This window comes from Sinohyriopsis cumingii, unplaced genomic scaffold (assembly GCF_028554795.1).
Source record: "Sinohyriopsis cumingii isolate HCF-2022 unplaced genomic scaffold, ASM2855479v2 utg001339l, whole genome shotgun sequence".
Classification (NCBI taxonomy): Eukaryota; Metazoa; Mollusca; class Bivalvia; order Unionida; family Unionidae; genus Sinohyriopsis; species Sinohyriopsis cumingii.
Genome location: NW_028315985.1, coordinates 1,682,624 through 1,826,802, shown reverse-complemented (window position 1 = coordinate 1,826,802; position 144,179 = coordinate 1,682,624). Strand labels below are relative to the sequence as shown.

Here is a 144,179-nt window from a genome sequence, read left to right as displayed (position 1 = left end):
TTTGTTATTTACAGCATCATTCTATGATGCCTGCCACTTCTGATGAAAGAACTTTCTGGTACAAGGTTTAAAATCAGTATACGGTATTTTAAAATCAGATGGTTCTAGAGTAAGGGCCATCTTAGCAGCGCTATCTGCTTTTCGTTACCTTTAATACCAATGTGGCTAGGTAACCAACAGTATATTATATTGTGGTTGACACTCAGCTCGGTATTTTTGATGAGTATGTTTTTCAATAATGGGTTCTCCAGTTTTCTATTGTGTAGTGACTGGAGTACTGATAGCGAGTCGGAGATCATGATACTGTTTAAAATATGTTTCTTTTCTATATGTTGCAGAGCAAGGTATATTGCTCTGATTTCGGCTGTAAAAATTGATGCTTTATTTGGTAAGCGAACTTTCGTTGTGTGATTTCCACAAACAAAGGCTGCAGCAGCCTTTTCCTCATCCTTTGATCCATCAGTGTAAATTCTGGTGTAGTTTTTAAATTCGGTGAGGAGTTCATGGTAAGAGTTGTGGAAGACAGAAGGGTTTGTTTCGGATTTTTTGCCATCGTGTAGCGTAAAGCGTACTTTTGGTTGTTTAATTAGCCAGGGTGGTGTTTCGGACGTAGACGTTTTCTGAATTTTAGAAAGATCTATATTTTTATTGTCAAGGCTGGATGATATTCTAATGTCAAAGGAAGGTATGGCGTTTGGTTTATTTTCGTATAAAGTTTTGTATTTGGGTTGGAAAACAGCCGAAAAAGCAGGATTCAGAGGGTTTGATTTTAATTTGAGAGCATACTGTGCGGAAAGCATTTCTCTACGATGCGATAACGGTGGTTCATTCGCCTCAGCTAGAAGGCTTTCACACGATGATGTTTTAAATGCTCCCAGAGCCAGTCTTATTCCCTGATGATGAATTGGATCAAGCATTTTAAGATATGACTTTCGGGCTGAACCATACACAACGCAACCATAGTCAAGTTTGGAGCGAATAAACGTTCTATATAAATTCAGGATGACTTTTCTATCAGCACCCCAGTCAGTGTGCGTTACTACTTTAAGTAGGTCAAGTGCTTTTAAGCATTTGGCTTTCAAGTTCTTTAGGTGTGGAATAAAAGTCAGTTTTCTGTCAAAGATAATACCCAAAAGTTTTGTTTCCTCAACAACTGGAATAGGTGTTCCGTCCAGCGTGAGTTTAGGTTCTTCGTGGTGTCGTCGTAATTGACAGAAATGCATACATACCGTTTTTGATTTTGAGAATTTGAAGCCGTTCGTACTAGCCCAATTTTGAATCTTGTTGATATTTTGCTGTAGTTGTCTTTCAATTGTATGCATGTGCTTTGACCGATAACATATGAGAAAATCATCAACATATAGTAAGCAATCCACACCAGGAGTCAAACACTTGGTGATGTTATTAATTTTGATATTGAAAAGTGTCACAGATAAAATACTGCCCTGGGGCACACCCATCTCTTGCTCGTGCAAATCTGAGAGAGTAGAGCCCACTCGTACCTTGAATTCTCTGTCTGAGAGAAAGTTGGATATGAAAGAGGGCAGACGGCCTTTTAGACCTAGATCGTGCAGGTCTTTTAGTATCCCGTACTTCCATATTGTGTCATAGGCCTTTTCTAAATCAAATAAAACCGCTACTAAATGTTCTTTCTTGATAAATGCATCGCGAATGAATGTTTCTAGTCTAACTAGACGATCGTTGGTGCTCCGTCCATAACGAAAGCCACTTTGGAAAGGAGATATTAAATTGTTAGTTTCCAGGTACCATACAAGCCAAGAATTGATCATTCGTTCCATTGTTTTGCACATGCAGCTTGTGAGTGCAATAGGTCGATAGTTGGTAGGATCTTCGCTATCTTTACCGGGTTTGGGAACTGGTATTACTGTTGCTTCTTTCCAAATCTTAGGTAGATTACCAGTAATCCATAAATCATTGAAGAGTTTCAAAAGAGATGTTAAAGATGATTCTGGAAGATGTTTTAAAAACTGGTAATGTATTTTGTCAGGCCCAGCGGAAGTATCATGGGCCTTGTCTAAAGCCTCCATTAGTTCTGATAGTGAAAACAGTTGGTTGTAACTTTCCGAGTTGTTGGATGTGAATTTTAAACGTGACTTTTCTTTTTGAGTTTTCAATTTTTGGAAGGCTTCGGAATAATTAGATGATGAGGAATTTTTAGAGAATGTATCAGCAAGAACATTTGCTATGTCACGTTTTGAGCTAAAATTGTTATTGTTCAGTTTCATATGTCGGAAAGAATTGTGTTTTCTCTTTCCGTTTATTTTGTGGATCGTGTCCCAAACTTTCTTAATTGAGGAACGAGAGTTTAAAGAGGAAACATATTTCTTCCATGATGCTCGTTTACTTTCTTTGATTGTGCGGCGAGCTTTGGCCCGGAAAATACGATATTTACTTAAATTCTCGGGCGTTGGATGATTGTTAAATGTTTTCAATGCTTCTCGGCGTTGTCGTATGGCTTCCTTACATTCCTTAGTGAGCCAAGGTTTTAGGGTTCTTTTACAGTTTGTTGAGGACTTGGGGATAGATTCTTCGGCAATTTTAAAATAGATGTAAAATGCTGAACGGGGTCGTTAACATTGAAAATGGTATCCTCATTGAGCCTAGTTTTACAGAGTGTTTCAAACTTGGCCCAGTCGGCCTTCTTTAAATTCCACTGTGGAATTACTTCATTAATTGTAGAGTTAAGATTTACAAGTGAGATTGGGAAGTGATCGCTGCTGTGAAGGTCATCAGCGACCTTCCATTCATAGTCCAAAAGCAGCGAAGGAGAACAAATTGTCAAATCGATGCATGTGTATGTTCCCGTGCCTGGGTGTAAATATGTCGGTGTTTTGGAGTTATATAGACACAGATCGTGTATAGAAATAAAGTCTTCAACTTTGTGACCTCACTTATATGATTTGATCCCCATAAAATGTTATGGGCATTAAAATCCCCGAGTAAAACAAAGGGTGCGGGAAGCTGTTGAACAAGATTGTCGAGTTCGTTTGGTACTAGGTTAGTGTTTGGTGGTAAGTAAATAGAGCAAAATGTAATCACTCGATGTAGAGTGACGCTTACAGCAATGGCTTGTAAATTGGTGTTTAAATGAATGAAGCTATGAGGAGCTCTGTTGTTCACAATAACAGAAACTCCTCCTGATGCCCTATCAACATTTGGAGAGCAGGTGCTAAACAGGGAGTAGTTTTTAAATGTGATATTGTCCGTATCTTTCAAGAATGTTTCTTGAAGGCATAGTACCGCAGGATCATGTTCGTTTAAAAGCAGGAGAATATCATTGTAATTTGCTTTAAGTCCTCGACAATTCCATTCTATGATAGTGTATTTCATTATAAATTTAAATTAAAGATTGTGGAGCTAGGTTAGACCTTTCGCAGAGAGGAAATTGTTTGGTTATTTCTCTGGAGGAAGTACGGGGTGAATTTTTTGTTGTTAGGTCTGGAGCTACCTTGAGCGCATAGAGCAGATTCTTCTGCATCCATGCTCTCAGTGTCTCCAAACCTGTTATATAGTTTGATGGGGTCATCTGACCCCTTTTGTTGTCTGTTTCCGTGAGATTTTTTATTTTTTGGTGATTTCGGTGGTTGGTTATTATTAAATGTAGTCTGAGTAGATGCCGTGTTTTTCTGTGCTTGGCAATGGGGGGTGTTTGAATTTGGTGTTGAATCGGGTGCTTCTGTTTGTGTTTGAGCGTCCTTCGTTGTTTTAGGATTGCTCTTCACTACAGTGGAGAAGGATGGGCCAGGATGGGCTGTTTTTGCCTGTACAAGTTTTCTGGCTTCTGGATAGGGAATATTGTGTATTTTACCCTCTGAATTTCCTTCTCCTGTTTCCAGGTGTCGCAATCCTTGGAATTTGCGTGGTGCTCTTTTCCGCAGTTGACACAATGCGGAATTGCTCTACAATCACATTCCTGATGAGCATTGTCTCCGCATCGGCCACATATTTGGCTCTTGGAGCACCGGTCTTCGTGATGGCCGTATTTTTGACACTTATAACACCGAAGGGGGTTGGGAATGTAAATCTCTACCTTTACTTGGAAAAAGCCAACTTTTACCACTTTGGGTACAGTTGGCCTGTTGAAGGTGAGTACAATGGTTTTGGTGTCCTGCAGATTGTTATTGCGTTTATTTCGTCGGACTGCAGTGACACCTTCACCTTTCATTCCTTCGATGATATCAGCGTCAGTGACTCCAGCCAAGTCACGACAGCGAATCACGCCTTTGGACATATTCAGTGTGGTGTGAGCGAATGAGGTCACTGGGATATCAAAGAACGTTTTCATTTTCCTGATATTGTCTGATTGACTTCGTCGCTCACACTCAATAAGAATACAACCCGATTTCAACTTTTTAACACTTTTAGGTGTGTCAATCGATCCTGTGATAGTCTTTTCGATGACAAATGGAGATAGTGCGACAAGCGGTTTTGTGGCATCTTTGGACTGTATGACCATGAAGCGTGGAAATGACTCCACACTGCATGTTTCGTCGTCAGACTCTGATAAGGGTTTCGATCTTTTATTTTTATTTTTTTTGAGTTTTCCATTTTGGCTTAATAAAAATTCAGCACCCGTGCTCCCCACCCACCAAGGAGCCCAACAAGGGGACACTTTTCAAGTGCCAGGGATACACAGATGCCATACTCAGTTGATAAAATTACCTTTGATTGACCCTGAAGTCGCCAATTTCTAAGGTCGGTAAAATTACCCCCCGATTGACCCGTTAAGCCACCGCCTTCTAGGAAGTCTTCTAAGACTTGGAAAAGGGATAGATAAAGGATTAGAATATAGGGGCAACGGTGGTATAAAGAGAGATACAAGGAGAAAGACAAAGAAGTCGGAACCGGGCCCATCCCGACCACCCGTCTAAGAGAAGTAGAGGCCAAGTAGTGTATTGTATGGAAAGCCTCTGCTCAACTACTAGGATCCTTTCCTCCCCCGACACGGGACGCAACCCACGGCAAACAGGTTGCCTCTACTTAGTAGCCTTTTACGACACGTAGCGAGGCACGTCGGGCCAATTCTACAACCCCGGACCCGCAGGGGGATATTTAGAACTTTAAATTTTTAGCACTTTTGTATGTAATTATATAATTAGTTTGGATTTAACTGTCAATACAGTAGTTCTTTTTTTCATTTTCACATTGTATTCTAAGGAAATAATTATTTTGTTGAATTTTACAAAGCTTGTTGCTTTTCACTCTTTTCAGTTACTTATTTAAGAGCATTGACTCGTAACAGTGTTTCCATGCTGGAAGTGCATAAGCACGAATAAGAACTGTTAATAAGTTCTCAGTCTAAGGGAGGTAACCCGAAAATGTATACCTATATAATCTTGCAGTAGAGTAGCAATAGGAAGTTCCAGTTCAGTCACTAGTGAAATTAACGACTCTTTCTTTTGTGTTTCTGAAATACGCCAGTAAGTAATTACATCTACCATTGATATAAGATAGTAGTTAGTCAGCTATTAAAGCCCTAATGCCGTAGTTTATCATACATTGCATTCTTCCAATCTAGCTAATGTTTGTCAGGAAGGAAATTATTTATTAATAAGCGAGGGACCTGAGCAGCAGAGGGGCTGTACAGACCGAAACTTTTTGCACAATAAACCCCTCCAGGAAACTATTCCTCGATAGAGGGCTTATTTCGACGAAATAAACCCTTCTATTCAGAATACAGGACAAAAAAAAATGTCCCCCGAAAACTCGAAGAGTTTCCAGGGACAAACTCGTTGAGTTTGCACTGACAACTTGGGTTACTTCAATAAATCTGAAACAGTTTCCGTGGCGGGGTCGTTATTGAAAAATCCATGGGTCGGGTCCATCCCCTCTGCTGCTCTGGGAAATGAGTTTCCAAGGAAAAACATTTTTATGTTAGCGGAATTAAATCATTGACAAATAAATAATGGCAAATATTGGAGAAGCACATACGACTAGATTAGCTCGAGAACGTCTCGAAGCAATTCAGAAATTTCTTCCTGTCCGTGATAGTGTCAGACAAAAATTACAACTAAGACAGCAAGCACGGGAAGGCTTTGCAGAGACTACGGAGGAATTATTTAAACCCGTGACCAAAGCTACTGAAAAATCCGCAGCTGTTACCAAAGAGGCTTTAATAGAGCAAAGGAAAATTTTACAGGATATTTCAGCTGGACTTAAACCCCCGCCTCCACCCGATGAAGTTGTTGTGTCAGTACCTGCTGGTAAGCGAGTAACAGGGAGAATTACTGACCCCGCCAAAAGATTTACGCCGGATTATATTGAACTTCTTAAAAATGTACCAGAAGAGAAATTACCTGAGACAATACTGTTAGGATTGATTAGAAGAGATGTGTCTTTAAACCCAGAACACGGTTCTATGACAGATGATAATTTTATCAAATATTCGTATCGTATACGTGAAAATAAAAAACAAATCAGCAGGGACGATACAAAATACGATAGACTTGTAGATGCTATACGTAAACTTGAAATTCCACCATCGCAACCTCAAGAAGAAAAATCACCGTTGCAACACACAGAACGACAACAATATCCTTCACGGCGAAGAGCAATAGATCCTGACCTAACTCCGTTAAGTGAATACGAGGCTGCATCTGAAGGAAGTCCGCGGGGCCAAAAATTCAAACAAACTAGGTCGCCGATAATTAGCTTAACAACATCTTCTGAAAGTTTGCCTCAAGACATTTTATCCCCAAGAATTGTACCATCAACAGGGGAGGGTTTAGGATCCGGTTTTATTGCCTGCCCTAATAATATCATCGATGATGTATCACGGTTGGAAGTTCTCATCGGAGGAAGACGTGCCGGAAACAATTCTCCGGAAATTATAAATGAAGCCGCAGATATCTGTCAGAGACTATTTCAGCGTGGCATCATGGATATCAGCATCTACCGGGGGCTCATTGATGAACTCGCAGACGGTTACCACAGCGACTAATAATTAAATTTGCTAGCAAATTCAGTTAGATAAACAATAATTAAATAAAATGATACTACACGATTCTTTTCGCAGACCAAGAAGTGTCAGAGTAGTAAACTCACGATTACCAGTATACGAGGTTGTTTACGGAGATGGAGTCGGTGATGTTGTTAGGGATTTAGTCACAAGAATCGCTCCGAAAGCTGGACCGTTAGCAAAACAATTCGCGATGAAAGCCGCTGATGTTGTCAAGGATAAAGCCATTGGCACTGTTGGTAGTCTTGCCGGGAAAGCATTTCAATCAATCAAGGATCGACTAGCGCAGCTGATACGAAAAAAAAACCCAGTCGAGAGGTTGGTGCCAGTAAAACTACCATCCACTGAAGCTATGCCGGCAAATGTTAGTAGCGTAGTAAATAAGGCCGTAAATCAGAAATTAGCTGAGATCGCAACAGCAGGAATTACCTCCAAAGCGTTGCAAGATAGTGTAACTGCTAATTTGATAGCTGGTAGTGGTTTCCGGTGACGATAACATTTTAATTAGATCATCACAAATAATAATAATGTTTGCACGAAAATCCAATGACGCGTTTGATATGTCCAAACCAGTACTTAAAGATGATTCTGTACGTGATTTTCAATATTATTCTTATGAAGCACGTGATCCTAACCAACGCGGAAGAATTGAACTACAGGTCCAGGATACAAGTAGATACTTCTTGCCCGCTGAGGCCTTCATCGAAGTTGAAGGTAGGCTTTTAAAGAATGATAACACTAACTACGGAATCGGCGACCGAGTTGGATTTGTTAACAACGGCATCATGGCGTTATTTAAATCCGCTATTTACATGATAGATGGAAAAGAAATTGAAACAATTCATGATAACGTCGACGTTGCCACAACAATTCTCGGGTTGGCGAGATACTCGGATGATTACACCAGATCAGCCGGACCATCAATGATGTTTGCAAAGGATATAACCGACAGCCCCGAGAACAGGAATGTAACAATGAATAATGCCGGTGACGCAGTTGCATCGATGAACGAAAATTTTAATTTGGGTTTTGCAACACGTAGATCGATGTTAAGTGGAGATGAAGAGTTCTCAGGTGTGATTCCATTGTCTCACATCTTTGGATTCTGCAGAGATGTCCACAAGGTCATATTCGGTGCCAAACACACAGTTGTACTTGTGCGAAAACCTGATGATAATGACGCTATCTGGCGAGATGCTGCTGTTGCCCCTGGTCAGGTAATACTAACTAAACTGTGGTTGTGGATGCCAGTGTTGTCTCCGTCAATCACCGAAGAACAACGACTGTTGTCTTTCATGGACACGGGCGGTAAATCACTGCTATCCTGGAAAACAACAACCACAGACGTTATTCAGGGTGATAATGGTGGGTTGTTTACATGGCATATATCATCGCAACAAGGAGTATCAGCACCACGACATATTTTCATTGCATTTCAATACCGTGCTAGAACAGATAGCCAGGAAAGAAATCCAATGGTATTTGATACACTTGGAGTTTCTGAAGTTTCGTTGAGAATAAATGGGCATCAGGAGCCATCTGAGGATATATTAATAGATTTCGAACATCATCGTGTCGCACGCGCGTATCATCGTCTGATGTCATTTATGGGGCGCGACCTTAATGTAGACACTGGCCTGCAAATATCACAGCGAGACTTTATGAGTTTATATCCGATTTATTACTTTTCGCTGGAACATCTTGATCTGGTTAAACAATCTGTTGTCGACCTACATTTCCGAGCTCGTGTAGGTGTTCCTGCTGGTGGTTACAGAGCGATTGCTGTCATACTCTCCGATAAAGCAATGCTGCTTGAAGGTGTTGGCGGACGAATGAGGGTCATCGACGCTCCAATCGAGAATATGTAACGCAATTAAAATCAAACTTAGGATATAATGTCATACAGTCATGTTAATGTCACCTTGACTTCCGGTCAAACGAAGAAATTGCAATCAAAGAACGCAAGCACGTGCGGGACATCAATAACACTAAAACGAGATCAGATTACTGGTGGTCCAAACAAATTGTCGTTGACTAATACTCAGCTTAAACATTTTAATAAGGCACTAACAGCAAAAACCGGTGTCCGACTTGATTTCTCTGCTGCAGCTATCAAGGACATGACTAAAACCGGTGGAATATTTCCTCTTCTCGCAGCAATACCGGCGTTGATTGCCGCGGCAGCACCAGCCGTAGCAAAAGCCGCAGCACTCGGTGCAGTTGGAACTGCAGCTGGAATGGCACTAAAAAAGGCAACGGGAAAAGGATACAAGAAAAAAAAGGGACGCGGTCTAAGACTACCAGGAACTCCACCATCATGGTATCCAAAAAAATTCTAACGCCGTTGAGCAATTTTGATTTACTCGATGCTGTTAAAACATTGCGTGTAAAACATTTCAGAGGCGTATTTATGCGAGATCAATTACCGCAACGACCGAATAATCCAGAAACTGGCATTATCAATCTCGACAACAAAGATGGTCCGGGAACTCACTGGGTTGCTTACGCGATCGATCCACGTGGAATTATCTATTTTGATTCGTACGGTTTAGCACCGCCAGTTGAGTTTCTCAAGTATGTCAGCAGATTTTCTAATGTTCCAGTGTGGCAGTCGACGTTACCAACACAAACATTAATTGATCCGCCCATTTGTGGGAGGGAGGTTTTAAATGTTCTTGATGCAATCTCAAGAAATCCAGCAACTCCTCCTCATAAAGTAGTGTATGAATATACCGCATCGAGAAATGCTAGCATTTGAAAAACAGCAATAAGAATAATGGTGGATATTTACGGAAGACCTTTCACACGAGGAGGTAAACCAAGCACAGATGCTGATCTCTCAAAATATGCGACCAAAGATGAAGTCGATAATCTTTTGAATATAGCTGGAGTTGACCCAGATGAAGTTGCTATTTTCCAAGACAGGCAAGGAAAACTAAGAACGAGCAACATTAAGTGGAATGATATAATTCGCAGAGTTCTTGGAGCTACCAAGGATAACTTCGTTGCATTTAGTGATGGCGGCCGGATCAAGGACTCGAATATATCAATCGCAAGCATCAAAGACAGTATTGATAAAGGTGTTGATAAATGTGTGAAAAAAGCCGGTGACACGATGACAGGCGAACTCAGCATGAGCGGCAACAAAATAACCGCGTTAGCGAATCCCGAATCCGACCAGGATGCGTCAAACAAACAATACGTGGACATCGTCAACGGTAAACTAAATACGCTGCGTGCAGAGCATGATGTTCACGTGGGCGCGTTTACAAGATTTCGAAGAAACTTCGTAAAAACTGATGAGGTCGTGGATAAGTTCTTTGGGACTCCTCCAGTCGTCGATGTAAAACTCGCTGATGTAAAGACCGACATTAACACGATCAAACAAACACAGCAGGATATCGTATCGGGTATTCCTGATATCGTTAACAAAACCAGTTTGATTAAAGTTCCCACTGGAGTTACTCCGGGGCATATCACCAACATCGTATTCACGGTATCATCGGGATTCGCAACATGGTCACGACAAAATAACACTATCAAATATACAGCAACAGCCACCGGTGTTTACAGGTTGTCTGTGTTTTCAGCCGCTAAATTTGAAATCTTCACAACATATCCTTGGAGACATTCCACCGATAAGTATTCCGGGGTTTGCACTGTAATACTAAACAGCGGAACCGAGGAAACATTTATGCTTGAAGCCGAGGACGATAGTTTAACAGCAACATCTTACTGGTTTTGTTTGGAATTCGTCGCTGCAACGCCTCAATTGGTTACCGCGTAATTGAATAATGTCAACGACGCCAGATGCTCAACAATATCGATACAATCAAGTCCGTGAGTGGCAATCTGAGTTAAAAACTGTCATCGAAGTAACTAGTCAAAAAGTAAAAAAATACAAGCGCCGCATAACAGTGCTGGATATTATGGTTTATTCAGTATCTGCCGTTGTTGCATCTGCCGGAGCAATACTATCAGCGGTCACTCCGGTAACTGCAGCAGTCGCCGCCACGATCTGTGTTTCCGCGGCCACAACAACAGCTGGAGTTTTCGGCATCATAGCAAAAAAAATATCATCATGTGCTAACACAAAATTACACGATTACACGACAAAATTAAATACAGCCACGACCGCATATCAGAAATTATCATCGCTGATATCATCATCGTTAGACGTGCAAAGTAGCGACGCTACGATATCAGATTCTGAATTCAAACTAATGTCAGATGCGTACAATGACTATTTGAAAACTAAACAAATAAATAATGTCAATAGAACTGCTTCAACAAATAGTCACAAACACAACACCGGTAAGGACCACAATGATCTCAGTGTCCTCGACGACACCAGAATTCGGTATTAATTTTCGAACTCCAATTCCAGTGAGTGAAATCGCGTTAGCAAAGCTCAGTGTGTATCACAGCTGGCCCAATGTTAGGTCGGCATCATTTGGTGGTCTGCAGCCAAATAATTCATTCGTGTTCGGGAAAAGCAAAGCCGACTCCGGCGAACAGGGTGAACTTGACTGGAATACAATTACACTTCCCACTGGGAGTTATCAGATCGAAGAAATCAATAATGAGATACAACGCCAAATAAAACGAATCACCGGCAAGGAAGCCAAAATATCTATAACAGCTCATGAACCAACGCTGTCTGCGGTCATTGAAATCTCAACGCCAGGATACGCCGTGGATATTTATAACAGCTCAATCCGAACATTATTAGGATGGCCAAAGGCCCCCGAGGTTAAACCTCGTCCACCAAAACCTGAAAAATCGGATTTTATGACCTATAAAGAAGCACTACACGACCTCGAGTACAATTATTATTTACTCCTTGCAGATCAATTACTAGCAAGAAAAAGTACTTTAATGCCCGATACTTGGAGTATAGAAGCTCCACGTGTTAAGGGGGGGCAGGAGCTCCGTGTTTACCGTCTAGATGATATAGAATCTGAATTATTTATTCCGATCAATCTAGTACATAAACAACAGCTACAACTCCTGCGAGTATATTTCCAAGATTATATTTCTGATTTAACAAGTCCGCGTGATAATATTATCACAACCATAGAAAAACTAAACAAACTCGCATCGGCCATGGAAACTATAAATCTAAGAATAATTCAGGCTTTACTGGATCTTAAAGACTATATCGATGATAATTATAGACAGATAGCCAGAGCAGATTTTGCAATTAAATATGGTATTCAAGTGAATGATATTTCAGATTTTAAATTTCCTGGATATAACGTGCCCGAGCTGAGAAAATCAGTCTCTGATCTCATCGATCAATCTTTCGAAGATATTCTTGCCGCGTACGAACGAATAAAACCACAACCTGTTATTCTCAAGCACGACAACAGTACAGCATCCGATGGCAGACACATCTCACCCGGGATCGTAAATATCACAGATGTTATTGCGGTCAATCTTGTATGTGACGTCATCGATGGCAGTTACAGCGCATCAGATACTACGACGGCACAACAGGGGTTTATCCTGTATACGTTCACACCAAGAGACCCCCCTGGTTTTCTGATTGTGCAAGAACCAATCAATCCGGTCTATCTACGGTGTCATAACCCGTGGTTGTCAACGATAAATTTCAAACTCACCGACCAGAGGGGGAATTTGTTGGACCTGCGTGACGAGACTGTTAGTATAAACTTACTGGTGAAGTCCTAAGTCAAGGGATCCATAATATTTATAATAGTTTTTTTTTCTGCACTGATCCATTTTCGTCATTTTATCGTGCAAATACCCTATCAAAACCAGCATAAGTTATCGTTGAAAGTGCTAGCACGCATTTAAAAAAAAACGGTTGTGTATAATGTATCAACCCGAGTACATTCATGCACGAGTTCATATTCATGATAAGCAAATTCTTTACGAGGCAATAAAAACCGCATTTCAAATACAGACATTCCCAGAACAGTATTTCCCCGTTAAAATAGTTATTGACGTGTATGGTGACGAAGACTTCTTGTTAACTCCGTCACAATTAACAGAGCTACAGCAAAATCATATGATCATAGTTTGGTGTCAACGAGAACAGATTATGAACTATTCTCATTCCTGTATTGATGTTGAAACGCTTAAGCAAATCCTGAAAATCTGAAAGCGCCCTTCACTTGAGAAACTCTTTGAGTTTCCAAGGGCAAAAAAAATAATACACTTTTTTTTTTACCCGTGGAAATGTGCTTTACACTCCAAGCGGGGGGGGGGGGGGCGCTAGCGTTCTCAGGTTCTACTTTCACTTTGTGCTGTGAGTCACACGCTATGCGGTTTATACTTCCTTGTCGGCCTCGTAGTCAGAAACACTAGTATTTTCGTCAGAAATGCAAGGCATTTCCGTGTCTAGATTCTTTATATAACCTTTTAACCGTCTCACCCTGGTGCTAATTAATTTTCGAGTCTCATACTCTTGTGACAATCCAAGACGAATCTTCTCAACTGCACGGCACAGTGGAATAAATTCAGATACCTGATTTTCAGTTATCCCGGCAAGTGATCTGTAAATGCGATCTTGCAAACCCTTAATGAACCTATATCTGGCAGGGAGATTGTTCTTCCCCAACCGTGATAGCTCATTCAAGGATTCAAAATCTGACATAATTGTTTCAGTGTCTAGTAAAATATTAAAACCTCGCTGTTGTAATTCTTTAATTTCAACAAGTATGGTATTTATATTTTCGTGATTCATATTATTATATATTTTTATATTTTTAATAGAAAAACTTTGCATGAGAAACGCTAGCTTTCCAAAACAAAACGAGACAGTCGGAAACATTTATCCCCTGCAAGGGCCTAGATCGTCAAATAACGTTCTAGAACCCCACGAGGACTGCTTCCGACATGACAATACAACATGTAACACGAAACACTTTATCCCCTGCAAGAGCCTCTAGATCGTCAAATAACGTTCTATAGGCTCAAGAAGACGTGTTTAGTGAATTGACAAGGACAAACATATAACACGTAACTTATCCTAAGGACGGACCCCTCTGACTGCCAAGTGACTCAGAGGCACATTTATTTACAAGACGAGACAGCCCTGGCTTCTAGGATCGAGTTCTCTAGCAGGCCCGGCAAACATTTATTTGACAACACAAACAACCTTTACCTCTGATTCGAGTATCACAGCAAGCAAAGGTACAATGAACATGTAATCTTATCCTAAGAGACGGTACAGAACAGACAACCTTTACCTCTGATTCGAGTATCACAGCAAGCAAAGGTACAATGAACATGTAATCTTATCCTAAGAGACGGTACAGAACAGACAACCTTTAACCTCTGATTCGAGTATGACAGCAAGTAAAGGCACAATGAACATGTAATCTTATCCTAACTTATCCTAAGACCTTATCCTATGACGACACAAACATACACAGGTGGGTCATTTTCTACGGTCAGCAGCAGAGCAAAACCATCCATTGAATCGACCATTGGATGGTGCACAAAAGACACCCGCCATTGGCGGATTAAATTTATGGTTTTGCTTGCGCGTGCTGACTTTCGATCGACCCAAAGGTCTTAGGGAGCGATTTCGTATATAACCCAACTGTTACTTGCGAGTTGGAAATTCGCTCTAGCAGTGGGCGGGACTTGTTTAAAATATTTTAATTGTATGTTTTCTTAAGCGCGGTCATATAACAAGCACAGAAGAGCAAAACAGTCGGATATATTCAGTAAAACGAGGATATTGTTTGTAAAAAAATATATATTCTACGGTAAATAAATGATTACATGTTATGAACTCGATAAAATATTTTATCAAGGTGGCTTTCTTAGGGGGAGCAAATCCTCTGACCAGCAACGACAACTCTGCAAAGCGTTACACACTCTCGGAGGAGTTATCGTCGTTTGTGTCAACGATAAGAGTTATATAACAGAATGAAATCTTCTGTTTGAGCTTCTTTGAAAATGCTGTTTTGTAGATCCCATCTGCGACATGCTGTACAGAAGGTGGACAAATACCGAAATACCTACCGGCGGCGTTTATTGACTGGAATACAATTTCTTCACCTGTAATTGCGTTTATAGATTTAATAGCTCTTCTTGCAACTGTTTTACAACGCCCTGTGTTACCCAGTAGGCAGTTCTTGCTCTGAGTGACCACGCGAAGATTGTTTATAGAGTTATCAAGTATGTTACCGTTAATGTGATCAATGACAAAACCCTTAGGGATCACTCCAAAGAAACATTCGTAAATAAAACGATGACATAAATACCTCTTTCCGCACGTGGCAGTAAATCTTGAATAACCACCATTATCAACTCCACCAACTGGTCGTCTTCGCGTGCAGTGTCGTACTATGCCATCTCGGTTTGCCTCATAATTTGGAATAGTTGGATGTCGGACGAATTCTTGATTCATTATACTATAAGCAAATCATTTGTCTAATTCATAATTTGTCTGAAAACTTATTTATGTAATCACGCTCCGAGAGAGCGTTATCACAGTCTGGATTTTTTTTATCATAATACCGTTTTAGTTCTCGATAGCGTTTTCCCCCACACGCTGAACATAATTGCGTTTTTCCTCGTACTCCAATGCCGCATCTGATACACGGTATCGGTCCTAGACTCCCACCGCGGACCTGTTGAGCATGTTGTCCACAGTATTCGCCTCTGCAGGGTTTGCTACACGGCGCTGATGAATTTAGTTTGATCCACTTGCATGAGAAACTCTTTGAGTTTCCGTTCATTATATATAATATTTTTGTCTATTTAAATATTTGTCTTAATTATAATAATGGGTTTTGAAAGACTATCCAGAATAAAACCCGTATCAGGTTCTCGATTCGATCTTGACCGGTTAACCGCTGATCCACGACGAAGAGAGTTAGCAACGGTAATTGGTGTTATCAAGAACGCCAAAGAAGAGTTTCGTCGTGATGGTGCCGGACATGTGTTCTCTACGTATAAAATTATCCCCGACGCGAGCATTATCATTGATGCTACCATGAACGATACAATCGCGCGTAACATAATTGGGTATCTCGACGATAGAAGATATTTCGTGCAGATAAAATTTATTGTTAGAGTCGACGACGGAAAGTGGATTATCAGAGACAAACTAGACCCTGTTCTTGATGCCAAGGGGGTTCGTGGAAAAACCGTTCTGTTAAGTAAAGACTCAAAACCGGGAGTACTTGTTGGGATTGATATACCATATTATGCCAGAGCGTATCCTGTGACCGCAGTCATTTATGGAATTTATCCGATGAAGAAACCAAGCGTTGATAAACTCAAACCGATGAAGGTGTCGCCGTTGACAGAGTCAAGGATGAATTGTGTAGCTGAGCGAGTAATGGAACATTTTAAAAATGCAATGCGAGGAAACGGCCTAACACCGCTAAGACAAACTAAAATAACAGCGTGGGCGACACGAGTAGCGGATAAAGGAGCGTCAATAAATGATGTTGCTGAGCTAGAGCGATTACTAAAATTTCCTATAACGGTTTCATCGTTAACCGGTGAGGTATTGTATGAGTGTAAATACAATTCCCGTGGAACACCAATAACTATTATCGATCATAACAGTCACGCCTGGACTGACTCGGTTAGGATATTCCCGCGAGACCGTGTTGTGAAGTATTATCCGGAATTGCAAAGCAATTCTGGGAGCATGTTTGATTTTATTTATCAGATAAGTAAAACCGATCCGGTGTCTGTGTGGTTATTCAGAAGTAGTGAAGATGGAGAATATGATCAGTTTGTGAGACCCGACGGGGAAATATATAGAACAACGGCGTTACAGCAGGAAATGAAAAAACTCGCAGAAAAATATCATGCGGGCAACACTGATACATTACTGACACACTGTTTTACTGTCCCGGGTGTTGCCGCACATGTAGCCCGGGAACGAAATTCATGGAGACCAACTCCGAAAAGTTTTCTTGCGGATATCCAACAGAGCTGTGTTGAATACGGACACGGCGGTTTGTGGAATACTCGATATGATCACCGCGGTATGATATCCGTCGACATGACGGCGTGTTATCCAGGAAGTTTCATTGGGCGTGGAGAATGCAGCGAATATTTTAAACGATTTGGCCACGTTACAAACTCGATGACAAGAGTTGCTGTAAACGGACCATTGCCTGATTTTGACTTGACCGGATTTGCTTGTGTGTCGTCGTTTAAATTCGCTAAGGATTTACATCCTGTGTGTTATGTTTGGTTTGGCAGACATTTCGTTGAGAAGCGATGGGCACCGATAGTGTTATTGCGATACATGCTTGACAGTCGAATACTGTTGTCGCTGACGGTCAGCGAAGCGATTATATGTTATTGTCGTCAAACCGAAGTTTGGTTGCCAACTCCAACGCCGGTTACGTTAGAAGAAGTCATCGAAGATTGGTCACGAGAATATCCAGAAACTTCTATCGACGCTATCATCAAGAAAGCTCCTGAAGTACTTAAAAACAAACTCAGAAATGACGAAAGCACAGCAAAAGATCTAGGACGAAGAATAATAGGGAAATTCACTCAAGGTGGAGCGTATGATCATAAACAACATCACAGTCGATTAATCATGGACAAGACTGAATTGGATCTTGTTGTCGCTGATGCAGCCACGAACAACATGTTCTGTAACCGCGAAGATGTGTTTCTGTCAAACGGGGAAAAACTAGGGACTGTTTTTAGTTATATCGACGGAGAATCATCTCAGTACACACATTTGAGATCTTCGATGCTAGCTTATGTATCCATAAATTTGTTGTCGATGATTAATAGATTCCCTGTTGTCGCAGTGAGAGTTGCAACGGATTCATTTTATATTAATAAAAAATACTCAGCGCTGTTGGATAATGTTATATCGGATGATCCATCGTGGGGCTCGTGGAGAATAAAGAATGAAATGTTACAAGGATATTGTGAATCAGCTGACGTTGAAATCGTGGATGAGTATCGCAGCGCAGAAATGTCTTCGACGGTTTCGTTGTCTCCGCCGGTGCACGATCCTGTTACAAGACACAAAACAGTTTATCTAAACGGCCCTGGTGGTTCTGGTAAGACAACTCGGGCGATTGAATTATTTCGCGGTTCTGACTTGGTCGTGCTGACTCCCACACACAGACTTGCCAGGGAGATGAGACAACGGGATGTTAACGCGTGCACGTATCACAGTTTTTTCAAATACAGCGGCGGCACGTGGACACCTGAACGAATGGGAACGAAATATATTCCCGAGAAAATAATCTGGGATGAGATAGACACTGTGCCGTTAGATATATTAAAACAGTTTCTGGATTGGTTGCTAAAGAAAAATACCGCAGTGGTGATGTGCGGCGATCATGGTCAACCACCGCCATTTACAGGTGAATCTCCACACGAGTGGCTGCAAACTTTTGTAGATTATTATGAGGAAATAACTAACGATCACAGAGCACTCGATGAAACGCTGAAAGAGTTTAAGACACTGATCAGGCTACAAACCAATAAAGTCCAGTGTGAGATAATGCGTGAAATAATTCCAGAGACTTCGCTGAGCGACTTTTGGGAAACGTGGAAACCAGGTGATTTAATTGTGGCAAGTAGAAAGATAGTCAGGGACACACTTCAGCAGCGGTTATTTCAGTTACATCAGAAGAAATTTCCCATGTTGCCAGTGCCGTTGTGTTATAGACCAGCTGATACGCGATTGCAGAATATTGATGTTGATATTCCAGGACGCCTGACTGCGTCAGGGACGGAAAAACAAAATTTAGTATTAAATGATATTGTTATCGTTGATGTTGATGCTGTCGAACAGGCACTGAAAATGAGCAAATCCCCGTGGACGCTAGGATACGCTATGACCATCCACAGTTCGCAAGGACTAACTATTTCAGATACAACAGTTTGGATTGTTGATGATCGCATCGAGTGGTCAAATTTAGTTTATTTAGCCGTGTCAAGAGTAAGAAGGATAGCTCAGTTACAAAGAATTGTATTAGATGATGTTATCAACGACAGCATCAACAGATCAATCGCTGATGATACAATAAGAAAGAAATTAGCCGGTTACAAACAGAGCGACAAAAAAAATGGTAGAGAGTTTGATCCCAAACAAAGTTTGGATGTTGAATTTGTAATACAATTACAACAACAGCAGAATAATCACTGTGCGAGTTGTAATTGTTTATTGCTGTGGCAGTATTCGAAAAACGACCCAAGGCAATTCACCGTAGATAGAATAGATAGCAGTCGCGGTCATACACGTGAAAATGTGATGTTGACCTGTCTTGAGTGTAACCGACGCAGAGGTGTTGCTGCAGTTATTTAAATTATTGAATCACTTCAGTGCGGATCACTTTAGTGATCGGGGTGGTAATTGTGTATCCTCGGGAATCACCTGAAGTTGCTCGCGTTTAAATCCGCGTTGAGGAGCAGTCGAATCTAATCTGTAGATTGCGTTTCTCCCAGTTGATCTGGTTATGCTGGATATCTTATGTGTAGTAACACTCCATGTGGGATCGGTTGCTCTTTTTTTTCCTCCTTCTAGTTCGCCTGGTTCGTATAAATACCTAACGGTGACATTACCCAGCAGTGGGGACGCTAGCGTCCCTGGCTGCGTTGAAACATTTTGTTGCTGTTGTCCGCGTTCACTGACGCGGGGTATATATTTTTTTGTGATTGCATTTACAGGTCTCATGTTTGTTGTTCTGGTAATTTCATTATTCAGTGCGGCTATCACGTTTGGCAGTCTTGCAACCCATTCACGAGATCTCGTATCGTAAATGAATTCCCTCGCGTACTGGTATCCGAATAATCTCTCAGCGAGTGTTCTATTAAATCGCTCAACAATTGCCTGATCCCGATGAATTTCAGTATGTCCTCGTCGTATAACAACGTTATGCTGCTTTGTCAGTGATGACACCGCGCCCTGAAATTCCTTGCCAGGATCAACTTGTAATAATCGTGGCCAGTTTAGAGGTCCTCGCTGATAAATTCGTTTAAACGCAGAGGCAACTTCAGTGGCTGTTTTAGTCGCTAACGGTTCTGCTTCTTTGTATCTACTGGCAACATCAACTACTGTTAGCGCGTATTTGTATGTTTTTCTACGGACAGTATCATGAGGCAGGAATAGTATGTCAGCCTGATGAACTTCATTGGGGGTACTAACATCAAAATGTGCAAAGTTGATTTGTCGAGGTGGTGGTAAGTAGATTTGCCATATTGCTTGTTTTGATAGCCAATTTTTGGCAACCTCGCGTGTTACTGATGCCGCGTTGGCGAGTTTATTAATTGCTGAGTTACCTCTCCAGTATCCGATTGGGGAATAATAAATCGCTTCCATTGTTATTAATTATCCAGCGCCTAATGCTAATTTAGATTTCATCGCTGATCTTATTAACCAATTAGCGAGTGACTCCTTAAATGATTTATTTTTTATGGCGCTTAGTGCATGAATTAATTTCACATCCGCGATATGCCTGTCTTGTAGATCTTTACTTCGATAAGCAACATCATGTATGTGACACGCTGCGTCGATAGCGTTTATCGGATACTCTCCCGGTTTTGGTTTAGACTGTTCATCAAGTCTGATATCTAGTCGTGTCCCTGGACCGCAGTAATTGTATCCTGGGAGATGTTTTTCTCCGGGATACTTTGCCCAGGGAGTTCCGGGGAGCTTTCCAAGTTTGGCTGCAATGTCACCTCCGCTAAATTCTCGCTTTTTTTTTGAAATCTAAATTTTTTTGTGCCACATCGCGTACACTTACCAGAAAGTGCTTGTCTGTTATTTTTTGTTGTAATGGTTGTTAGATCATTCGTAGGGGTTCGTGCCTTACACTTCACACAATATAGATCCATAATTATTATTCTTTATATACAAATGGAAATTACAGATTTTTCTGCGACGCGAAGAAAGGAGCCAGTTAAGCATAATTCAGTGCTACCAAACTCTATCAGAATGATCATCATAGGACCGTCAGGATCGGGTAAAACGCAACTGCTGTTGAACATGATAATGAAGTGGATGAAGTGGGATAAGCTGTATTTGGTAGCACCATCTGTAGATGATCAGCGATGCTATAATGTTATAAAAGATTTTAATGAGAGTGCAAAAGCGCTGAGTGAAGACGGCGAGGAAGTAGTTGAATTTATCACTGATATCGAAGAAGCTCCCAGCGTTGAAGACCTTAACGGGGAAATAAATAACCTAGTAGTGTATGATGATGTGATGCTGGACAAGCAAAAAAATCCTGCAAGAATATTTTCCCGGGGTCGTCATAAAAACACCGATGTCATTTATATTACTCAACGTTACACACAAATACCAAAAGTAATCAGGGATAACTGTAATCTTCTTGCTGTGTTTAATGGAGTTGATGTTCATACGCTGAGAAATATTCATCAAACCTGGTGTAGCGGCGATATGGATATTAATAAGTTTAAGAATTTCTTTAGTCACGCTCAAAGAAACCAGCACGGATTTGTGACAATAAATTTACACGACCCGCGGACACGATACCGTATCGGACTTGATACATTGTATGGTTAACATAAAAATGTTTTTCCTTGGAAACTCATTTCGTAGAGCAGCAGAGGGGGGGGGGGGCTGGACCGACCGACCGTGTCAATGACGACCCGCGGGGGAATAGTTTCAGATTTATTGAAGTAAACCAAGAACGTCAGCGCGCGGATGTTATTGCATTTCCCCGGTCGTCGAAGAGTCTCTCCGAGAGAAATTATTCGACGTTCAGGGATATTTTTTTTTTATTCTGTGGTCGTCATGGAAAGGTTTATCGTCGAAATAAGTAAACCGAAACTGTTTTTGTCTATTCAGTACTATTTTAGTTTCGGTCTGTTCACCCCCTCTGCTGCTACCTGTCGCTGAGCCATTTGCTCCTCCTTTAAGCCGGCCTTTTAGACGTCTGTGCTAGTGTTTCGTGATATTTGCATCATGTTGGTGTTCATCAGGAGCATCTGACAAGCAATGTCATTTTACTTTGAAATTTTGCTGTTGTGTGTCTTTATTGATTTCCTTTGAGCCTAACTTCCCTCCTACTGTATGAAAAGTTATTCCCACTGTCGTGGCGACGTATACCGTAAATTAAAATTGCCGTGGAAACTATTTTATTCCTGTCAATTATAAAATTCCCAAGAGCGAGTTTTTTACGTGTAAATGTTTGAGAGAAGTTGCAGTGTTAAGGGGACCACATATTTATCATGAGCTTAATATCTAAAAATAAAATGTGTGATGCAGCCACTCAAGCAATGTTCATATTTAGAAAGGTATAAGCCATGTCACGGGGGCCCCGAGTGTCCGAGTGGTCTAAAGCGCTCTCCGTGACGGATCTCTGCCATCTCACCTCTGTCTCACGAGTTGTGTACATGCGACATTAAACATAGAAAGGGTGTAATGTTGCTTAAAAAGTATTTCGTTTCTTTAGTAGTAATTTTAGATTTTCATTCAAGTAAAGCACCAAACATAACTTAGACGTTGAAACCAAGACCAAACATATGATTTAACATTGTCATTTTAACTATTTATCAATCTATCTTCTACGATTTATCGTTTCAGATACAAACCTTGAAAATACATATTGATCTTAAATTTGAATTGTTTATTGTTTATATGTATTAGTTTATAACATTTGTAAAATATAGGAATGCAAGTGAATGAAGGTAACTATTTTGTCTTTATTTACATCATTTCCTACTGCTTTGCTCTTGTACAGGTGTGCCATGATGACATACCCTGTCTATGTTGAGGATTGTATACATGTTCCTAAGTATTATATTTATATGTGAATGACTTATATATGAATTATAAAACTAGGAAGTTTTATTTAGTGACCGAACTCAAGTGTCAGGTTGACAGTGGTTGACAGAGATCAGTGAGATAGGGGTTGACTACAAATTAAAGCTCATCTATAACATTATGGATTGTAATTAATTATGGAGTTTGAAAAACGTCATATGTTACAAATATTCTATATTAAACGATACATTCCATTAAATATGAAATACAGAATTAAAGTGTCATTTGTTAATATATAGGATATGTTAGTACTGAAGGCATTGTGTGAAATGGTATAGAATGAAAATATTTAAATATGTTCATGAGAATGTGATGTGATGTCATTTTGATTTTTAACGTAGCTTTAACAATTTCTCAGTCATATTGCTACGATGTATGCAATGTGGCAGTTTATTAGTGATATCTAGCACTGGGGCATCATGCCGCAGACATGTAGCATGATGTCCCACCCAGTCACATTATCCTGACACTGGGCCGACCAGTCCTAACACTAACCTCTTAACGCTGAGCGCCAAGCGAGGCAGCTGTAAGTACCATTTTTGTAAGTCTTTGGTATGACTCAGACCGGGGATCGAACCCATGACCTCCCGCATCCGAGGCGGACGCTCTAACCACTAGGCCACCGGAGCGGTTGTTCATGAGAATGAAATTGTATATTAAAAAATAATATAGAAATGACAACATATGAAATCGTATTGGATGAAAATATGTATGTATCCTCACGAGATTGAATAAGAAGAATAAATGCTACAATAGTTAAGTATAAACAGTTAATATAATAACGATAGTTGGATCAAAAGGAAGAATGTCGACCCTTCTGTCTTTGCATCTTCAATCTATCTATATATTATCCATCTGCTTAGCCTACCCCAAAAACAAATCAATACTTATATATATATATATGTTGATTATGTAGATGTATATATCGACATGTCTGAAAAATAAAGACATAATTGATATTGTAAATTGTAATATATACAGTCTGGCAGTTTATGGCGATGTCCAACAGTGGGAAATCATGCCGCAGACCTGTATCATTATACTGTCATCAGGCTTACCAGTCCTAACACTAAGCTGTTTATACTATGCGCTTAGCGAGGCTATTAGTACCATTTTGTTTAAGTGTAATTGGATTTAATTAGCTTTATTTCAAAATAGAACAGACTTTTGGTCTGAAAATAATTGTATGCAACCCTATTATATTAGATATACACGCGCTACTCTTATAAATTACACACACATACACACACACACACATACACATATCCAGAATTATCTAATATTATGTTAGGGGTTTAGGCTCGAATAAACAGTAACACAAGAAAGAGTGAAAAAACAAGCTTTGAAAAATATAACAAATACTTTATTTCCCTGGAAAAATACTGTAAAAATGGAAAAAATATGAGAACTTACGATTTCCAGAATAAAATCCAAAAGTAATACAATAATAATCCACGAATACAATTTTTGAGGTCCTAATATTGTAATGTTCCAATGATTCCATGTTCTAGTCCCGATGAAGAATACAAGACGGAAGGCGATGACGAATGATGTAGCCTGTACTGTGTTGACGTCTATACTTCCTTTTACAAACACAATAATTTATCCTCCTGTTCCTGAAATCCAAAGGAAATTTTCATGAAAAGTCTTTGTTCAATAGTTTTTTATGAATACAATAATATTTCCAGAGAAACGAATTAATTTTCTATATATAACTCGAAAATTGAAAACTTCAATGCTGATCACAACATAAGAAAACAATGTGACATCAAGTGTTTAAAACCCCGGATTATCATCTGTCTCTGTCTCTGTCTCTCTTTCTCAACATCACTATTAATACTAAGTATTTCGCAATTTCGGAAATGCCTAATTGAAAAATATATTGCGAAATAAAAGATGACGTTGTCATGTTTGCATGTAAAGGTCCTGTGTGTCCTTGATAAGAACCAATCATTTTACTCCTAGAAAAAGTTATTTACTTAACCCTAAATCAAGGCCAGGAACTAATTCAAAAATATAAACAAGTGATTTTGTTTTTAGGTGTCTAAGGAAAACTCAGGTGAAACTGAATTATCTGTAAAATATCAAATTCCAAGTAAACAAAATTACATTACATGGATATGTAAAGAAAATAAAAAGACTCCAAAACCCACAAACAATCAAATCACATCAAACACAAATTAAATATAATATAAATTAAATCAAATATATGTAACACTAATAATGCTGTTTAACGTTTAATTTTTGTCCTAAATATGTCCAAGCAATTTTCATCGATACATAGGAATATGAATATATTGAGGACGAACAATTAAAAGAATATTTTCAAGCTCATAGCCGTTATTACAAATCCTAAATTTAAATACAAATAAAATATCTACCTGAACAGCTGAAGGTATTTGTTTCAAATTATCCAATATCGATCACCTTGGGGAGCACTTTCAATTTTAAACTCTGATTGAACACTACATAAATATTAAGAACGTATTTATTCAATGAGCTTAAGATATAAAATACAAAGGTTTTTGCTCTCTCTCTTGGAAACTGTGTTTATCAGCTGTTCAATGCCATCAGTTATACCGCTTGAGAGCCGACGTGAGCGAATTTGTGGTGTGTAAGCATTATTCTTATCAAACACTGGTAAATATTAAATCTATTGTACAAAGCGGCAAGTGTTGGAAAACTGACAGCCGTTGCCGGAAACCTTTTAAAAATTATCAAATATCGGTCACCTTGGGGAGCACTTTCAAAGATTAAACTCTGAACACAGCCTAAATTGTTATAACGTGTTTATTCAGTGAGCTTAAGATATAAAATACAACGATATTTGGGCTATGGAATGTTAATGCTTAGTGCCAGTCTAAAACAGTACTAAAATAATATCCTGAGCTGGCATGTTATAGCCCAGGAATACTGTTCGACCACAATATCTACTAATATCGTCCAATTAAGCTTATGTAATTTTTTGGGGATGGGGGTCATCCATCCATATCACTCAGTTGAGCGTGTTTGGTTTTTGTAATCGTTTCGTTCCGGATAGCTCAGAATTTTCAATACGGAATTCTCATTTACAGGTTGAAATGGCGATGTGGTGATTGATTTGGTTTTTCAATTTTATCAAATATTGATAGTTCTATATAAAACATATTATTGGTCAGGAGAGAAATCGTCTAGTAATAATACCGTTGACGAACATACACTAAACATGGATTTGACAACCTGCGTAATATTCATGAATGAGTTTTTCATAGTCAATTAAGCAAATATAATTTAACAACACTGTGAGAAACTTTAAGTTTTTGACCTACAATATTTACATTTTTGTTGTTTCAATAAATATTAATAAGAAACTACTCACTGAGTTAAACAGTTACAAGAATGCATTAATGTTTGTCACTCGTTTCAAGTTTGTGTACTCTCTCTCTCTCTTGGAAAATGTGTTTATCAGCTGTTCAATGCCGGCAGTTATACAGCTTGACAGCCGACGTGAGATAGTTGGCGTTGTGCAAGCATTTGTCTTATCAAACACTAGTAAATATTAAGTCTGTTCCTCAGGTATGTTGTACCTGCGCCAAGCGACGAAGCTGCGGGTGTGGGTACACTGGCAGCCGTAGCCGCAAACCTTTATGCAGGCGGCTCAGACCTTTACGGTCGTACACCACTGACACTGAGCATCAGTGGAGTTGTCAGCCCCCTGAGCGACTGACCAGCCATCTTCACGATTGCACTGCTCACTGCCTTAGCTTGAGGCAGGGATAGCAAAGGTCGCCTAAACATAGCCTTCTCTAATCCTCCCTAGCCAGCTTACCTCTACTCTAGCGGTCGAAATACAAATAAGAAAATGACGTACGGAAAGTCTGCACCTCACTGGACGGAGAGGACAAGGAAAATAAACAGAAGAGAACCGTCCTAATAGGAAAGGAACTCGCGCGATACAACGTGGACATTGCTGCCTTGAGCGAGACCTCGCTTGCAGGAGAAGGAGAACTCTGTGAAATGGGTTCTGGATACACTTTCTTTTGGAGCGGCCGAGGAAGTGAAGAGCTTCGCGAGGCTGGTGTCGTCTTTCCAGTGAAAACAGCATTGGTTGGCAAACTGGATGGACCTTCCAAATGAGTAAACAGCAGATTCAAGGCCATTAAACTTCCGCTCATGTCTGGAAGGAAACACCTTACCATAATCAGTTGCTACAATCCATCCTTGACCAACCTGGATGAAGGGAAGGCCAGGTTCTGTTAGGATCTTCACTCTTTCATTGCTGACGGTATGATGGCTGATTAGCTCGTCATTCCTGGCGACTTCATTGAAAGAGTAGGCTGTGATCACGTTGCCTGGGATGGAGTGCTGAAAAGTACGAAGTGGGACACTATAACAGAGACGGTCTCCTTTTGCTCCCGACTGCTGTTCACCAACACAATATTCCGCCTCCATACCCGAAACCGGACGTCGTTGATGCAACCTCGCTCTAAGCACTGGCATCTCATTGTCAGGAATAAGGATATGTAGTATGTGCGTTTGACCAAGTCCGTATGCGGCGCCGATGCTGGACAGACCACCTCCTCATCGCCACCAAGCTCAAAATCTACATTCACCCAAAAAGACACCTGCAGGGAAAGAAGGCTCCTAAACGAGTAAGCATCAACGACTAAACAAAATGATTAAAGCTGACACGTACGAGTACCAAACAGTCTCTCGCGGATGCCCTGGAAGAACGTCTAAAATCCACCCCTATGGTCAATCAGAATGTGAGGACTGACTAGTCAGCATTCAGAGAGCTGGTCTACTTACCAGCTTAAGATTGGTTTGATGCGAACAGCGACAAGATCAAGCAGTTGCTGGATGATAAACACCGCCTCCACCAAACCTACCTCAACAACCTCAGATCCACATCCAGGAACGATGCGTACAACAATATACTCAGAACTGTATATCAGAACCTCCGTCAGATGTGAGACACATGGATGAGCAACAAATCTTTTGAGATCCAGTGCTACGCAGACATTCATGATGTGAATAACTTCTGCAACGCCCTGAAAGGAGTGTATGGACGTACATCCTCTGGATCTTCACCCCCTTCTCTGCGTAGACAGTATCACCTTAATTATTGACAAAGGGAACCGCCATAACCGCAACAACCATCGAGGTATGTCTTTGCTCTCAATCGCAGGAAAGATACTCACCAGAATCCTACTGTACCGCCTCACTACACACGTTGAGCAGTGGCTCCTGCCAGAAAGCAAGTGTGGAGTTTGCTGTGAGGCAGCTTCAAGGGAAATGTCAATAGCAAAACGCTGACCTCTTTTCCATCTACGTCGAATTGACAAAGGACTTTGATTCTGGCAGCAGAGAAGGCTTGTGGAAGGTAACGTCCAATTACGGATGCCCGAGAACATTTATATCAATGGTGCATCATTTCCACGCAAGCACGAGGCAATGACAATGGAGAGACAGCTGAGCCATTCCCAGTAAACAATGGCGTCAAGAAGAGTTATCTTCTGGCACCGATACTGTTCCGCCTATTGTTCTTCGCCATGTTGAATAAAGCTTTCAGTGCCAGAGATGTTGACGTCGACATCAGGCACAGTACAGATGGAAAACCTTTCAACCAAGGAGGCCTTAAGCGAAAACCAATGTTATGACATGGAAGTCTTGTTTACTGATGACTGCACCCTCAACGCGGCTCCGAAGCCGACCTGCAACGCAGCATTGAAAAGTTATTTAGCTCTGTCACAAGCTTCGGTCTAACAATCGGTACTAAGAAGACTGGAGTCCTGCATCAGCTGGCCCATGGAAAGCCCTATGTTGAGTCCAAAATCACCATCAACGGCCAAAACTCAATGTAGTGAACCGCTTCACCTACCTTGGCAGCACATTATCTGAGAGCGTCACTATTGAGGAAGAATTGAACCTCAGCATTGCCAGAGCCAGCTCAGCTTTCGGCAGACTGTATGCTAACGTTTGGAATAGAAAAGACATCCGCATCAGCATCCATACCAAACTAAAGATCTAAAGGGCAGATGTGCTCTTCACACTACTGTACGCATTCGAAACATAGACGGTGTCCTAACGCAACGCCAGAAAGCGTAACCATTTTCACACATCAACTCTCGGGACAATCCTCAACATCAAGTCGCTGAACAAGGTTTCAGACAATGGACTACTTGCCCAAGCAGGTGTACATAGCATCCACACCATCCTGATGCAGTCCCAGTTATGCTGGGAGGGAATGTTGTACGCATGCCAGACCACCGGCTGCTTAAGAGACTCTTGTATGGCGAGCTACAGAAATGACAGCGATCCCACTGAGGTCAGAATAAACGCTTCAAAAACAATATAAAAGCTGTATTGAATGCATCCAATATAAACCCTTATTCCTGGGAGCAAAGAGCAAACGATCGAATCACTCTGCGTTCCTCCGTGAGCAAAGGCTCTTAGTTGTGCTAATCTAGCAGGACAGCGGGCAGCTGCATAGCGGAAGAGGCAAGCCAGAATAGCGCGTGAAATCAACCCTCCTGGAGATGTTCCACTCATCTCTTGTCCCTTATGCAAACAAATATTCCGTGCAAGGATTGACCTCATCAGCCACCTGCCAACGGTTTTGCTAGATAATATTGGTTTGACAAAAACCGGTCCCATTTCGAGTGTTGTCACTGTCTCAAAGTCAATGTCATGACATTCCTTTTCTGCTATTCTCACCAGCACAAACTTACTCTTGCACGCACGCAAAGTTCGGGTGTCAAGTGTTCTTTCTCACAAGGGTTAGTTTGCTGATAGGCAATAAGACCACCAACTCTGATGTCTTGAGCATTTCAATCAATTTTTTGTGGCAATATTGCAACTTAAATGTATAATGTATACGAAGATATAGTATCTGTCTTGCAATATTTTGTATGCAAAATAATCATAAAGAAGTCAATTATTTTGTTTAAGAAATTGAATAATGCATTGAGTTATAGGACCGTATATGATCATGTGTCATGTTTATTTAATCAGTATTGTGTTTTGGATTTTGTCCATAACTATATATTATACATATATATTCAATTTGTACTGTGTGATCGAACTTTATATATAATCGAGGGTACGAATTGGGCCTACATGTCTAGTGTAATGTAGGGTACACATGTTTTCTAGGTTTGAGTTCTATATACAACCTTGATTCCGCCCGTAACATTTATCTATAAACTAATTTTGTTTACTTTTTGGTGGAAATTTCCGTTACGATGACTTCATCCTGGTCTTCAGATTGTGTCTTATGTTTTTATATTAAGGTTCATTACATTAGAAGTTCCCATTCCATATCTTGACGTCAGTCTTGAAGGAATCATGTTTTGTTTTGTTCAGGTGAGAGGATATAATTTATTGGCTAAAATTATTCATTGTAATGACATAGTCACTATGTTGGTATTATTATGAATTCGTTCAAGTCCATTTTATATCATATCACTGTGATATATCCAGACTGATTGCACATCAACATTGTTTCAGGCTAATGGTACATCAGCACTTTCAAAATTAGATTCATTCGGAACACAGCTAGAATTTATTCCAAACGCTCCTTACCTTTGGACTTGTCATAGAACATTTTGAACTACAGACCATTTGCTTCACAATGGTGAAGGTTCTTTGTAAATTTTCATTTTGTTTTCTAGGTTGGGGTGGAGTACATGCATGATCTTAATTCTGGACGAACTCTTTCCCATTAAATCAAACGTCTAGCGTCTACGAAATTACCAGAATCGTTTATAACGTCTAGAAAAATACTAGACTAGTTTACGATTGAAATAATTGCAGCTACAAAGAGATTAATGTCATATGTGCAAAATGGGTCCAACTTCAATAACTTTTTTTATGAATGCAATAAAAGCTTTTATAATTGAAAAGTAATGAAATTACCTTTCAGAGGCAGTTGAAAGAAAATTACAAAATTCGTTGTAATGATTTTAATATTTTCTTCAAGAATGAAACTTCATTCAGCAAGCAACTTGAAATTATAATGACCTTGTTACTAGTGTCCTTTTTACGGACCGGAAAAACAATAGTAAACAACTTAATGCCTTTCTATCAAGTATTGCTCTCATCCTAAAATACAGAGATTAAATAAACTTTAACCCTGATAATCTGGTTCAATATGTTGATGGAAAAATAAAGATTACTATTTCCTCCATAAAACAGACATATTGCAACACCCAAGAGGTCTAACAACATATGCCTACTATGTGGAAAACGCAATATCGAGCACTTGCATGAGTCTGTTTAGAGGTAGATGTTTCCTCTGCTGACAAGGCCTTCAGAACAGTAATCGCTGTAAACTATGAGGTTCTTAGGTGCGCCAATGCCACAATTATATTTTCTCTGATCAACTAATGAGAACAAATTAACGAAACTATTTCATATTTTTGTGACTTGCTTGCTTCCTATTCATTTATCAAATACGCTTTTCCAAACCGGATGTAGGCACCTTTTGCCACCTAGTACGTGTCATGTGTATCTATACTCTGTGTTTACCTTTTGATCCAGGGGCCCCGAGTAGCCAAGTGGTCTAAAGCGCTCTCCGTAACGGATCATAGCCATCTCACCTCTGTCTGCGTGGGTTAGAGTCTCGGATTCGGCCAATGTGGGTATGTAAGAAAGCCTGCCCAGTAGCTTATCGTGTGTCGGTGGTTCTTACCGGGATTTTCCCAGGTTATTCCTCCAACATTAATACTGGCCGCCATGTATAAGCCTATCGTGTGCTGAAAAATGGCGTTCAACCCTACAACAACAACAACCTTTTGGTCCATGACTTTAGAATCATTTTTTAGATATAGCCATAAATAAATTGGTTCATAATGTTAAAATTAGCCTTAACAATTAACCTGTTTACTGTTTGGGGTCATTTTCATAGCATAATTGTTTGCGATATGTGTTACTTGTGGCTGTCCTGTGAGATATCTATCATGGGGATAAATTATGAAATATGTCACGAAGGAATGAATTGCGACATAGAGTAATTATAGAGTCTGAACTACAAGGTGCTCATATAACGGTTTTGACGAAGCAACATTTTATGATTATTGTGAATTCATTCAGAGATTATATGGACAATGTTAATGCGATTCGTCAAAATTGCTGGCACATCAACACAATCAAGACTGTTGGTACTCCAACACATTAAAGACTGAGGGCATATCATCATATTCAGGGACTTTGGTATATCAACACATACAGGACATGGAATTGATTCGGAACACTATTATTTAGGGCTTGTGCTATAACGTTTGTTAGGATTATTTTAGATATGGTTCGCAATACTATAAGTGTCTCTCAAATTGTCACTGTAGAACTTAGACAATTACATTATTCGTAATGTTTTTACAAAACGTGTTCGTTTTTCTTCTTTCTGTTACTTAGTTTAAGTCCATAGAGTTGTAGCGTTCGAAACATGACTCAAACACTTAATACACAGAAGTACACATACATCAAATGGTCAAACATTTACACGTGAAAATATCTGACAATTCATTCCATTAAAAAGTTAAGGATTGTGCATTGTGCGAAACTAATCCACGATATAGGTAAGTTTCATGAATGCTGGACATTAAACCATTTGATTCAAGTCAATGCCAATTTACTGAACTTGAGGATTTTCTTCCCAATACCAACTCTATATTATCGAGCAAATAATCAACCCAATAAAAAAAATGTAAAATGAAGACGTAAAACCAAAGAAAACATATTCTGTTTCTGTTACAATATGTCTATACATACCTTTTTAAAATACATAGCATCACAGGTACTGATCAAATTATCCAGAAAATAGTAAAGTTATCTGTTGGCATTGTATCATCCCACTGAACATAGTATGGGTACATTCTCTGACGATTACAATTAGCAATTTGCTCCCCATCTATAAAGTCGGTTCTAAAACTATTTCATAAATTACTGACTGACTGTTACACACACACACATATATATATATATATATATATATATATATATATATATATATATATATATATATATATACTACTGTGTAGAAAGGTCGTGAAATACACATATAAATACCTGTTTAATTAAGTGGTGTACCACAAGGCTATATTTTTGGGCCTATTATGGTCGTATTTTTGTGATGACCTACTGCTTGATTGATAATTTTTTAAAAATAAAATGTGTCAATGGTCTTTATGCTTATGATACTGCTGGCCCCGACTTCGATGTGATCAGAGAAAGTTTGTAGAAATTCCTAAGCGTAACAGATAATTGGTGCAAAATAACAAATATTGTGACCAATCGCTAATCTCTAATTACACGGATAACAATTAATTATATACATAATAATGCCATAAGCAGATATTTACACTTACTGAGTGGCGACTAAACTGTTAACAATTATACAGTATCAAAACACTTGCACGGTAAAAGGAAAATAAGAAAACCCAAAACAACTTGTAATGAAATTATCGTATAGTGCATCTATGTTTAAATCTTTCTCTTTGATTTAATCTCCAAGTGTAATTAGAATTTGAAAGCTGTTAGTTCAATAGCCACATTCTGCCATGTTTAGCTGATGGATCGGGCGAATAGGGAAAACAAATCCTCTTATACGTGATGGTTGGATCATAATCAATGATTCATGTAAAATCCCCTGCAGCTGTGTTTTAAGAAGTAACCTGGCTGAATATCGGACAAAGAACTAAATACAAAACTGGGGTTGCTATTTGCATCAACAGACTGACTTCTGAATTCTCTTCTAAAATTCATCTCTGAGACAAATTACCTTAATCTAACCATTTAAGATTATTATAGTGTTCAGAATACTGCATGTTGTAATATTGCTTTTAAAATTAATTGCTTTGTTAAATGAGTATGAGTGTGAGAGAAACAGTTAAATGTAATCTACTGTAATGGTATGTCGGTTAATGTGTGTGTAAATAACATGATAACTATATATATATATATATATATATAGAGAGAGAGAGAGAGAGAGAGAGAGAGAGAGAGAGAGAGAGACGTATATATATATATATATATATATATATATATATATATATATATATATATATACACCAAACAGTACGTACAGTGCTATCCCTGGATTCTATTGGTGAATGCTTGATAATAGAAGCATTGATTATACACAAATCATGTCCCACCTTGTCACATTATCCGGACATCAGGCCGACCAGTCCTAGCACTAAACTCTTAACGCTGAGCGCCAAGTGATGCAGCTGAGAATTATTAGACCATGGTAAAATTAGCATGGGAATTATTAGACCATGAGAATTATTAGACCATGAAACTTATTAGACCATGATAAACTTTAGACTATGATAAGTTATAGACCATGATAATTATTAGGGCATGATAAGTATTAGACCATGATAATTATTAGACCATGATGATCATTAAACCATGACAACTGTTAGACCATGATAATTATTAGACCATGATAATTATTAGAAAATGATCAGTGCTAGACCATGGGAATTAATAGACTATGAGAATTATTATTAGGGAAACAATAGAGCTTAGATAGATGAGAATTATTATTAGGGAAACAATGGAGCTTAGATACCTGATTTACTTTAATAGTCATATCATTTTATGAAACATGGTGAGATAATGTAAAGGTTGGTGTTAAGCTCTTAAATTTAGTTCTTCGGAGATAATATTATAATAATGAGGACTTTATATAGCGTCTCAACATTAGACAACACCTATACAATAAAAATTAAACATATGTAATGATATTATTACAACAAAAAACACCATATAATTAGAAAACAAAAACCATTCTGAAAATATTTAAGGTAGGAGGTAGGAAACATTATTAGGTCTTTAAGTTTGTCTTTGCAGTCGATATACGTGAGTTTTAAGAGCATGGGATCACTGTGTCTTTGTGTCTAAGTTCAGTGGGCAATTCATTCCCTGTTGCTGGGCCTTGGTATGCAAAAGAACGCTGTCTATATTACTTTGTTTTCGTACTTGGAATAATGAGTATACGATTGTCAGAAGAGGAGTGTAAGTATCTTGCTGGTGTATACACATGGGTGAGGTTCGATAGGTATGTTGGACTGGAGTCCGACAGTGAAACGTAGCACAAAAAACAAATGTTGTGTTTGAGTCTGGATCGAATGGATAGCCAGTGTCGGGTACAGAGCAGCGGGGAGGTGTGCTCTGATCGTGGTACTCTAAGTATGATCCGAGCAGCTGTGTTTTGAACTTTTTGAAGTTTCTGGAGTAGATATTGAGATGAACCAGACATAATTGACTTACAATAGTACAGACTTAAACGTACTAATTAACACACAAGTGTTTTAGTGGCATCAACTGAAAGATATTTGCGAATGGAGCTGATGCGTCTCAGCTCAAAATATGTAGCCTTGCATATGTTCATGACATGATGGTGCAATGTGAGAGTACTGTCTAGAGTAACACCTAGGTTTCGTACTGATTGTGTGAATTTAATGTTGGTGTTGCTGTAATTTATTGTTTGAGGTAAACGATGTGAATGAGAAATTCTTTGTGCTGTGATCAGAATGGTGTAAGTTTTATCATCATTCATATGCAGCTTGTTTCATGTCATCCATGATTTCATATCAGAAATGCACCCCTGTACACCTCTTGCTTAAATTAAAACAAAAAGGTATATAGTTGTGTTTATCACTATTAATATATATTACAATATACATGATAAATTTAAATTCTTAATAATTCAAACAGAAGCATTACTGAACTCAGACTAGTTTATAGAGGCATATTATTTAACTACATAGGCCCTGTTTTCACCATTTTCAGCTTTGGTAAGTAACATATTTCTGAATGAAATAATGTTTGTCTGTTTTCATTTTCAAAAAAGGCTAATGAACTGCTTTGAAAATACGTCTATATTAAATTGGCAATGCCACTTCAACAGTTTCGTCGCTTCGTTTGTTGTTTTTTGTGCTTGTTTATGTGTATGAAGAGCAGTGCAATTATCTATGTAAAATGGGGGTTTTGGTTCCTTAAATGTAGTTTTGATCTGCTCAATCTATAGGGTAGGAAAATAGATCCTTGGATTTTCTTGAACACCAGGATATTTGGGATTTGTTTAATTTATATTTTTTAATCTGATGGATTTCACTTGTTACCACAAGATTCTTAGTTTATCGTTTTTTCCTTGGTAAATATAATGCAAAAAGCATATCCTAGGTCTGCCTGCCCCCTTTCGATCTCAAATAGCAAAGGTTTCAGACATTTCAGCATGCTGATATCAGCACTGTCAGTCCTTTGGACCAAAATCAAAATGTTGTTCCAAATATTTAAAAAGTTTAAATGTGGCAAATTATGTATTTAAAAAAATCTCTGCAAATAAATTAATAAACATATATTTGATATTTAAAAGAAATGTTCGTATGGGAGCGAATACAGTGGTCAAAATATCTTGTAAAACATGAACTGCAAACATATATCAATAACTGTATAAACAGTCTGATCTTTAGTAAGCCAATACACATAATTTATGCTAGACTGTAAATGTACATTTTTCTAATGACATTTATATTTATCATCTTGTTTCAGTTAGAAATAAGAACTTATTCCTTAAATTTCTAAACAATTTTTGTCTGGTTTAATGGGGTATTTTTTTAAACGTGTTGTGCTGAAATCTATTTGCATATTTGTGCAAGGGATGACTCTACATAACCCCAGCATGGGATGCTTGAACATTCTCTTGACACTTGCATGTCGAATTTGTATGCGTCCTCGTTTACCGACCCGAGATATTCAATGTTGGTCGTCACCCTCTATGCTGCTGTATGACTTGACAGAGTCAATGGTGTAAAAAAAAGTAATGGGTCCCTCAACCAAACATTGTATCGAGACCTATGCGATACCGCGACCGAGGATCATGTACACAATTAATACCGCCTTCACACTTGTAAAGGCACACTTTTGTGAAGTGTGATTTGTTTGCGATAAGGCACTTGCTCGTCGACGTTTATTACACTCAATACAGGTCGGCATCATATTTTCTCGTGTGTGGCCGAGACTACTATTCATTATTTTAACGGTAAATTGTCGTGTGTCATTAGGAGAATGCTGCCACAAAATTACTTTATTACAGTAAACACAGTGATGGTTTTGATGTTGTTTCAGCGTTATTCAATATCAAGATCAAAGACGCATTTATTTTTTGTCACATCGCTCATAACCAGCTAATTGTCCTTACTACATCGTTTAACAATGATGTGTTGATATCCTGAGTTTGATTATTATTTATTGCGCAGTCTATGATAACCATCCGTAACTGAGACATTCTTCTGACTCGAGCTACTGCTATATAAACTAAATTGACCATTCGATTTGATCATCAACAATCCAAATATTAGTATCCGAAATAGTCAGGTCCGTTGAGATAAAAGGTTTTATATCTGGCCACAGGCTCATATACCCATAATGCTGATGATATTGTGACATTTGCCTATTTTTGTAATACATCTCTCCAGATCCATCTGGGGGTTTATAATCAAGAGATTCAGAAAAACTAAGTATCTTTTCTTTTTTCACTCTCCACTCGCCTCATGGTGCATCAACGCCGATCTATATAATTCATTTAGCAATCCTGCATTTATAAAATGACTATGTTGCGACTCTAACAGCTTCCTTAGGAAATATGTTTATCATCGATAGTACGTTTATCGAAACATGTTCAAACATCAACGATCTTAAATGAGTAAACTGTGGCGAGTCAACATAAATGTAGCTAAAAATTGTACCAGGCTTGGCTCCGTCTGATAGGTCAACATTGTTTCGATCTACAAACATATTTTTCTCTGTTGTAATAACATTTTTCAAAGAGAAATCAACATCATCGATGATTAACCTTGTGCAATGCTGTTTATACTCATATCATGATCCTTGTGTAAATGTACCGCTTATTTTTCTGCCCAGTTCTTTTGCAAGTGCAACTTCATTGACGCTGTCAAGGGCCACGCTCTCGCTTCCATTAGGAGGTTTTGGTACCCAAACTTGTTTTTGTACGCGATAAGATAATTATGCCTTCACTCACGCTTAACGATATCAATCTCGCTGTATCAATCATGTATCGCAATAACACCGTTGGAGCCCAACCACGTCTTGCACCATCATAATCCTCGGATTTATTGAAATGACGACCAAACCAAACAGCGACAACGGAAAGGATGCACTCCGATTATATCGGTGAGGACGCAAAATCAAATGGCTTAATGCATGCAAATTAAATTAAGTCGAAATCTGTCAAAAGGTTCATTTATCGCAACCCAAGTCATTTCGTGTGTTGGATATACAAATCATTTAAAATGCTTTAGCACACGCCCCCATTCCGAGAAATCGTTCGGATTAACATGTGCCTATATCAACTGAGATAACATATCTACAATATTATTTAGTATTCCACAATCCGCCGTGTCTGTATTCTATACAAACGCTTTGTATATCTTCAAGAAATTCTAACCGTGTTGGCCTCCATGAATTGTCCTCCTGAGCAAAGTGAGCAGCAACTGATGGAACGGTGAAGCAATTACAGAATAATCGTTCAATAACGTCAGTATCGTTCGTGTATTTCAACGCAATCTCTGTCATCTCTGAATGAAGAGATTCAGTGCGATAAAGATCGCCATTAGGCTGAAAAAAACTGATCATAATAGATTTACTCGGAACTTCGAAACAGCCACAATGACACAGGGCCGAGCTTGATGATATGTCTGATAAATAATATATATTAAAATTAAACTTCAATTTATAGTAATCAACGATTCTAGCAAATAATAGTTGCAAGTGGTTGATGATTGGATCTACAACTCCTTGTAATAGTGCTTGTTTAACAGATTTATGTGGCTACCGTATACAGAATATGCGACGGGTTAATCTAGGACCAAAATCGTGTTTGAAATGTAACAAAAGGAAGGGAGGAAATGCAATTATGTGTACATTGTGGAGGAAGAAAATACAGATCCTTGAAACTGTATTAGGATAAAGAAAATGATGGTAAGGTGTCTCCGATAAAAGATGATGGAGGCTATCTCGCAATATTTTCTGCTGGCTGAACATGCGCGGATATTTATTCTAGTAATAAAGTAATAATTTAGGCAAGTGATTTATATACTATATAAATGGAGCAATTAAATAGCATTGATGAATTTGTAACGCATCCTATCATTAAAACTTATGAGGCATTGTGTGCTGGTATCATCAAAAACTGTCGACCAAAAAGACCGGTCGTTTCTGTTAGTAATACCTGATGTCTAGAATTCACAGTTGTGAAAAAAGTTATGGTTATGATTCATATAGATTTGCTTATGAATGTTTTAATGGCCTATCGAAACAGATCTTGTGACTGATCACATTAATGACCTAAAATTTGACACTTCTTTGAATAATCTTCAGGCTATTACACAGACACAGAATTATGCATGAGGAAATACTGAAAAAGATGATATTTATCCAAGACCAGTTAAATCTGTAAATACAGAGACAGGCGAAGAAATACTGTTTCCATCGACATATGCAGTTGCCAAACATTTCGATATGCATTCGGAATGCATTGTGCCGTCCATGCATTCCGACAAAAATTAAGAAATATTATAATCAGGTATGAGTATTGTGCCGTTCATGCATTAAGACAAAACTTAAGGAATGTTAGAATTAAGTATATATATTGTGCCGTTTATACATTCCGACAACATCTAGGAATGGTTAAGTTAAGATATAATTAAGTATGTGTATTGTGCCGTCCATGCATTCAGACAAAATTAAGGAATGGTAAGGTTAAGAAAGAATTAGGCATGTGCTTTGAGCAATTTTGTTTATATTTTAAACAAATATTTATTATATAATGAATTCCGAAAATATTAATACGATTAAATCAGCGATTAAAATATTACATGACAATGTAAAACTTTCTGATCAACTTGATCCTGAAAAAATTGGAAATGATTTAGAAACTTTAAAAGAACGAAAATCTGAAGGAAGATACGCACCAGCAGCTGCATGCAGATTTAACAAATTACTCCAACATGCAATCACACAATCGCTAGATTATGTACGTGATGATACATAAATTGGGCAATTCGTTCCACTCGGACAGACATTTGAGAAAATTATATCAGGATTGTCTCAAGAATATGAAACAAAAGATCATGGATGTGCATGCTAGACAGCTAAAACAATTATGTATGATCGTAAACAATCAATTTGTGAACGTGAAAGTTGTAACACTGAATAATAGCGCGCGTTCGACTCAATCTCAGTGACGATGTCAGCAGTGAATTTGTTGTCGGCGGTGTCTGCCGCTGGGTATAGTAAAACAATTTCGCTTCGCAAAACACACTAAAATATCTCACGATCTCACATACAAGCTTATCGTCAAAGATTCCTCTCTTAAATCAAGGTGTTCGCGACGGTCAGTAAGTTTGAAATGCATCCATGACAAAAGCAGATTATGACATCTCAGATAAACCGGATTAACATGTACTGAAACAATCAAATATCCAGGTAGAGCTTGAGGAGTATAGAATATATCCTTGCTGTGCTTGCCTGGCTCTTTCAAGATCTGCTTGGTGTCTACCATCGATAGCATGACACACCAAATCGACAGCGATCTTTAATGTAATATTGACAACACATGGTGAAACATAACAACTACCATCGTCTGGATCATTGTTATGTTGGATAATACTCAGAGGAGGTGATATCACTTTCCATGCATTAACGATCCGGGGATTGTACATATTGACGATGTCACTGGTTTTTTTCTTCAGCTCGTCGATGTTAAATCTAGGAATTTTAAACATTGGCAGATCTGCCTCAATGATCGAATAGTTGCTGATGAACAATTGTTTATGTCGGTATCCGGTGCTTTTCGTATCATATTCATTACTTTCTTCCATCACCGTCTGCATAAATATTTGATAAGAAGTCTCGAGGTCCGATGCAGCGTGATTCAGGTGCTCTAACTGCTTGATGATTTCATCCCTCAGATAAACAACAAGGGGATACTCCCTTATATAGAGGGTGAATGACTGGCGTAGTTTGTCGCTCATTCGTTTGTGCTCATGACTAATTTCACTGAATAATAATTTGATGTCATCTTCGGTTTATAGTAGACTCCTTTTGTAGGTGATGTGATGTTCCCATATCATTTCACGGTCGAAAATTTAGCCATCCGGAATAACAGTGAATGTATCATTATTGCTGGCGACAGCTTATATTATTCACCACATAAACGAGCTACGATAATTTGGAGTTCTTCCCCAGTACGGTTGTCTGAGACATAATCAGTTCGTTGAGGGTGCGGTGGTGCTGGTGGCTGTAATTCAGGCCATACTAACACAGATCGGATCGACTACTGATATATATTGACCCTGTATCCAGACGTCAATATTTCAAAGGCCGCTGATAGTGTTGGCTAGTGAGCCGTGATAGCAATCTTCGATTGTTTTATTGTAACATATTTGATTCTGCGCTGGAACTCGTTGTTGATCTGATCGCTTGTGATATCAGCCCATAGGTATGCTCACAATATACCAGTCTGGTGTTCCATCACACTTATTTTTATACGCAAATACCAGTGAATTATTTGGTTGCAACCGAACGAATGACTGTGGTCTAATATTTGGCCAGCTCTGGCTGGAATTGCAATTGGATAGCTAACTTCAAACCCAGGCTTGGTTGATCTTGCTGATATATGATATTGATTTCTGGTGGTGCTGTGTTGTATTAGGAACGATCTGTTATAGCAAAATTAGTGTTTGATCTTGCGACATTACTATTATTTAAATCAGAAATCTAAATAGTTGTTTTTTGTCGAAGTCCCTGACTTTGTCGAGGGGATTGTACCTTGACAGAGTGAAGGGGGTGGTTTTCAGTCGCATCATGGTAAACCTTAATCATTTCTGCGAATTCTTGATCTAATATCAATCTATGGTTTAGACCTGATGATATCCGCGATGACAATTTGTCGTTTGCTTTTGTTGCCGCTGATAGCAACATTGTATATTCGTGTAATTTATCAGTCGCGAGTGTAGATGGCTATATGTCAATATTTTCTCAGTTGAGTGTGCAACAAACACACTTGCTCGTACCAAAAACGTTGAACGTCAATTTGGGTTACCGATATTTGGTTCCTTATGTAGACTACTGACACTTTAAGAAGGTGGTATGTTGGCGACGAATTCAATACAACAATAGTACAACACTCCGAAGCATTTTTCTTTAGGTTCCACCACAAATATTTCGTCGCTTTGATCCTATATCACTAACACAGATCCAGAAGTTTCGTTAACTGGATAATGATATTACATTGATAGTGTGAATGTTGTCACGCCCGAGTACTGATAACCGGTACACACCAGTAGCTTTATGTTTAATGGATTTATTGAGTGGTGTCCATAATGCTGATCCAGGCGCTACGGTATATATCATACACCATCGGTAATCTTTGTGAAGTCAGATGGATTCAACAAAAAAAATTGTAATCGCGGTTACACGATTAGCATATTCAGATCGAAACATGGTCATTCCGTAATTGATTGTCATTAACGAGGTCATCATCAGGATCTTGCTGTTGTCCACGTATTTATTCGTTGCAGCCTCATCACCTGATTCTGGTTCTCTCAAACTAGCAATGATATTTCCGCTCATGTTAAGACCATCAGTCATTGCATCACCGGCTTTAGCAACGCATTTAAAAATCTCAATTCTGTTCGTGGCGTCATTGCTTTGACTCAACATCGAGTACAGCAATTATTTTCCGACCGCATATTGGTGGATCTGTTAATGTCTGTGCTGATAGTGTTGAATACCAGATTGGTATGTCACCGGCTAAGCCACTATATCGTAAAAATTCCCTCGGTCGTGCCAGTTCATACGAAATTAAATAAACAACTCGACGTGGATCAACCGAATGTACAACCCAGTGAGTGCCTGGGCCAGAACTTCCATCGACATTAATGATGCCGGTTTCAACACGGTTTGGTTTTCCGGTAACTGATCAAGCATAAAAACACCTCTGAAGTATTTGATGTTTAATTTCTTAGCAGCATCAAGTAAATCAAATTTGGACACGGGAAGCTCGAAACGGGTAGTCTCAGACCTAAGCCACTCGCGCTTCGACCGCTCCTGGCAGACTTAGACCCCGCTCTTCAATTTGAAAGTCTTTAGTCCATGGCCTGTTGCTTTCTTTCATACTATCCCAGCAGCAGTTCCAACAGCACCAAGTGCAGCTGATTTTGCAACAGCTCGGGCTGCAGTGGCTATCAAGGCTGATATAGACGCGAGAAGTGGAAATATACCACCGTATTGGCCGCGTCTTTAATGGCACCAGATGAAAGATCAAGTCTAACAACAGTCACTAATCGTTTGGCTTCAATGAGCTGACGTTCTGTCATTGATAGTTTATTTGGACCTCACATCGTTGCTAATTTCAGCGATAATTTTATTCCAGAATTATATTTTAATGCTGACTGTAGCTTTTTAATCTGATATGTGGTTAGCGTAACATTAACGTGATGATATGACATTATATCTTGGGCATTTTAATTACTGATCATGCAATCGATTATGTTTTCCACTGGGGCATCAATGACTCTCATTCATCCACCAACACCTTCAAGTAGCATTGTTTTGTCTGAGAGTATAACCTTGATTATTTAATGATCAGTAACACCGGCTGTGAGTGCACTTACTCGAGTTCAAAAATGTATGTCAACTACTGACTGTCTAAACAATATGTGTTTCAGCGAGTAGTAGTATACCGGATGCAACGTCGAGAAATACCGCTGATATTTGCAAACCAGAATCCACATTCTGATCACGCCCCATGAATGTTATCAAGTGACGGTAAGCACGTGCAATGTGATTATTTTCAACCATGATAGTGTTGATTTGCCGTCACTGTTCATAAAAGAGAGCAGCCATTGTTCTTCAGTGAGTGATGGTAACATTGTTGCCATCAACAACGAAAGCTTTGTCAGCATCACATTTCCATGAAGTGTCACGGTTGCAGCTGGATAACTCTTTCAGCGTGCCAGACAGCATCGTCGTTTGTGGCTTTTCAAATAAAAGCAACTGTATGTTTGGCCTCGAAGATAACTTTTCTAACATTTCTGCAGAAACCAAAGATATGTGATAGTGGTACTGCGCAGCTAAATCGCCACTGAGCATGAATTTTATTTTTACGTGCTTGAATCCAGATTAGAATTAGCATTTATAAAGAATAAGCCATCAACATCGGCGTTGGCAGTCATAGCATTAACTGTTATAGGCATCTAAAAGAATAAGGTCGGCTCTCAGCGTGATCAACAGTATTTTTTGCAAACATCATTTTGCCCCAATATTGTCGTAGCAACATCAACGTCATCCAGGCATGCTTCAATTTCTTTACCATCAATAATATATCGTGTATTGCTGAATAATATAATGATTATGTTATTAACAACTCCACCTTGCGCATCACCATAATGATTACCATCCAGTTTAATAAATCTACACTGAATTTCAATGAATGCCTCGGTGGATAGGAAATAACCTGATGTATCTTGGACTTGTAGTTCGATTCCTCCTGTTGGTTTGGTTTTCGTGATTCGTAAGAATAATACTGATAATCACGCACATATTTATCCTTGAGTTATGGCGCATCCATGTAAAATGCCTGATCAGATACACATCTGAATAGTATTTATGTATGTTGCTGTCTAAAATGATGCACCATCGACATTTAACGTAGGTGATGAGATAACCCACTACCTGCTACCATGTTTACATTTATATTCCGAGATTCTTCACCAGCTAATTATTTCAACCATTCACTTGCAGCTTGATTTATTATTTTACTAACATTTGCAGGAATAACTTCGGTGCTGGGCAATTTTACAGATTTTCGTCGTATTAATGGTGCTAGTCTATCCCTGATTGCGGAGAATGCTTTACTAGCAACATTACCAGCAGCACCAATACCTTATCATGAACAATGTCAATAGCTTTCATTTAGTTGCTTGCAATTGGTATTGCTTTTGGGGCTATCCTTCTAAATAGACCTTGAACAACATCACCAGGCCCATCCAAGGTAGATCGCTTTATATGTTGGCAATCACAAATGTATCACCCTGACCATTACAAGTTCACATTGAGAGTTATGAATGATCATCTTATTGTCTTGTCACTGACCTAATTGCATAAATCACTGCGGTAATCATCAACAATTTCATCAATGAAAGACCGATAAACATTAATGTCCATGATAACGCCTGTGACCACTTACAGTGACACTAGGGTTATGACACTCTTTTAACTTCTTTGATTGTTTCATAAAATTCACAAATTCATCCCTATATTTATCAGTGATTCTAGATATTGCACGTGATTTATGAAAAGTAAAATAAACCCATTGTTTTTCCCCTGAAACACTGGTTGTGTTCGGATCTAATAATTTATCATGATTTGATTATCTTGTTGTGGCAACCACTATAGTTTTGATATTCTTTTGTCACAACAAATGTTTAAAATTAGCTGCCATGGTACACATATTTGGACATCATCTTGGTTCCTGATAAATTTTCTAGTTGGGTAATTTTCACTTAAAATTGTATTTGTAATATTATTATGCAATTTACACATGATATAGCAATAGAACGAACTATAAAGTGAGTTTTGTATAAGTGAAAAAAGTGGCTTTGTATAAGTATACATGGTTTTCTGTAGACCATTTCTAAACAACGCAAAAAGTATTCAGCAATAACAAGATCAATAATAAAAGTCAATTGAAATAATTTCTTCTTAGCTTTCTATCCAATACTAAAATATTCGATTCCATATCATGATAACAGATAAACAAGACTTCTCCTAATATAACAATGCTCTTAAATGAATCCACCAATGTGATTCATCAAAGGTAACGAGTTTCCAAATAGTTATTGTGATAGACATACTGAGTGTCATCATGGCTCCTTTTTCATTTAGAACCAATTAGCCATGAAGCAGCAGAGAGGGTGAACAGACCACTTTTTAGAACAGTCCATCCATGAAACTTAACCCTCTTACGAAAACAACGCACAAGCGTCAATAACACTAAAGTGATGATACTGAGGCCTCTACAGGGTTTGGCACATTTTTTTGTTATTTTTTTATCTTGACACTTGCATGTCAAATTTGTATGCTTCCTCATTTACCAACCTGGGATATTCACTGCTGGTTGTCACCCTCTCTGCTGCTGTAGCATGGCGGTTAGGTGGTTTAATTAAATCATTATTATATAAATAACGATGAGCAATTCTACGCTAGCCATTAAATTTTGTAAAGCTAAGCTAGCTCAACAGCAACTTGAGGCAATTAAGAAATATCTCCTCATCCGTGATTCTGTCTAGCAACAACTACAAGCACATGAGGAAGCTCAAGTGGAATTAGCAGAGGATAGAGCAGAATTGTTTAAACCGGTTACAAAGGCTACCGGTCTTTTTCTCACATTTGAGCAAATGCTAAAGCAACTAGGAAAATAGCAGAAAGAACTAAACAAACAAAAAAGATTTTATGAGAACTTCCAGCTGAAATAGCTGCTGCTCAATCACAACTGCATACAATATTCATGCATTCTGCTCTATAACTGTTTTATTAAACTATTTTATAGTGTCTTAGGTCACGTGAAATTAGTATATAAGGATATGGCAAACAAATTCAGTCATTCCTGTTTTAAGATTAGTCTATCAAATCATTTACTGTTGTGTACAGATATAATTTGAAAAGAATGATCAATTAAAATGATTCATTGAAATTACAAAGTGCTCATTGACATTTTAGAATAAAACATTATCTTGGGATTAATGTCATTCACATACATTCTGGTTTATATCATTTTGATACAGCAATGATTATATTAACCCATCCAAGACTATAGGTCGATCAACACACTCAATATCAGAATGCATTTGAAATATTCTATACCTTTATACTTGTGATAATACAATTAGGATTATTTGGAATTTAACTCACAAAACTCACAATACTCCATGTTTCTCTTAAATTTTCACACTTAGAGAAATAATTTCTTAATTTTAATAAATAGACACAGGAGAGAGAGAGGAGCAACAAAAATGACAAAATCAAGAAAATAATGGAGGTGAGGGAACTTTTTGGAATCTATCTTATGCATCTCAGTCAGTGTACAGGTGCTGGATTTTGAATGTTTTCTTTTATCTTATAACTTAAACTATTTAAGCGTGTTACATGTGTGTTCATGGATCATCAAAATTGGGCAATATGGTCTTCCATATCTGCTCCATTTGTTAAATCAAATTATAAATGAGCAGTGTGATTGTACGATGCACCACTAGTAAAAAAGTCTGTATCCTAGAGTAAACAGTCTATTTAAAAAAGTCTTGATGTGTGCATGTGTGTAATACGAAAGTGTTGTAAATCTTTTCAAGGTTTTATTCTATGTTCACCTGATTACATGTAGACAAATGTTATCATGTCGTCTTGAAATTCAATACAATATGACGTTATTTTAGCTACAAGGATTAGGGAATACAAATTTGAAATTTCATAAAGACATAATGCTATGGTGTTTATCTGGCTTTCTATAAAGGACCATCATTAACGCCAATGTTATTTAATACAAAATTTAAAAACCGGGAAAATAAATACAATAATATGGTATAATTTTCTCCAAAAATGAAATCTATAACCAATGTTTGGTTATAATAACCACGGAATTTAAGGAGTACGTACCATGTATATAAAAAAATAATAATCAATAAAAAAAATAAGAGATGTTGAGGTCTAATTGGTTAAGCCACACTAATGATGTTTGTAGATTTTATTTTTCATTCCATCTGTTTTTTATTAGTCTATCTTTTTTGTTTTTCATTCCATCCATTCTGGAGACCCATTTTATATATAATAGGAAATTGATACCTGTTCACTCATCCTCTTTATAGCAAATGCTATTCTACTCTGGCTCTCTCTCTCACACTATAAAACTGATATAAATACATGTATATACAATTTTGGATGAACTGTCATACTAAGGAATATGCTTTTGGAATTATTAATGTAACATAAACTAAGCACCCCCCTGCACTGATCAATGCATAAACACAACAGCTTCATCACAGACGTTTAGAACATTTTGAATTCTTCTCTATACACAGTCCCAACATTCCACTATTATTAATGTACAAAGGGTATGTAATAAATTTTTGTGAAAAACAGATAAACAAATAGATAAATTACCTTCTCTGGGGGGGATTATAACAAAAATTTGAATATTAGCAATAAACATACACATGTGTGAAATTTTTTATACGAAAATGAAAACAGGTGTCAGGGGTAATCAACATAACTTTATGGAAATATACACATCACATTGTTTTAAAACAAGGATTAGATTGTATGTCACATCATAGACTTTTAGGCAGATTACATATACATTTACTATTTTTGAATATCTATTTTTTGTAATAATGGATGATAGAAGCCTTTTAGCCAAAACATTTCAAATCCATGAATATAGGCACCACAACAGAGAAGAAAACTACATTGTTTATTTCCTTTATTAAATTCAGTCCTAGATAAAAATCAAATACATATTTAAGGAAGCATTTTAGGCATATTTTGTCTATATAAGATTCATATGGATCTAATTATGAAACAAAATTAACTCTTAACATATCTATTTCCTTTTAAGAAAATTAAGCATAAAGAACAATTAGGTGGCTAAACAAAATTCTGTTGATATAAGTTCATCAAGCAATGTAATTAAATGGTAGAACATCTTTTAGATTCTGTTTTAAATTATTTTTTAAAAAATCACTTGTATATTCATGTGTTACTTTAAATAACCATTAAGGATCACAACATTAGCATGACCAATGATACTTATTAATGAATAAGTTAATGTTAAAAGTAATTTTTGCCATTTGCGATTATGAAGTGTATTGATGGGTCAGGAATGTATATATGAGCCTACTAAAGTAAGTACGTTTGAATTTTACTACATGCATCAAAGTGAAACAATTAAACAATTAGAAATATTTTCATTCAGTGTGATAAACAGTTTAGTAATGCATTAGAAATTTTGAATAAAATACAAACTGAGTAACATTTTCAATATTGCAACATCATTGTCAATGAATATCCATTAGTTTCATCATTGTCTTCATACTTGAAACACCATGTACAAGTTTTCATACAAAACATGTTCCAACAGCACCGATTAGGACATAAACTTGAAACAATGTCTTCTGTCAGTTTCTCCTAAATTGTATTAGGACTCAGTGGTTGTGTCAGTCAGGCTGTTTCATCCATGTATTTTCATATTTTGCTTCGGAATCTGTACATAAGAGAAAATTTATACAACTCCAGTACTAAACTATAAAATGTCAGCGAATAAAAATTTATGATAAAATAATCTTGTTTATAGGAAAACGAAAAACATGTTACATATGAAATAACTAAGTTTTGATATTAATTATCATTAAACAATAAATCATGATAGACCTTATAAAAATGAAATAAAGAGACACATAAATACATTTAGTCATTTTTTCAAGTGATGTGAACCTAATATTAAATTTGTGTCTGTGTAAATCAAAGAAATAATTTCTATATAACATTCAACTAAAAACCTGATGTCCCGATAACAAGCTCAATACGAATTTAAAATTGATGATTGCTATATTAACATTTATAAACCACTAAGGTATGAATTTGACATTGATGATTGCTGTATTGACACTTATAAACCACTAAGGTATGAATTTGACATTGATGATTGCTGTATTAACATTTATAAACCACTAAGGTATGAATTTGACATCGATGATTGCTGTATTGACATTTATAAACCACTAAGGTATGAATTTGACATTGATGATTGCTGTATTGACATTTATAAACCACTAAAGTATGAATTTGACATTGATGATTGCTGTATTAACATTTATAAACCACTAAGGTATGAATTTGACATTGATGACTGCTGTATTAACATTTATAAACCACTAAGGTATGAATTTGACAATTATGATTACTTCATGAAGCATTATAAACCACTAAGGTATGAATTTGACATTGATGATTGCTATATTAACCTTTATAAATCACTAAGGTATGAATGTGACAATTATGATTACTTCATGAAGCATTATAAACCACTAAGGTATGAATTTGACAGTTATGATTACTTCATGTAGCATTATAAACCACTAAGGCAGTTTTCACAGAATATGGAAAATGAACTGAAAAAGTACTCAACTGAGGAAATGTCACCAAGAGAAGGAAACAAACATTCATCTTACTAACATAGGCATTGCTGCTTGATGTGCAGTTGAGATAAAAATTATTTATTGACACTTCCGATTAAAATAATCATGTACACATCAAAATAGTCATCACATATTCACAGTGGAATAGACTGCCATAAAATATCTGTACTCTGCCATACAAGTCAGAATTTCAACTCAAATGAAATAAGATCAACTTTCATGAAATATTTAACTTGCACGGAACATAAAACGATAAAACACTGACAACTGGACAGATTGACAGGTAACTATAAAACACTGACAATTGAACAGTTTGACAAAAAACTATAAAACACTGACAATTGGACAGATTGACAGAAAACTATAAAACACTGACAATTGGACAGATTGACAGAAAACTATAAAACACTGACAATTGGATAGATTGACATAAAACTATAAAACACTGACAATTGGATAGATTGACATAAAACTATAAAACACTGACAACTGGACAGATTGATAGAAAACTATAAAACACTGACAATTTGACAGATTGACATAAAACTATAAAACACTGACAATTGGACAGACTGAAATAAAACTATAAAACACTGACAATTGGACAGATTGACAAAAATGGCAATCAATATGCTCCTTGAAGATAATTAGAGACTGTTATGCCAACTGTGAGTCAAATATTATAATGTGTACAAAAGGCTACCTGATAAGGCTCCACAAGTATTTGAATATGATCTAGTTCATTTTATTTATGGGATAGTATAGTTCAAGAACATTAAATAAATTACTCATGATGGTACCTTTGGATTGATTGGAGATCTTCAATGAGCTGTACATCTGGGTGTCACTGTTTACATAGGGGTGCAATGTGTATTAGGTCTTCAAGAGGCAACCTGATAAGGCCCCACACTCATTTGAATATGGTCTAGTTCTTTTTATTTACGGGACAGTATAGTTCAAGAAAATTAAATAAATTACTCATGATGGTACCTTTGGATTGATTGGAGATCTTCAGTGAGCTGTACATCTGGGTGTCACTGTTTACATAGGGGTGCAATGTGTATTAGGTCTTCAAGAGGCAACCTGATAAGGCCCCACACTCATTTGAATATGGTATAGTTCTTTTTATTTATGGGACAGTGTAGTTCAAGAAAATTAAATAAATTACTCATGATGGTACCTTTGGATTGATTGGAGATCTTCAGTGAGCTGTACATCTGGGTGTCACTGTTTACATAGGGGTGCAATGTGTATTAGGTCTACAACAGGCTACCTGAAAAGGCTCCACATTCATTTGAATATGATCTAGTTCTTTTTATTTATGGGACAGTATAGTTCAAGAAAATTAAATAAAGTACTCATGGTGGTACCTTTGGATGTTTTAGGGATCTTCAGTGAGCTGTACATCTGGGTATCACTGTTTACATAGGGGTGCAATTTTTCATAGGAATCACCTTCTGGAGACCTTAAAAATGAAATGGAAACATTATTAGATATTATCAGAAATATCATATCCAGCATTACTGTTATTATTATATATTACTGTTATTATTAAATTTTTTCAGATATGCCATACAACATTACTATTATTATTAGATATTATCAGATATATCATATCCAGCATTACTGACAGTGAATGTTTAAAAGACATGCACAAATGTCTGTATCAACTGTTAACTACTTGTATATCAATTGTAAAAAATAGGTTCAGCAAGTCATTTCTTCTCTCTTATCAGTGATTATACTCCATTTGCATAAGTATATTTTAGGTTTTAAAACACATTAAAAAGATAAATTACACTGCTTAATCAATTTCTTTATTGGAAATTTCATATATTTTACTTGCCAATAATATACTTAGTAAGTAAAGATTATATACATGTAATTATCAATTTATCATGTTTTATTCAATATTCATATCAAGTGCCTGTACCTTGTTTTGGGATATATATCAATATTCATGTCATGTGACTGTACCTTGTTTTGGGATCTATATTCTCTTCCAATGTGATATCTGGGGAAAAATGAAAAAACGCAATATACATCCTACTAAAATAATTCAAATACAAAATTATACTGACTTGACCTAAAATAACAAAATCGATATAAAATTGAAAATGAGATTTAAAAGACCTTAATTTAATTTTAAGACCTGCATTTACATAGATAACCCTGTCAGTCCTGCATTAATACATACATGTTTTATATTTCCTGTTTTAAATGCTTGTTTGTTTTTTCTTTAAATATAAAAAATAGTCTTTGAGTGTTTAGTAACTCACAAACTTATAACACATTTATATCATATCTGAAACCAGAAGGTTAGTAATAGAGAATAAAGCAAATAATTGCATTTTCCTTGCAGCAAATCTTGAAATTATTTTGCGGCAGATGAAAGAGAAAAACATACTGTACCTTTATGTCCTAAATACTGATAATAACAAATTAGTACACAACAGCATTCAGACATATGTTACTATAAGAATAATTTGTTATTTTCCTTGAACTAGCATATCTTTCTATAGCTCTGACATGTCCAGACTTAAATTCTAAGTTGTTCTTGGCTATTCTCCTGTTCATATTGTTGTTGTTGTTGTGGGGTTGAACGCCAATTTTCAGCAAACAATAGGCTATACATGGTGGCCAGTATTATTGGGTGAGGAAGAACCCAGAAAAACCCTGGAAAGAACCACCGACCCACAAGAAGCAACTGGCAAGCTTTCTCACATACCCACATTGGCCGAATCCGAGACTCGAACCCACGCAGACAGAGGTGAGATGGCCAAAGTGAACTTACCAATTTACCCAGAGTGAGTATGTACTTATTGTTATTTCTGCTGGCCAGAGTGAACATACCAATTTACCAGAGTGAGTATGTACTTATTGTTATTTCTGCTGGCCAGAGTGAACATACCAATTAACCAGAGTGAGTATGTACTTATTGCTATTTCTGCTGGCCAGAGTGAACATACCAATTAACCCAGAGTGAGTACATACTTATTGTTATTTCTGCTGGCCAGAGTGAACATACCAATTTACCAGAGTGAGTATGTACTTATTGCTATTTCTGCTGGCCAGAGTGAACATACCAATTAACCAGAGTGAGTATGTACTTATTGCTATTTCTGCTGGCCAGAGTGAACATACCAATTAACCAGAGTGAGTATGTACTTAATGCTATTTGTGCTGGCAATAGTGAACATACCAATTTACCAGAGTGAGTACATACTTATTGCTATTTCTGCTGGCCAGAGTGAACATACCAATTTACCAGAGTGAGTACATGCTTAATGCTATTCCTGCTGGCCAGAGTGAACATACCAATTTACCAGAGTGAGTACCTGCTTAATGCTATTTGTGCTGGCCAGAGTGGTGAACATACCAATTTACCAGAGTGAGTACATGCTTAATGCTATTTCTGCTGGCCAGAGTGAACATACCAATTAACCAGAGTGAGTACATGCTTAATGCTATTTGTGCTGGCCAGACTGAACATACCAATTTACCAGAGTGAGTACATGCTTAATGCTATTTGTGCTGGCCAGAGTGAACATACCAATTAACCAGAGTGAGTACATGCTTAATGCTATTCCTGCTGGCCAGAGTGAACATACCAATTTACCAGAGTGAGTACCTGCTTAATGCTATTTGTGCTGGCCAGAGTGGTGAACATACCAATTTACCAGAGTGAGTACATGCTTAATGCTATTTCTGCTGGCCAGAGTGAACATACCAATTAACCAGAGTGAGTACATGCTTAATGCTATTTGTGCTGGCCAGACTGAACATACCAATTTACCAGAGTGAGTACATGCTTAATGCTATTTGTGCTGGCCAGAGTGAACATACCAATTAACCAGAGTGAGTACATGCTTAATGCTATTTGTGCTGGCCAGAGTGAACATACCAATTAACCAGAGTGAGTACATGCTTAATGCTATTTGTGCTGGCCAGAGTGAACATACCAATTTACCAGAGTGAGTACATGCTTAATGCTATTTGTGCTGGCCAGACTGAACATACCAATTTACCAAAGTGAGTACATGCTTATTGCTATTTCTGCTGGCCAGAGTGAACATACCAATTTACCAGAGTGAGTACATGCTTATTGCTATTTCTGCTGGCCAGATTGAACATACCAATTTACCAGAGTGAGTACGTACTTCCTGCTAGTTTTGCTGGCCAGAGTGAACATACCAATTTACCAGAGTGAATACATGCTTAATGCTATTTCTGCTGGCCAGAGTGAACATACCAATTTACCAGAGTGAGTACATGCTTAATGCTACTAAAAACAGGCAATTCATGTCTCTGTATGAATATCTTATTATGATAAATACATACATTGTCAGAATACAAAATCAATTGTTTAATTTTTGTTAGGCATTGAATTTGCAAGATTTCACTTGCAGAAAAGTGTGTTTGTATGTGTGTGTGTGTGTGAGTGTAAGATATGTCCAATCCTTGACTTAATTTATAACATGTAAACCATGTCAGCCTCCACTATACAAGAAGTAGAAATAACTGAAGTGTACTGAAGTCCTAATTTACTAACCATGTAATTCAAACATCATTGTGTAATTGTGGAGAGGCACCTGAAAACCATCTAATTGTTGAGATTATCTTTTATGTACATCAACATAAAACCCTGCTTCAAAGTCTTAATCACCTACTTTTTCCTGCAATGACTGCCCTGCTACTTCCAAGTTATCCTCAGTAAACTTATGTTACAAATTATAAACTACTTTCAGTTCTTGTTTTCTTTTCAAGGAACCAGACAATTTTCATTTTTGTTAAAAATATTTCTGTAAATGTTTACTTACAATACCATTGCAAATATTATTATATGTATCACATGTAGATGTATTTCCATCATTCAAGTATTTCTCTCTCTCTTTCTCCTGCCTCACATACAATATGCATGGTGCTGTCATGGTAGGGAATGTATAAAATGTATCACTCTAAAACATAATTTACCATTTTCTTGGTAATGTTACCTTTTGCACAAGTTAGGTAAGAACTTCCGTTTCATGCCCACAACTAATGCATTAGTGACACCAAGCTGTAATTGCAATGATGTTACCTTTTGGACAAAATAGGTAAGAACTTCCATCTCATGCCCACAACTATTGCATTAGTGACACCAAGCTGTAATTGCAATGATGTTACCTTTTGGACAAGTTAGTGACACCAAGCTGTAATTGCATTGATGTTACCTTTTGGACAAGCTAGTGACACCAAGCTGTAATTGCATTGATGTTACCTTTTGGACAAGTTAGTGACACCAAGCTGTAATTGCAATGATGTTACCTTTTGGACAAGTTAGTGACACCAAACTGTGATTGCAATGATGTTACCTTTTTGGACAAGTTAGTGACACCAAGCTGTAATTACAACGATGTTACCTTTTGGGCAAGTTAGTGACACCAAGCTGTAACTGCAATGATGTTACCTTTTGAACAAGTTAGTGACACCAAACTGTAATTGCAATGATGTTACCTTTTGGACAAGTGACACCAAGCTGTAATTGCAATGATGTTACCTTTTGCATGTTAGTTAAGACCTTCCTTTTCATACTTACAATTAATTCATTAGTGATACCAGGTCGTTTTTGCAATGTATAATGAAATTTGGTCATTAAATACTGACAAAAGTTTTAAAATTCTGATTGAAACAGCTGAGACTGAGTCTGTAGGTGCAGGGATTGGTCATTGGTGTGAAAAGATAAGCACCAGAATGGTATGCCACAGGACGCTTCATAATTTATAGCATTTATGAGAATGAAAACATGCATACAAATATTAATTTTGTATAAAAAGACTATATCAACACAACTGTGAATCAATGAAGTTTGTTAGCCATCTTATTATGAAATCATTTAAAACATCCAATATTAGTTAACAATGCAGACTTAATGAATTTATGGCAAGATTTAAACAAGTTAATTTACCATTAAGTTGAAGGTATTGGGTGGCTTCAGCTTTTGTGAAATTGAGTCCCTCATATTCTTTTCCTCTGGCCACATCTTCTTTGACAGACACTTCTTTTATTTGATTTCTTCTTGTGCTTGACACAGAACATATGATTATGTTTCGATAACTGTGTTTGTTAGAGAAAGAATCAAACATACCTTTCAAACTTTGACTAATGCATATCATCAAATTAACATTTGTAGGATACTAATCTGTCTTTGAAGTATTCATCTTTAATACACAATCAATTGATGAGTTGTGTATTTGCTTCTGAATTATGTACATAAGCTTCATGGCAGGTAGTAATTCAATAGTAGGTAGTAATTCAATAGCAGGTAGTACTTCAATAGTAGGTAGTAATTCAATAGCAGGTAGTAATTCAACAGCAGGTAGTAATTCAATAGCAGGTAGTAATTCAATAGTAGGTAGTAATTCAATAGTAGGTAGTAATTCAACAGCAGGTAGTAATTCAACAGTAGGTAGTAATTCAACTGCAGGTAGTAATTCATGCAGGTAGTAATTCAACAGTAGGTAGTAATTCAATAGCAGGTAGTAATTCAATAGTAGGTAGTAATTCAACAGCAGGTAGTAATTCAACAGTAGGTAGTAATTCAATAGCAGGTAGTAATTCAATAGCAGGTAGTAATTCAACAGCAGGTAGTAATTCAATAGTAGGTAGTAATTCAACAGCAGGTAGTAATTCAATAGCAGGTAGTAATTCAATAGTAGGTAGTAATTCAACAGCAGGTAGTAATTCAACAGTAGGTAGTAATTCATGCAGGTAGTAATTCATGCAGGTAGTAATTCAATATTAGGTAGTAATTCAACAGCAGGTAGTAATTCAATAGCAGGTAGTAATTCAACAGTAGGTAGTAATTCAATAGTAGGTAGTAATTCAATAGTAGGTAGTAACTCAACAGTAGGTAGTAATTCAATAGCAGGTAGTAATTCAATAGTAGGTAGTAATTCAATATTAGGTAGTAATTCAATAGTAGGTAGTAATTCAATATTAGGTAGTAATTCAATAGTAGGTAGTAATTCAACAGCAGCTAGTAATTCAATAGTAGGTAGTAATTCAACAGCAGGCAGTAATTAAATAGCAGGTAGTAATTCAATACAACAAGGAAAATAAATATAACTCTTTATGAACTGTATTTGTACTTTCTTATTGTATTATGTTATGTTATATACATTTGAATCTTTCAAGTGACCTGTGTCCTGTGTGGTCTGAGTTCCTGGTAACAGCATAATTATGTAAACATAACATATTGCATACGTGTTAGACATGTAAGTCTTATATTTATTTTGTATATTGCATCAGAAACAAATTTATTTAGTTGTTGAATTTTACAAAACATCTTGGTTGTTGCTCATTATATATAAAACTGAGTAAAAAAGTTTTACATGTGTTGAGAAGACATTCAACTTTACATTTCAACAGAAATGATGTTTCATGATGTATTCACACGACTGTACATACAAAACTGAATCCTGAATTGACTGATTATAATTAAAATAAAATGAAAAAAGTGTTTTATAATTGTAACATCTCTTAAACAATGACATTTAGCCTGTTTGTACTTTACATACCTTCTATGACATTTCTGTATAGTGTAATAATATATCATAAAATGTGATTAACACCAGTCATACCTTTCTTCATCATCCCCCGTTACACCAGTTTCTGTAATAATAATAATATATAATGAAACAAAAGTAGGTGTCTTATCCATTTTTAACTATGATAAAGCTGCAAAGAGACCTGAGGTGACAAGTGACTATCACTGGATTTAGAAATCCTATAATATCATTGTAGAAACATAGGTATTCAATTTCTTTTTGATATATCATATAATATCATCCTAGAAAATAGGTATTCAATTTCTTTTTGGTCTATCATATAATATCATCCTAGAAACATAGGTATTTAATTTCTTTTTGGTGTATCATATGCATATTAGCGTCGACGTGTATTTGTTTATGAGCTGAATCTTCCGCTTTGAAAAGATATATTAATTATAAATAGATACTGTTTTCAAAAGAGAGCTCACTCAAATGTTATAAGAGAAACTATTTACATTGAAGGACAATAAATTCATAGTTCCAAACATGTTCTAATACATGTGAGCTGAAACTTTGAGACGAAAGATGGACATAATGAAATACAGACATATTTACATAAGAACAAGCATGCAATTAGTCAATTAAATTACCTAAGGTGTCTTGTCTCAGGATCTGGAACCAAACAATGTAAACATTATGAAAGGCATGTTATATTGTAACAGGCCATATAAATAAATATCTGACAACGATAGTCCATATTACACTGCTGAAATATAATGACAGTCCATATTACACTGCTGAAACATAATGATGCAAATGCATTGTCATTGAATATACTAATGTAAGTCAAGTATCACATCAACAAATAATGATAAAATGTTAACATGGATGACTATAAAAGTTACTGATATGACTTGTCTCTATTTATTTCTTCCATTCCTAACACAGACATTTAAGATTATATTTTACTTTACCAGTAGGAGCTGATCATGATAATGTTTCTTACCATGTTCATTTTCCTTTGTATGTTGATATCTTCTCCAAAGGAATATGCCTACTGCCACACCAAGAATGATGACAATTCCAGCACTTATGCCTCCAGCTATCCCGGCAACTGGTATTCCAACTGGCATTCCATGACTTTCAGAAGTACTTGCTCCTGCAAATATGAACAATAGTCATTTAAATTATATTCAATTGCATTAAAGATTTCATCTAATTGGTCACATACCTGTTCCAACTGTAAATAAAAACACAAGAAATTCATATTATAGGATGGGCTCAGAACATGTGATTAAATTCAGGCTAAAGTGTTCACTATATGTAAAAACTGTTAACCAATTTGATTCCTTTTGTCAAATATGAAATAAAACATCATAGTTGCTAAATTATGTGGTACACTGCATCTTATTTGCATTTATTATCATTGCATTTCTGCAAACAGTGTGATAATTATTAACAGTTACTCCATATGTGCCTGTCTGTCTGTCAATCCATTCTTAACTAAGTTTGTCGATGCATCCCCTATATACCAATTACTTTAATGGTTTTACCTACTGCCAGTCAGTTGGGATGTGTGTAGTCAACTGATGTTTGGATTGTTGGGGCCCAGCTGGGGTCAGCCATGTTGGCATAACGATGATCAAACCAGGGGTCAGAAATGTCAGAACAAAGAAAGCCAGAAGTCAGCCAGGTGTGAAAGACTAACAAACCTTCTAATTGTATGACTGCCTGAGCACACATGTACATAACACTATTTTAGTAATAATTTATCAAGGTTCATTTCATTGCCTTTTCGGTACTTGTTCAGAGGTTAAACTAATCTTGCTTGCCTCTGATTTAGTAACACATTGTAATCATGCTCAAATTCACTTTTGTAAACAAGTGGTGCTTGGTTTTATTGTAGTTTACTGTAAAGCCTCATTTCTGTATATAGCTTGTACATACTCATTCTAATTGTCTTCCTCTAAAGTTCACTTAAGGCTGTTGTACTAGACATTAAGTACAGCTTACTTATAACAGAATTCTAATTCAGCAAAAGGGAGGTTTTTGTGCCACCAAGGGTGGTGTAGTCTGTGCCCCTGGAATTGGCTAACCCTCATGGTTCCCCATTCTAGCAGATTCAAAAGTAGCATGCAGTATTGACTCACTGGGCACCCTGTGTCTCAGGAAACAAAAACTGGAAACAGTTTAAAACTTGTGAATGCGTACAAAAGATATGCGACACAAAAATGTGAAACCTAGCTGCATGCTTTATTATCATAATGTTCTTGCATGTAATCTTACTGAAAGTGTAGCAATTCAGTGAGAATTATACTTTATATGTAAGTGATCTATATCAATTTTTCTTGTGCAGGGTCTATGGATTTAGTTTCTCAAAATATGCAACACTGGTGTCTTATCATTTGAGCAGTTTAAAACTCTATCCTGCTTGATTACATTTGTGCTATTCAATAATTCTTTGATATAATCATGTATGAAAATGCACATAATAAGATCTGGGAATAAGCATTTTCCACAAGGCCTATAATTATAATGTCAAGCGTATACCTCGCACCTCTAATTATGAACTCATTTATACAGCTGAGTATTAAATTTCAATTGCCTAGCTTGTTAGTTGTCATGTACCTCAAGTTGTTTCATTCAAATTTGTTGTGTCCATTTTGGATGACAAGATGTGGACCCTAGTGCAATTAAGCTAGGTTACATGTGCCACTACTGAGGTTAAGAATTTGATTCCTGGTTAGGATGAATTATAAGTCTCTTTCATTCTGTCTCCCTTTCTATCCAACAATGTGTCAATGTGTAATCATGCCATGAAGTGATACCATACATATATCCTGTGTTTGCCATGTGACAATTAATGTTTATAAACATTATACAGCAGTTCGCATGACATATCACAGTGGGAGTTGACATGACATATCATAGTGAGAGTTGACATGACATATCATAGTGAGAGTTGACATGACATATCAATGTGGGAGTGGACATGACAGGTCACAGTGGAAGAACCCAACTATCATGTTGACATTACTCTCACATTCATTTTTTGAATTGTAAATGAAAACTAGAGTGATATTCATCTTTCTATGTTGCCAATTTTTTTCAATATTTTAAAGATGGGAAGATATATCTTCAAAAAGTTGAACAAAATGCTTTTCAATCAAATGTTGAACCAATGAAAGAATGAGTATGCTGCCAAAATATTCTTTGGGTGAGAGTGCAAAATGAGTAACTTCCCCTTTCGTACACATCGTAATACCCATACACTTGTAAAGAAAAAGTTACAGTAGATATAATTAGTCTTTTAGCAAAATCAACTACTATACAACAGAAGTGTAAACCAAACATAACATGGATATTTCAAGAATATCTGCAGTAAGTCCACTAGAGTAAGGTTAGTTTGAATTAAGGACAATTCTGGAACACTAATTAAATATAAAAATTGTAAGAATTGCTGCCCCCCCCTCCAAGGAATTGTGTTGATTGAATAAATGACATATTACCCATTTACTCTTTTATCATTGCTGGCATGCTGGCAATACTACTGCATGAAAAATATAAACACCTACAGACACCTACAAGAGAACATTTCAGGCACACATTCCTTACTCCTGAATAAAGTACACCCAACCCAATGTTGATAAATCCTGAATAAAGTACACCCAACCCAATGTTGATAAATCCTGAATAAAGTACACCCAACCCAATGTTGATAAATCCTGAATAAAGTACAGCCAACCCAGTGTTGATAAATCCTGAATAAAGTACACCCAACCCAATGTTGATAAATCCTGAATAAAGTACACCCAACCCAATGTTGATAAATCCTGAATAAAGTACACCCAACCCAATGTTGATAAATCCTGAATAAAGTACATCCAACCCAATGTTGATAAATCCTGAATAAAGTACACCCAACCCAATGTTGATAAATCCTGAATAAAGTACACCCAACCCAATGTTGATAAATACTACTTCATGTCCATTTTCCTTATGAGCTGAGTTTCATAGATGTGGTCCAGTAACCGTATGAGGACCCTGTTTACAACTATAATGAAGTTGATAAAATACCATGGTTCTGACAAATCCCCAAAAGAGATGGAATGTACAAATACCTGATGCCAACTATGTAGAAACTGCTCATCTCAAAAACAATTTGATATATGAGACAAAAGATGTAAGCTTACACTGTTGCAAGTTTTGATGACTACACTGAAATATGATATGTATTAGAACCATACATATTAACATTACCATGCCAAAACAAAAATAAAAATTTAAACAGGCAAAATAAGTATACATTCAAAACAGCAGTGAATGATGAGATAATAGAAAGATACACATGTACATATATCTTCTCCACAGAGATACAAGCTTGTCATGACATCTGACATAACGTAAGGCCTCTTGTTACATTTAAACAGTAAACTAATCTTGGCATGCACAACAAATGTACAAAGCCACAAGTTAGATTTATATAGTAAATATGACTGGCATGTTTCGATGCACAATGGAAAATAAAAGGCCATATAATTTGTGATGTATGTACCAGTACATATGAAGTTGACCAGAATGAAATTGTGATGGAGCTGGTCATATGACTTGCATAAAAGCCACTTGAAACTAGCAATGCAAATAGTCCTAACATACACTATAGCTGTAGGCTAAGTGTTAGTCATCTGACATGATAATACTAGGTTAGTGCCTGATAAAAATTGCATAGCATCAAGTAGAATGATATAGTAATCTGTCAGTCTGATTTCAGCAACACAGTTTAAAATATAATCTGTAAAATTCATCACCATATGATTCAGTTTCATTTACCAGAAATGAAATCTTAGACAGCAGACACCATGGGACATCAAAGTTCTCCGTCTCAATAACTTAGGGTTACAAACAGAGTGGAAAGCTGATAAGATTAAAAGTTCATAGACTTCTGATCCTTTTTGAACAGATCAAGACAGATTTATGATGTGGCTCTATGAATATTTCAAATGATTATGCATCATGTCACAATAAGAATATTTCAAATGATGTATGCATTATGTCACAATAGGAATATCTCAAATGATGTATGAATTATGTCACAATAAGAATATTTCAAATGATGTATGCATGATGTCACAATAGGAATATTTCAAATGATGTATGCATGCTGTCACAATAGGAATATTTCAAATGATGTATACATGATGTCACAGTAGGAATATTTCCAATGATGTATGCATGATGTCACAGTAGGAATATTTCCAATGATGTATGCATGATGTCACAGTAGGAATATTTCCAATGATGTATGCATGATGTCACAGTAGGAATATTTCCAATGATGTATGCATGATGTCACAGTAGGAATATTTCCAATGCTGTATGCATGATGTCACAGTAGGAATATTTCCAATGATGTATACATGATGTCACAGTAGGAATATTTCCAATGATGTATGCATGATGTCACAGTAGGAATATTTCCAATGATGTATGCATGATGTCACAATAAGAATATTTCAAATGATATATGAATTATGTCATAATAGGAATATTTCAAATGATGCATGCATTATGTCACAATAGGAATATTTCAAATGATGTATGAATTATGTCACAATAGGACTATTTCAAATGATGTATGAATTATGTCACAATAAGACTATAGTGTCCTGGTGTTAAGATCTAAGGGCAATTCATTCCACTTTGAATAAGACCATAGTGTCCTTGTCCTTTAAGTTCTAAGGGCAATTCATTTCACTTTGAATAAGACCATAGTGTCCCTTTGTTTACGATCTAAGGGCAATTCATTCCACTTTGGATATGACCATACTGTCCTTGTGTTTAAGATCTAAGGGCAATTCATTCCACTTTGAATAAGACCACTGTGTCCTTGTGTTTAAGATCTAAGGGCAATTCATTACACTTTGAATAAGACCACTGTGTCCTTGTGTTTAAGATCTAAGGGCAATTCATTCCACTTTGAATAAGACCACTGTGTCCTTGTGTTTAAGATCTAAGGACAATTCATTCCACTTTGAATAAGACCATTGTGCCCTTGTGTTTAAGATCTAAGGGCAATTCATTCCACTTTGAATAAGACCATTGTGCCCTTGTGTTTAAGATCTAAGGGCAATGTATTTCGCTTTGAATAAGACCATAGTGTCTTTGTGTTTAAGATCTAAGGGCAATTCATTCCACTTTGAATAAGACCATTGTGCCCTTGTGTTTAAGATCTAAGGGCAATGTATTTCACTTTGAATAAGATCATAGTGTATTTGTGTTTAAGATCTAAGGGCAATTCATTTCACTTTGAATAAGACCATAGTGTCCTTGTGTTTAAGATCTAAGGGCAATTCATTTCACTTTGAATAAGACCAGTGTCCTTGTGTTTAAGATATAAGGGCAATTCATTCCACTTTGAATAAGACTATAGTGTCCTGGTGTTAAAATCTAAGGTCAATTCATTCCACTTTGAATAAGACCACAGTGTCCCTGTGTTTAAGCTATAAGGGCAATTCATTCCACTTTGAATAAGACCATAGTGTCCTTGTCCTTTAAGTTCTAAGGGCAATTCATTTCACTTTGAATAAGACCATAGTGTCCTTGTGTTTACGATCTAAGGGCAATTCATTCCACTTTGAATAAGACCATTGTGCCCTTGTGTTTAAGATCTAAGGGCAATGTATTTCGCTTTGAATAAGACCATAGTGTCTTTGTGTTTAAGATCTAAGGGCAATTCATTCCACTTTGAATAAGACCATTCTGCCCTTGTTTTTAAGATCTAAGGGCAATGTATTTCACTTTGAATAAGACCATAGTGTTTTTGTGTTTAAGATCTAAGGGCAATTCATCCCACTTTGAATAAGACCATAGTGTCCTGGTGTTAATTCACTCCACTTTGAATAAGATGACAGTGCCCTTGTGTTTAAGATATAAAGACAATTCATTCCACTTTGAATACGATCCTAGTGTCCTTGTGTTTAAGATCTAAAGACAATTCATTCCACTTAGCTGGATCCTGGTAAGAAAAAGAATATGACTGTGTTTTAAGAGTGGGAACAATGAGAATATGCTGTGTTTTAACAGTCAGAACAATGAGAATATGACTGTGTTTCAACAGTGGGAACAATGAGAATATGACTGTGTTTTAACAGTCGGAACAATGAGAATATGACTGTGTTTTAACAGTGGGAACAATGAGAATATGACTGTGTTTTAACAGTGGGAACAATGAGAATATGACTGTGTTTTAACAGTGGGAACAATGAGAATGTGTTTTAAGAGTGGGAACAATGAGAATATGATTGTGTTTTAAGAGTGGGAACAATGAGAATACAATTGTGCTGGAAGAGAAGTGTAAGTCTCTATGAAGTGTACACATGGATGAGGTCAGTTAGGTATATTGGACTGGAGCCATTCAACTATGTCTGTGTAGAGAAGTTATTTTAACTTCTTTAAAAAGAAAAGCATTATACAGATGAGACTTACCTGCTGCATCTAGATGCAATCTGAATTCCTTTGTTCCCAAAAAATTCACCAACACCAGAGTGTAGTTATCAAAATCATCTTGTGTTAGATTCTGAATGAAAACATTTGCCACTGCAGTCTCAAGTTTAACTGGTATGCCATAAAACTTAGAATCAATGACACTAGTTGAAAGATTCATGGTGATCCTACTATTGTTTTGAAGTCCAGTCCCATTTTTCTGAAAGGTAAAACTCTCTATTGCTGGGTTGCTATAAAAGGGTATCGATATTTTGACAGAATGACCAGCTAACTCAGCAAAATGAAATTCCTCATCTTTCAATACAACTGGTGTTCCTAAATGAAAAAGAGAAAATAAGACTAATGTGAACAGTTTATACAGTTAGGGAAAGACCATTTAATTTTCTGGTAGGGGAATGACCTTTTTAATAAAAAGGTGTTTTCTGGCCCAAAAATAGCTTGAAAAAACTTTGCTCTAATTTCCAGAGAAAGAACCTGTTATATATTCCTTTATATTCACTGAACAAATTTAATTTTCTTGAGGCAAAAGAGAATAGAATATCCCAGCACAAAAGAAAACATCTGCCATCCCCTCTCATGATTAAATGGTTAGCCTTGCAGTAGTATTGCCATTCTGTTTTACACATACATTTGACTTCTGTTATGTACATTTTACATAATTTAATTATTGTTTGTTGGCTTTCCTTTATGATTATATGTTATGTATATCTGTATTTTGTACTTCACCGTGTCTAAAATCAAGTTCATGGTGTACCTGACCAGTGACATTTATTTTGTATACTACAGAATACACAGCTAACATTTTCTCTAGGATTGTGGATTAAATATTCATATCATTATTACTAGTAAACATGACTTGGAATTAAGATACAGTCTGATTCTGACCTTAGAAACTTCTAGAATGGAAGCTGCCATTAAGTTGACAGAGTATTCAGTATATGGTACTCACAACTGTGGTCAAATAGAGAAGTATTAATCTTGTTTACCTAAGAGTTATTCATTATTGCTTTATCTTCTGAAGCAGATGCTGCCTTATTGTTGTGTTCAGTTTTTAATTTGGTGGATTTATTTATTTAAATTATTCACTGGAATTACAAAGTGCCTAATAATATTCTTGGAACAAAACATTAATCTGGATAAAGTCGGGTACAACAACAAATTTTGTACTGTGCTATTTCTTAATGTACCATAATATGTACCATGGTTCTGCAATTATATTAGAGATGAACAATTCAATGTTCTGGGATAGGAGCCTGACCCTTTTGTTTTAATTCTGTCTGTCAAAAACTGGAAAAAATATCATCTCTGATTTATAGCAAAACAACACTATATTATATCCATGATATTATTAGGGAAAAAAATATTAATTATCTTGAAATAAAAGAAAATAAAATATTTCAGCTCAAAACAAAATTCACACCCCAAAACATGAAAAGGCCAATACCTTACAGTACATGAATTTCATATATGTATTTTAATTGATGATCAAATTCAATTCTAAAAGCTTCTCTAAATTTGGACTGTGAAAGACACAGTGCTGTCATTAAGACAGCCTATTAATGAAAATAGGAAGTGTTGTTGATGAAGCCAACAATTTTCTAACTACACTACTGATAATGGGAAAACTCTGAGTGGGATACCAACACTAGGGCAAGATATTTATCAGAGAGGGTCGTAAACATTAAGCACACATACTCAACAAACGAGTAAATATTTCGTGAATATTAAAAATTACATACAGTTCAAACAGAAAATAAGTGTACTTTTGAAAATTGAAGAATGATTCACAAGCCTTACAAAGGGATACATATACTTAGCACATTCACGTACACCAGTAAATAACTAAATATGACACATGCTTTGTTTGGGGTGGGTGGGTGTTGTTTAATCCATTTTTTTTAAAGTTGGATTTTGCATGAATCTGTTTCACAATTCATTTGACCATAGTGTTGATATACATGACATGTGTCAAAGATGTGATTAAAGGATCAAAAATAGAATTATTTTTTTCACTATTGCATTTGTGACAGATACAAATGTTTTGTTAAAAAGGCATGTTTTAAACCATTTTGTCATGAAAAATGAAAACACAGTGTAAAGTCATTAAAGTCGTTACAAGATTCCTTGGAATTTCTATACATTCCTTATTGATGGTAACTTCTAATCTATTCTTAGTGTGAAAAAGTATAGTGGAATGTACCACCTGAATAATACCAAGGTAAAATGTTTATCGGTCATATCGCGCTTCTGAATTTAGAATTATTATGAATTAATTCAAGGACATTTTGGATCATATTACTTTGAAAATTAATGTGAACTTAGACAAGGTCATTTTGGATTATATTATTGCGATACATCCAAATACATTAACACATCACCACATTACAGGCCATTGGTACAGTATCACATTCAAGACTACAGGCATATCAACACATTTAAGATTGGAATTTGTTTGGAATACCACTAGAATTTAGTTGAAACTTCATACATTTGGACTTGTGATAAAACTTTTAGGACTATTTTTGATTTAATTCACAACACTGTAAGTTCTTTTTAAATTTTCACTTTGTTTTCTACGAAAAAAATTATTTGTATAATTTTACAAAACTTTGATTTTGCTCTTTTTATTACTTATTTTAAGACCATATAGTCATAACACTTCTCAGACTGGTGCTACACTATTGTCATAATAATGCTAGTTTGTCTATGTATTTACACTTTTCAGACTGGTGTCACACTATTGTTATAGTATTGCTAGTTAGTCTATGTATTTTTTAATCTTCTTTTTTGGCAGTAGCATGTTTCCAGACAATTTCATAAGGAATTCATCTCACGGTTTGTTTTCCTTGCATCATAATGTAAAATTAATTGTCCAAATCTTAAACTGTTGTGTTTAATGTTTGCTTTGTCTTTGGGTGTTTTGCACCTCCCACCATGATGAACTTGCCAAACTGAAAAGGTGAGATTACAACTTGTACCAAAACTATTGGCAGTATATAAATATGACACAAACAGGACTGATTGTGTATAACATTTCACAGACTGGAATTTTCTGAATATTTTAACTAAGAAATAAACCTCAATGACAAATGAATTTAAATCATAAAAATGCAAACTTAAGCATAATTATTTCAAAAATTATATTACCTTGACAAATAGACTGTTGGAGTATTGAGCAGCATATAAGTGTGCTTCCTCTATGAAGACACAATGATGCAATTTGAAAATACAGCTGTCTTCTACACTACCATAGAGACTGTAATGAGATGAACACTACCATACAGACTGTAATGAGATGAACACTACCATACATGCTGTAATGAGATGAACATTACCATACAGACTGTAATGAGATGAACACTACCATAGACTGTAATGTGATGAACACTACCACAGATTGTAATGAGATGAAAACTAACATACAGACTGTAATGAAATTAACACTACCATACAGACTGTAATGAGATGAACACTACCATACAGACTGTAATGAAATTAACACTACTATACAGACTGTAATGAGATGAACACTACCACAGACTGTAATGAGATGAACATTACCATATATACTGTAATGAGATGAACACTACCATACAGACTGTAATGAGATGAACACTACCATACAGACTGTAATGAGATGAAAACTACCATACAGACTGTAATGAGATTAACACTACCATACAGACTGTAATTAGATGAACACTACCATACAGACTGTAATGAGATGAACACTACCATACATACTGTAATGAGATTAACACTACCATACAGACTGTAATGAGATTAACACTACCATACAGACTGTAATGAGATGAACACTACCATACAGACTGTAATGAGATGAACATTACCATACAGACTGTAATGAGATGAACACTACCATACAGAATGCAATGAGATGAACATAACCATACAGACTGTAATGAGATGAACACTACCATACAGAATGTAAAAAGATGAACCCTAACACAGATTAAAATTAGATGAACACTACATACTGACTGTACAAGATTAACACTACTATATAGCCTATAATAAGATTAACACTGCTATACAGCCTATAATGAGATTAACACTACTATACAGCCTATAATGAGATTAACACTACTATACAGCCTATAATAAGATTAACACTTGTATACATACTGTAATGAGATTAACACTACTATACAGACTATAATAAGACAAAAACCACCATACAGACTGTAATGAGACGAACACCACCATACAGACTGTAATGAGATGAGCACTACCACTCATGCTGTAATAAGATGAACACTACCATACAGACTGTAATGATATGCACACTACCATACAGACTGTAATGAGATGAACACTACCATACAGGCTATAATGAGATGAACACTATCATACAGACTGTAATGATATGAACACTACCATACAGACTGTAATGATATGCACACTACCATACAAACTGTAATGAGATGAACACTACCATATAGACTATAATGAGATGAACACTACCATACAGACTATAATGAGATGAACACTACCATATAGACTGTAATGACATGAACACTACCATACAGGCTACAATGAGATGAACACTACCATACAGGCTATAATGAGATGAACACTACCATACAGACTGTAATGACATGAACACTACCATACATCCTGTAATGACATGAACACTACCATACAGACTATAATGAGATGAACACTACCATACAGACTATAATGACATGAACACTACCATACAGACTATAATGAGATGAACACTACCATACAGACAGTAATGACATGAACACTACCATAAGGCTATAATGAGATGAACACTACCATACAGACTGTAATGATATGAACACTACCATACAGACTGTAATGAGATGAACACTACCATATAGACTATAATGAGATGAACACTACCATACAGACTATGATGAGATGAACACTACCATACAGACTGTAATGAGATGAACACTAACATACAGACTGTAATGCCATGAACACTACGATACAGGCTATAATGAGATGAACACTACCATAGACTATAATGAGATGAACACTACCATACAGACTATAATGAGATGAACACTACCATACATACTGTAATCAGATGAACACTACCATACATCCTGTAATGAGATGAACTCTACCAAACAGACTCTAATTATATGAACACTACCATATAGATTATAATGAGATGAACACTACCATACAGACTGTAATGACATGAACACTACCATATAGACTGTAATGAGATGAACACTACCATACAGACTGTAATGACATGAACACTACCATATAGACTGTAATGAGATGAACACTACCATACAGACTGTAATGAGATGAACACTACCATACAGACTGTAATGATATGAACACTACCATACAGACTGTAATGATATGCACACTACCATACAGACTGTAATGAGATGAACACTACCATATAGACTGTAATGGGATGAACACTACCATACAGACAGTAATGATATGAACAGTACCATACATACATTAATGAGATGGACACTACCATACAACCTGTAATGAGATGAACACTACCATACAGACTGTAATGATATGAACACTACCATACATACATTAATGAGATGGACACTACCATACAACCTGTAATGAGATGAACACTACCATACAGACTGTAATTATATGAACACTACCATACAGACTGTAATGATATGAACACTACCATACAGACTGTAATGATATGAACACTACCATACAGACTGTAATGATATGCACACTACCATACACACTGTAATGAAATGAAAACTAAAATACAGACTACCATACAGAAGGTAATGAGATGAAATAGTAGCAAGTAAGTGCAATGAATGATGGAACATGGAGGACAATACAATTATGATTATGTTAGTTAACTGAATTTAAAGACAAAAATATTGTGTATTTGTATACCCTACCATGACCGGTATAGAGGCATACAACATTGTGTCTATCCATCTGTCTGTCAGTGACACCTTGGTTAATTTGGTGTTTATGTCATGCAACATAGTGAGGCATCTGTGTTCCATTTACATACAAGCCACACATTATTTTTTTATATATGAATGTAATCATGTCTGTATTTGTGCATATTTGGGTGGTTTTTGTGTATGTATATGATGGTGAAACATTAAACTGCAATGTCTGCCTTGTAGTCTTGTTTTTCTGTGTTAGAAGAACCATACAGCTTGATCACATTTGTAAAACACTGCTTACTTTTTCTCAATTGCTTACATTGCACACTCTCTAGAAACGTTCCATCCAACTTACATTGCACACTCTCTAAAAATGTCCCATCCAACTAACATTGCACACTCTATAAAAATGTCCCCTCCAACTTACATTGCACACTCTCGAAAAACGTCCCATCCAACTTACTTTGCACACTCTCTAAAAATGTCCCATCCAACTAACTTTGCACACTCTCTAAGAACGTCCCCTCCAACACTGTCCAATGTCTGAACATGCTGAAGGCTTGCACATTGTCTAAAAACTTCCCATCCAACACTATCCAATGTCTGAACATGCTGAAGGCTTGCACATTGTCTAAAATCTTCCCATCCAACACTGTCCAATGTCTGAACATGCTGAAGGCTTGCACGTTGTCTAAAAACTTCCCATCCAACACTGTCCAATGTCTGAACATGCTGAAGGCTTGCACGTTGTCTAAAAACTTCCCATCCAACACTGTCCAATGTCTGAACATGCTGAGGGCTTGCACGTTGTCTAAAAACTTCCCATCCAACACTGTCCAATGTCTGAACATGCTGAAGGCTTGCACGTTGTCTAAAAACTTCCCATCCAACACTGTCCAATGTCTGAACATGCTGAAGGCTTGCACGTTGTCTAAAAACTTCCCATCCAACACTGTCCAATGTCTGAACATGCTGAGGGCTTGCACGTTGTCTAAAAACTTCCCATCCAACACTGTCCAATGTCTGAACATGCTGAAGGCTTGCACGTTGTCTAAAAACTTCCCATCCAACACTGTCCAATGTCTGAACATGCTGAAGGCTTGCATGTTGTCTAAAAACTTCCCATCCAACACTGTCCAATGTCTGAACATGCTGAAGGCTTGCACACTGTCTAAAAACGTCCCATCCAACACTGTCCAATGTCTGATATTTAGTAGCAATGGCATCAGCAGTAGCAAAAGTAGAAAAATGCAGAATGTTAAATTATACCAGTATCTTCAGTGAAATAGTTCCTATCTGAACCTGATACAATACAGATGCATGTTGACTGGGTACCATTGCATAGTATTACAAGATTCTTTTTAAAGAGATGGGTTTCAACTGACTGATAATGTGTGAGCATTTTACAATTAATTTCATCGCACCGTCATATCATAACATACTTTCTGTTGAATAGGGTAAGTGTTGAAATGACATTTACATTAGACTGAAATATTTAAATTCTGCAATTTGGAACCAAATCATATAATGTAACATTTAGGAACCTTTGTTGTGATGGCTATGTAGCTACACATTGGTCAACATAATCTGTATAAAAGACACACAAGCACATTGATTTATATGCCAAAAAACTTGATGACCTTGTATGCACCACTGTAACTACATACATACATACATACATACATCCATCCATCCATCCATACATACATACATATATACAACAGACATTCAAGTGAACAATATCGTCAGAAATAATAATTTGGACTAAGCATATAATATGCCTAACATTTATCTCATTAAGGAAAATGTTGACCTAGGTCATGACCTTTTAACCTTGAAATCTTAAAAATAACATCATACAAATAAAGATTAAAATATAATATCAATGAAAAAGAATAAAAAGAGCATGATGATAATGGGAACCAATGATTGCTGTCAAGTAAGCTGTTATGAAGGTAATTCATCCCATCAAGCAAACTTCCCATGACTCCTTGATCTCATAATATACATGCTTGTTTACCTGTGACCTTGATGTCTACAGCACCAGTCTGTTCAAGCTTCCCATCAATTCCTGTAATATTATTGTCAACGGAGCAGATGTAAGTCCCCATATCCTGAAGGGATAACCTCTCTAATTTCAATGTATTGTGATTTGAGTTTGGAGTTCCCTGAAGATCCAACCTGATAATTTTATCTCCCCACCTCTGCTTCCAGGGATGAAACATATACTCAGCTGGATGTCCTCTTGCTTCACACAAGACAGTTGCAGTCATATTCTGAAGGGTTGGACCACTGACTGTCACACTCACATCTGGGGCATCTGGAAAAAGAGATCATATTTTGAAGGGTTGTACCAATGACTGTCACACTCAATCTGGGGCATCTGGAAAAAGAGATCATATTCTGAAAAGTTGGACCACTGACTGCCACACTCACATCTGGGGCATCTGGAAAAAGAGATCATATTCTGAAAAGCTGGACCATTGACTGCCACACTCACATATGGGGCATCTGGAAAGATGGAGATCATTTATTTCCTTTTGAACAGAAAATACAAATTCTGTCAGAATAAATGACCTATGAACACCCATTAATGAATTACTGCTTAACTGGAATCACTGTAACTAAATTACTAATTAGAACATGAGCTGTCTGATAGTCATAATGCAAACATCCCTGTACCATGTGTTTGTCAGAATCCTTGCTAAACTCAAACATGTGGAACATTTACCTAGAAACATGGAAGAAAAAAACTTGCTATAACTTACTTCTCTTTGCAAAATTTCAAGTAATGTTTCACAAGATACTCAACAATAATGCCTAACTAAATTTTCATTTTTAAAGGATCTCCTATGCTAATGATTAGGACAGGTTGATTACAACTTACTGATAGGCCATGGGCCAATCATAATGTGAGCATGAGTAAGACAGTTAATTACAACTTACTGATAGGCCATGGGCCAACCATACTGTGAGCATGAGTAAGACAGAGTTGATTACAACTTATTGATATAACATTAGGCCAATCATATTGTGAGCATAAGACAGAGTTGATTCCAACTTATTGATAGGCCATGGGCCAATCATATTGTGAGCATAAGACAGAGTTGATTCCAACTTATTGATAGGCCATGGGCCAATCATATTGTGATTATGAGTAAGACAGAGTTGATTACAACTTATTGATAGGTCATAGGCCAATAATATTGTGATTATGAGTAAGACGGAGTTGATTCCAACTTATTGATAGGCCATGGGCCAATCATATTGTGAGCATGAGTAAGACAGAGTTGATTACAACTTATTGATATAACATTAGGCCAATCATATTGTGAGCATAAGACAGAGTTGATTCCAACTTATTGATAGGCCATGGGCCAATCATATTGTGAGCATAAGACAGAGTTGATTACAACTTATTGATAGGTCATAGGCCAATCATATTGTGATTATGAGTAAGACAGAGTTGATTACAACTTATTAATAGAACAATAGGCCAATCATATTGTGAGCATGAGTAAGACTGTTGATTACATCTTATTTACAGGCCATAAGCCAATCATACTGTGAGCATGATTAAGACAGCTTATTGAAAGGACATGGGCCAACCATATCGTGAGCATGAGTAAGACAGAGTTGATTACAATTTAGTGATAGACCATAGGCCAATCATATTGTGACCATGAGTAAGACAGAGTTGATTACAATTTAGTGATAGACCATAGGCCAATCATATTGTGACCATGAGTAAGACAGAGTTGATTACAATTTAGTGAGGGGCCCCAAGTGGCTGAGTGGTGTAAAGCGCTTTCCGTTACGGATCACTGCCATCTCACCTCTGTCTGCATGGGTTTGAGTCTCGGATTCGGCCAATGTGGGTATGTGAGAAAGCTTGCCAGTAGCTTCTCGTGGGTCGTTGGTTCTTTCCAGGGTTTTCCCGGGTTCTTCCTCCACCATTAATACTGGCCGCCATGTATAGCCTATCGTGTGCTGAAAATTGGCGTTAAACCCCACAAAAACAAAAACAAACAATTTAGTGATAGGCCATAGGCCAATAATATTGTGATCATGAGTAAGACAGAGTTTATTACAGCTTACTGATAGACCATAGGCCAATAATATTGTGATCATGAGTAAGACGGAGTTGATTACAACTTATTGATAGGCCATAGGCCAATAATATTGTGATCATCAGTAAGAATACACAGGCAGTATTCAATCAACTATATGATTTCACTATTTAAGGTTACAAAATTTAGAAAGTAAAATAAATAAAGTATTGTATTCAATCCTCCTTGTTGACATAACTTTTAGTAATGTCCAGAAGTTACTTTAAACATTAATTACCATGCAATTTTTTTAGCCTAATGTGACCTGTATGATGAAACACTAGCACTTGTTACAGGACATAAAATGCAATAAAAAGAACATTAAAAAAATAATCATTGTTATTAAATACATCTTCAGAAGCTACTATTATAGTCAACCATTGGAACCCATTATTTTATTGGAAAGAAAACATAGGCTTTGAATTAGCATGAGATACCAACCAGGATGGTCTCTATTAGAAGCATAATTACCATGGGATAACAACCAGTATGGCCACTGTTAGAAGCATAATTACCATGGGATAACAACCAGTATGGCCAATATTAGAAGCATGATTACCATGGGAACACAACCTGTATGGCCACTGTTAGAAGCATAATTAGCATAGGATAACAACCAGTATGGCCACTATTAGAAGCATAATTAGCATGGGATAACAACCAGTATGGCCACTATTAGAAGCATAATTAGCATGGGATAACATCCAGTATGGCCACTGTTAGAAGCTTAATTACCATGGGATAACAACCAGTATGGCCAATATTAGAAGCATAATTGCCATGGGATAACAACCAGTATGGCCACTGTTAGAAGCATAATTAGCATAGGATAACAACCAGTATGGCCACTATTACAATCATAATTAGCATGGGATAACAACCAGTATGGCCACTATTAGAAGCATAATTAGCATGGGATAACAACCAGTATGGCCACTGTTAGAAGCATAATTACCATGGGATAACAACCAGTATGGCCAATATTAGAAGCATAATTACCATGGGATAACAACCAGTATGGCCACTATTAGAAGCATAATTTGCATGGGATAACAACCAGTATGGCCACTGTTAGAAGCATAATTACCATGGGATAACAACCAGTATGGCCACTGTTAGAAGCATAATTCATATGTCAGTAATTTTCTTGATTAGCCACTACAGGTAAGAACAATTTAGTTTCTGATTCACATAAAACACAGTTAATCTGCTGAATAATACCAATCACAATGCGTCATGTACAATCATGAAAATGGAAATGTCACTGTTAAATGAACAAAATCCCATTCACAACCACAGTGGTCAGAATACAACTTCTGTGTAGGCCAAAATGTATATAGTATGAAAAAAATCTACATCATCATAGATTAAACAATTTTATTTTACCTATACTAGTAAAGCCTGTAAATGATGAAATATCAGTCATGATGAGCTTTGTTGTATTCCAAGGGTGTGATATTGTATTCCAAGGGTGTGTTGCTAACAGAGATTCATATCATTATCAATTTCACGACTCTAGCATGAACATTATCTGAAAAATTAATGTCAGACAGCAAATTTAAGCGAGACCAGTGATACAGTACATATCAGTTATAATGATCTACAACTGAGATAAGGAAGTTGTTTTATCACTAAAATATCCTCTATTCCATCACCAAGTTTCATGATTCTAGAAAATATAGTATGCGGATATCATTAAAAAATATATGTGGTTATGAGCCAAACACAAAAAGTTACCCGAATGAAACTTATGCAATAGTGATCTTGTTTTGTATGGATATGATGTATAAAATCATCCAGCTTAATGATTCATACATGAACAGTTAAAACCCAAAATGTATCCCATGTAAAGCAGGAAATGTGGGTCACAGTGACCCATGCTTCTGTTTAGGGTAAAACACTTGTCAACATGCATCCTCTGTCATGCCAACATCTATACATAGTTGCTGTTGATGTTGTGGGTTTAAAACTATTTTTCAGCATATTATAGGCTATACATGGTGGTCAGTTTAACTGGTGGAGGAAGAACCTCAGAAGACCCTGGGAATAAACACTATACCATGGGAAGAAGCAGCTACTGGCAAGCTTTCTCACATATCCACAGTGGCCAATCCATAGGGACCCTGTATGTATAATGAGTGTTTCATGAATATAAGTATAGTAGCATTCATACTGGGTACAAAAAGCATATATGGCTACAAGCTAAAACTTAACCTAAATCAGTAAAAATGCCAACTGTAAGTTACAGTATTTTATTTTGTTTTAAAGAAATGCTACTAACAAGGATGCATATGGTCATCTAGTTTCAGGATTCTAATTTTAACATAATCTAAGAAATACAACTCCAAAGCTTACTAAAGCCAATGAAGCATGAAATATTTATGAGTGATCTATGTATAAGACAAGTAATTATCAAGATTAATTCATTCACCAAGCTGCATGACTTCAGGTGACACAGTATATATACTGAGTGACAAAACTCAGCTAACTGTGATACATTAATAAAGACCATACAACTAATGCAAGTTTACCATCTTTGGCTTACGATTTAAAATGCCTTAATTCTGTTCTTAAAACAATTGTCCTGCCAATATGCAATATAATAATACTGGTATTGTGCTGTCAATGTACTGGATACTAATACTGTTCTTGTGCTGCCAATATACTGGATACTAAATTAAATACTGTTATTGTGTTGCCAATATCATGTTTACCAATACTGTTAATGTGCTGCCAATATATTAGATATAAATACTGTTACTGTGCTGCCATGATACTGGATACCAATACTGTTTCTGTAGTGCCAATATACTGGATACCAATAATGTTGCTGTGTTGTCAATATACTGAGTACCAATACTGTTAATGTAATGCCAATATACTGGATACCAATACTGCTATTGTGCTGCCAATATACTGGATACCAATACTGCTATTGTGCTGCCAATATATTGGATAGAAATACTGTTCCCTTGATGTCAATATGATGGATATCAATACTGCTATTGTGCTGAAATGTACTGGATGCCAATACTGTTACTATACTGTCAATATACTTGATACCATCACTGTTTCTGTACTGCCAATATACTGGATACCAATACTGATAGTGTACTGTCAGTATACGGGATACCAATACTGTTACTATACTGTCACTATACTTGATACCATCACTGTTTCTGTAGCGCCAATATCTTGGATACCAATACTGCTACTGTATTGTCAATATACTTGATACCAATAATGGTACTATGCTGCCAATATACTGTATACCAATACTGTTATTGTCCTGCTAATATACTGCATACCAATACTGTTACTGTGCTGCCAATATACTGGATACCAATACTGTTTCTGTGGTGACAATATCCTGGATACCAATACTGTTATTATGCTGACAATATGATGAATACCAATACTCTTACTGTGTAGTCAATATACTGCATACCAATACTGTTACTGTGCAGTTAATATACTGGATACCAATACTGTTACTGTGCAGTCAATATACTGGATACCAATACTGTTACTGTGCAGTCAATATACTGGATACCAATACTGTTATTGTGTTGCCAATATACTGGATACCAATACTGTTATTGTCCTGCCAATATACTGGATACCAATAATGTTACTTTGGTGACAATATACTGGATACAAATACTGTTATTGTGCTGCCAATATACAATATACCAATACTGTTACTGTACTGCCAATATATAAGATACCAATACTGTTTCTGTGCTGCCAATATGCTATATACCAATACTGTTATTTTACTGTCAATTGATTCCAGAGCAAATGATGCATATTTCAAATAAATGAAACATACAGCAACCATGCAGATGACAGAGCAAACATAAGCAAACATTTTCAAGCATTAGTGTACCACTGCTATGAAATATTTGGAAACATACTTTCATTTTGTGCTGCAAATACACTATTCTTGTGCTGAAAATGTAAAGTTCATTTCAAGGGAGAACACATCACACTGTAGCATAACTTATGATAGAGTAACCAGAAACAGACTGCCCAGTAAAGAATATTCTTGCAAAAGAAAATCAACTTTCATGAGAAGAAACATGCAAATTACTTTTGTAAGAGAACAATTCAAGTAATTCATGTCAGTAATATTTAGTTTTAATACTGTGAATATTAAGTTTAAAGGAAAACATGTTCACTGTGTTACTTTCAAGTCCAACACTGTTACTTTACATCTTGATGTTAAATAGCACCTAACTGCAATAAGAACGTGCAAAATGGACACACATGAGTCTTCCAGTATTCTGGGGGAAATATTAAGTTCATATAAATGAATGAAAGAAAGACAAAGTTTATGACGGTAAATTTCCTCTTTCCATTCTTATCAAAGTATTAAGGGGACTATATCACTCTCTTGTTCGTCCACTACAATACAGGTCACAAAGCCACCTGTAACATAATATCATCTATGGATCCACCTTTTTAATTCCAAATTGAACAAAATATAAGAAATTAATGATTACCTTATTATGCTTCATTAATAAATATAATCCATTGTTTTCCAAACTGATCTTATTCAAAATTGCCTTTATCTCATTTGTAGTGGAAATTACTAGATCTCTATTTTATGTTTTTTTTTTGGAGGGGTTAAGGGGGGTCAGATACAAATTACAGAGTATTCAGGTGAATTCCTAATGTGCATTATTTTGCTAATGTATGTGACCTATTTTACTGAAATGTATGCATCATGTATTGTGAAATTATTTTAATCTGTTTTAAATGTGTTATGCAAGGGGGCAAAACTATGCATAACCAAAAACCTGTGATTCCATATAATCCTAATAATAAGTTGCTTCCCTTGCTTTAATAGGCAAACTGGCAAGCAAAGGACATTTGCTATAAAGATTGGTCGATTCAGTTCAACCGTTTCTGAGGAGAGGAAGTTGCATGTTTTCTATAAAAAAATTATAAAAGTGGCCATATTTGATTGCAAACCAGCACCTTTTGTATAAACCTTAAGGAGTGCTTTCTGTGTAATATGAAAGATAATCAAATTAAGTTTATCTCTTGGATAACACATTTCAATAGATTGTTTTATACTTTTCACCCCATAACACTTCTTTCTGTCAAGTTTGGTTAAATAATATTCAGTGATTTCTTAGATAAGTTGATTTACAGGACTTTCTGTTTTTAGAAGTTGTGACCATATCAGACTATGGACTGGTATCATTAGGAAATATCTGAAAGGTTTGTATGTCAGAATTTATATCAATTTTCATTATATCAATTTAGCAAATTTATTCCAGTGCCCATATGTCATAGTGGATTAAAATCATGAGTAAAAATGTAAAGGTCTTCATACCAGAAGGTTTTCAATTAAGAAGGATCAAATTCTACTTTTGTAGATGAACTTGTGAAAATATTTTTATTTTACTTTATTTGTAGTAGTAGTGACGTTTTCTAAAATTGAACAAGCACCTTTAGAACAAAAAATTGTAAAGTTTGATTTTGGTGTTTTAAAACTCATTACCAAATTTGTCTGAGGTCTTGATAATACAATTCCAAATTTTATAAAAGCTGGTCAAATATGTGGTCTATAGAATGAGAGCAAGCTCATCTCATTTGATACAAGCATGTTTTCCAAATTTTATAAAAGCTGGTCAAATATGTGGTCTCCAGAATGAGAGCAAGCTCATCTCATTTGATACAAGCATGTTTTCCAAATTTTATAAAAGCTAGTCAAATATGTGGTCTCCAGAATGAGAGCAAGCTCATCTCATTTGATACAAGCATGTTTTCCAAATTTTATAAAACCTGGTCAAATATGTGGTCTATAGAATGAGAGCAAGCTCATCTCATTTGATACAAGCATGTTTTCCAAATTTTATAAAAGCTAGTCAAATATGTGGTCTCCAGAATGAGAGCAAGCTCATCTCATTTGATACAAGCATGTTTTCCAAATTTTATAAAAGCTAGTCAAATATGTGGTCTCCAGAATGAGAGCAAGCTCATCTCATTTGATACAAGCATGTTTTCCAAATTTTATAAAAGCTGGTCAAATATGTGGTCTCCAGAATGAGAGCAAGCTCATCTCATTTGATACAAGCATGTTTTCCAAATTTTATAAAAGCTAGTCAAATATGTGGTCTCCAGAATGAGAGCAAGCTCATCTCATTTGATACAAGCATGTTTTCCAAATTTTATAAAAGCTGGTCAAATATGTGGTCTCCAGAATGAGAGCAAGCTCATCTCATTTGATACAAGCATGTTTTCCAAATTTTATAAAAGCTAGTCAAATATGTGGTCTCCAGAATGAGAGCAATCTCATCTCATTTGATACAAGATAACCTCAACTAATAATGTGTACAGGACTTGTACAGATTTAAACTTGTCCAAGACAATAAGGATTTAAACACATAGTCCAAGTATGATCTAAACAGGATCAAAACTCTGGCAGAAGGACAGATGATGGACGTATGACCATACTTAATTTCAACTGGCCTTAAAATATAGAAATGATGATATACATCAGTTTTAATAACATCAATACTTATTATTTAGTTTTCACAATAACTTACACAAGACATCTATGTTGTGTTGTCTGGAGACTGTCGGAGTCATCTGACCATTGATGTATCCATCACAGTAGATTGTCTGATTTCTGTTGTCCCTTGTCAAGATATTAGAGATCTGGCTGGTCAGCACATACAGCCCACTGGAATCAGTATTGTCTGTGTTGGTAATGTTATCAGTCAGCTGTCTGTTTCCAAGCCACCACCTTATGGAGGCAATAGGTCGTGATGGACTGCTGATGCACTGCAGGATTTTGATATATCCCTCGTAAAATAATATTGTCCCACTTCCCGAGACTGCCAGGGTTACTTCAGAAACCATCACTGAAACACGCAATATATGGTACATCAATCTAAACACATGCATCACCTTGATACAAGTAATTTTAAATAAGGCCATGATACAGACATAGAAATAGACATATACATATTTTATTTAAAAAAGGCCATGATACAGACATACAAACAGACATATACCCATTTTATTTAAATAAAGCCATATACAGGCTACATTATACTTCATCGCCTTCCATTTTGGATTTTTGTTGGGACTCAAACTCAAATTCATTAGATCATTATATTATTAGGACTAATAATTTTTAATTCATGAATTATTATTGGATTATTTTTGGATTTGATTCTTAAAACAGAGCCTTGAAGGAACCCTGAATTAATAGAGCAGGTCTGTGAGTTAATATTGCCAGTTGTTGGGATTAAGGTATTATCTAAACCAGTTTAAAGAATTATAAAACCTCAACAGTTCAACTTTTGCAGCAGAATTTCATGATCAACTAGATCAAAGGATTTCAAGAACTGAAAGAAAACAATCACAGAATCATTATCCATTTCTTATAGCCAAAACTATTTTATAAAACCTGATTGTGCATTATGAAATAGTAAGACTAAAATTAAAAGAAAATAAAAATCTGCAAATTCTAGTCATTACTTTTTAAAAAATAGTAATTTTAAAAGGTTATTTTTTTAATGGCAGACAATATGATCTGAATTCACCATTAAGACTCCTTGATACCAGATATTTTTTGTCAAGTTTAGCTGAAACGGTGCAGTAGCTTCTTATAAGCTGAAAATAACAAAATGCCAATGGACAAATGACTCAAGAAGACATATGCAACGTCATATCATAAACTCAACTCAACTTATGGTCAGGCTAACTGAAAACTTACAATAAATCTGACACTTTATCCAAATATCTGCATATGTAAAAACCTGCATGTCACACAGACTTCCACCACTGTCATGTGCAGATCTATTTTACCTTGTACAAAGAGTCTTGGTTTCAAGGAGGAAACTGGTTGATACGGATTGATGTTATAGGCCTGGCAATATATAGTCTTACTGTGGTCTGCATTACTAGGGGTGAAGGTCAGACTAGCTCCACTACTTATCCTCTGAGATCCTACATACCAGTCTAAGGTGGATGCAGGTCGACTAGGTGGTGTAACACAGGTCAAGGTGAATGATTCTCCTGATGTCACAGTTAGGGAATCTGTGATATTCTGGTTGTTCTGCTGCAACACTGCTTCTGTAACTCTTACTATAAAGCAGACTAATCATTGATTATTTTGTTACAAACAGATCATTTTGAGCATGTCTACTTGCGGATGATCAACAACAATTTTTAAAATACAATTATCTGGCTACTGATCAGGAATATTTTAAGTTTTCCACAAAAAATATGTCCAAAGAGCATAGAGTAACTATGCTAACAGCTTTGCGGTAAATAATAGGCAATTTGGAAAACAAACACTAACAGTAGAATGTTGGCACTCACAATAAATCTAGCCTCAGTCAAGGAAGGTAATGCAGCTGTTACTTCTGGGATGTATCACTCTGTACATAAATCATACAGCTAAATTTCAAGAAATAAATGCAAATCAATTATACTGGAAAATGGATTTAAATTTACACATATTCATCAACAAAATGTATATACAATCTACACATTTACTATTTTACCTATATTTGACCTTTAATGGGAAAATCAGTGCACCCAAGGTGTGTTTACTCAATGAACATATTTCACTTCATGCATCTGTTAAAACCAGGCACATATGGTCCTCCCATGTAGAAGAAATCTGACAGAACATTTGGCATTTTCTGGTGAAAGGGAATTTTAATAATTCTAATCATTGCAAAATTAATGCTGGCAGATGTATAAAACTTGACTCAATCATCTCATCATGTGTGTGTGTGTGTGTGTGTGTGCACAAGATAAATATATAAAAAATTTAATTTCATTTAAAAGTGGATCTTGAATGAATAATGCATAGATTATGTGCATACAATGTATTTACCACTCACACAAAATATGAATTATACACAGTTGTTGTAAATAATATCCATCTTAATAATGTGTGCCAAATATTTATCACTACAAAGGCACAGAAGCAATTTAAGGAATGTAGCCTTGTACATATTATCACCAATTTGATATGTCATTGTACTGAAAGAGAGAAGAGTTTATCCAACTCAACATCAATAATGGCATCATGGTGCAACCCTGTGATATCCAACTCAACATCAATAATGCCATCATTGTGCATGTGTGTGTGTGCTTTGGATTTTTAACGTAACTTTAACAATTCTTCAGTCATATCGCTACGATGTCTGCAGTGTGACAGTTTATAGTGATGTCTAGCACTGGGGCATCATGCTGCAGACATGTAGCACGATGTCCCACCCAGTCACATTATCCTGACACCAGGCTGACCAGTCCTAACACTAACCTCTTAATGCTGAGCACCAAGCAAGGCAGCTGTTAGTACCATTTCTGTAAGTCTTTGGTATCACTCGGCCGGGGATCGAACCCACAACCTCCTGCATCCGAGGTGGGCACTCTAACCACTAGGCCACCGGAGTGGTCCCCATCATGGTGCAACCCTGTGATATCCAACTCAACATCAATAATGCCCTCATGGTACAACCCTGTGATAATTAAATTTTGTTCCATATTTTGATTATGTGATCAACCCCAACTTTAATAATTGGGGCAACAGATCTCAATTTAATAAGAATTTTACAGTCATATCAAATTTCATGGATATTTTTCCCCTTTAAAGTGCAGCAAGATTTTTAGAATTTCTTTTTTTTAAAGTTATTTTACCTTGCACAAAGAGACTTGGTTTCAAGGAGAAAACGGTTTGACTGATGTCAATGTTATAGGCCTGGCAGTATATAGTCTTATTGTGGTCCACATCACTAGGGATGAAGGTCAGACTGGCTCCACTGCCTTTCTTCTGAGATCCAAAATACCAGTCTATAGTTGGGGTAGGTCGACTGGTGGCTGTCACACAAGTTAAGGTCACCAATTCACCTGAAGTCACAGTCAGAGTGTCTGTAATATTCTGATTGTTCTGTTGTAACAATGCTTCTGTAACTCTCACTGTAAAGATAGTTGGCACAGAACTGTGTGTAGTGTTTAGTAAAATATAAATGCATTATATATGAATAAAATGTACTCTGGTTTTGTTTGGGAGGCTCATGATGGATATTGTTTTCAACTTTCAATAAAATTGTTTGTTAAATTATGGATTTAAAGGAAAGAATAGCTAACTGCACCCATTCCATCCTAGATACAAAAGAAACGCTGCAGTAAATAAAAAAGACTAATATTATCGATTAAAGGAAGAGTTACTTTCCCTCTCACTGAAGGCCTAAAGGATGACCCCTTCTCACTCCCCAAGGAAGTGGGGATGGAACCATAAATATAACTCTAACAGGTACAGCTGAATATAAAACACTTTCACCCATAGAGCAAAACAGAAATTTCCACATATTTTTGTGTTTAACTTTGAAAACAAAGGGGAATATTATGTCATTTTATGTAATTTACTGAACAAAAGAAAACAGGAAAAGACTGTAAATATATAAAGCAAATACATAAGCCATATAGAATATTAATGAAAAATGTAAATTATGCAGCAAACAAAAAATTTCCACATATTGTCCTATTGGTTTGTTAAACTTCGATACAAATTTCTCATTTGGAAATTCCCCCCCATTGCAAAGAAGTAGAACCAATTGAAGTCATGGTCACTAAATGTTTGTCTTGCTCATCATACTTTGATGTACTGCCACACAAGGATACTAGCTCTAAAGAAAGGAATCCTGTTGGCATTAAACTGGACAGGTGACAAAAAAAAATCCACAATGTTGACAGAGCAGGTCAGAAACAATAATCCTTAACATTTTTATCAAAACTGCCAGTTTTTGAGAGATGTCCAAATGTACTAAATACCATTACCTGAATACATGTTTCATGTGGCTTTTGGTAAGATAAGTTATAAATTTTGAAATTTTAAATACCAATCAATCTAATTCTACTCACATTTAAATACAAAACAAAGCAATTTTTTAATTTTATCATTTCTATATACTTCGCCAATTTAAGTCCAGTCTCTGGGACCTACTCCTGCAAGGTGATATCTTGTATTTGCATCGTGTCCTGGCAGATGGTTCTCATACTAGTCATGTGATGAGGAAGCAGGGCTGAACGACATGTAGAAAAGGTCAATTATAATCTTACCAGCAAATCTGACTGTGTGTAGTCCTGTGGCCATGATATTTATGGAGGGATCAAAATACACAATCCTACAGGAAAATGTAACTGTCTTGTCACTGTTGTCACTCAATGTAGTGTACAGAGGTAGATCAAGTGTACTGGTGTAGATCTGTTCTTGATCTTGACAGGCTTCCAGTGTTCCAGAAGAGTTGGTAGTTGTAAAGAGTACAGATGTAGCAGGATTTGACAGATCCTGGAATGTTGAAAATTTAGGAAATTGGCAGAGGATGTATCACAAGGTCGCATAGCATAGTCTAAGGAGCAGTCTGAATGTTCATGGTAGTTTTACTATTATACTGGGTTTGACTGGCAAGATGAAGAGACATAATGATTTGGAATAACACAACCATTTAAGTACTCCAGTTCTAAAGTACAAAACTATTATCCATGTTTTAATGTAATATGAAAAATCCCACTGAACATAGCAAAACACATAATTATTGGTTTCACTAGGAGGATTAGGGATGTCACAATACAATCAAAAGATTATTGTAGATATTAATTTTATTGTTGAATAAACGGACATCAAAAAGTTAGTTTCACATTCAAAGATAAATTAGAATTCAAAAGTCGAGTCTTAGAAAGAGAGAATGCTTTCCAGTGAACACCTAGCCAAACCAAACAACTATTTTCCTCTAGAGGTTTGAAAAAAGCAGGATAAAAAATAAACAAACCTTAACGTTATAAATGTTGCAAGATTTTAACCTTCAGATCAGTGCATTGCTTGGTTTGAACTGAAAATTTGCATAACTGCATGCCAATATTACATCTGAATATGTGCATACCTGCATGCCAATATTACATCTGAGTATGTGCATACCTGCATGCCAATATTACATCTGAGTATGTGAATACCTGCATGCCAATATTACGTTTGAGTATGTGAATACCTGCATGCCAATTTTACGTTTGAGTATGTGAATACCTGCATGCCAATTTTACATCTGAGTATGTGCATACCTACATGCCAATATTACATTTGAGTATGTGCATACCTGCATGCCAATTTTACATCTGAGTATGTGCATACCTGCATGCCAATATTACATCTGAGTATGTGAATACCTACCTGCATGCCAATATTACATTTGAGTATGTGAATACCTACCTGCATGCCAATTTTACATCTGAGTATGTGAATACCTGCATGCCAATATTACATCTGAGTATGTGAATACCTGCATGCCAATATTACATCTGAGTATGTGCATACCTGCATGCCAATATTACATCTGAGCATGTGAATACCTGCATGCCAATTTTACATCTGAGTATGTGCATACCTGCATGCCAATATTACATCTGAGTATGTGCATACCTGCATGCCAATTTTACATCTGAGTATGTGCATACCTGCATGCCAATATTACATCTGAGTATGTGAATACCTGCATGCCAATTTTACGTTTGAGTATGTGAATACCTGCATGCCAATTTTACGTTTGAGTATGTGAATACCTGCATGCCAATTTTACATCTGAGTATGTGCATACCTACATGCCAATATTACATTTGAGTATGTGCATACCTGCATGCCAATTTTACATCTGAGTATGTGCATACCTGCATGCCAATATTACATCTGAGTATGTGAATACCTACCTGCATGCCAATATTACATTTGAGTATGTGAATACCTGCATGCCAATTTTACATCTGAGTATGTGAATACCTGCATGCCAATATTACATCTGAGTATGTGAATACCTGCATGCCAATTTTACATCTGAGTATGTGAATACCTGCATGCCAATATTACATCTGAGTATGTGAATACCTGCATGCCAATATTACATCTGAGTATGTGCATACCTGCATGCCAATATTACATCTGAGTATGTGAATACCTGCATGCCAATTTTACATCTGATTATGTGCATACCTGCATGCCAATATTACATCTGAGTATGTGCATACCTGCATGCCAATTTTACATCTGAGTATGTGCATACCTGCATGCCAATATTACATCTGAGTATGTGCATACCTGCATGCCAATATTACATTTGAGTATGTGAATACCTACCTGCATGCCAATATTACATTTGAGTGTGTGAATACCTGCATGCCAATATTACATCTGAGTATGTGCATAGCTGCATGCCAATATTACATTTGAGTATGTGCATACCTGCATGCCAATATTACATCTGAGTATGTGCATACCTGCATGCCAATATTACATTTGAGTATGTGAATACCTACCTGCATGCCAATATTACATTTGAGTGTGTGAATACCTGCATGCCAATATTACATCTGAGTATGTGCATACCTGCATGCCAATTTTACATTTGAGTATGTGAATACCTGCATGCCAATATTACATTTGAGTGTGTGAATACCTGCATGCCAATATTACATCTGAGTATGTGCATAGCTGCATGCCAATATTACATTTGAGTATGTGCATACCTGCATGCCAATTTTACATCTGAGTAGGTGCATACCTGCATGTCAATATTACATCTGAGTATGTGCATACCTGCATGCCAATATTACATTTGAGTATGTGAATACCTACCTGCATGCCAATATTACATCAGAGTATGTGAATACCTGCATGCCAATATTACATTTGAGTATGTGAATACCTGCATGCCAATATTACATCAGAGTATGTGCATACCTGCATGCCAATATTACATCTGAGTATGTGCATACCTGCATGCCAATATTACATCAGAGTATGTGAATACCTGCATGCCAATATTACATCAGAGTATGTGAATACCTGCATGCCAATATTACATTTGAGTTTGTGCATACATGCATGCCAATATTACATTTGAGTATGTGAATATCTGCATGCCAATATTACATTTGAGTATGTGCATACCTGCATGCCAATATTACATTTGAGTATGTGCATACCTGCATGCCAATATTACATCTGAGTATGTGCATACCTCATGCCAATATTACATTTGAATATGCTGATAATGTCTCAAATTGCTGGACAGATGCTCATATTACTAAGGTTTCAAACTGCATGACAGTTCAGCTTATATAACTTTACAACTCATTATTTCTAAAACTGCACAACAAAAAAGAATTATTCTGCTATTATCGGTGTCTAGATGCATATAAGGTAGCATCTTTTAAGCGTATGAAGTATTCAAGACAACTATGCAAAATATCTCCCAAACTTTATACCATGCTGATTTTATATATTTTATATATTTTATTAATGTCTGACAGAAGTCTTGCATAATTAGTACACACTGACATCACTTATAACAAGAACCTATCTAACATATTAATAATTTACCAAATTTTATCAAATTAAATGAGAAACATGATCTCTGGAAAGGTAACAAGCTCAACCTCATCAGAATGGCAAACAGCGCTTATTATACAACTTATGGTGACCATGATGACATAAGCTTTTAAACCCAGCTGGAGCAAAGTATGAAAATAACTGTCCTGAGTGGAAGTCATCTCAGTCAATCAGGTACAAGATAACCTTGTAACAATGTTCATATTTTGCTAATTATTAAATTCATCCTTTATTCTTGAACAAATTGTATCAAAACCTAATCAGAAATAAATGGAACTTGGTCATAATCATATTCTTGTGGATGTGGGCCTATTTACCAAGTTTGATCAAAATCATGCCAGACTCACAGTTCCTTGGGTGGTACAAAGCTCCAATAATCAGATGTTAGTACAACCCATTAAAACAAACAAGTACATGTATTGCTAGTATCATAATAAAACTCATCCAAAATGTACAGATTACCTCCCTTTACCCACTAGGTTGCACTCCTTATACAACACATTTTTATATTTAACACTACTCTGAAACTGGATGCTCACACTGCAGGGAGGATGGGAGGGACTTTAAGTAATTTGATGGGAGATGTATTTTCAGAGAAACATCATTTGCTCTAAAGTTTCCTTTCTTCATCAATCACATTGCTCAATCACATTAATGTTAGGAGAAGAGGCAACAAGAGAAAATGGCGAGGATCCAACCTCTATCTAAAAACACCCTGTAGGGTAAATAAAAACTGCAATTAAGGTTAAAACTCTCCTACCAACAGTTGCCAAAACCAAATACAAGCATATTACACATGTGCAAGGAACTATCCTGTAGACTTCTGCATTCTCTATATAATTACTAAGTAAGGTTTTTTATCTGGCAAATCTAAGAAAGTTGACAAGTCATAACCAAGGATGTGGTTGTGTCAAGAGTAGTGTGGTCTGGTGACTTTGTGAATTGGGATTTTCAGCTTCAGACAACAATAGCTGACTAAAAGAGGACAATGGTGTAACTAACATGCATTATGCAAAGTGAACATATATATGGCAACAAAATATAGTATTGTGTTTTAAAGCTTACAATAGATAACCAATCATAATAGGAAAATCATGCGCCCAGCATACATGATGCAAAATCAACAGTGCATATCACAGAATTCTAGTTTTGTTAATGAAGTCATGTCACCCTTTCAATGGATCCCTTTAACAATACATGTTTTAGACAAGTTGTCATTCCTGATATTGAATGCCAAAAATCAAAATGAGGCTAACACTGTTGGGTTAATTTTTGTTATATTGACTTCGACATTATTCTATAGCATTGGCATTTTAATTTAACAAAATATTGTTCCACAGTTTGATATTTTTGTATGTTTAACTATATGTTGATGTAGGGGTACCAATGTTAATTATGATTGTTTGATAGAAGGATAGATAGTCTGACAAAAAACGAGTGGTCCCCCTCTAGTAAGACCAAACCTTCTGCAGCAGCAAAGTGGCCTTACAGGAAGGGAGACCTTACATGAAGGGAAGTCTTACAGGAAGGGAGGCCTTACAGGAAAGATGACCTTACAAGAAGGGAGGTCATACAGGAAGGGAGGCCTTACAGTAAGGATCGCCTTACAGAAAGGGAGGCCTTACAGGAAGGATAGCCTTACATGAAGGGAGGTCTTACAGGAAGGGAGGCCTTACAGGAAGGGAGGTCTTACGTGAAGGGAGGCTTTACAAATGTGGAGGATCACACATATCAGAGCAATAAAAACATTCTCAGGTAATTTATCATGTATGAGGTTCATGTTAAATGAAGCACAAGAACTGAACAGTTAGTTACAATAACACTGATTCATTCTGTATATAAATTAGCAGCTTTCATCAGGTTCTAGCTCAAAATGGAATGTATATGTACCAATGAATGAAATCAAAAGACAATTAACCCATCCAGAAACAAAATAAATTTATTTGAAAAAAAATCCATACACTTAATTCGCAGATAAAAAAAGAGATTAACTCAATATAAATAGGGTGTAACAGGCGTGCACCACAGTGAAAAGATGACAACTTGGTGTGGGTTCTATTAATACTAATGTATTAAAAAAAATACAAACCTTTTACAATGACAGTCAAATCTGGAAACAGATAATCACTTATTAAAGACAAGAGCAAAGACCCCAGGCACAATGGATCAACTTTGAAGACAAACAACATGCTTGACGACCACAATAAAACCCTTTCAAAAAGTGTTTGCGCTATGGTATTATCAGGGTTATGCGATGTTTCATAAACGATTAATAAAAATACAAACCTGACTGACATTGTACATTGGTGACAGCTCCTTTTAAAGAAGAAACTGTTAATCATAATCAGGATTTAATGGACTTCAGCACTGCAATGGCAGTTAGTGACATGCACTTTATTCTGGTTTACTGTCTGTAGCATGCAATGACTATCGCTTAGATTTCAGGACCAGTAGACAGACTAGACTTCAGCACTGCAATGGCAGTTAGTGACATGCACTTTAGTCTGGTTTACTGTCTGTAGCATGCAATGACTATCACTTAGATTTTAGGACCAGTAGACAGACTAGACTATTATTTTTTACAGAACTAACACTTTCATAAGCGGTAATGACATCAAAGGATTGAAAAAGGATATGTGGTATTTATCTCTGTTTTGCAATGTGTGAAGTGTAAGATAACAAATAACATTACAATGTGTCATGCATAGCAGTTTTAGAATTATCTCCCCTTTGCTTTTGTGAAAGAGTCATTGATAGCAATGTTGAAATGCATTTCTTCCAGAACATTATGACTGTAAGTCATTGACAACCGTATGTTTATATAATAAGATCAATTAATGTGAGATGATTGTGGACATAAATGAGAGGTGGTCACTCATAGCAGAGGTTGCTCAAGACAGGTCTTCATCAAAAATACAGTAACTCAGTTAAATGCAATGGCACATGTACTTTTGTAAATCTGAATGTATGCCATCACATCTGTTATACCAAAGAAGCAAATAACATGGTTATTTAATTATTATAGCCCAAATCTTATATGTGTTTTACTGTACACTGGATATTGTTTTTCTTCAGATTACCATTTGTTGGCCTAATCATTTAAAAAAAACTATGTTATGCTAAAAGATTTAGGTTGGTGTCTTTTATTATATAGCTGAAGTGATGAGGGCATTTCTCACATTCCTCTGTTCATAACAAAGATAAGCTATCTGAGGAGACTTAGGTTGGTGTCTTTTATTATATAGCTGAAGTGATGAGAGCATATCTCACATTCCTCTGTTCATAACAAAGATAAGCTATTTGAGGTGATTTAGGTTGGTGTCTTTTATTATATAGCTGAAGTGATGACAGCATTTCTCACATTCCTCTGTTCATAACAAAGATAAGCTATTTGAGGTGATTTAGGTTGGTGTCTTTTATTATATAGCTAAAGTGATGAGGGCATTTCTCACATTCCTCTGTTCATAACAATGATAAGCTATCTGAGGTGATTTAGGTTGGTGTCTTTTATTATATAGCTGAAGTGATGAGAGCATTTCTCACATTCCTCTGTTCATAACAAAGATAAGCTATTTGAGGTGATTTAGGTTGGTGTCTTTTATTATATAGCTGAAGTGATGAGAGCATTTCTCACATTCCTCTGTTCATAACAATGATAAGCTATCTGAGGTGATTTAGGTTGGTGTCTTTTACTATATATATCTGAAGTGATGAGAGCATTTCTCACATTCCTATGTTTATAACAATGATAAGCTATCTGAGGTGATTTAGGTTGGTGTCTTTTATTATATAGCTGAAGTGATGAGGGCATTTCTCACATTCCTATGTTTATAACTAAGATAAGCTATCTGAGGAGATTTAGGTTGGTGTCTTTTATTATATAGCTGAAGTGATGAGAGCATTTCTCACATTCCTATGTTTATAACACTGATAAGCTATCTGAGGTGATTTAGGTTGGTGTCTTTTATTATATAGCTGAAGTGATGAGGGCATTTCTCACATTCCTATGTTTATAACAATGATAAGCTATCTGAGGTGATTTAGGTTGGTGTCTTTTATTATATAGCTGAAGTGATGAGGGCATTTCTCACATTCCTATGTTTATAACTAAGATAAGCTATCTGAGGAGATTTAGGTTGGTGTCTTTTATTATATAGCTGAAGTGATGAGGGCATTTCTCACATTCCTCTGTTCATAACAATGATAAGCTATCTGAGGTGATTTAGGTTGGTGTCTTTTATTATATAGTTGAAGTGATAAGAGCACTTCTCACATTCCTCTGTTCATAACAAAGATAAGCTATCTGAGGTGATTTTGCTTCCTCAGTCATAATTATTTGACTAGGGTTGAAATGGTTAGCATACTTCTTAACTGTAATAAATTAACTATTACTGGTAATTTGCAGCTGGAAACACCGCAATTTAAAAAGTGTGAAATTGCCAGAATTTGGCATAACCAAGCTTCCATTTTTTTAAAAATCTAGTGAAATTTACTCTTGCTGATAAAATATTTCTCACTTATGTTTGCATAAGCCCTTGGTATACATTCTTAATGTCTGGCATATTCTCTGCAATTTCATCCATTAATCAGCCTCAATTATGATGGACCATATAATGCTAGACTTCATCTTCCATAATACATTTTGCACCAATGTTTATCTCCATAATTTAAATTTTTAAATTTACATCAGATTTGTCTTACCTCTCTATCTTTACTTTAATCCATTTTCCAACACTACTGCTGGACATGGCCAAGATTACTCCTATTTGACATTCAAATACAACACTACTGCTGGACATGGCCATGATTACTCCCATTTGATATTCAAATGCAACACTATTGCTGGACATGATTATTTCTATTTGATATTCAAATGCAACACTACTGCTGGACATGGCCATGATTACTCCCATTTGATATTCAAATGCAACACTACTGCTGGACATGGCCATGATTACTCCCATTTGATATTCAAATGCAACACTATTGCTGTACATGATTATTTCTATTTGATATTCAAATGCAACACTACTGCTGGACATGGCCATGATTACTCCCATTTGATATTCAAATGCAACACTACTGCTGGACATGGCCATGATTACTCATATTTGATATTCAAATGCAACACTACTGCTGGACATGGCCAAGATTACTCATATTTGATATTCAAATGCAACACTACTGCTGGACATGATTATTTCTATTTGATATTCAAATGCAACACTACTGCTGGACATGGCCATGATTACTCCCATTTGATATTCAAATGCAACACTACTGCTGGACATGGCCATGATTACTCATATTTGATATTCAAATGCAACACTACTGCTGGACATGGCCAAGATTACTCATATTTGATATTCAAATGCAACACTATTGCTGGACATGATTATTTCTATTTGATATTCAAATGCAACACTACTGCTGGACATGGCCATGATTACTCCCATTTGATATTCAAATGCAACACTACTGCTGGACATGGCCATGATTACTCATATTTGATATTCAAATGCAACACTACTGCTGGACATGGCCAAGATTACTCCCATTTGATATTCAAATGCAACACTATTGCTGGACATGATTATTTCTATTTGATATTCAAATGCAACACTACTGCTGGACATGGCCATGATTACTCCCATTTGATATTCAAATGCAACACTACTGCTGGACATGGCCATGATTACTAATATTTGATATTCAAATGCAACACTACTGCTGGACATGGCCATGATTACTCATATTTGATATTCAAATGCAACACTACTGCTGGACATGGCCAAGATTACTCCCATTTGATATTTAAATGCAACACTATTGCTGGACATGATTATTTATATTTGATATTCAAATGCAACACTACTGCTGGACATGGCCATGATTACTCCCATTTGATATTCAAATGCAACACTACTGCTGGACATGGCCATGATTACTCCCATTTGATATTCAAATGCAACACTACTGCTGGACATGGCCATGATTACTCATATTTGATATTCAAATGCAACACTACTGATGGACATGGCCATGATTACTCCCATTTGATATTCAAATGTGACACTACTGCTGGACATGGCCACGATTACTCCTATTTAATATTCAAATGCAACACTACTACTGGCCATGGCCATGATTACTCCTATTTAATATTCAAATGCAACACTACTGCTGGACATGACCATGATTACTCCTATTTAATATTCAAATGCAACACTACTGCTGGACATAGCCATGATTACTCATATTTAATATTCAAATGCAACACACTGTATGAAATACTGAACTCATACTGGTCAACAAAATGACCCACTATGCCACTTAATAACCTCATTTTTCTTAGTATGGCTGTCAGCTGACAAGCTACCAACTTTTGGAAATAGTTACCACTTATGCATAAATTGTCAACATTTATCCAGGTAATCATTACATCTCTAATTATAATCCTCAATACCACTGTACTGACCTACCTGGTAAAGCCACTGTACTGAAGTCATGGGATACATACAGCTAGTTGTTTTACACTGCAATTTCACAGAAGTCACACTGAGGTCTACACTTGCATTTGGATCTTGAGTGAAGGTAACTCCTGCTGGAAGAGCTGAAAAATATTTTTATTTTGACTTTTACTTTGAAACTAGAACACTACATTTTAATTATTTCACATTTCTTAAAATCTACTTACCAACCTTCAGACCACATACAATAAATCAGACTCCATTTTAATTGATTACTTGTGGATCAGAAGAGTCTCAAGAAGTGTAACTGATGAGTTAAATTTTACAAAACAGTCTAACATAACATATAACATCCAGTGTGTTGGTATGTGGCATGATTTGTCTACATGATGTCTAACATATAACATCCAGTGTGTTGGTATGTGGCATTATTTGTCTACATAATGTCTAACATATAACATCCAGTGTGTTGGTATGTGGCATTATTTGTCTACATGATGTCTAACATATAACATCCAGTGTGTTGGTATGTGGCATTATTTGTCTACATAATGTCTAACATATAACGAATGGTCAAAAAAAACCTCTTTAAGTGGTGGATAAGCAATGACATACACTTACTCTAAAAGGTTGCCAATAGTTGCCATTTTCTTAGTATCAACCTTAACTTTAAATACAAATCTTGAAAACATATCTGAAATTTAAGATACATCAGTTATGTAACAGAGAACTATTTACAAGTTGAGTTTGTATCAAAAATCTGACAAAAGTTTCCAATAGCCCACCGCCCCTAAAAAAAGTGTGTTTCTGGACAGCCAACTATCCCTGGGGGGAGGTAGCTGCAGTCAAAATTCCCTTTTCAAATAAAAACAACATTCCATCAAAAAAAAGGATAAAATTATACTAAAACAGATATGCATAAACTTTCATTTCATATACCATTTAAATAACTTTAGCAAATCATTGTAATCTGTGCAATGTAAGCCATGTCATGACTCACTTAGAGGGATGGTCCGTTATTAAATTAAAAAAATGTTTTTATAAAAGAAGACCAGTACATTTAATTTATTTGCCTATTTATAAGTAGATATTGTGAATCAATCTAATATTTTATACTGGCTTACTGCATTAAGAAATTTACATAATATTTTCCTTTAAATACACCTGCATTACAGAGTTTTATAATTCCATTCTAAAAATCAGTCAAATGAATATAATTTATCTCCATTTATGTAAATGATGTCAGTCTTACATATGCTTGAACATAATTAATATTCACTATTCTGAATATCCAAGAATTGAATTGCAATAGTTACACATTGCAATAGCTGTTGTTGTTGTTGTACTGTTTAATGCCATTTTTCAGCACATGATAGTGTGCTATAAATGGCGGCCAGTATTAATGGTGGAGGAAGAACCCGGGAAAAGCCCGAAAAGAACCTCCGACCCACGAGAAGCTACTGGCAAGCTTTCTCACATACCCACATTAGCCGAATCAGAGACTCGAACCCATGCAGACAGAGGTGAGATGGCAGTGATCCGTAACGGAGAGCGCTTTAGACCACTCGGCCACTCGGGGCCCCCACATTGCAATAGTACTTATTCTTGTATGTATGTACTAAAAAACAACTAACCCATATAACGACACTCATAGGATGTAATTACATGAAGAAATGTATAACGATTACACCAAACGTGTAAGTACTAAAATGCAACTAACCCATATAACAACACTCATAGGATGTAATTACATGAAGAAATGTATAATGATTACACCAAACGTGTAAGTACTAAAAAACAACTAACCCGTATTAACGACACTCATAGGATGCAATTACATGAAGAAATGTATAATGATTACACCAAACGTGTAAGTACTAAAAAACAATTAACCCATATAACGACACTCATAGGATGTAATTACATGAAGAAATGTATAATGATTACACCAAACGTGTAAGTACTAAAAAACAACTAACCCATATAACGACACTCATAGGATGTAATTACATGAAGAAATGTATAATGATTATACCAAACGTGTATGTACTAAAAAAACACCTAACCCATATAACGACACTCATAGGATGTAATTACATGAAGAAATGTATATTGATTACACCAAACGTGTAATTACTGGAATGTATGATGATATGACCATTCATTCAGAAGCAGAGATAACAAGATTTTCAAGCTGGCTATTGTGGCAGCCATATTAGATACCAAATCAGTACCATTTTCTTTTAGTACCAAGTAGATATCATATTAAGAAGTCTTTTGTTGAAACCCCATGTCAGTATGACTTTTTACTCAGGAGGTCTGAAGCAGCAATAAAAAGATATTCTAGATGATTTATGTGGTAGCCATATTGGACTTCTGATCAATACCATTTCACACAGGACAAACAAGACATCATAATATGTCTTTTGGAAAAAATATTATGTTGATATATCCATCCATTCAGAAGGAGTATTCATAATAAGATTACAATGATGGTCATTATATGGCAGTCATGTTGGATGTCAGAACAGCAAAATGTTCATTTAAAATCAACGAGACATAGTAAGAAATCTTTTGGTGAAAAGGTGTTGCCAATATAAATTTCTGTTCAGGAGTTGCAATAAGATTTGAAATTGGCAGCCTCGGCAGTGTTATTGACTTTAGATTGGCAACATTTTTATTTAGAACTAACTAGACGTCCTAAGAAGTCTCTCAATGAAAACACTACATTCATATAACCATCTATGCAGGAATAGTTATTGTATTGTTGTGGGTTTAACATCATTTGTAAGCACACTATCGACTACAAATGGTGGAGGAAAAAATCAGGGTAACTCTGTAAACACCACTTACTAAAGAGAAGTTACCGGTAAGCTTTCTCACATACCCAAAATGGCTGAGCCCAACATTCTGACCCATGTGGATGGAGGTGAGATGGCAATGATCGCTAAAGGTAACCCCTTTAGACCACTCAGCTACTATGGCCACCATTTTAACTTAGAAATAAATGAACACCATACAGTCTTTTGGTGAAATCCCTATGTTAATTTCACAATCCATTCAGGAGAATGGCAACTGGCCATACTGAAAGTGTGAGCAGCACCAATTTCTTTTGGACAGGGAATACTACATAAGAAAAAAAGAACAGTAGAAACCCCAGAGGTGAGATGGCAGTGATCAGTAACGGAGAGCGCTTTAGACCACTCGGCCACTCGAGGCCCCCACCAAAGATGAGATCACATGCCTAATGATGACACATGGCTCATATGATATGTGCTGTCGTGAAGTGAAACAGATATTTTTTCTAACATAACTGGTAGGATAATGAATGAAAAACATGTATTACCGTACTTGACGTCTATCTGACAGATGTCGGTCCACTAGTAAAAGCAGCCATACATGTTATTTGAGCCACTGGTGGTATATGTATTTTCCAAAAGAACTGCCATATCAGTAATCTCCAGTCAAGTATTTAACCCTCAGTTAATCAGTAATCATTAAACTACATGGTACCTTACAAATGCATGCTAGCTTATTTCAGTGTAAATATGAAAAGAATCTACGTAAAAAAATAAAAGTTACGATAATGAAGGTATTTACGACACAAACATTTTGGTATCGAGAGTAGAAACATATGTACGATAGTCTTAAAGGAACAATACCAGAGGCTCCATAGGAGTTTGTTGTGTGCACGCTTAGGAAGTGTAAATAACAGGCAAGTAGTAATATACGAGTCAGCAAAAATAATTGTAAAAAATGTAAATTGTGGGATTTCTTTGATAGGAGTTTTAGAAGTAAATTGCAGCCACAATTTATCTTCTACTGTTGTTTAGTTGTTTGCAAAGCAAAGTGGTTTGTTAGCGGTAGAGTGTTGTACAGTAACTACTTGTATGCTTAATCTGTGGTAAATGCCTCAAGGATGATGGGTTTGTTTTTTTGCACAATGCCAATGACTTTACTAATACATGCCGACTCTCAGATGTATTGTTTAATGATATAAGGTAGTGGACATGGTTTCTGCTCAAAGTTATAACTGTCACAATGCTTGAACAATGTTCACGCTGAAACCAATCATATTTTGCTCAACTGAATTACGCTACTGGTAGTTTAAAAAAACCAAAACACACAAAAGACAATGATAAATAATTATCCAATACAAATTGTTAAACCACCCATGGAAAAAATTACAGGATAAGGTATAAATAGTATACTACCATGATAAGAAATTATTTCAGTTTAATCTCTCTAGAAGTTTATATTCAATCAGATAAAATTAATAGTATTGAGAGTAAAAGAAAGCGTTCTGCTTTTGATGCAGCATTCAAACTTAAAGTTATTGAATATGCAGAAGCAAATAATAACTGTGCTGCAGCACGTGAAATTTTGTATGAACGAGAAGTATGGGAATGGCAGAAAAGGAAAGCAGCATTAGAAGAAATGCCAAGAATCTAGAAGGCTCGTCAGACTGGGAACGCCTCTTTCCTGAACTGGAGAAAGAACTCAGTGATTCTGTAAGTGAATGTCGACAAAATGGATACATTGTCACACAAACTGCAATTTGTCTGCGTGATATGCAGATGGCGAAAGATGACAAATACAAGATGGCAGATTCCAAATTTGTTGCATCAGCCGGTTGGTGTTCTTGTTTTATGAATCGGCATGGTTTCTATCTCAGGCAGCGAATGAAGATAGCACAAAAGCTACCAAAAGATTTGGAAGAAAAAATTGAATCATTTCAGCAGTTCATCATTAAACACAGAAAGGAGTGCTCGTTTGAACTGTGACAAATCGGAAATATGGATGAGACACCTATGACCTTTGACGTTCCAAGCTATAAAACAGTCAATGTTGTTAGTGAGAAAACTATTCTGATAAAAATGACCGGCCATGATAAAATGCATTTCACAGTTGTTTTGGCCTGTTTAGCTGATGGATCAAAGCTGCCTCCTGTCATCATTTTTAAAAGGAAGACACTGCCAAAAAGCATGAAATTTCCTGCTGGTGTCATCATTCATGCACATGAAAAGGGATGGATGGACAAAAGTGGAACGATTGAATAGTTGGAGAAAGTATTGAACAAGAGACCAGGTGCACTTCTTCAGAAACCTTCAATTCTTGTCTGGGACATGTTTCAAGCACACAAGACAGATGAAGTCAAAAAGGCTGCAGAGAAAATGAGAACAACATTGGCTGTGATACCAGGAGGTTTAATATCAGTGTTACAACCTCTTGATATCTGCCTTAACAAGCCGTTAAGGACACGTTACGAAAGATGTGGTCCAAATGGGTTTGTTCAGGCGCTGTGAAGATGACAAAAGGCAGGAATTTAACGAGGCTGGACATCGACTTGGTCATCAAGTGGGTCAAAGACCATGAGACTCAATTTCATCAGAAATGATTGCAAAATTATTTTGAAAGCACAGTATCAGCAATGCCATGGATGGAACTGAGGATGATGCCATATTTGAATCTGACAATGATGAGAATGAGGAAAACGACACACTATCGGATGACCATGATGACAATGACGATGTATACGATGACAGCATGCCCATAACAGAAGCAGAGTTTAATGAACTGTTAGGCAATTCTAATATCGAGCCAGATTTTGAAGGATTCTAAATGTTATAGAACTTTTATAATTCATGATTTGAGAATGAGGATTTTTTAAATTTCAATTAAGACTTAACATTTAATATAAATTGTTTTTATTTCAACATATAAATTATCTTTCTAACTTTCATTTTCGTTAAGTTTGAAGAAAATATTTATTTTAGTAATGTGATTTGCCAAAATAAATGTATTTAGAACTCAGTTTGTGCATCTTGTGATGTAGTCTAGAACTTACGGGTCGGCTTATACACAGGTCATGCACTTTTTAATATTTTAACCTATTCAGATGGGGGGGGTCAGCTTATACGCGAATGGGCTTATACGCAAATGGGCTTATACGTGAGTATATATGGTAGGATGTTCTAATCAACTTGACCTCACAGGTGGGTTAGAAGGAGGGTATTGTCACCATATGGGTGTGGATGGATACAAATCGGAATTGCATATTGTTTCTTAAATACATGTATCAGAGCGATCCATTTCTAAAACAGGAAAGTAATGACCATACAGAAATTAATGCCAGAGAGTGATAGCAACCTGTCTATGCTAATGCACACAAACAAAAACAAAAAGAATTAAAATGGCAAGTAGAAACAACTTACTGTAGACAATAATATTCAATAAACTTCTAGTTGATGGCTGACTGTCATATTCACATGCCCATGTTCCTTCATCTGATGCCCTATCCAGGCTGTTGATGATGGCAAGTGCACCTGTCATGTTGGCTGTAAAACTGTATCCAAAATTGTAAAATTCACACATGTAATTATAAGCAGCACAGAAAATGTCTTTGTCTTTGATCTTGAATCCAATCACTGAATTTGTAAACGGCACAGATGGTCTGCAGGATAAGGCCAGGCTTGAACCTTTCACAGGTACTGTGCTGTTCTTTTCAAATATCACTGGCTGCGCATCTGAAACAGTGCAACATACACTTATTTTATTAGTATATGAATCCAGTAAAACAAATCTGAAATCAAAATAAATGGCAGGTAGGAAGCTTACCTATGCTCATTTGCAGAAGATACTGATTTTCAAATCATATTTAATTCTAATTCATGATTATTTTCTTCAGCAAATTAATTTTAATGTAACCCAAATTCAACATATTTCATATGTTTATTTCAAAAGAAAATTCAAAATGTTTTCAACGGCTTTTCTAGAACAAAGTTCAATTGTCAGTGCTTTAAATGACTGATTCTACAATTGGAAAGAATGTTTACTGTGGTGTGTATAATCAACAAAATCACATATTATAGTAGCATTCCAAGATAATGACTATGAAAATATTTAGTTGAACAAAGCTTTGAAGAAGACACTAGCTGAAGGGATTTTCATTTAGAAGTAGAGAAGGGGCAGCATGTGTAATCAGTTCATCTATAATATTAGCTTGGAGTTAGTTGCCTAACTTATGTGTGTTTCTGTCTTTCACAAGTTTTTCATATTTAAGAATAAAATAGTATGAACTCATTCATACAGGTAACATTTGATTCTTTTTTGCTTTTCACTCATGCAATGGAAAATCAGAGTACTTTCACCCTACATCTTCACTAACCAAGGTTCATTGACCTACTTCATTGCACATCAATCCCTGGCATATTTAGCTATTTGAAATGACATCTACTGTCCCGCTATCTGATTGAATGCAGCTGAAAGAAGTTTATAGTGATGTCTAGCACTGGATCAGCATGCCGCAGACATGAAGATCATGTCCCACTCAGTCCTGACACCAGGCACTGAACAAAAAAGGATTTCAAGAGAAACACTAGAATCAGAATCTTGAGTTCTTATACTGCATAACTGTTATTGCCTTGTTCATGATGTTTTTAGACGAATATTGAAGGGTAGCTCATACATTGTTGTTGATGTCAAAATATGCACTTCCTCCTAATACCAAAAAAAACCACCAATTAAGAAAAATAAGACTCAGGAATAGATTTTAAGTCACACTTAGGAACTTCCTCCTCGGGTTCAGCACAGCTTTTACTTCTAGAAAGCATTCAACGGCCTTAAAAACCCAGCCACAGGAACATTGTACTTAGAACTTCTTATCAGGTTGAGTGGTTGTTGTCACCGCCACTTCTAATGCTGATACAGAAAGTAGAGTCTCCATTCTTCACAAAATACAAGGTGATTCAAGCAAAATCTGGATCAGAAAACTATTCAAAGTCTGCTGAGTGTGAAATTCGACAATCACAGTGAAAGTCATTAGTGGTTACCAGTCAGTATCTTGTGTATGAAACTAAAAATCCTCGTAGATTTTATTTTTCAAAAACCTTTGCAGTGAACTATAAGATATAAAACTCTTCATTTAACTGACAATATACTGACTGACATTCAATTATTATTACAACATTTTTCATTAGAATCCAGTTCAAATTCAACAGCTGCTGTGTTACTGTAGAAGAAAGAATACATATATTATGTCCAAAAACGTTTTCCTCCCACGCAGTCCCCTTAAAACATATAACATTTATGTCAGTAGTGAAGCCAATCAACAGATACATTTTTAAAAAATCTTTTGGTTTAATGTCCTGGTACTGCCACATGTACGGAAGTGGATTGACAACCCTTGGCTTGTGAAGATGTTTAACTCACTGATCCACTGTCAATTTCCTTTTGACAAACATAATACGCAGCACTTTGTTTATTGTTTGTCACTTGTACCCCCTTATTGTGCTTATCACATAATACACAACTCTTTGTTTATCATTAGGCCAACTTACCGCCTTATTGTGCTTATGACATAATACACAACTCTTTGTTTATCATTAGGCCAACTTACCGTCTTATTGTACTTATGACATAATACACAACTCTTTGTTTATCACTAGGCCCACTTACCCCCTTATTGTGCTATGACATAATATACAACTCATTGTTTATCACTAGGCCCACTTACCCCCTTATTGTGCTATGATATAATACATAACTCTCTTTTCATCAATAGGCCCGCTTACCCCCCTTATTGTGCTATGATATAATACATAACTCTTTGTTCATCAATAGGCCCGTTCACCCCCTTATATGTGCTATGATATAATACATAACTCTTTGTTCATCAACAGGCCCGCTTACCCCCTTATTGTGCTATGATATAATACATAACTCTTTGTTCATCAATAGGCCCGCTTACCCCCTTATTGTGCTATGATATAATACATAACTCTTTGTTCATCAACAGGCCCGCTTACCCCCTTATTGTGCTATGATATAATATATAACTCTTTGTTCATCAACAGGCCCGCTTACCCCCTTATTGTGCTATGATATAATACATAACTCTTTGTTCATCAATAGGCCCGCTTACCCCCTTATTGTGCTATGATATAATACATAACTCTTTGTTCATCAACAGGCCCGCTTACCCCCTTATTGTGCTGTGATATAATACATAACTCTTTGTTCATCAATAGGCCTGCTTACCCCCTTATTGTGCTATGATATAATACATAACTCTCTTTTCATCAATAGACCCACATACCCCCTTATTGTGCTATGATATAATACAAAACTCTCTGTTCATCAATAGGCCCGCTTACCCCCTTATTGTGCTATGATATAATACGTAACTCTCTTTTCATCAATAGGCCCGCTTACCCCCTTATTGTGCTATGATAAAATACATAACTCTCTTTTCATCAATAGGCCCGCTTACCCCCTAATATTGTGCTATGACATAATAAATAACTCTCTTTTCATCAATAGGCCTGCTTACCCCCTTATTGTGCTATGATATAATACATAACTCTTTGTTCATCAATAGGCCCGCTTACCCCCTTATTGTGCTTATGACAATTATATTTTAAAATAAACTTCCCACTGCACAGTACTAGACTCATTATCATTTGGTTGTTAAATTCCAAAGAAGTCAAGTATTGATAAGCATGGAAGTAACCCAAATGGAAGCCTTGCATACAATTAACTAAACTAATAACAATTTCCTGTACGATAAGAGTTTCTGACCTTTTTAACATCTCTATTGTTTCCTTGACATTTTAACAGTATTTTTAGCAGTTTTCAAATGAAGTGTATTTATTCTGATAATCAAACACTTTTTCAAGGAAGAAGAAACATTTTTGGACACTTTTCTAGCATTGTGTTAGGTATCCACCCAAATTCAAGTACTTTCCAAGCATGTACTGACCCCGTTAAAATTTAAAATATTAAATATATCTGGTAGGCAAGCTGTTTGATTGGTTGAAGCACAAAGTCTCATCTGACAAGAGTGTTGTAAATCACATATTATTGTCATACCCCATGTTTAATAGTCCCCTATGCTGACACTTAACCATAAACTGAATCAGACTTGATATAACCACAACCTGACCGTTCCACCACAGACTCTACAGATTTCTTTATTTTCCTAAATAAAACCCACACACAAAGTTTGATCAAGGAACTGACTCTAGAACATTTTGAACCACAATAATCCCAACCTCTGACTCTAAAATCAACAAGCCTCATCCATCACATACAAGTCTTCCACATCTTTAGTCAAGGAATATAGTCTAGAACTAAACTTTTAATGCAAAAACACATTTTTCTTCTTTCTGTGTTTATGTACAATAATGCTTTCACTAAATGATATTGAAAAGTATTTATCTTTCATCAGATGAATTCCAGTCAATTTTTAAAACTAGCATTGTTTAGCATATGTTGAAGACAACTCGATGCTTGAACATAACAATTTAAAGAACTGTAACCGCCCTATTTCTAACCACCCATTTAATTGTGAAAAACCTAAGAAAAAACTGTTCTTTCCAAACCTGTATCTCATCTGAATTCAAATATTCTTGTTAGCAATTTCTAGTCAGCATATTCTCTCACCATAGTACTGCAACTGCCCCTTTGAGAGTAGTTAACAACAGTCTCTGCTTTGGATAGTGGAAAGATTACAGTCATCACCCTCCTTGATTTGTTTGTGGCATCCGACACAGCAGACCATGATATATTAGTTCACTGTCTCCATTATTTATTTGGTTTTCATGATACATCTTTACTATGGTTAAAGGCCTACTTATTCATTAGGATACAAAATGTGCCCATAAAAGGAAATCATTCCAGTCCAATTAATCTATGTCCTGGTGTTCAATAATGCTCTGTTCTCAGCCCTGTTCTCTTCATTCTATACACACAGCAACTCTCAAGTGTCATATATTGACATCAAGTGTCTCACCAATTGTATGATGATGACATTCAAATATAAAAATATAGCTTTCCAACTGAAGCTGAGGCTACCATGCAAGGTGTCTAGAGATATATTCTGGATGTGAAGTCACCAATGACATATAGCAAGCTGAGGCTACCATGCAAGGTGTCTAGAGATGCATTCTGGATGTGAAGTCACCAATGACATATAGCAAGCTGAGGCTACCATGCAAGGTGTCTAGAGATGCATTATGGATGGGAAGTCACCAGTGACATATAGCAAGCTGAGGCTACCATGCAAGGTGTCTAGAGATGCATTATGGATGTGAAGTCACCAATGACAATGTAACAAGCTGAGGCTACCATGCAAGGTGTCTAGAGATGCATTATGGATGTGAAGTCACCAATGACAATGTAACAAGCTGAGGCTACCATGCAAGGTGTCTAGAGATGCATTATGGATGTGAAGTCACCAATGACATGTAGCAAGCTGAGGTTACCATGCAAGGTGTCTAGAGATGCATTATGGATGTGAAGTCACCAATGACATGTAGCAAGCTGAGGCTACCATGCAAGGTGTCTAGAGATGCATTATCGATGTGAAGTCACCAATGACATGTTACAAGCTGCAGAAGAATGATGATAAATAATAATAATGATAATAATCAGGAAGCCATCCAGATCACTATGCAAAGATTACCTCATTCTCATCCTTTACCTCCAACAAGTATCTGCAAAACCAATATTAAATTCAAACAGTCAGTACAAAATCGGGGGGGGGGGTCACTCTCAAAAATACCCTTTCAAATACATGAACAGTTCATGAATACATGCAAGGTTGCATACGTGGAGCTGAGACATGTCAGCTCCATTCAAAATTTTCTTCTAGTTGATGTCACTAAAACACTTGTATGCTCCTTAGTACTTTTAAGACTGGATTATTTTAATTCACATCAATCTGGTTGATCTCAGTATATACTACATAAACTTCATAAAGTTCAAAACACAGTAGCTCAGATTATCCACAGAGCACTGAGAACACTTCCCCCTGCTCTGTAACCTCCACATGCTACTGTCTGATCCAGAATCAAACACTTACTGCTTCAGCAGCTTAAGTGGTTAGTTGTTATTGTTGTTGTTGTTGTGGGGTTTAACACCAGTTTTCAGCACACGATATGCTATACATGGCGCCAGTATTAATAGTGGAGGAAGAACCTGGGAAAACCCCGGGAAGAACCACCAATCCAAGAGAAGCTAAGCTTTCTCACATACCCACATTGGCCTAATCCTAGACTCCAGCCCACGCAGACAGAGGTGAGATGGCGGTGATCCATAATGGAGAGTGCTTTAGACCAATCGGCCACTCAGGGGGCCCTCCTAAGTGGTTAAAGTATCTGCCTCACATGTGGGGGTTGTGGGTTCAAACCCTGGCTGAGTCTGACCAAAGACAGTAAAAAAATGGTACTAGCAGCTACTGCTTTTCATTCAGCATTAAGAGGTCAGTGTTAGAACTGGTCGCCCTGGTGCCAGGATAATATGACTGGGTGGGACATCATGCTACATGTCTGCAGTATGACGTCTCAGTGCTAGACATCATTACAAATTGCAACACTGCAGATATTGTAGAGACATGACTGAAAAATAGTTAAAATTAAGTTTAAAAAAATTCCAAATCCAGAATCAAGAACAAAATCAGTTCACTATGCTACATTTCATTGACTGGCTTTTGTCCCGCATATGACTATCTGACCTCACCCATGTGTATACCCCATTTACAAATTTGCACTTCTCTTCCAACACTGGTATTCTCACTGTTCCCACTGTTAAAACAAAGTTACAATGATGCTTCTTTTGCTTACTTGGGCCAAGTTACGTGGAACAAATCGTACAATGATCTTATGCACAAGGGCACTGTGATCTCATTCAAGAGTGCTCTTAAAACTCACCTATTTCAATTACAGACTTAAACACATAATAATGTGTACATCCTTTATTATTGACAGCATCTTTTTGTTTCTTAATTTCACTGTGGTTTTGTAATTTGTGTCACTGTATATGTTTTTATGTGCTATCTAATTCCGTAAAGTGCTTACAGCTTCTAAAGATTAGTACTAAGTCCACATTATTATATTATTATTATTATCATTGTGTATTTCTAGAGTAGCTAAATATGTATTGAGTGGTCTAAAGCGCTCTTCGTTACGGATCACTGCCATCTCACCTCTGTCTGCGGCGGTTCGAGTCTAAGATTCAGCCAATGTGGGCATGTGAGAAAGCTTGCCAGTAGCTTCTCGTGGGTCGGTGGTTCTTTCCGGGGTTTTCCGGGTTCTTCCTCCACCATTAATGCTGGCCGCCATGTATAGCCTATCGTGCTGAAAAATGGCGTTAAACCCCACAACAACAACAACATAAATATGTATTATGGTCATCATCCATGCCCTTCAGGCATGTACACTGCTTGCAGTAAATCCCGACCATGTACTAAATTGAAATAGGGCACGAGTATTCAGCAAAGCATCCTTTCTGAAGTACTGGACTACTGAAGTATTTCATCAAAAACTACCCATAAAGCAGGTGCTCAAGTGATGGTCTTGACAGATAAAGTTGCTGAAGTGTCACTTCATAAATATTGAAATAAATGTTATTTGACTGCATACTATAATAGAAAAAATACCCATATGTATCCAAACACAAGTTGAATTTTATGCAGGAACAATGTCGTACAGAACGAATAGGTCTGTATATTGCAGAATATACAAAAGTATAGTACGCGTTGTTTAATGCAAATAGAAGTGACCCATGGATGCCTAACATATAGTTCACAGCAAAGCTACAATTCTACAATACATAGGAAACTTTCATTTTTTGCAGAAATGAGCAATAAATGCTGTAAAATACTTCCCAGAAATGAATACTCTATGAGGTACTGTTGTTCTGCTTCACCATATCAGTTGTATTACAGACAACAGCAACCTCAAATATACATGTCGGTTATGGATGAAAATCGGCAAAATCTTCCACAAGTCCTCTTTTCAAATGCAAGTATGAAGAAATATATTTCAAAAATAATTATATTACCAATTGGTTTGGGTGTCCAATGAGTCTAAATTAGCTTCAGACTTCAAAGAGAATTCCAATGATAGCAATGCAATAAATAGAATTTATGATAATCAAAGCTGACTACAAAACATAAGACTCTTTCTTTTCTTTGACTCTTTCTTTTCCTTCTTTCTGCCTTCATCTTTTAAGGGACAGTTTATGTCTACTTGTATTATTGATACAATGTACTGAATACCATGGGGTGAATGAAGTCAATACAATGTACTGAATACCATGGGGTGAATGAAGTCAATACAATGTACTGAAATAACATGGGGTGAATGAAGTCAATGCAATGTACTGAACACCATGGGGTGAATGAAGTCAATACAATGTACTGAAATAACATGGGGTGAATGAAGTCAATACAATGTACTGAATACCATGGAGTGAATGACGTCAATACAATGTACTGAAATACCATGGGGTGAATGAAGTCAATGCAATGTACTGAATACCATGGGGTGATTGAAGTCAATGCAATGTACTGAATACCATGGGGTGAATGAAGTCAATGCAATGTACTGAATACCATGGGGTGAATGAAGTCAATCCAATGTATTGAATACCATGGGGTAAATGAAGTCAATGCAATGTACTGAATACCATGGGGTGAATGAAGTCAATGCAATGTACTGAATACCATGGGGTGAATGAAGTCAATACAATGTACTGAATACCATGGGGTGAATGAAGTCAATGCAATGTACTGAATACCATGGGGTGAATGAAGTCAATCCAATGTACTGAATACCATGGGGTGAATGAAGTCAATGCAATGTACTAAATACCAAGGGGGTAATGAAGTCAATGCAATGTACTGAATACCATGGGGTGAATGAAGTCAATGCAAGGTAAAGTAAGCTTTATAATACCTACCAAACATGAATTATTATAATGTAGACTAAATTTATGACAGATGAATAAACAGATACATTTGTTTCAAATTAAGCACTTGTTATAACAAGGCTGTTGTTTATACCAAGAACACTACAAGAACAGCAACTTCTGCTGAATGGAGTATTTAAGAAGCCAAAGTTTCTTTTTTAAAAAAACATGAATAAAATTATATGACTACCAGGTACTTTTGGTCCATGGTATTTTTCATCTGCTATGAAGAGACATCTAAATGCAAACTGCAACCAAAACTATTAGTGATGAGGGTTAGAAAATGTAAGTATATGTATTAAAATGCCATCAACTATTTGTTTCTTAATGAAACATTTTTTTATACCAAGGATAAGGGCCACAAAATTGTATTGCTGGAATCATCCATGTGGCTGCAAACATTAAAATAATACACAGTATACATTTGACAGCCACAAAGTTTGTCAGGAATGTGAGTTACACGTCGCTGTGCTGAGAATCATGTCACAAAGTTGTCAAGAATGTGAGTTACATGTAGCTGTGCTTAGAATCATGTCACAAAGTTTGTCAAGAATGTGAGTTACATGTAGCTGTGCTTAGAATCATGTCACAAAGTTGTCAAGAATGTGAGTTACATGTAGCTGTGCTTAGTGTCATGTCACACAGTTTGTCAATAATGTGAGTTACATGTAGCTGTGCTTAGTGTTATGTCACATGCATAACGCAGTTCATCTAAAGCAAATTGTGTAACTTTTAAATTAATCAATATTTTGGTACTTACCTATCCTGAAGACCAAGAGACAAAGAAGACAATGAAGAATGAAAGCCATGCCATTTGTTGTATCACTCAATCATCTGCATACTGTCAATGCTGAAAAAAGTCCACCACAAATTAACCTCATTTAGTAAATGTTAATTTATATTAAACAAGGTTTTGGTCAGAAATAGTCTAGAGAATTAGACAAACATCAATAGCAAACAATCAAAGTCAGGAAAATACAAGGATTCAAGTTTATACCTGTACTGCATTTGCTTCTGTGCATAGTTTTGGGTTTTTTTAAAAATAAAATATTTTCCTTTCAGTAAATTTCAATATCTGAATTAGAAAAAAACAAAACAATAATATATCATCCAAATCCATTGAAAAACAGTTAAGACATCATTCTGAACAGAAGAAATGTCTGCAATCACTTTATAGCACACACAAAATGAAGCATCATTACATGAGTATTTTCTGATGATGGTGAAGGAGAAATTGCTATTCACCAAAAGCACTAAATTACCAAATTAATACCTCGAGTAAGAGCTCTATGGCTGAATCAGAGCAGTCTCCACTTCTATTGCATAAGTCTCTAATTATATTATAAAGGTCATTAATTATATTACAGATGCATCTAATTCTGTTACTGAGATTTCTTATTCTATAACAGACCACAACTCTAAAAAAATATAGTTGGCAATAACTGAATTCGAGAGATCTGTAATTGATATATACATGTCTCTAATCCAACTGTAGATCTCTCTAATTTATTTAGATCTCTCTAAAATTAGAAAGCTCTGTACTTAATTGAATATATATATAAATGGCAACCCATAGCAATGTGAATCGTACATTATATGCACACCCAATGTTTAATAGTCCTTTATGTTATCATTAGTATGGTATGGTTGATGCATGAGATTAATGACCAATGGGTGTCAGTGATCATAACTTTTGGTCAAGATATGCACTCCTGAAAGAAAGTTATTTGCAGAACCCATTATTTCTTATTAAAATCACCATGACCATGACCTCTGAACTTTAGACCTTGCAATCTAGAGGTTCCTTGATGATCCTGATTACAGTGTGTGTGATCTGGATTTTTAGCATATCTTTAACAATTCTTCAGTCATATCGCTACGATGTCTGCAGTACATAGTGATGTCGAGCACAGGGGTATCATGCTGTAGACATGTAGCATAATATCCCACCCAATCACATTATCCTGATACCAGGATGACCAGTCCTAACACAAAGTCTTTGGTGTGACTTTGCTAGGGTTCAAATCCATGACCTCTCACAAGTTCTGTAGGTATGTAATTAGCTTCCACAAGGAAAATGCTGCAAACTTAAAATTTTTAATAACTATTTTAAGTCTCTCAATTGATGTCCTCCAACTTTCACACAATGCATGCACTTTTTACACAGCATATATAATGTCAATATAGTAGTCGATTGATCAAAATTTCACTGTGGTGTGACCAAGATATGTTTCAATTCTTTCAGCCAATCAGTAATATATCCTTTTTTGGTGGAAACTGTGATGGATGGAAATCTTTCATAAACAGGTTATTATTTTTCTTGTAAAAAGTAAATACATCTTTATATAAATATCTTACTGTATCTTTGGCTTGGCTTGACAATGTATTAATAAAGTTGTATTGAAAATATCAGTCATATCAGGCAACCGTAACACTGTCGGACAAGATAAAAATGGTAAAATTTGGACACTTTCTATCTCTTAACCTATCCCATACCTAACTGTTAAAGATGTGTGATAGCTCAATGAAAAGGAACATTTCTTGGCATTACAATGGCAACTACATTACTAAAAGCTTTAACTGTAGATCTGAAAACCACTAGGAAATAAAGGGTAACTGCAATTTCTCAAGTTACAAATTCTGACCCTTTATTTATTTAAGGGGACATAACTGTTTAGTAAAGGTGTAAGGAGTGTAGTGATGTGTATTGAGTTGGGTACAATAAGGATAAAAGTGTAAGGTGTGTAGTGGTGATGTGTATTGTGTCGAATACAATAAGGATAAAAGTTTATGCAGTGTAGTGGAGATGTGTACTGTGTTGAGTACAACAAGGATAAAAGTGTAAGCAGCATAGTGGAGATGTGTACTGTGTTGAATACAACAAGGATAAAAGTGTAAGCAGTTCAGTGGAGATGTGTACTGTATTGAGTACAACAAGGATAAAAGTGTAAGCAGCATAGTGGAGATCTGTACTGTGTTGAGTACAACAAGGATAAAAATGTAAGCATTGTAGTGGGGATGTGTACTGTGTTGAGTACAATAAGTATAAAAGTGTAAGCAGCATAGTGGAGATGTGTACTGTGCTGAGTACAATAAGGATAAAAATGTAAGCATTGTAGTGGAGAAGTCTATTGTGTTGAGTACAATAGGGAGCCCTGTAGACCAATCATGTTCATAAATAAATAGCTATTGCATAATTAAATCTGCCTCTTCCTTTACAAAACCAATACAGCAGTTTTGATACAAGATGCATAAAGCAGTAAATCTATTTGAATATTCTACTTATAATTGTTTCATATAAAACTGTTGAGTACAAATAGTATTTCAATGTAATTTCAATTTTTATATCTCATCTGAAAAGAGGCTTGTGTTGTACTTCTCAATTTAGGACTGAAAAGCTTTAACATCTATCACTGATACTTTGATATATATATATATATATATATATATATATATATATATAATTGCTAATTATAAAATGAGAAATGTTTGGAATAGAAATTTATTTTACCAATGCAAAAGTCCTTCTGTTACTACTAATACCATCACTACTACCACCACTACTTGGTTGACTGGTTGGTTGATTGGTTGTCTCTTTATTAACAATGCTTTCAGCACATTGTTGACTATGAAAAGTGTAAAATGATGTTAAATATCTATAATTCCTTTCTGCTACCTCACTAGACTCCATTTTTTATGACCATCAAATATAATACTGCAGCAGTTTTAAATGCATGAAACATTTCCATTAAGCAAAAACAATATTACTTTTTCCATAAAGATTCCGTTAGTATTATTTGTAGCTGTTTTTCTTTTCACCATAATTTTAACATGCCTAAATATAGCTTTTTCTGATTTACAAATTCATTTTGCATTTTGATCTATCTCACAAAAATAATATATATAAAATTTTTGAATAATAAGATATTCAATTTTAGAGAAATAAACAGTGAAAGAAATATATTTTTTCCTTACTGTTCCAGCCAAATCAGCAGAGGCTTCATTAGAGACTCTTGGCAACTTTGATCATGTCTTCAAATGACCACCAGGATACAGAATATCAGACTGCTACCAAGGCAACTGGGAGATCACTCCTATGCACATTTTAGCTGTATCCAAGGACACTGCAGACAGAAAAGATGATCTTATACCATGTGCAAAGTGACAGAAAATGTGCCCATGACACCATGAAAAATGAATAAAGGTAAACTGCTGGAGGGAAATATGAAGTTAACAGAGTGTATATTATATGCAGGGGTATTACCTACTACCACTGATGCGACCTTATTTTGAGGTCAACAAACGTTTCTCAAAATACAAAAACATAAACAAATTTTAAAAAGTGACCTTGACCACATACTGAAGCATCACTGAAAGCAAAATTAAAACACCTGCAAGGTAAATGTATTCTTTCACCAACTGAAGGACTCTGAGGACTTTCATCAAGGACTATGAGGCTTACATCAAGGACTCAGATGACATTCATCAAGGACTCTGAGGACTTTCATCAAGGACTCTGATGACTTCTTGACTATGAGGACTTTCATTAAGGACTATGAGGACTTTCATCAAGGACTATGAGGACTTTCATCAAAGACTGTGAAATCACTCAAGCATTAATGGATAAAGAAAACTGTACTTACCATTAGTTATGTCACAAGCATCCAGAAACCTATACTGTAAAGATGTGGAAATATGACACAATATCACAAGAGCTACACCACTTGGCCAGGGATCAGGAAGTCTAACTACTGCAAAGGCCAACTGGAAAGTTAGTATTAAGATCACTCGTATGCACAAGTTCAGCAGGAGCCAAGGGTGATGTAGGCAGAAAACATTAATCTTATTCAATGTGCAAAATGACAAGAAAAGTGACTAAAGACACAATGAGAAAAATATAAATGAAAGAAAACTGTTGTGAGAAAATCTGTAGATAACACAAGTGCATATAATAAGCATCATCATGAGACCTGTGACATTCTCATATGAATGTCCGATTAGTTACTGGAGTTATCATATGCCAAAGGTGAACAAAAGTCATCTGCATCATCTAAGGGTGATTACACTAGTTTAATTTCTACTTAAAGTCTGGTAATGGATTGTTGAATAAACAGGTGTTTGTTTACCTTTGGCACAAGATGACTCCTTAACTGCTTGTCCTGTATCAGAAATGGACTATTCCATAACTTAGTCCTGTATCAGAAATGAACTATTCCATAATTTAGTCCTGTATCAGAAATGAACTATTCCATAATTTAGTCCTGTATCAGAAATGGACTATTCCATAAGTTAGTCCTGTATCAGGAATGAACTATTCCATAACTTAGTCCTGTATCGGAAATGGACTATTCCATAACTTAGTCCTGTATCAGAAATGGACTATTCCATAACTTAGTCCTGTATCAGAAATGGACTATTCCATAACTTAGTCCTGTATCAGGAATGAACTATTCCATAACTCAGGATCAAGATGGCTGATTCATGCACACTGATTAATCTTTTCAGGATCAGTATCTCTGCACTTGTTGATAATTACACTAGGAAGAGCAAGGGGATTAGTGATTTACAAAAATCCCCAATACAATTTTGTCGACAGTCTATAAGAACTGAAATCATAATATTTTAATACAATTTAAGTCAATGAGTTGGTAGCCAATGACGCTATTGATTTCGAGTGTTTTCTGCAATTGTGAGTCACCCATAGTACAGGTACTAAAGTAGAACTTGTCTTGAAAGACCACCCCTTCTGTCACTGCCAAGGAAAAGAGGTCTCCCAAGGTAGGTGGTGTTTCACTGCAGGTCAGAAAACTATAACTGATTAATCAGTATATTGGGAATATGGTCTCTCAAGACAGGTGGACTTGCATGGCAGTGGTCTTACCGGGCAAGTTTTACTGTAAAACACTAATCATGAAGTCATTTTTACTAATCAATATAAAAAGACCATTACCTCTCACGTCACTTATATTTTCAAATTAAATTTAAAAAAGGGCCATTTTTTCATCATTCTGAAAGCAGTACTACTCCAATTCCTGCAAATATTCATCTCCCTGTAGATCACGGTACAAATACACACAGTCTACACTGACCTGAAAGCAAAGCTGTGGTCATACAGTCAGATATTGCAAGAGCTGGCAAAATGAGATGATTGGTCCAGAATTAAAGAATATTAATATATCAAAATATTATAACATCAAAATATTACAACATCAAAATCAAATGTGCAGAATTATAATATATAAACTCTTTATAATATTCTTTAAAAATAGATGTCGGAAAATATCCAAACACATACGTGCCATCAAAAACTTCTAATATTCATTGCTGTCTTTTGTTTTAAATTCCTGAATAAATTAGCTATTAATGACACATAGTTATATATAAAGCACCCTAACATTTTTTGAATAAAATAGACCATTCTTGAGCCATACACAAGTTGAAATTATATGTTGTTGTTAAAGCTAATAGTTCTTGTACATTATCTGAATTCACAATTTTTAAATAACAATTGCAAAATTTCAAATTTGGTTATGATCAGGTACTTCTAGTCAATTTTCACTAATTTAAATTAAATCAGTGGCAAATAAAAAAGAAATTTTCCATGATTCTACTTATGTTTATCAAGTTTTCTTCTCATATGTTCATTTCTGGAAGTCATGAATTCTTGGATTACAATTGTTAAGTCTCATCATTAAATTTTGGAAACTTCAAATTATTGTATTTGTGATATTTTCCTCATAATTCTGAATATTGCACAGTTCATATACAAGCAAGTAGAGACAGGATAAAATGATGATTTGGTTCCTAACAAAATTTTTGATGATTTTTTTTAAAAAGGGGAATCTTTGACTGTACATTGATCTTCTGTGTTTGTGTGATTTAGATTTTTAATGTAGCTTTAAAACTTTTAGTCATATCACTACAATGTCTGTAGTGTGGCAGTTTCTATTAACGTCTAGCACCGGAGGATTATGCCGCAGGCATGTAGCATCATGTCCCACCTAGTCACATTATCCAGATACTTAAGGCCAACCAGTACTAACACTAGCCTTTGCCATTAGTGAGGCAGCTGCTAGTACTATTTGTATACATACTCAGCTGGGGTTCAATCTGCAAACTCCAGCATATGAGGCAAATGCTCTAACCACCCAGGCCACCGAGGCAGATTTTGTTTATATTCTTAATGCCTTTCTTTATCTTTTCAAAATCATGCATCATGGTTAAACTTTTAACAACCACTTCTTTTTTATCCTCTTCCAGTCTAATTCATACCATACTGAATTGGTTAAATATTGTGTCTTTCTTCTGTGACATATTGTAGCCATCTATATAATGGTTATAACATCAAAAAACATAAACCAAAAAAATACCAAACTATTTCTAAATTAAGTATAAAAATACACCATTTTAAAAATCTAAGCACTTGTCATAAGCATTTACTTTTTCAGGTAACAAAGTGTGTCTTTGAGCCAAATTTATGTCATTTTTTTCAGCACATGTCAGAAAGAGTCAGTGTTCTTGCATTCATCTGTGACATTTAGAAAAGACATAATATGGGGCATGTCACCCTTATTCTTGTAAAAGCTACTCCAAAACTGCTTAAAATGAATATATGGTCATTTACATCCTTTTACATATTTGTCACAATCTCAGTTGATGTTAATTACCATCAAATATATTGTGGAAAATCCCTGGAGCAAATATACCCTGAGTCTTGGCCATTGTGGTAAGCATCCCCATATCAAGAACGGGATGGTCCAGTACTGAATAGTCATTGGGTATTATGTTAGGTCATGTGATACCTGGTGTATATAAAGGCAGAAGTTGAGCAGTTTGAGATTCTAATGGAGGCATTCCTCAGAGCAAGAAGCTTACAGAACATCAAGAAAGTTAATCTTGATGTAACTACATTGTATTCTAATAAGCAGACTAGAGGCAAAGTGCCTGTATAAGGATTTCCAAAAGGCAAAGGAAATTACTGTTTTTAATTTTGTACATACAGGCACTGACCAGGGATCCAAAAGATTTATCAGGTGCCAATGCCAACCTCTGGAAAACCAGAGTACACAAACAGTTGAGGAGTAATGTTGGCTGCAAAAGCTGTAAATATGTTTAGATGTGCCCCCTCACAAGTCACATGATAATTAATGGCAGCAATGGATGAAGATGCTTGTATACATGTAATTAGTTTTTGAGCATATCAGGTATTTGTGTGGCTTCAGTTTCACTGATAGCCCTCAGAAACAAACAGGAGATATCAGGTTATTTGTTCCTGTTCAACAATGAATGACTGTTTATTGTCACTGAACTGAACAAGAATCATAAAATGTACTATAGTGATATGCCTTTTGTAATTTACTATAGTGATATGCACTGTAAGATTTGTGAGTGTGATTTAGACTTCTGACGTAGCTTTTTTTAAAAATTCAGTCATATCACTACAATGTCTGCAGTGTGGCAGTTTATAGGGATGTCTAGCACTGGGGAATCATGCCATAGACATGTAGCATCATGTCCCATTCAGTCACATTATCCTGACACCAGGAAAACCAGTCTGAACACTAACCTCTTAATGCTCACCAGAGCGCCTAGCAAGGCAGCGGTTAGTACCATTTTTATAAGTCTTTGGTATGATTCAGTTGGGTTCGAACCCACAACCTCCTGCATCCGAGGCGAATGCTCTAAATATTAGGCCACCACAACAGCGTAATATGCCTTAATGTGTGTTTTATTTACTGCTGAATTCAAATCCTGAATTAGATTGTCTTTAAGAAGTCTGAAATTAAAAAAAAAATGTTCATCTCCTACATCCTGTGCAAACCAACTATTGCCAAATCCATATTTGAATAGTAGTATGTCTTTAACTTTCGAACTCATGTAATTTTACCCAACTTGTCCATCTCTTTCATCATAATATAACATTGTTTTAGATATCGGTCATCACCCATTCTAATCAACTTAATACAATACTTTATACATAACAGTATTTCTAAACCACTGCTTGCAGCAAAACATATTATCTATTGCTGAGAAGCATTTGCAGAATCACACCAGCGGACCTTCTTCAATTAGCTTCACTCCACTGAGTTAGGCATTGGTTTAAAATTCAATGAGATACCCCTGTAATAATTTTGGTTATCTGAGTAGCCTTTTCTGTGTAACGGAAAGATAATGATTTTGCCCCATTGCTTATGGAAGTGCCCAGTGTCAAATATTGCATTAAATAATTGGCTTAAATAAAGACATAAATTTGTAGTCATGTTTTTTTATCATTTCATCTATTATTCCATCCAGTACACCACACTTTCCTCATTTTAGGGGTCAAATGCGTTACAAACAGAATCTGTCAAGCTTCTTCCATATCAAACTCATCTGGTTCATAGAAAGCATTTTCAACTAACATATAAGGAAAATCAGCATTATCATTTTCTAAAAAAAGATCATTAAGGTTACCAGTTCTTTTGCTGAAGTCCCCAGCCAAAACATAAGTACTGAAGTCCCTAGCCAAAACATTAGAGCATCAGGTTTGGAAGTTACATGTACTATTTTTGACAGAACTCTTTCTCCAAATAATTAATTTAACCCCATTCTCATTAGTGTCAAATAGATTATATATTGGAGACCTATGTGGGGATAAATAAGCCCAACAAAGTATCAAATCTTTATCTTAATCTAAATGGTCTCCTAAATTACAGTGTAGACAGACAGTCCTCTAGTTCTAGGTAAATTCTTTTCACCATATTTTCTTCTACTACATTAGTCTTCACAAACAAAAATTCACACCACCTAAGTATCTGCCAAATGTCCTTGTTTTCTTCATAATTTTATTAAACAAAGTATTCTTCTGCCAAACCATCAATTTGACTTTCTGACTAACCATCAAACTGACTTTCTGACTAACCATCAAATTAACTTTCTGACTAACCCGGAATTTCAGAAAAAGTGCAATGTTAAATCTTTTGATAAATGAATGAAGGTTGTATTGAGATTTATATTTGAACAAGCCCTCAATGTATAATTGCAAATTAATGATTTAGTCCAAGACATTTTAATGACTACTTTGTAATTCCAGTGAATATATTAAATAAATAAATCCACCCAAATTAAAATCTGAACACAGCAATAAGACTGATTCCACTTATGAATTTTAAGGTAGAAATGAATAATTCTGAAGTAAGCAACATTAACATAAAAAGCTATCACACAATAATAGAACCACGATGTGGGTCAATTTTTTTTATAACATTATACGTTGCCAACAAGAGTAGGACTTTCCAAGTAAAAACTTATGTTCTAGACTCTGATTCAAGTAAACATGTTTACCTCCATTACTAATGGTCTGAATATTTAATCTGTAATAATTGAGAAATATGAGCTATGTATTATGTTGTTTACAAAATAAATGTCACTAGTCAGGTACACAATTAACTTGATTTTGGATGAAGTCAGTTATAAAATACAGATATACATAATATATAATCGTTGAGAACAACAAATTATATACACATAAGAGTAGCACACATGGTGAAAGTCCTTTGTCATGTTTGCATGTGCAGGTGTCTATGATATATAATTTTCGACATCAAATGAGTCAGCATATCATATCATACCAGCAACATTTGATGGGACTAGTTCCTGACTAATTATAAGTCTCATTTTTGAAGCATGTGCTCACCCTAATGGTTCAAGCGCCAAGCAAAATGGCATGTATCTTGCCATTTCCCTTTGTGTACAAGTGCAAGTCATCCTCAGAAACCTGAAGGGTGGTGCTGATGAGAATTATAAGTATCTTTCAAGAGCGCTTCAGGAATGATTTCTGCTTCCCAACCAAACTGAATTGTACAGAGTGCAGAAGAAAGAGTAAAGACAGAGTAGGCTTAACACTTCCTAAACTTGGACAAAGTATCAGAAGACTTAACTAACCTGACAGCATCTGGCTGTGTAACTGAAGTTTTGGCTACAGAACATTTTACTAGCAAACAGATGTAGCCAAAAAGTTCAGATGCTGCCATACACCAAGTCACAGAATTAGAAGCCTCTGATTGTGCACATAAACATCACAAAAGTGATCATGGCTAGACAGTCAGGAGCCAAAAAAAGGAAAGAAATATCAAAATCAGCAGCAAGGAAGCTTATGTCAATTCTGCTTTAGCAGGTGATCAGAGAGCTCTGTGATCAGAGTGGATTCTTATAGGAATTCTGATTCTAAATCCCCGACTGTGTTAAATGCAATAATGTGGCCAGAGGGTTGATACTAACAAAATAATTATCCAGGATTAAACGTGACAAAAAAATCATTGCTAACAAAATGATAAAGGGACAAGCTACAATCAAAGCAGTAAGGACAATGTGCTTGTGCCGTGAGAGTCATCCAAACTAACACTGATAAAATAGCTGCCAGCACTAAGTTGGAGTCGAATCTGTAGCTACTAAGACATGAATGCATCCAGCATCCATGATCATGATAACAATCTTTTGATTGTTTTTTGAGTGACCACCAAATACAATTCTGAATAAATCTATTGGCAAATTCCCATGGAAAACTGACCTCCACTAGTCAGAGCTAAGGAAGATATTTACTCTGCATGGGGCACCATGTACATGCTTTGAGGACAGACAAAATTTAATTATGGTATGGACAACAACTCCTACCAGAGCAAATCAGTGACAGCAGAGACTGATATTGCCAGTATCATAGGTTTGGACTTTATGAGAAAACTATGTTTCAATTGATGTTACAAAATCCCTGTTTCTCAAGGTTTCACATGCTTTTTTGGCAATCCTAAGCAGAAATCACCATATGGGTCAATAGTTCTTTTCACAGGACCGATTAAGAAATATTCAACAAAATGAGATTTAAATACTACATTTCAACTCATAGACATCTATGAAAATGTCCAATTTAACTAATGCCATATATGCCACAAGTTGGTGGCCCTGCAGTGTGTGTTTGTTGTTCACATGTTGGTTTTCACCACCTTTCCATTAGAACACATGTGACATAATAATTCTTTGTTATTTGTGTCATCATTATATAGAAGAGTTTTACTGCAGTCAATATGCATTTGAAAGAAATAAATTTATTACAAATGCAAATATTAATAATACAAGGGCATCATAACTGAATGATTTATGCACCTTGGCCTCACTGGCATATTCCAATATAAGGTCACATGGCCTTTATCTCAGGAAATGAACCATGGATGAACTTTCAAAAATAAATATTAATTTTTACACATTCAGACAAATTGTAGCTTGCAAAGAATTATGAGAGTTTAAAAGCATTTCTCAATGGTGAATAAATTAAGTACCTATAGCTGAACATTTTCTATGGTGATGTTAATAGTTTATCACAATATTATACTGCAAATGTTAACATTGACCGTGAGGGCATGAATGATGGCAGGTCAAGGGTATACTGTAGGTTAATCTAATTTAGGCTCCTGGCTAAGAATTAAATGTGGATATGGATGTCACGATAGACAGCCAGGGTTTATACACCTTTGGTGTGACAAAATTCAAGGACTTTTCAAGAACTATATCCAATTTTGTTAAGGACCCCTGATGCCAAGTCTTTATCCAATTTTTTCAAGGACCTCTAATGCCAAGTATTTATCCAATTTTTTCAAGGACCTCTGATGCCAAGTCTTTATCCAATTTTTTCAAGGATCTCTGATGCCAAGTCTTTATCCAATTTTTTCAAAAACCCCTGATGCCAAGTCTTTATCCAATTTTTTTTCAAAAACCCCTGATGCCAAGTCTTTATCCAATTTTTTCAAGGACCTCTGATGCCAAGTCTTTGTCCAATTTTTTCAAGGACCTCTGATGCCAAGTCTTTAACCAGTTTCTTCAAGGACCCCTGATGCCAAGTCTTTATCCAATTTTTTCAAGGACCCCTGATGCCAAGTCTTTATCCAATTTTTTCAAGGACCCCTGATGCCAAGTGCACTTTAAATATATTTCTACATGACATAATACCCAATAAATCAGATGAGACAAATAAATGCGCAACACTTACACAAATCAACAGGATGGAAATTTTGATTGAGATTCAGAGGAAATACCCCTATTAATTGGTACAGGCAAATTTGTATAATGTTTCATTATAAAGGTATAATCCACCATATTTCACTTTTAAGTATATGGGAAATTAATTTTGTAACCAGGACTTGTATTTCTGTTTTTGAGACCAGCTGGCATTGAATATACACTTTCCAGGCATTTTGCTCCAAGTAAAATGGGTAATCTCTCACATAAAAATACCCAGATAAATTTTCTGCATTGTCAATGCCACATACATGTTTATCCTTTGGCGGGTGTGAATGCAGCCTCCTGAATATTCGGTAGCAATCAAAGTTTACAGAGACTGCTGAAGCCCACCTTATCTCTCCAACACTCTTCATGAAAACTCATCGTTGACCTAGTATAAAGCGATTTGCATAATTTATGAAGTTGCCCACAGTGGACAAAATCATTTTCTCGAATAACTTTGAAGCATGATATGTTGCATCTTAAAATCATCAGCCGCATAGCATGCTGTGTGTCACTGTATCTAAATTTGTATATTTATTATGTGATCACTCATCAAATTGTACAGGTACATTTACATGTAGATATAAGTATACTCTGTAGAAAGGAGCCTTTCTGTTAACAGGCATACAGCCATAATTTACACCCAAAGTTTGGTCACGACAAAGAAAAAGTCAATAATAGACTTTCAGCAGGCTTCCGAATTTCAGATCATATGACAAAAATCAGAAACTTGGATGGACAATAAGAACAAATTGTGACCATTTTTGTGTATATTTTTCATTCTTGTTTGTTTTGAAAATATGAACAGCTGATTCAGTATGATGTAAAGTACAAAGATATACCACTGCTGCAGAAAATAAATTGACAAAGAATGATCGTTGGAAAAGATTCACACACTTTTTAATTCTCTCTATAATCAGGCCTGCATGCAATTATAAATATCTAATTGGTCACATGTTGTAAACAACTCAATAACAGACAGTTTTATTTCACCTAGTACATGATCCAATCATATGAAAAGAAACTTTTGTACAATGGTTTGTCAATTAATTTTATATTTTGCAAGGGCCGAGGCTTATTGTCATTTAGTTTTCAATGACTTTTCAAGGTAAAAAGGATTTTCAGGTACTATTAATGTCCTCCTTGCACCTTATTGAATCACCAGTGTCATTAGCATCTGAAGTGTGTCTAATGCTTCATTCTTTTTACACTTTTGACATCATTCACAATTAATCCAATTCACAAGACAACCCTCTTTTACATTCTGCAGTACAAGGACTCACAAGTTAACATTTTTTCCAACAACTTAACAATTTCTCCATTTTCAGGTGTGGAATTCCTGATGATTGTGACATAAACATCTGCTTTTGGGATCTCTGAATTGTTGTAGGTCTTCAGCTTTGCCTTTAAGTTATGAATCCAGAATGTCTGCCACTTCTCTCACTTCAATCCTGCATTTTGTACTTTAGTGGTAGTCTCCTCAAATCAGTGTGTAGGCAGAGACACTGATTATTCACATCATCAAGGATTCCAGTTTATGGACCACACGCATCAGGATTGCCCATGTGGCATCTGATCCAAGATAAAAATCATTGTTCCATTTTTCAATCCTTGCGTCACACTGAAATTAGCACTCTCAATTATTGGTTTCTCGTTATGTTCATTAAATCAGCAAATGTTAACTCTAGTGACAGTATACATATTATACTTCATGCCCCTAGCCTATTGTCAACTAAACAGGTCTTCACTGTACCATCATATACATACCTGATGTAATCTGGCTCCTATTTATTCACAGAAACATTGTGCTGTCATCTGCCATAACAATTATGAATCTACTGTTCATCACCTTTTCATTCCTGTCAATCTGAATAATCAAATCAATGCTGTGAGAAAATTATTTTGCCATGAAATGATTTTTATACATGTTTCCTACATTCACACCATTTAACTCCTGCAAATCAAATACTCCTTTGAAATCAGCAAAAGGTCCAGAGTTACTGGGTCTAGGTATGCATGTAAATCAATAAACTTTAGATCGTTAAGACTCATAGTTAGTTCATGTCATAGTACAGTGAATGCATCAGAATGACATAAAACACATAATCCATACAATCATCAATAAAATCCGCAGCTACCAAGTCTTTGAAGTAACTGGATTAAACACGTATAATTATCGCTTACTTTTTAGTGTGAAAATCTTTGTCTTAGACGCTTGCATAGGACTGGTTTATCTGGAAGCTATATCTTAAAGTCGAATAATCTGACATATATGTCAATACGTTTAACCAGTGTTCAGTTATACTCTAATATAAGCATGAGCATGGGTCACAACATTTATTATGCATATTATAAGCCAGATGAGCACTAATTATTTGTAACCCAGACAATATGTTCCCCATTCATTTGTCACATTTGCCTCGCTTTGTACACAAAGCTAACAGTGTTCAACAGAATCACAGTTTATTAATATTCTATTATTCAAATGCCTGAGGGGCCAAATGGAGATAAATATTAATTATTACTAATCTTACCAACATTAAAATAAAAATCTTCATTTAATAAGTTGTGATTGAAGCATTCTCAGACAAATTTAGATCCTTTTTCATCAAGCCCAATGGGCTTTTCCTTTAGATTATGAGGTGTCTGATATGAAATTTGAGGGGACCTGGGCATGGGGCTATCATACTTTTTGAGGACAGTGATCAATTGTTTGTATGAGATATAATAATTACTCTCATGATTTTTTTATATTTATTTTGTCTCTGCATGATTGTAATTTATGGGCATATCTTCATCTTCGAAATGAGTACTTGGCTCATAGTGAACTGTGTACATGTATGAAGGAATGCTCTTTGTACAAACTAAAAACAGGTTACAAGAACACATGGTGTTCATGCTATGACATGGATCATCCAGCACCAAATGTGGGCCTTATAGGTTTCAATGGATTAAATGTGCTATAATTGCTGTCAGTTGCAAGCAGTTCCAAAGATGGATGCCCATGGGGAGAAGGAACTCCTATATGTGTCCACAGAACAGTATGGTATCATGTATCTCCTGGCATGCTCCAACAGAGATCATGTACCCTGTTGTCTGTATTCCAACCAAATGGCTGATGATGCAATACATCATGGTGGTTTTGCTTGTTTGACAATGGGTTTGCAAGTCATCCCAATGGAAGTCCTTAAGCAACTGGTCGTAATAATAATAATGACCTTATTTAAAGAGGGTAACACAATTAGCTAAAAACTAATCTACCTTGAGGCCTCATACAAAGGAATTTATTTATTTTAGCTGCATCTCTGAAGCCACTGGATATATTGGGTTTGGAAGAAGGAAATAGAGTGGGCATTTCTAATCTCAACTGGAATACTATTCCAGAGTAGAGTTCCAGAGTACTGGAAACTTTTTTTTAAATAACTCCTTATTTTGTTTGGGAATTTTTTACTGTTTGGTAGACATGGATCACAGGTGGGGAGTATTACCAGGTTGCCTATACTGGAATAGTGATTGCAAATATTCAGGAGCACTATTATGAGATATCCTGTACATTAATTTGGCTTTTCTCAAACAGATTCGGTCTTAAATAGGTAATATTTTTAACCTACAAGCTAAATATTTCCTTGCTTTCTTTCTGGATTGATATTAGCCCAAATGCTCTTTTTTGAAGATATGCCAGCTTTGTTATGTTTCTATCATTTGAATTACCCCATACTTTACTACAGTAGTCCAAATAGGGTTGTATGTAACTGTCATAAAATAGTTTTCTGTGCCTTTCAGGGAGAAAATGTCTTATCCAACAGAGAAGCCATAAACTTGAATTTTTTTACTGATATGTTTGATATGTTCAGTCCATGATAGTTTATTATCTACCAGAACACCAAGTAGTCTATCGTGACAGACCATTTGCAAATTTGTATCCTTCCATGTCAGACATAGTTCATTACTATCAAGATTTGTCCTTCTTTTTCGTGTTGAGATAAGTAATATTTTAGTTTTTACCAGTATTTACCACCATGCCATTGTATGTGCACCAGTTTTCCAGTTTGTTTAGGGCATTCTGTAATACTCCTGATTCGTCAACAGTTATCATGACAACACTTTGCTGCATACTTCTGACTCATTGTAGTTTGGCTGCATTGCTCTTGGTCTGTGAGCATTTTATAACAGCCTTAATGTGCAAAAATGATGTTATCTGATTGGCTTTCTTGTAAGGTGATGATATTGTGCAAGGCTACCAACTAATTCTGGTTTGTAAGTGTATTAAATGCTTTAAAGAAAACAGAATGTTATTTTATTTTTCTTTCAAATTTTAATTTCCAGTAATTTTATATAGGTTTACAGAACTTTCAGGATTTTCTTCACATTTAAGGTTTCTGTCACCAATAATAGCACAAAATGCATACCAAATTCAACCAATTAACAAATAAAATACTTCAACGCTTACCATTTGAAAAGTGGCAATTGTCAACAGAACATTGTGTCCAAAATAATATTAATTTTGGACAAATGGGATACTCAGCACATGGCTTGGAAAAGGCCAGGATGTAATGTGTTTACAATGTCTACAATGTCTCATTTATGGAAAAAGTTACTAAGGAATTTAGAAACAGACTATAACCTTGGGAATTTCGTGAGAATCCATTGGATTGCAATGTTGACATGTTGGATAGCAAACAATAAAGTGCAAAATTAGAAACTTGGATTAAGATGCAGCATTGTTATAAGGTAAATATTTCTATCTTTTAAATAATGTATTTATTTGTGTGATTCTAAAAGAAAAATATTAAATGGGTTTTTCTGGGATACAAGTTCAAGAAGGTCAAGGATCACTACAACAAAGGATTTCAATGACCACTTAAAGCGGATTTGACCTACATTACAACAAACTATGGCAGGACTCTGAGAGGGACAGATCACATCTGATTTCTTAAAAAGAACCCTTGTGGACTCCTCCATACGTAACCAACTACAAAATAAAACAAATATGATTGAACACAAAATTAAACTTTTTAAAGAAAAAAACCCGGAATAGAAAAATTACCGAGGGGATCAAAACAGGAGATCTAACTGATCCCCAAAACGGCCTGTAGAGATCCCCCTGCTACCATGAGGAAAATTTATAACAACACTTTTTCTACAATTAAATTGTCAAATTTATTAATTACCAAATATTAAATAAAGGCGGGGTGCCATAAAGGCATCATATAATGACACCCGAAAGGGACTCATAAAGGCTCCCCCTCCCTTATACTTAAATACAAATTCAATTTCTTTGAAAACATACTCAATTTACTACAAGAAAATTGAGAAGGAAAAATCTAGAATGAGGGTGGGGTGTGGAATGAGATTTCATGGAAATGATACCCGAAAGGGACTCATTCAGGCAACCTCTCCCTTATTTATCCAACATAAAAAACTTTAAGTAAATTTAAAATGTAATGAAATTAAACCATTATAAGGGCAGGAAGTCATATGAGAGCTCATATATATGACACCCGAAAGGGACTCATATAGGCTCTCCCTCCCTTATATTCTAAATAAATAAAATTTAACTCCTTTGGAATTTAGACCAAAATATATTTCAAGGAAACTCAAAAATAAGGAAGTTGCACAGAATGAGAATTCATAAAAATGATACCCGAAAGGGACTCCTTCGAGCGACCTCTACCTTATTTATTAACAAAATATTTTAATTAAAATCAAAAACAAATAATAAGAAAGCAATGAAATCATGAATCTGATATTAAAAATACAACTTTAAATTATATTTAAAGCAAAGCTAAAGACTAAAAATAATTAAATACACTTTTAACAGTTGGAAATTTAACAAATATAGATGAGCAATAAATGTGACAGAGAATTCATCTCAGACATGTTAATAAAGTTGCTGACACAGGATTTTCTGCCACAGTTGTATAGACCATCTTATTCCAAATTAAGTTCACTAAAACGCCTCAGAACAGAAGAAAGTAGTCGGGTATAATACCACCGATATCCTGGTGGACTTAGATGGACTTCGTCTCCATCCAAATAAAGGTTCCGAAAACCAGCCATCCAATTATAAAAAATCCTGCCACTGGCAGCAAACACATGATACAACTCGAAATTTATTTGGCGCACTCTGCGGCAATATTGATCATGGGTCATTCCTCGTGGATGAAGTTGTGGTAATAAAGATCCCACTAATATATGCTGTACTCCATTTTTAAGATAAATTCGACACAACTGTATCAACTGAGAGACAACAGTCATATTATCTAAACTCCCAACTTCATTCTCTCCCAACTGAATATAAATAATATCGGGAACCGGGTCCAAAATGGTAGGTTGATTAAAAAAACTGGCAACTCTTGCACCAGACCTACCGTCCATAATCATCAACAAATTACTCATTTGATGACACAATAAAGGTAATCCCGGAATCTGAGATAAATGAGCAATGATACTATGTCCTATCACATGAACATTCATTTGATAACTGGTCAATCAAACTGTCTCCACTGAGATAGAAACTCCAATGGATACGTAACATGATATGACACTACGGTGTATACACAATTATTATACAACATTTGAAAGGCTAACATACTACGGTACACTCAATCAATACTTAAATACTCCCTATACTCCCTGTTTGACAAATGTGGAAAGGGAATTATCCCAAACACTGATATACGCATTAAGATGCACTCAATTTAAAACTATAAAAAATTCCCTCAACAAAAAATATCCATTTACTTCCAGTATGCTAAGGCATACTTTTAAAAGCCCACTACACCACATGCAAACAAACATACAAATAAAATAAACACACTTATTATTCTTGTTTTACTTACATAAGAGATGACTGGAATTATTTGATTTAGATAATGCCTATACAAAAAAGAAAAAAGAAAACAAAAAGAAAAAGGGACATAAAAGACTCTAGTAAAGTCAACTAGATAACCAAATACCTTAAAAAAATGGGGGAGGAAATTGGCCCATGACATTAATATGTCACTGGGGCAAGAGTACAACCCTAAATCGGAAGACTAAAAGCCTTTGGAACTCAGACCTCTAGCCTCCCATTGGAGGTTGGAAAGTACAGAAGTTTTGGCTTCATGGGCTAAAAAAACTTACAGATATGATGATAAAAAAGAAATAAACCCTGCAAAATTTTATACCTAACATTATTGTTTTTTAAACACGAACATATACAGACATTACTCTTATGGGCGGACAGGGTCAACCCACAGCAAACACACTTTTAGATATAAACAGGGTGTCACTTCTAAGTCCTAACCAGCTCTGGGATGGGGCTAAGGAGTGTCAACAATAAGGACTGGGTCTTCATGTTGACATTTAGAAATCAGATTTTCATATGCATTTGGAATAAAACTGTGGAATATTTTTGTACACTTTATGAATATCACATTCCTTAAGTAAAGGACTATTATTCGTTCTTGATAGAAATTGAATTTTCGACCAAAAAACAACAGATGATCCAATGTTTACAGAAATGTTATATTGTTGTGCAGAATTACCCGACACGCAGAATAGGCCGACACGGTGGTATATAAAAGATCACTTATTCTCCACTGTATGTCACTTACTTAGGACGCGTAAATTTTCCACCGAACACCGGACCTCAAAATAAACTTTACGAGTACCCAACACCCCAGGGAATGTGGCAGGTATGTATGTCCACGATATTAGTGGTCCTACAAGTCACGTCATATTAGAAAGAAGATAAAAAAAAACCTTTCCAATATTGCTGTGCAAAAATTTTGAAAATAATAAATGGATGTCACGTAATGCTTGCAAAAACATGAAAAGAAACATAATTCTTAACATGAACAACGATCAGAAACCTGGCGCAGGCGCAGCATGGTGAACGAAAGAAACATCTTACCTATGCAGTTTTGGCATAGTGGAGGCGAATTCCTAATGTTTCATAGGAAATTGCATCTGACCCAACAAACATATAAATGTCAAAATATTTAAAACGGAATGGTGAGAGCAAACTTGGGCTCGCTATCTTTTTGTTATTGTTATCGGAAATAGGGTAGACTAAATGCGACGAGCATTAAACTTAATTACTTACGTCATAATTATTGGCGTGCACAAATATGCAATGATCGTGAGTTCTTATGTATAAACAAACGAGTTGTGTGACAATGTTATGAGAAAATATGTATTATTAGAAGTGTTGGCTTCATTTTGGTTGCTTGTCAGCGTCTTTGACACCAATGTGTATCTTCATTCGGAATGCTTTGGTTTTGTTGCGATCCAACTTGGAATAATACAATTCGGCCAGAGTTCTTGCGGTCTATAGCACTCACGGTACTAATTCAACTCCAATGGTAAACATTTGGAAACAATATCATATTCAAAATTCAATAACTTAAAAGTTATGGGTGCTGATGATGAGACCTATAATTCTCCATGTACATCTATCCTTGGTACAAGCTTATGTGTGGAGAATACCATATGAGCCGCGGCATTTTGTTTATCTACATGTGCACGAAACATATGTAGCAGCAGAGAGGGTGAACAGACCACTTAAGGGAGTGGTCACCCTTGTGTTTTACAAACAAAAAATAGTGACCACTCATAGAGGTCAATTACCACGTCTACGATTATTGTTTGTCCCAAACAGAATTGTAGACGAGCCCTCTCTGCTGCTATCAGTCTTGGGAATCATCATCTGAATCATGGGAATCTTCATCTGAATCTTCGGAATTTGTTCTATGTTTCAAGTAATATTCAAGTTCTGATGGAGGTTTTTCTATTTTTGGATTTATGTTCTTTCTGTGTTTATAATATATCATCAAACTTCTGTATCGATCTCCACCGCAATTTTTACAAATCTGATATAATCCTCTAACGCCGTTGTTACATCCAACACAACTTCGTGGACCAGCATGAGGATTTTTCTTTATAAGATAATTATGTTTCTTGCAATATTCTCCACGGCATTTTTTATTACAATTGTTAGTGGTTCCTTGACGTAACCACGCACAGTTGTTCATTATATTAATGATATCTGTTTAATTCAATTTAATTTTATCATCACCCCTCTCTGCTGCTCCTCTTCTGCTGATATTAATTAAATTATTATGTTATAATAAAATGATACATCCAGAATCTCATACTGCAAGAACAGCTCGAGAACGATTAGAAGCAATTAAAAAATTTCTTCCTGTCAAAGACTCATTTAGAAAAAATCTACAAGCGCAGCAAGAAGCACGAGTTGAGTACGAAGAGGACACTAAAAAACTGTTTAAGCCCGTCACTGCAGCTACTGAGAAAGTTACGACAGTCATCAAAGAAGATCTTCTTCCGGTATCAAAACAAACTGCGGCGCAGGCTGAAAAAATAGCAAGAAGAACTATACAGGCAAAGAAGATTTTACGAGATCTTCCACCTGGCATAGCCAGGGAAATAGCTGCGGCTCAGCCTCCACCTGTTGTTGAGGAAATACCTGAAGAAATTGGAAAACTTCGTACTGAAGTCACCAACGTTCAAAAAGAACATGTATCCAAACCCAAACCAGCGGGAGAAAACTTAGAATTAATTGCAAGATTTAACGAAGGAGTTGTTGATGTTATTAGAAATACTGAAAGAGAGAAATTACCTGAGATGATATTAAAAAATATATTTGATAAATCTAGTATTTTAAAACCCCGTCATGAAAAAACAAATGATGATAATTTCATTAAATGGATATATCGCGTATATTACAACAAAAAACAAGCTAGAGGTCTAGAATACGAAAGTCTTGATAGAGAAGTAAAAAGACTTTATAGAGAGAGACTGAAACAACTAGAACAAGAAGAATTCTCCCAGTATCAGCTTCCTCCACCTCTGCAACAAATAGAACAACAACAATCTTCTTCGCCGCAGCAAAGGTTGAGGTCGGAAATTAAAAAGGCTAAAGAGTCACTTAAATCATACTCCTCGAAGAAAATTTCTTCGCCTTTACGTAAAATTTCTTCACCGGTTGTAACATTTACACCGACAGGTTCACCACATGGATTTCGAGAAAGTGACTCACCCCCGGCCACCACTGAAGTACTTACTCCGGTAATGCAACCACCAGTATTTAAAACACCTCAAGATGAATCTAAAACAGGACATGGTTTATGTCCTGATAATATCATCAATGACGTGTCACGGTTAGAAGTTCTCATAGGAGGAAAACGTGCCGGAAATAATTCACCAGAAATAACCAATGAAGCAGCTGATATTTGTCGGCGACTATTTCAAGGTGGTATCATGGATATTGGCGTTTACCGAGAACTTATTGATGAGCTCGTTGATGATTAGTCACCGCGATTAGATAAATGGTAAATAAAATAAGATGATTGTGCATAATAATCATCGTAAACCTGTACAGGTTAGAGCGGTAAACTCACGATTACCAATCTATAGTGTTATTTACGGAAATGGACTTGGTGATGTCATTCAGGGATTATTTACAAGGATAGCTCCAAAAGTAGCACCTGTTGCAAAACAATTATCGATGAAGGCTATTGATATTGTTCGTGATAAAGCTCCTGGAGCAATTGTCAATGTTGCTGGTAAGGCGTTCTCGGCGATCAAGGAAAGACTAGCACGATTATTGCGACGAAAACAACAACCACCGGTGAAACTGGCAAGTACTGAGGTGATGCCCGCAGACGTAAGTAAAATAATAAATCAGGCTGCAAATCAAAAACTAGCGGCGATATCTGAAGAAGCAGAAAAAAATATAACAGCAAATTTAATAGCAGGAAGTGGTCTTCGTCGACGATGATCATCATTTGGAAAAATGGTAACTATAATAAAAATGTTCAGGCGCGAATCAGACCCAGCATTTGATATGGAGGCACCTGTCCTTAAGTACGAGTCGGTACGTGATTATCAATTTTATTCTTATGACGCAAGACTACCAAATCAGCGGGGGAGAATCGAATTACAGGTTCATGATACAAGTAGATATTTCTTGCCCGCTGAGGCGTTTATTGAAGTAGAAGGTAGACTTGTAACGAATGTTGTAGCTAATACGGCATATGCTGCTAATTTGCGTGTTGGTTTTGTCAACAACGGGATCATGGCATTATTTAGTGGCGCCACATACATGATTGATGGAAAAAATATTGAATCAGTTCAGAATGATGTCGACGTTGCTACAACAATAATTGGTCTGGCGAGATATTCTGACGACTTTACAAGATCGGCTGGTCCAACAATGATGTTTGCCAAGGATATTACTGACAATTCTGATCATGTTCAGTATACTAAGTTACTGGCAATACGAAATACTGCAGCTGATCCACAAACGGCTGATTTTGAGCACGTAGACAGACCAGGTGCTGATTTTGATATTATAAAAAGCGTTAATGCGACTTACAACCTAGGATTTGCAACACGCCGATCAGCTCTGTCGGGAGGTGATAGAAATTTTTCGTGTGCAATTCCATTATCTCACATCTTTGGATTTTGCAGAAATGTTAGAAAAGTCATCTTTGGAGCTAAACACACAATTGTGCTCGTAAGAAAAGGTGATGATAATGATGCAATCTGGCGAGGTGATGGTGTTGCTGATGGTAAAGTAAATATATCAAAACTTTCACTATGGATGCCAGTAATGACTCCATCTATTACTGAGGAACAAAAATTACTATCTTTTATGGATCAAGGCGGTAAATCATTGCTATCATGGTTAACAGTAACCACAGATGCTGCTCAAAGCAATATTAATGGTTTATTTACATGGCATATAGCATCACAACAGGGTGTTTCTGCACCACGACATATTTTTATTTCACTACAAGATAATGCTAGGATAAATGATCAAGAACGTTCACATATGATATTTGACAACCTTGGAGTTAATGAAGTTTCCTTACGGATAAATGGACATCAAGAACCAGCCGAGGATATACAACTAAATTTTGATCAAAATCATGTAGCGCGCGCGCATATCATCGTTTAATGTCATTCATGGGACGTGATCAAAATATAGATACCGGTTTGCAAATATCACAACTAGATTTTACAGGTCTATATCCGATTTATTATTTTTCACTAGAACATCTTGATTTATCCAAACAATCTGTTGTTGATATACACTTTCGAGCTCATGTTACTAACCCTCCTCCTGATATACCCGGTCCACCAATTGTTCCCGGCTTCTACAGAGCGATCGCGGTCATACTTAGCGACAAAGCCATGTTACTTGAAGGTGGCAGTGGTCGAATGAGGGTCGTTGATGCACCGGTGGAAAATATTTAATCGTGTTATTTAGAAAAATATTATTTATATAAAAATGTCGTATAGTCATGTTAATGTTACTCTGACTCCCGGTCAGGTAAAAAAGCTTCAATCAAAAACCGCCAACAAATGCGGAACTAAAATATCACTAAAACGAGATCATATTAGTGGTGGTCCAAACAAATTATCGTTGACAAATAATCAGATTAAACATTTCAATAAAGCCCTAGAATCAAAAACTGGAGTTCAATTCCATCTCTCCCCGAGCGCCATCAAAGACATGGTTAAAACGGGTGGTATATTCCCACTACTTGCGGCCATTCCGGCATTAATAGCTGCGGCTGCTCCAGCCGTAGCAAAAGCGGCCGCGTTAGGTGCTGTTGGAACAGCCGCTTGAATGGCACTAAAGAAAGCAACAGGGCAAGGATACAAAAAAAAGGGGCGCGGCTTAAGATTGCCAGGATCTCGTTGGGGGAGAGGCCTAAGGCTTCCAGGGTCATTTCGTTAGACGTTCCAGCATCAAATTTTGATTTACTTAATGCCGCTAAAAAATTAAAAATATCTGCCTTTAGAGGTGTTTTTATGCGAGATCAATTACCGAAACAACCAAACAAACTAGAAACAGGTATTATTAATCTTGACAAACGTTCCGGACCCGGTACTCATTCGGTATCATACGCGGTTGACCCGCGTGGAATTGTTTATTTTGATTCGTACGGGTTAGCTCCACCTGTTGAATTTATCAAGTATGTCGCACCACTCCACGCAAAAACCTCTGGTTACAAAGTTTGGTATTCAACGCTACCCACACAAACAATGACAGATCCGCCAATATGCGGCCGTGAAGTAATCAATGTACTCGACGCTATATCAAAATCATCCAGGCCGCCACATAAAGTCGTGCACGATTATACAAGCAACCGATATGTTGCGCGTAAGGCGTTTTAAACAGATCTTAGATCCGAAGGATCTTATATAATGGTTGACATTTACGGAAGATCTTCTTCACGCGTTAAGAAAAAGCTCGGCGACGTTGATCTGTCGAAGTATGTGACTAAGGATGACCTCGCTGATATCATGAACCTGGCTGGAGTTGACCCAGACGAAGTTGTTATTTTTCAAGATCGATATGGTAAGCTAAAATCCAGCAATATCAAATGGAATGATATAGTTCGACGAGTACTTGGTGCAGTTACGGATAATATTCCCGTGTTTACTGACGGTGGTAGAATCAGAGATTCAAGTATGTCACTTAAAACCATCAGAGATGAAATTACAAAAAGTGTTGCTAATCGCGTGAGAAACACCGGTGACACAATGATGGGTGAACTTAGCATGAACGGGAACAAAATAGTAGTTTTAAGAGATCCAACATCTGACGAAGACGCAGCAACAAAAAAATACGTCGACGGCAACTATGGCACCGTAGACGGTAAATTATCCACGTTACGGGCTGAGTATGACGTTCACGCAGGAGCTTTTTGGAAGATTTCGAAGAAATTTTCAAAAAACCGATGATACCATAGATAAATTCTTCGGTACTCCACGCGCCATTGACATGAAACTCGTTGATATCAAAAATAACCTAGACACGATCAAACAAACACAGCAAGACGTCGTAGCGGGAATTCCTGAGATTGTCAGCAAAACCAATTTGATTAAAATTCCAGCTGGAATAACTCCCGGGCATATCACAAACATCGTATGCACGATATCATCGGGATTTGCAACATGGTCGCAGCAAAATAATACTATCAAATATACCGCAACAGTCACTGGCGTGTACAGGTTGTCCGTGTTCAGTGCTGCAAAATTTGAAATATTTACAACGTTTCCATGGCGTCATTCCACAGACAGGTTTTCCGGGGTTGTATCTGTTGTATTAAATAGCGGAACCGAAGAAATATTTATTCTGGAAGCAGATGATAAGAAATTAACCGCAACATCCTTCTGGTGGTGTTTGGAATTTGTAGCTGAAACACCTCAATTGGTTACTGCATAAAAATATATATGGACGGTGCACAATACAGATACAATCAAGCACGTGAATGGCAGGCGGCGCTAAAAGATCAAGTCGATCAATATACAGTAAAAGTAAAAAAATATCGACGACGATTGGTTATCGTTGATGTGATTGTTTATTCAGTATCCGCTGTTGTTGCTGGAACCGGTGTCATATTATCAGCGTTGACAATGATGGCACCAGTAGCTGTAACTATTTGTATTTCAGCAGCAACAACTATTGCAGGTGTGCTTAATATCATCACAAAAAAAATATGTACTTGTACGAACGAAAAGTTATCCGATTACAAAATAAAATTACATACAGCGACGGTAGCATACTCGAAATTATCCTCGTTGTTATCAGCGAGTCTCAGTGATGGAATTATATCTGATTTCGAATTTTCAATGATAACCAAAATATACGACGAAGGTATTAAAGATACAAGTATCAATAATGACAGAATTACTCCAGCAGATCGTGACCAACACAACTCCGCCAAAGATAACGATGATCTCGGTAAGTTCAATTAATCCTGAATTTAGTGTTAATTTTCCCACTGCAATTCCAGTAAAAGAAATAGCACTAGCACAATTACGAGTATATTACAGCTGGCCAAATATCAGATCAAAATCATTTAATGGTACACCAGCAAATAATTCGCTTGTATTTGCTAACAACAACAAACCCGATGGAACACCTGACTGGGTTGTTGTTGGTATACCAACTGGCAGTTACGAGATTGAAGAGATCAGTGAGGAATTTGCGCGTAGAATAAAATCAATAACAGGAAAATAATCAAAAATATCAATTAATGTTCATGAACCCACCCTGTCCTCGACGATTGAAATAAACTCGCCTGATTATGCCGTTGATATTTATCAATCCACGATAAGATCCGTGCTAGGATGGCCTGAAATATCACCACCGATAATACCGATACCACCAGAACCGAAAAAGTCTGATTATGTCACGGATAGACAATCATATCATGAAATTAATCCATCATACGGGGAAGAACTACGTATTTTAAAAGGTAAATCGATGCTCAGCAGGTTTTTCGTTTTCAGTTATGATGAGTTATGGGCTTTTAACAATTCCGGGGAAAAAGCAAATAGTTTTAGTCTTCATCTGAGTGATATTATTAAATATTTTCAGGAAATCAATCAAGAATGTAAAAAACAACTAGATCAACTAAATCAATATTTTAACGAACATATTTTTGACATATCAGCGTCATCGCGTGAAAAAATCATCACGCGTGTGGAAATATTAAATCAGCTTATATCAGATATGGAATATTTTAATAACCGAATAGTTCAAGCGATGGTTAGTTTAGAATCATTTGAAGGATATGATGCACAAAGATGGTTAGAAAAATATAAATTAACAGAAGCCGATGTACCAAATTTTAAATTTCCCGGGTATAGTGTAACCGAGTTAAGAAAATCTGTCAGTGATGTCATTGATGAGTTTTTTCCTAAAATACTCGATGCGTGGAAAAAAATAGCACCACCAGCAGCTGTTCTTAGACATGATAATGATCCACACGGCGGTGGAAGACACGTATCTCCGGGGATCGTTAATATAACACCGACGGTCGCGGTCAATCTGGTTTGTGACGTAATCGATGGCAGCTATCAAATAGATCTCGGAAGATCAAATCAAGCTCAACAAGGATACATCCTGTACACGTTCACACCACAAGTTCCCCCTGGAAGTTTAATCGTGCAAGAACCAACTAATCCTGTGTATTTACGGTGTCACAATAATATGTTAACACGAATCAATTTTAAACTCACAGACCACCTTAATCGCTTAATTGACATACGTGAAGAAGAGCTTGTAATAAATCTGTATGTAAAGTCGTAAGACTTTTGTCGTAGATCTTTATGTAATGGAGGGTTTACCAACTCACCCATCAGAGTTATAAATAAATAAATAATAATTCAGAAATAAAATAATAATTCAGAAATAAATAATTTGTAAAATTAAGAAATTTGTACAATTTTATGTTTTTGATGGGGTAAATGGTACTCAAATTAAGAAATTTGTACAATTTTGTAAATTTGATGGGGTAAATGGTAGTCAAATTAAGAAATTTGTACAATTTTATGTTTTTGATGGGGTAAATGGTAGTCAAAATTAAGAAATTTGTACAATTTTGTTAAATTTCAGTAAAAAAAACAAATTAATTCAGTAAATAAATAAATTAATTCAGAAATAAATAAATTAATTCGGTGAATAAATAATTTGTAAAATTAAGAAATTTGTACAATTTTATGTTTTTGATGGGGTAAATGGTAGTCAAAATTAAGAAATTTGTACAATTTTATGTTTTTGATGGGGTAAATGGTACTCAAATTAAGAAATTTGTATAATTTTGTAAATTTGATGGGGTAAATGGTAGTCAAAATTAAGAAATTTGTACAATTTTGTTAAATTTCAGTAAAAAAACAAATAAATCCTCAGTAAAAATAATATTATTAATAAATAAAATTAATTTATAATAAATAAAATTTATAATAAATAAAATTTATTAGGAACAATTTGACAAGGTTAGAACTTTCTTGATTTTGACTACCAATACACGTGGTCAGCGTTGACATGGACCCCAGTTACCAAAACTTTCATTTTCATTATCACCAGTAACTCAGTTACTTTGGATCGTTTCACCAGTAACGAAGTTACTCTGGATCGTTTCACGATCTGACATAATTTTTCTTAATAGTCTTATGCGAGTACTAATCGTTTTCTTTGCCTCATACTCGTGGGATAATAACGATTTAATTCTTTCTACGGCGGTAGAAAGAGGAACGAACTCCTTCACATGATCATCTTCTACGGTAGCTAGCGACTGAAACATTGCCGATTGAATCCGTTTCATGAGCCTGTATTCAGATGATAGTGTGTGTGTCCCCTGGGTTTTATGTTCTTGTAAAATCTCAAAGTCAGAAACTATTTTTTCAGGATTAACTTCATCAGATATATTAATTCCATCTTTTTTCAATTTTTTAATAGCGACAATTACATCATTGATATTTTCATGGTTCATTATATAATATATAAATCTTTAAAATAAAAAAAAATATCCCTAGAACACCTATCGAGTGTATTAGCGAGTTCGTCGGGATGTTTCAGGGACAGCACAACCAAGAACTCGTAGCTTGCCACCGCAATCTACCAAGTTCATTAGGCAAATATTCCCTCTACGAGAGCCCCTAACCCGCCAAACAACGGTCTAGAGGCCCAAGAGGGAGGACAGCACAATCCTCATTAAACTCGTAGCTTGCCACCGCAATCTACCAAGTTTAGAGGATATACACATAACATATAACTAACTAAGGACGGCACAAGGACAGCACAATCCTCATTAAACTCGTAGCTTGCCACCGCAATCTACCAAGTTTAGAGGATATACATATAACATATAACTAACTAAGGACAGCACAATCCTCATTAAACTCGTAGCTTGCCACCGCAATGTATCAAGTTTAGAGGATATACATATAACTAAGGACGGCACAATCCTCATTAAACTCGTAGCTTGCCACCGCAATCTACCAAGTTTAGAGGATATACATATAACATATATACAATGAAATGGATATATACAATGAAATGGTTATATACAATGAATGAAGAGCCCCTATCGAGTATATTAGCGAGCTCAGATTATGAATGAACGGCACAAACATATAACTTAACTAAGGACAGTACAAACATGTACGCTCAGCAAAATCCCACCCACAATAATTAATCCAATGGGTGATACGAAAATATGTATCACCCACAAGTCAATGTTGTGGGTGGGAATTTTGCTGAGCGGGGGTTTTTTTGCGGTTCCCCCCACTATTATAAAAATCGCAATTATGCGTACACCACCGACAAATTGTCAGCCATGGGGGTTTGATCCTGGACCGCGAGCGTCACAGTCCAATACCATACTGATTGAGCTATCAAACCTTGTTACGAACATATGTTTCGGAAGTTAATATATAGTTAGCTATATAGCTAAGGACCCAATATTTACACTAAACAGCGGTTTCTGAATAATAACAGTTTCTGTATTTATAACAGTTTCTGTATTTATAACAGTTTCTGAATAATAACAGTTTCTGAATGATAACAGTTTCTGAATAATAACAGTTTCTGAATAATAACAGTTTCTGTATTTATAACAGCGGTTTTCCTAAGCAGACTGAGAATCAATAACAACAGTTTCTGTATTTATAACAGCGGTTTTCCTAAGCAGACTGAGAATCAATAATAACAGTGGCATGAATACACACCTGCAGGTCGATTACCATGACAACGGTTTCTGTTCCACACACAGCTTCCTACGGATCAATAACATTGTCATGATCTCTCGTAATGTTGTATGATGGGGAAATATTTAAAAAACATAAATAATACTTCTACGAGTAATTAATTACGATGTAATTAATTACGACGTAATTAGTTAAACTGACTAATTACGATCATAAAAAATCAAAAATCTACGAAGAAAACTATATATTACAAAGTAATCTCCCTTTTATATAATCAAAATTCAGTAGTGTATGGAGGACCTACTGTGACATAAATTAAAAAAATTAATTCAATGTGGTGATGATAGTTAATAATGTGGTGATGATAGTTATTGATACTGAAATGTAATTTTCTGCTTATATTTTTTCGAGAAAGTAGATCTGGTTATATTTTCTGCGACGTATTTTACCACACGCGAGTCAATATCAAAATATGTCGCAGCCGCGTTCATAGACTGAAACATAATTTCTTTGCCGGTTTCTATGTTTGTGGAAATTACCGCCCTTCTAGAAACTGTCTTACATCTTCCCGTATTACCACATGCAGAGTTCACGCTTCGTGTGACAACACGAAGGTTGGATAAATTATTGTTTTGAGGATTTCCATCAATATGATCAATAACAAGACCGTCATTGATCATCCCATTATGACATTCATACGTAAATCTATGACACAGATAATGTTTCTTCCCAACAGTAAACATTAGATAGCCAGTATTAGAAACAACGCCAACTGGTCTCTTCAACTTGCAGTGTCTGATGATACCATTAATATTTGATTCATAGTTTGTTATGACAGGATGTGGGACAAATATATTTTGCTCCATTATAATAATATTATACGTTTAAATCATTGTTTGTCTGAAATCTTGATATATAATCCCTCACGGATTTTATAGCGTTTTCACCGCTATTATTTTTTTTGTCATAATATCTTTTAAGTTCTCTGAACCGTTTCCCGCCGCACTTTCCACATAATTCTGTTTTTCTTCGCACTCCAATACCACACCGTAGACATGGTATTGGTCCTAGACTTCCTCGTCGTATGTTTTGTGAGTGCATCCAACAAAATTCCTTTCTACAGGATTTGTTGCATCGATTTACCGAGCCGATCATCAACCATCTGCATTGGGACATTGTATATATATATAATTTTCTTTATTTAAATATTTGTTTTAATTATATGAACGAGTTTGAGAGATTATCCCAAACTAGGCTTGTTAAATATAAATTCAACCTTGACAGATTATCTTCTGACTTGCCAGTACGAGATCTGGTTGATCCGAAAAATAAAAGTTTGATCTCGAAAATTCACGACGCCAAGAAAGAATTTTACACGGATGGTGCATCTCATACATGGTCAACTTTCAAGATTATACGCAACACTGGCAAAGTCAGTGTCGACAAAGTCAAGGAAGCTGTCACGGACGCCACAATGAACGACAAGCGAGCGGCAACTATCATTAACTACATCGCTGAATACGAGGGCAATCAAAAATATTTCTTCAGAGTAAAATTTATTGTATTAACAGAAACAGATAGTTGGATTATCCGTGACAAATATGATCCTGTCCTTGGCAATAATAAAACTATCATATTAAGTAAAAATTCCAGACCGGGTCTACTGACAGGTATTGACAAACCGTATTATGAACGAGCGTATCCTGTAACAGCGGTTATTTATGGAATCTATGAGATAAATAAAAAACCCAACGTTGATAAACTAGCGCCGATGAAATTTTTAAGGTTAAATTGTGTAGCCGAGCGAGTAATAGAACACTTTACAAACGCGATGCGTGGAAATGGATTAACCGATTTAAGGCGTGAAAAAATAAACTCGTGGGCTGATTCGGTTAAGGATACCGGTGCTACAATAAAAGATGTTGCTGAGTTAGGAAAAATA

The 144,179-nt window shown here is 36.1% G+C and overlaps 1 protein-coding gene and 1 long non-coding RNA gene across 7 annotated transcripts; one reads left to right on the top strand and one right to left on the bottom strand.

Moving 5' to 3' along the window:
* Positions 1–48,277: 48,277 nt before the first annotated feature.
* LOC149772624 (uncharacterized) lies at positions 48,278–131,993 on the bottom strand. 6 transcript variants are annotated; one of them, XM_089947566.1, is made up of 18 exons: positions 131,811–131,989; positions 125,489–125,588; positions 114,665–114,813; positions 111,450–111,539; positions 102,154–102,465; positions 95,951–96,081; positions 86,153–86,381; positions 84,731–85,009; positions 82,883–83,161; positions 81,613–81,930; positions 72,964–73,263; positions 65,026–65,358; positions 58,547–58,699; positions 57,631–57,661; positions 55,956–56,071; positions 51,986–52,022; positions 51,379–51,473; positions 48,278–49,074 (listed from the first exon to the last, which is right to left on the bottom strand). In XM_089947566.1, exons 4-18 carry the CDS (start codon positions 111,496–111,498, stop codon positions 49,028–49,030), a joined length of 2,709 nt encoding a protein of 902 aa, XP_089803692.1. In that variant the 5' UTR covers positions 111,499–111,539; positions 114,665–114,813; positions 125,489–125,588; positions 131,811–131,989; the 3' UTR covers positions 48,278–49,027. The 6 variants fall into 6 exon arrangements, 4 of the variants coding, with proteins under 4 accessions (XP_089803692.1, XP_089803694.1, XP_089803693.1 ...); XM_089947568.1 differs by lacking the exon at positions 125,489–125,588 and adding an exon at positions 107,403–107,433 and having other exon boundaries at positions 131,811–131,988; XM_089947567.1 differs by lacking the exon at positions 125,489–125,588 and having other exon boundaries at positions 58,547–58,696; positions 131,811–131,990.
* On the top strand, positions 57,695–57,912 carry LOC149772625 (uncharacterized). Its single transcript, XR_016417658.1, has 2 exons — positions 57,695–57,801; positions 57,851–57,912. It is a non-coding gene; the product is annotated as an uncharacterized LOC149772625 (long non-coding RNA).
* Positions 131,994–144,179: the final 12,186 nt, after the last annotated feature.

Bases quoted from the DNA above. Each gene is read 5' to 3' on its own strand.
- LOC149772624 (XM_089947566.1), bottom strand. From the start codon at position 111,498: ATGGCTTTCATTCTTCATTGTCTTCTTTGTCTCTTGGTCTTCAGGATA. The intron at 58,700-65,025 runs GTAAGTCTCATC...TCATATTTGCAG, and splicing joins ATTGCATCTAGATGCAGCAG to GAGCAAGTACTTCTGAAAGT. The intron at 56,072-57,630 runs GTATGACTGGTG...TTCTGTGTCAAG, and splicing joins ACGGGGGATGATGAAGAAAG to CACAAGAAGAAATCAAATAA.